This window comes from Primulina tabacum, chromosome 15 (assembly GCF_025594145.1).
Source record: "Primulina tabacum isolate GXHZ01 chromosome 15, ASM2559414v2, whole genome shotgun sequence".
Taxonomy (NCBI): Eukaryota; Viridiplantae; Streptophyta; class Magnoliopsida; order Lamiales; family Gesneriaceae; genus Primulina; species Primulina tabacum.
In genome coordinates, this window is record NC_134564.1 from 30625224 (window position 1) to 30769402 (window position 144179).

The window sequence follows — 144179 nt, forward strand, 5'->3', positions numbered from 1 at the left end:
ACTGTCATATTTCTTAGCTTCTAGAGCTTGGAGTCATTTTACTAGTTGTATCAACTGGTTTATATGTTTGGTGCTTGTGATGCAAATGATCAACAAGCTAAGGGCTGAGCTGTATATTTTCTCAATTTAGAAAATGAATGATCATGGGGTCAAGTTGGAGTCAAATTCGAGCTCAGATTCAAAGTTGAGTTGTTGTTTTTGAGCTTAATACCAAGTTCTATATATCATGCTTAAGCTTCAAACTGCCTGCGCTACAAGTTCCTCCTAATTTCATCCAAAGTTCAAACAAGCTAGGAAATAAACACAAACCGGATCATTTCATTTGCCTCCAATTCTGTGCACTCTTGATGATATTCTAAAAATATTTAAATCCAGAATTTGTTGACAATCACACGACTCATGGCATACCTCGCTGCATCAAGCAGATAACAAGTTATGTGATTTCTCCTGTTAGATGGGGCAACCCAGATGGCTCTAATCCAACAAACAGCAGGTACAGCATCTTTTCACACAAAATCATTCCATCAAGGATTCTTTCTTCATAATGTTTAATAGAATCTCTTCTTATGATTTCTTTGTGTAGGCTCACGTTGCCAAATTGAAGTTCGTTCGAACATCTCGTTTTTTTCACAAGCATTTAATTGCATTTTTCAGCCACTGTGTTAGAGTAAGCTTTCTTTATTGGTTCAGCAACTAGACATCCTGATATCCTCAGGTATGAAATAAACAGATACGCCTGATATTGCACGAAATTATTAAACTTGCTTCTTCCCAGTTGCTTGCAACAACATATTTCAATGTTTCAAACAACAGAAAATTTTATACTTAATTTCTAGAATTCAAACGGAAGTAAATTTTCAAATTTTGATACCTGGAGCCATTAAGTTGATAATAAATGGAAGTATATTTTGAAAAGCTAAAAGAAAGGTATACAATTTTCATGTTAATCAATTGCCAAAAATCAACAAATCAAGGGTTATAATTAATCGAGAGAGGGGATGGCCAGACTTGGACCAGCTCGAGTCAGACTAGTTCTTCCAGTCAACAATAAAATCAACTCTCTCTCCAAAAATGGCTAACACCACAAATATGACGGTTTCAATAAACTGGGGTGTAAGGGACAAAATGAGATATGAGTTTTTAAATATAAATCATCTACACCAAATCAAGTTTGTAGAACACTCTTCAATACTCGAAATATGTTAGATAAAATCATTTTTATTATTATCCAAGTTTTGTGATCATGAAAAAAGGGGATAGTCGGATTGAGAGACGCTAACAATCTTGATTTCGATGATAACAAAACTTGTTGCTAACATATTTCATTGAGTGTGTAGTTGGTAGATGTTAATTTGGAAGAAATAAGCAGCTGAAATATAATTCCAACATAACCTAGTTTCTATCGAGCTGAAGTTTTTCGATGGTATATCATATATTGGTCAACGGTGAATATATTTCAAGCTAAAAATAGGGTTACAACTTTCATTTTCATCACTCTAGAGTCAAACCAGCCGGTCAATGGTAAAACCAAATCGATCACATAAAATAGCCAATAACGCAATATGACCATTTCAATGTCATGCATAAATGATACAGAACATTTTCAAACAGTCATATTCTTGCTTCTAATGTTCATATCATTCTTGGAGGACATAATTATAAAATTTTGAAGATTAAACAAGAACTTTTAATAGATATTCAAAGCATGGGCATATTATGAGGAAAAAATAAGCTAGAACGAAACAAACATAAGAAAGTGAGGTGTGAAAAACAAAAAGAAGATGAGCTTTCAAAGATAAATCATCTACACCAAAATAAATGAAAATGTTATTTTTGTTTTTGTTTTTTCCATCATCTAAAGGTATTAAATTAAGACTACACCAGAATAAATGAAAATGGTTGAGAAAATAATAGTTTTAAAAGAACATTTATATATATAATTCTAATTAAATTTCACTTTCTGTGAGTGCAAATTAAACAAAGAAACTAGTATCATGCGGTGTATGCGAAGTGGTGATCTAATCGGCTCTACGTACAATTCAGGCCGGACCAAATAGTAAGTTGTCCATTCAACAGATTTTGCCTGCAAAAATGGTTGAAATTAATTTCTTTCTTCCATTAAACACAGAAAATTACCTTTTTCACATGAATACGTCAATTTGGAAAATGAAATTGGACTATCATCTTGGATACATAAATCTTCAAATCTACTCACAGACAAAAGATAAATTTATCAATCTGTTTGCATTGTCCCTATTTCCTCACTGATGAAATCAGAATCAATCTTATGATCTTCGTCAATCTTCATTTGAGCTGTGACACCTTGCAACATAGAAAGTATCTGATCAGACCTCGGATGAGACTTATCCTCGACTATAAACTTGTGGATTATGCCTCCTTCTTCAATGAAGCTATGTCCTGCTGCTTTTGTCACATTGTATCCCTTCATCAACCTCCTAAGTTTCGTAACTCCATCCCATTTCCCTCCTTTTGCATATATATTGGAAAGAATCACATAGTTACCTGGATTCCAAGGCTCCAACTTAAAGAGCGACTCAGCAGCTTTCTCTGCAAACTCTACATTGCCATGGAAACTAGAAGCCCCTAGCAAAGTTCCCCATACAACGGAATCGGGCTTCATGGGCATAGTTTTTATAAGCTTATAAGCCTCTTGCAGCAATCCGGCTCGACCTAGAAGATCAACCATGCACCCATAATGTTCTAGCTTTGGAGGGACAAAAAATATTTTCTCCATAGCATTGAAGAGCTCCCGGCCTTCAGCAACCATGCCACCATGAGTGCATGCAAGAATTGCCCCCACAAATGTGACATCATCTGGGTTCATGCCATTTCTCTACATCCCCATTCAGAATGTACAAAGATTAAATTGCATTGCATGAGTCAGTGCTTAAAATATAGTTATGTGAGTAATATACTCAGAAAGGCTTACCAGCAATTGGTTAAATAGCTTGAGAGCTTCATCACATCTTCCATGAACTGCTAAACCCATGATCATAGTATTCCAAGAACACAAATTTCTATTTCCTCCAATGTTTTCAAACAATTGCATTGCCTTCTCAATTGCACCACACCGCGCATACAGTTCAAGCACCGCATTGCTGACAAACAGATTTTTTATATAACCATTGGCTCGAGCATAAGCTTCAATCCTTTTTCCAATCTCCAACGCACCAAGATTCGCGCATGCTGGAAGAACACTAGCTATCGTCACTTCATTAGGCTTCACCCTTCCCTCTCTCTCCATTTCCATGTACATTTCCAAAGCCTCCCTATACTTCCCATTTTGCGAGTATCCAGAAATCAATGCAGTCCAAGATATCACATTTCTTGATGGTGTAGCCAAGAATAAGCTCAAGGCTTCATCCAAACACCCACTTTTCGCGTACCCCGTACTAAGGAATTCCAGGTGGGGATATCTTTATCGTTCATCCCATCAAACTGTTTCCTCGCCAGATGCAACAAGCCCATTTTAGCATACATGTCAACCAAAGCAGTTGAGGCATATACATCATAATCAAGCCCAAACTTGACAAAATGAGCGTGCAGCATCTGGCCCTGCAAAGGATATGAAAGGTTTGCGCATGCAGCAAAGACATAAGTGAATGAGTGCGGATTGGGGTAAAAGCAATGACGAAGGATTCCAGAATAGAGAAGCAAGCATTGGAAATGTAGGCCACGCGAATGATAGGCCTGGATGAGTTTATTGTAGAGGAAGAGTGATGGATTAGGCGTTTGGTCGAGCAGCTTGTGGGCATAGTCTATGTCTGGGATTTCCAAAAGCTTGGTGATCATGTATTTAGTGCAGTCTGTGCCATTTCTCAGCGTATTGGCGTGTATCTGTTTCAGCTGGTTCATGCGAGAGTTGAGACCTGCTGGGATTCTTTGAAACCGAAAAAGATGAGTGAAAAATATGCAGGATTTTTGCTACAAAACAAAATCAATAAAAACCATACTTTCCGCGCTCAACAACATTCGAAATTTTTATATGATTCTTTGAATATTCGTGAATTAATAAGAGTTGGGATCAAAAGTTTATAAGCTCAAACGGAAGCATTTTTCCTAGTACATATGAACCGAGATGAAATCTTTTCCGACATCTTCTACTTAAAGAATGGATAAATTATGTCGTACAATTAATCTCAAAATTAATTAACTATTTATGATTGTTTCGTAATTGATGGCTTCTATCAACAACAATCTGGAAGGAATATTAATTAATCGAACAATTTTACCTAAGCAAACATCGATTTCTGCTGTGGGAAATCTTTTATAAAATACACATACATACACACACACACACAAGCCAAATAGAATACAAATAATCGGAATTCCGCCCTCCCCAATCTCCATTGTTACAAAAAAAAATATTATTATTACATAATAACGTACGGCATGAGAGCATTGGATTAATCCAACCAAATCCAAAACATTAGCATCTCAGATCACAGGTGGAGGCGTAGGGACATTATTATCGGCGGGGCGGTGGTGGGAGGAGGCATCGGTGGCGAAAGAGGGGTGTTTGGTGAGAATAAGCGGCCGGTCATTGGCCTCCTCATCGGCGTCGTCGGTGGATAGGTTGATGCAGGAGCAGCGTTCCAACGAAGTGAAGAAGGCCGTGGCGACACTGGCCCCCACCCAGCTGGCCACGCGGTCCAGCTTGTCGCACTTGATGAAGCCGCCGCCGCAGCTGCTCTCATCGGAAGACATGTTTCTTCTTTCTTTCTTCCCTAGTTTCTGTGGATCGATTTTAGGACAGTGGTTAAGATATAAAATCAGGAGAGACTATTTTCCGAGAAGAACGTGCGGATGTTACGCTTCATAATAACTAATTTTGTACACAAAATATGTTAATAAAAAATTTGTGTGAGACGTTATCATAAATCGAGTCATATTTTGTGAGATTGATCTTTTATTTAGATTATTTATGAAAAAATATTACTTTTTATCCTAAGAATATTATTTTTAATTGTGAATATCGGTAGGATTGACATGTTTTACATATTAATATTCGTAAAATCGTCTCACAAGAAATATACTCAAATTTTTTTTATTTTATTGGTTTATTTTTCGTAATACTTTTAGTTAATTTTATTAACGTGAGTTTAATAATAATTTTTATATATTTTTTTAATCTGACTTGGTAAGTATGTTTATGTTAACAATTTCATTCATTGGACTGTAACAAACCACTGTGGGACCTCTTCGAAAGCTAGAATGCCCTAAAAGATTCTCTCGCCACCTGCTATAATTGCCTTCGCACCCTCATAAAAATATCTTCTAATAATCAGACATTAAAAAAAAACTTCCGAGGATGTATTCAATCTTAAAATTTAATTATTTTCATTGATTTGAAAGAGTTTAAAAGTTTAGAGATATTGAACGTGGACTTTTATAAACTTTATAAAAGTTTATTGATATTCAAATTAGATTTTTCTAGAATTTTAAAAAGTCTAGTGGTATTCAAACTTGACTTTTTAAAAATCTATAAAAATATATAGGTATCCAATATTTCCATAGATTTAAAATGATTCTAATATAATTCTTTATGTACAAACCTTAAAACTCTAGGTACATCTATAGAAAATCAAAAATTCTCTTCTACTCACCCTAGAGATTTTGGTAGACTTTTAATTAAATAAAATATATTTCTCACCCATAGAAACTCAAAAATTCTCTTCTATATATATTTTCATCTTTACTTTTCAAATTTTTTATTTTTGGCTGATTGTTTATTTAATAATTTTTTATTTTAATATCATAGGAAATTTTGAATTCTAGAATTGATTTTGTAATTTTTATTTATGATTTGTACAAATTAATGTAATATTCAATAATAATAAAAGATGATCCAAAAAAATGTCGCTTAATTCTTAATAATTGAATAGCATCGCAACAACCATGATTTTTAAAATTCTTTTTAGCATTTTCAATTAATATGTAAGCTATGATATTTTTATACAAAATTATATCCACATAATGCTAAATAATATTCTTTTCACGTGTATATTATCAATTCAAAAACAAGGTTACAGATTAATCAATTGATGTATTTTAAAAAATTTACAAACATGCATACAAACCTACATATATACACATGTAAGGATTAAATGATTTAATTTTTAAATTAATAAATTAATTTATTAATATAAATATTGAAAAACTATTTCAAACTGAATATGTTATATATGTCAATTAATTATTTGTTCAAAGAAATTAATAAAAAATAATATGTTATAATTAAGCTCAAAATTTATAAAAAAAAATTCACAGAAGTCTATAAAAATCATGTCAAAAATTCTACATAAATCCACATAAATCTGGTTATAAATCTGTGAGATTCTGTAAAAGTCAATAAAAATCCATCAAATCCATAAAAGTCTATCATTTGAAAAAGTTATTAAAAGCCATCAAAACTCTGAATTGAATACACATCACTTTGTTTAGTCGGATAGATTTGTTTAGGGATGGAAATAAACCAAATCGTTTGTGAATTATTCGAAACTTGATTCGATAAAAGTTCGTTTAATGGTGCTCGTTAAGATAAATGAACAAAAGCAAAAATTTTACAATATTCGGCTCGTTAGCTTGATAAATTCATGAGTCATCTCGTAGATGAAAAACAATATTTTTGATATTTTATTTATTGATTTAGCACATTACTTATTAAATATATAGAAAAATCTATTAAAATTATTATTATGATATTTACAAATTTTAATAAAAATGTTATATTTTTCTCTAAATATATAATTTATTTTTTAATAAATTTAACGAAGATTTAAATTTAATATTCATATTTATTAAGTTCGTTTAGGTTCGATAAAAGCTTGAATAAGCTCGTGAGTCATGAATATATTCGTTAAATAAAGCTCGAGTTCGACTCGATTATAAACGAGTCAAGCTCAAACATTCAAGAGTTCGATTCGACTCGATTCGATTACATCCCGAGATCGGTCTAATTTTAGAAACACATACATCTATAGATTTTTTATAACGTTATAGTATTTCTCCTGATGTAATAAATTATTAAATGTAAGATATACCCGTCCACCAACAAAAAGCGCATCTAGTGTAGTGGTATCATAGTACCCTCCCACGGTACTGACCGGGATTCGATTCCCCGGATGCGCATTCTTGTTTTAGCTTTCAATTTCTACAACTTTGATGCCCATCCTTTCTCACCGCTTGGTTTTTTGACATGATAATGCTGCTTGATTTGATTCGACATGGTTCGAAAACTTTGAGCACAAATTATAAAGCATCAGAAATAATCATTATATTTATTCCGTCGGAAAAACAACAAGTAGAAAACGTCGTCGTAAAGCTATTTCAGCGATATTGGTCATCTTTCTTCGATTTTTTTGCACTCTTCCATGGTATAACGTGCTTCAAGCCCTCGTATATGGACGCCTGGAATTCATTGAGAGGAGAAACAACATATTGGTTAGCTCACTATAAGTCCATGCTCTACGCCCAAATTTGAAATACATTTAAAATGGTAAAATTCTATTTGCATTTTATCAAAAAAAACTTGTTACTTGTCTCACATCGGTTGGATAAGATATCTTGGAGTTGTATATATGATCTTGAAAAATCATTCTTCCTAGAGCTGGCTTTTGGGTTGTGTTAGGTCTAAGTTATATAATCTTGGTATCAGAGTTCCATCGTTTTGTGTTGCACTGCCCATAATTAGGTAATATGTTATGCCCATAATTGAGTCATGTTCATTCCTAGACGTGGGACTTTGGGATTAACTTAAATCAAGTTAGAATCCTAAGAATACTACCATCAACTTAATTTGATTATAAAATATAATATTCAAAATGAGCTGAAATAAGGGTGAAAACTTGCCCACAGGGGAGTAGATTTCGCATTTCTTCTCGTATTTGCCTCGATTTCAACCTTAGTATCGTCGGAGGGTGAGCACCCGAAAGTACCCCTGTCGTTCTCCTTTTGACCAGTCACCACCTTCCATCTCAAGCTTCTCCCGAATAGCCCTGTTGCCTTTTGCCTTGTAATACGTTTGTTGCCGATAAGTGCTGCATCATCCGCAGGACTGCTGCTGTAACTGTCTGAGGAATCTCTAAAATATCTGAAGGAAGAGAACTTGGGTCGTCCCACATTGTAAGGCCCGTCGAGGACTGCAGTGGGCGACGGCGTTTTGGAAGCTTTGTAGGGTGGAAGCTCCAAGCACTTCATGGGTTCGGGTAGAACTGCTGCGCAATGTCGGGGCTTTCCTGGCTGCTCCTCCCATCTGAATGGAACCGAAGCTAAGGCCTGCAGCGGCGGGGTTTCCGCACCTGAAAATTAAGCATGGGATCGATCAGATAACAAATATTAATCGTATTTTCGTGAGATTTCTTTAACTACCTGAGTGTCGAGGACTAGGAGAGTGGCCGTTCATGGATGGCGCATATATGTTCAAGTTCAACAATGGAAGGTTAGGCGGAGTGAGAATCAGTATATTCCGCGCAGAGTGCTGGCGTTCGTCCCTTCCTTCCATGCTTCTGTTCTCTGCGAGTTCTTATTGAATGAGGTATGGGGAAATCAGAACTTTGAAGTATGTTTCCTTTGGAGACAATTTATATTTAACGTGCAAAATTAAATTAACTTTAAAAAACCATTAACAAAATAGTAATGAATTAAGGGTTAATGATATATTCATGTTTTAACATTTACTCCTAACTAATTCTGAGTTTGATTACAAAATAAAATGCTTTTCAGAAAGTATCAAATTTCAAATCATTGGAATAAAGAATACCAGCTTTCTGATATTCCTGAATCTGAAATCAAATATACCAGTTGTTATTCATTTCAAATTAAAGGAGAGGAAAATAAAATCACAAAGGGAAGAGTAATACACCACATGCGTGTTAACTTTATTAGGCTTCTTTTTTTTCACATAGGACTCTTTTTCTGATTCTTGTGAAGAAATCTTCGATCTTAAAACAAAAGAATGAATGTACATTCAAAAATGGAATCTTCAGCTTGGCCCCTTTTCATTCAAGAGAAGCAGGCGGTCCTCATGCTTGTTAATTTAAATAATAATAAAAACTGAGATAATTTGTACATTGTTTGATTCCCCCAAAATTTTGACAATATATCAACATGAACCATCAAAAGTCTCATTAAATAAACACATTCACTGGCTGCATTAAAGCAAAGAGTTCACACAACAATCCGAAGACTTTTAGTAGGCTACTGAGATTTGGCCATTTTCATATTCTCAAATCACACCCAATCCCAACACACTATCTAACAATTTCACAAACTTAATATTTACAATTTCAGAGATTGATCTTTCATATCAAGTGTTTCCACAAATCTACTAGCTTTTCACTTCCATAACACCCCTAATTCACTTCAAATTTATTTCTGCTACCTCTATAGAACAAGCTCAAAAAAACAGAGCACCAGACCTCTCCTCCACCTTACTGAGTAACCTGAACCAAATGGAACCTTAAAGAAGAGAAAAATATACAAGAGAATATACACATTTCATGCTTCTGAGTTCAGTTCATTCTCTATGCTTCCGATCATGCCTTCGCCATGTCGAGATAACAAGGGAAACTTGCAATTTTTACTCATCTTCTTTACTTCCTCACTGGAGTATATGCATATCTTTTTAGCAATTTTACGAAATTCCCTGCAAAAATCCATGAAAAGGGATAAAATAAGATGATGCTATATTTTATCTAACACAACCCATGTCAGATATGGAAACGTCCCAAACAACTTACTGCCATGGATCATCACCCACGAGCATCATGTCCCCTTCAATGTCGGTGTACACAACTTCCCACCTGCTTCTATGATGAAGTTCTCCCTTAATCTCAAACATATTCTCCAGCGCACTGAGAAGGTCATCATAGCCTTCAAAAGCACTCAAATCAATGCCACGTCCAACGGGAATCCCCTGCATTTGAACCTTGCACAAGTAAAGGACTCGTATCAAAGCCTTAAACATATCCTAGCAGAAGTTCATTAAATTCTTTTTACCAGAAGTTCTTTTTTTTTTAAGTATAAAATTATTGTTTAGACTACCCCATAAGCTTGAGATTTTGAGAAGAGTGGTCTAAACGATGATGCCAGGATCAGGAATTGAAGGTTCAAAACCCCTATGCACAAAACCCTCAATATTTAGTTAACTTAGTCTAATGTGCCCTTAGTTATCTATTGCTTGGCCTAAGTGTACGTGTATGTCATTGATATCAATTCTGAGAACATATATACGCGAGGGAACCATGTTAAAAAGTATAAAACTATTATTAAGGCCACCTCATACGAGCTCCTAACTTAAGGAAAACATAACTTCAGTGAGATTAAGATGAACCTACCTTAATTCGAGTTCTTGAAGATGAAGAATAACCCTGCTTGGCCCGACTATCACTCAGAGAAACCTCTGGCTCGACATGCTTTTTTTCTTTTGATAAATTCTTTTCAGCATTGTCCACCGCATCAGCTTCAAGTCTTTTATTGGGAATGCCTGTACAAGTTAAAGAGACTTCCTTTCCATGTGGGAGCATTTTCTTTGAATCGTTCCTTAAATCAATTCCAAATAATCTGCAAACTGATGCAGTTTCAGACTTCTTTATATCTTCAACTTGGCTGAGGCAATTACTGTCCCTCAATGAGATAGGGGTTGGATAACCGGGAAGGACAGATTGTACAGATAGATTTTCGATAGATTCTTGAAAATGGTTTATAGAAACATTCGATGGTGACATTAATGGCCATGATACTCTAGCATCTTTCGGCTTTGGAGGCCAAACAACTTGGCTTTTGTTGATTTGGACATCATTAGAAGTTAAGGGGCTAAATGACTCGAGAGATTTTGTTGGTTTCGGATGTCGAAGAGGAGAAGCACCTGGGGTGATCATGTTTTCTACATTAAACATCAGTGTAACGAGTCATTACATGAAACTCTCCATTGATGTAGAGTGAATATATATATATATATATATATATATATATATATAGAGAGAGAGAGAGAGAGAGAGAGAGCAACCATGTTGTGTTCCAGCAGTGAAAGGAAGATCGAGGGGTCGAGGTCTTTTGATCTTCATGGGTGATTGTAATACATTTACTGAAGCAGAAGGTACAAAAGGCTCAATCTCCCATGGTGAGACTCTCTCTGGCCGCAGTATGGCTGCTGGTTCATCCCATTGAATCTAATCGGAGCAGGAACCATTATTTAGACATGAAAATATTGATTTTGATATACTTAATGAGATAAAATCCAAAACGATTATACACCTTTAGAGACCGCCAATTAGAGCTTGTCCATTCTGAAGACAAGTCTCCAACACCAACAATGGTCCCTGCAAACCTGAAAATGGGTAATACTTGTAATCAGCTACTGAATTATCTAAGCTTAATGATTGAAACACAAGCAAACCAAAAACCTTCTCTCAGGAGAATCTTCCCCTTCAAATCTCATCTTGAAACGCATCCCCAATGAAAATTTATGATGCATGGCCTCTAAGTATTTGTTCAACCCAATAATGAATTGGCATGTCCTGACATTAATAAAAATGTTAGATATCGAAGTACATAGTTTGGAAGCAGATTGAATATCAGAAAGATTGTATCTTTACTATATATTTGATATGATTTAGCATGATGGAAGATTTAATACCATATTTATTTTAATATATTTTCCAATATATAATGATGATTGTAATCTAAAATAAGATTAGATAGATCGAGAAAGTTTAAGGATTCTAAAATTGTGTGTAGAAGTAGGCCTATATGACCAAACCACGTAAATCCCGCGATGCCATGTCTACTCTGTTGACCATACTATAAAATTCAAAACTAAAGTAAAAGAGATTAAGTTTATCAACAATGAAAACTGAAATGAAAATCAACAGTTTTAATAGAGTTTTACCTTGGCTTGTAGTACACCACAAATATTGTATGCGTTGTGATGGCATGTGATGCAGTAGCAAGAACTCCCAGATGCATGCTTTGGCTGGAGATGACAGAAGGTGGCATGGAACTCACTTGCCGAGCAAGACGGCGAACCCCGACTCGCAGTTGCCCATTTTCACTCCTACAATGGAATTTTCTTATATCAAATTTATATGTGAAAACAGAAAGGGGCATTCAAGCAGGGTAGAATCAGTAGCTACCTCAAAAAGACAAAAGAATCACCCGCAATTATTCGCTTAGAGGTAATGAATGTACTCCATCCAGTTGTAAGTAGGTGTCTTCTAGGTTGACCTAATGAGTCAGTAAATCCCAGATTTGTAAAATACAATGAAAAGGGCAGATCCTCGAGCTACATAATATGATCATTACCTCTAAATATGTGCTTGAATTTCCACTCATATCCATGAAGATCTTTGGCAACCAGATCCTGGTTTGGGGTTGGTTGAGTCATATCCTTGAGAATAAGTAACAGCATGTAAAAGATCAGATAATATAGTAAAGCTTTCATTTTAATAAAATACTAAGAACATAAAAAAAAAAACGAAAACAAAAACAAAAACAAGACAACGATAAAGCCGGACAGTGATTTTTCCACTTCCTGCTCAAAGCCCAATAATATTGATCCTTGCACGATTGCCAAAATAGATTTTTCAACATCTTCTCTTTGCTAAGTAATTATGCACATGACATGTTCTTTAACCAAGTAATATATTTCTCTAAAGAAAGTACTTACTAACTGAGGCAGACATTCATTGGCATGCTTTCGAAGGACGGAAAAACCTCCATGAGTGCTCGTATCAGATGCAGTCAATATTTTACAAAAAGAATGAACAATCTGCTTTGGTGGATCAGGTAAGGATGGATCCAGAGTAGTCGGTTCAGTTTGCTAGTATTTAAAAATTGTCGAGAAAAAGGAGGTCATTAACAAATACATACTTAGTGTGCAACTATACAGAAGGCTAAAGACGAGTCAAACAAAATAGGGCACAGCTCTAACGCAAAGTTAGTGCCGAATACAACAAGATGATAGCTTACATCCAGTTCTGGGCATAAAGTGATTTGGGCATAAACTTCATCGGTCTCCGCTTCCGCCTATTAGTTAAGTAAAACCCAAGGAAACACGATAAAAATATTTAAGAAATGACCAAAGAGGGAAAATAAGGGAATCACAATGAACAATATATGAATAATACCAGTAATTTAATGTTCAAAACCCGACAGAGAATCTTTGGAGGAAGATTGAACCTAGGTATTTTCAGATTTGATTCCTGATTTGTTGATGCTTCTAACTGCAAATTTATTAAATGGATAATTCAAATGAATTTGAAAAAAGAATCGAACAATTTTCAAGCGGGGATTGTGGAAAGGTTACTTGTTCCATATGACCCTGAGGAAAGTAGTAAACTCTCTCTCCATTACAAGGAACATCCACTAAAGGTCCAGCACATGCCTTCCACAACTCTGTATAGAGATCATCTCTTCCAATATCTACCCAAGATAAAAGGCAAAACATCATTTTTAGTCGTGTAACTACGAGATGGCATGCTACAGTTTGGTAATCAATTTTAAACCTTTACAAGTAAATGTTTTGATTTGCTACCAAATTTCATGGTTGAGGACATTTCAGAAAGAACAAGGAAAAATGCACAAATAGTGAAACCAGGAGCGGTGAAAGTCTTCACTCCTTCCAATTAAATTTTAAGGGAACAAATAGAAATTTTGAATGGAAGCCCGCATATTCCAGTAAGCAAGCAGAGGCAGGCTGCAAAACTTATACACGAATAATCATACGACTAACTAGATCAACCACCGTTTAATTGCAACAAAAGGCCCCAGCAGGTCGAGATGGCTAAGGAACAGTGCGCGAAATTTCAACTATGTAGCAGGAGCAAGAAAAAATAGAATCTTCAAAGCATCTTCTACTAGTCAAAGCAAAAATAACACAAAATTATCATAAATCAAGAAAGAGAGACCATTTTTATCACCTGTTCCATGAGAACCTGCTCCTCTCAACCCATCAGCATGCGCCATTCAAATCTACCAAAGCTCCCAGATTAGAATAATATGCTAAATAAAAAGCCAACCAAAAAAGGAAAAAAAACACGGGACACTTCAAGTAATATATAATGAGCGATAAAATCCAAGAAACCCAGAAACAAAATGAAAGCTCGAGTCTTGAGGAAGAAATAAAGTAGAAAGAAAATTCCTCTCACGCACTTCAACCAACCCCAATGGAATTCAACACCGCTAATCCAAAAACAAAAAAAGCCCACCAGTTATTATCCACTGTCATTCACAAACAAAAAAAAAAAGACAAGGAGCAAATATGTATGTATATACGTATGTATACGTTTGCGTAACAGCTTCTCAAGGGTGTATGACAAATGGTGTGTGAAAGGGATGAAAGAAAGGGCTAAAGCTTCTTGTTTTCTCTCACTTTTCAGTTACAAAACTACTATTCGCTTTAGACTCTTCAGTAACCAAAACCACTCATCTCTTTTTCCCTCGGCATTTTCACGGAAAATTCCTTTCTTTCTGTTTTTGTCGCTCTCCCACGCAACACTACCTGAATCCAACCTTTACCAAATCCCAAAACCACTCACTCCTCCCACCTATACATACATAAATTTGGTAAAACTTACAAGAACTTGCCACGCTTTCTCTATCCTAGTTCCTTGCTAAATATTATATTGTTATCGTTTTTATACCTTGTTTGCTCAATCATGTTTTCTTGCCACGGTTCACAATATAATATAAGTAAAAACTTGTGTGAGACGGTTTCACAGATCGTATTTTGTGAGACGGATATTTTATTTGAGTCATCCATGAAAAAGTAAAAATTTGTGTGAGACGATCTCACAGGTCGTATTTTGTGAGACGGGTTGTTTATTTGAGTCATCTATGAAAAAATATTACTTTTTATACTAAGTTTTACAGATAAAGATTCGTGATATCGTCTCATTAGAGACCTAATCTATAATATAACGATTTAAATTTTTATATTACATGTCGATATATGAACAAATAGAACCGGAAAATTGAACAAAATTTTATATATAAAAAACTTAAGAGAGAAACTGAGTCAGTCGGGCTACTGTCTTGTGGCTCTGCCGGTGTAAAAGTCTGTTGTGTTTTGACATCCCTCACTAATTTTTATCAATTATTATTAAATTAAACATAAAATAAATATTTAATAAAATTAAAAAATCTTATGTAAATTGCTATTATAATTTTATACACACAACGTGTATGCATAAGTTACTAGAATAAATGAATATGCATGCATGTGTATGTGGAAATGAAAATATTGTATAAGCTTAATCCTAAATACCATTATTTAGTTTTCAAGTGAACATTTACAATTAATTAGTATGAAAACTCTTGTGGAAGGGTCTCATGGATTAATTTTGTAAGACGAATATTCTATTCGGTTCACCAGCGAGAATGTATTATTTTTATGTCGAAAGTATTACTTTTTTATTGTAATATGGACAAGGTTGACATCTCTTACTCCTCGTAAAGATTTTAGTGACGTAAAAGTCATATTTGATATGTCTTTATCGTAAACGTGACCTCTTTTCCCGTTTCTTCTTTCTCTGATTTCATCTACCATTTTGTCGTGTTTTTTTGTGGTTGAGATGTTAAATTTCCATCTTGTATTGAAAGTTTTAGTGCTTGGAAATTTGACCTTTTCAACCAAAAAGGAGTGGGTTTGACTTAGAACGGTAGTACGAGTGACTTTCAAACTTGGGATTTAGTTCAACCAACTCACTCTTAAGTTATATGTATTTGAATATTTACATTTATTATTTTTTTTTTTTTTTGTGTGTGTTCCATTATTCTTTTTTATAAATCTTATATACAAGTAGCAATGGAGCTAACATTTAACCAATATTATAATTAAAAAAAATAAGTTTCAAAGATGATAATAAATGTAACAATTTGATAAAATTCAGGATTTTTTAAATTGAATATTATTATTTGAATTGTTTCACTTTTGTGACCACGCATATATATTTTTCAATATTTAATATATAGAGTTAATGGAAATAGTAAAAAATGATGAATGAGGGCCAATTTTTTTATCAAACATTATTAAAAATAATAATATGAAGCAATCATTCTTTTTTTTTTTTTTTTGATATTTTGAAAAATCAAACAGATTTTGAACATTGGACCACAAAGTAAATTTTTTGAAGAAATTTTCACCTACATCTATCTATAATATATATTAATTATTATGCATACACAATGCGTGTATGTACAGTCTTTTTCATCATTATCGAAGGACTAAAGTGAAATTTGACAAATTATGGATATACTAAATTGATATTTGTATTTTTTAAATAAAAAAATAAAAAAAATGTGTATTGAAATTAAAAAAAAAAAAACAAAAGTATAATATTAGTATCATATAATGGTAAAGTTGGAAGAAAAAGTTGATGTTCTTCTTATGTGGTTACTATCATGTCATCAACCTTAATAAAATAATAAATAAATAAATAATATATATATAATAAATATAAAGGTCAGGCTCTTAATGACCCCGTTTTGTGACATTAATTAGTTTTTACGAAAATATCATATTCATGATTTAAATAAGTAATGTTTTCATATAATTTTACTGATAACTAAATATTTAATCTATTTAAAAAATTCGCACATTATCTCTACAAATCATATATTTAATATAATTATGGTAACTAAAGTGATTTTTTATACACTCAAAATTAAAATATAATTAAAAAATATTTACAAGAATTGTACCAACATACTTACTTTGTGATATTACAAATTTAGTGTGATGGGCATTGTAACAAATCATCAAATCAAAAACTTCAACATGTTAGTGTTTGAAATCAATGGGACCCAGGTGAGACACGTTTATCTTGTGTGGCTACCCAATTACTGCCACGTGGTTTCAAACGACGTGTCACCAATTGTTTGGGCCAGGTCAAAATTTTTGTGCCTCACTTATTGGCCACGACTATTCAACGCTCATCCACCAATTCTTTACAATTATGTTCTCCACTTTTTGTCGCCAGTTTTTTCGTGTAATGAAAATTCACTGTCGTTATTTTTTACTGTGTAACTTCATAATTAAAACAAAAAAATTAGGTATCTTGTGAGACAGTCTCATGAATTTTTATCTGTGAGATGGATCAACCCTACCGATATTCACAGTATAAAGTAATATTTTTAGCATAAAAAGTAATACTTTTTCATGGATGACCCAAATAAGAGATCTGTCTCACAAAATACGACCCGTGAGACCGTGTCACACAAGTTTTTGTCAAACAAAAATTATGTTAATCAAATAAACTGTATTAAATAAGTTCTATGTGACAAAGTTACTCCATAATGTGTTAGTAGAAAAATCTAACTTGTGATTATTAGTTAAGATATCACGTACTCGACCGATTCAGATATTTCAAAAAAAGTAATCTTCCACCTAATTTTCATGTATGATTAATTTCCATTTGTATTATTAAATACTGATCAGGACCATTATTTGATATTCATAATATATACATACATATGTATATAGACTGAGATTGTTCACTCGGACACTCCTCCTTGGGGTTATGGTTATTAGGCATGGAAATTAAGAAAAATTGAGCTGGGTAAGATAAGATAATAATAATGTTGCTAATTCCTTGAGGCATAGTTTGGTACACATGATAGGATAAACATGTGATACATAATATAAGGATAATTTAAGGATAAATAAGTGTATGATATTATATTTAATGTTTGGTATAATTTTAATAAGAGTGGTTAAATTTATATATTAGATTGTAATGACAAAATTAACCTTATCATAATAAATTTTATAATTTCAAAGTTGTTGCTTAAGTTCATATTTTTTATCTGTTCATGCGCCGATAGTGCTTACATGATTTATTTATTTTTACCTAATTTTATATATTATATAATATGATAATTGAGCCATTGATTTTATGAGTCAAGTCAAATATCAATTTTTAAGGTTAATCAAGTGATACTAATAGCATATTTATTTGATTTTAATTTCTACCTACCAACATAGATTTATAAAAATCATTTATAAATTGAAGGCATTTAAGTCATTTGTAGTGTATTTTATCATTAAATTAAAATTATCACACCTAATAGAAGGGACATTTTATCCTTCTATAAAATTATATCATGGGTTTTTTAAAAAAGAACCAAACATGAGATAATGATGATTATTTATCAATTTCTCCATTATTCCATGTACCAAACTATGCCTAAAAGTTTAGGTTTTATTTTATTTAAATTTATGGAGTTTATATGGTGATGGGAATTGGTTGTGATGACAAAGTAAAAGAGAAAATGGTGACGAGAAATTAAGAAAATTGTCATACTTTAAATCCCAAAATGTTCACAATTTAAATATAAAATGTCAATTTTCAATGTATATTTTCATATTTATTTGCTAATATTTCGATTTTTAGAAAAAAATCATTACAATCCGTGTATAGAGATAAATATATATATATAAATTCATATTGTATAACAACAATTTTGAATGCAACAACGTGAAATAACTCGTAAACATTTTTGTAGGCAAATAAACAGTTATCCATTTAATAATAATGAAATCTGCGTTTTTTGCTACTTTGATTTTTAAAAAAATTTGAATTTATGATATTATTTTTGGAATATCGGAGGGAGTTTTTATAAATAAAAAAAATTTAAAAAGTTGAAATTCGAAATTGTTTTTATATATGATCACAGAAAACCTATGTCAAGTTTTACTCGAAATAGATATTCACCGTCTTCTATTTGTGTTGTGCACAAAAATATGGAAAAAAGAAATAATTTTAGCATGCAAAAGTATAAAACAACCCGGAATACCTCTTTTATCAAGTACTATAGTCGATAGCAACAATGTAAATAAATATTTTAAACCGTACAACAACGTAAACAATTTCAATATATATATATTGTTGGGTATATATATATATTGTTGGGTTAAGTATGCATGAGTGAGAGTAGTACTGGGATGAGAGACCTCCTGGAAGTTATCATGCATCAATCTGCTGACATTGCGTCACTTGATCTGGTTGGATAAGATGGCCATAAAAGAATGACACCAGGTATTAACAGGTAACATTGTCTCTGCTGGGGACAGGGCCGACGACAGGGAAAATGTAAAACTGATATCTAAGTGATATGAGGCAGCACCAGCAAATAGATTCGCACCTCCCCGAACTCATGAGCCTAACAGCTCGACCCATTAATACCCAAATAGGTGCACTCTGCACTGCAACAAGTATAAGGAAATAAAGATGCGCATTGACTAACAGTTATAGCTTTTGGCCTAGTAGTAAACGCTTGATCCTAATATTCAACCGACCAGAAGGCTATTAAATCAAAGAACACAAACATTCTAAAAACAACTTCAACTATAAATCTAAATGAATTAGAGACAATCTTATATTATTACCAGGTTTCAAACTACAACCGAAAAACAAAACTTTTTTCTTTTGGAAAATTAAAATTTTGGTCTTATAATTTAGTCCGTTTTGAGTTTTATTATTATAACTTGTCGAAGTTTGATTTTCATCTAATAACTTGATTTTTTTTTGTCATTTTTTTGCCTGAAACCACTAAATCCACTGGATATTGCTTATCTGACACTTCTACTCTCATATGTGGACTATGTGGCAAGAACAATGTCTTATACTACATACACTAAATATACATAACAAAAATAATGAGAAACGCCAAATTTTTTCCACTTGTTTAAAAATATTGTGATCGTTTCGCTTTATTTTACTCTTTTTTGATGAGATTAATTTTAATTTGAATAATATAAGATTTAATTATTGCCACGTACGTCGCGTAGGAGAAAATCAATGTCATATAAATCATATTCGATGGATTTTATAGTTTCAGGCACTAAAAATGACCAAACAAACACAAACTCAAGTTAATTGATAAAAATTCAACTTTGACAACTTACATTACTAAAATTCAAAATATGTCAACTTACATGACTAAAATTACTATTTTTTCTGTTTTTTTTTTCCTTTTATTTTGAGACAGAGGTTTTACACAAGTTTTTAACTCGAGATCACATCTCATATTACACATAGGCGGCAAAATTTCAAGTACATACAAACATTTTGCAATAAAAATGATCAGAACTAGGTTCGAAAATTATCTTCGTAAAAATCAACTTTTTTCATGTATACCACCAACAGTTGTCGAACCAAAAGCCAGTCCGGAAGAGGAAATTAAAGATCTTTAACTTTTCTCAAAATAAAATGATTGCCCGAGTAATAAACTATATAATATGAAAGGATAGGACAACTAATATTTGAAAAACCGAACTTTAGATTGATGCCTTAATTCGATTAAAGAGGAGATATGATTCCAACTTTCCATATTGCTAACATTAAGCTATCACATTGACCTCTTGTAAAGGAAATTATAGTGGAACAATTAATATATGTCAGTGTTTCGTACGCATTGTGTGATTGTATAATATTTTATTTTATAAAAAATTCCTTTGAATTTTAATCACTTTTGCTAATTAGTTTGATTCTTATTATAAAATATGGACATGATTATAAATTTGAAAATTAATAAAGGTATTATGATAATGAATATGTCTCTTGTGATTCAGTCTCATAGATCTATATTCATCAGACGTGTCGACGCGATCCATACATATTGTGAAAAATATTAATTTTTGTATAAAAATAATATTTTTTAATGAGTTGTGTCGAGTCGGAGATTCGTATAACAAAATTGATATGCGAGGCAGTCTCCCAAAGATTTTTTAGTATGTCTCTTGTGAGACGGTCTCACGAATCTTTATCTGTGAGACGGATCAACCCTTCTGATATTCACAATAAAAAATAATATTATTAACATAAAAATTATTATTTTTTCATAGATGACTCAAATAAGAGATGTCTCACAAAATACGATCCATGAGACCGTCTCACATAAGTTTTTGTCAAGATTTTTATGTATGATAATTTCGGAATCGGTCCGTCAAATATACTTATATTTACAACAATACATAATATTTTTGGAATAAAAAGTAAAAAAAATTTATGAGTGAGTCAAATAGGAGATCTGTCTTGCAAAATTGACTCGTGAGATCGTATCACTAATTTTTTTACGTAACTAATTAATTTGAGGCAATCTTATCGGAAATCTTTAACAATCTTTATTTGATTGTTGGCTCCATTAAATTGTATAGTTAATCAATTTGTCAAAAATTCAAGATAATGATAGAATGTCTCCTTTGGACCCATTACATGGAATATCGTTTTGAATTCCAATTCCCCAATACCAATTTTTTAAATTGGTATCATTTTGATCTCATTGGAATCTTCTCATTTCAATTTTTTTTTAAAAAATCATTTCTCATTCCATTTTCCATTTCTTTTCCACTTGTCTTGGCCCATCGAATAAGTTCGTGCACGCACGTGCGGTTTAATTCTATCCCGACATAATTAACTTGGGATTGCACTTCTTAAATTAATAAATGAACACTCAAGTGTATAATTTTAATAATTGCAACAAAATTCTGTACCAAAGTAAATGTTAAATTGTTAATCAAGCTGATTACTTATAACTCACACGCGACCAAATTCTCGAGTTTGAGGCGATGTATCGGATTCAAAATCTAATTATATAAATCACTCAAAAAAACAAAAACCTATTTAACAAGTTTAAATTAGGGATACGTGTATGTATATAGAGCTTAAGTTATGTTAATTAATCACAACCTGCTAGTAGGATTCCTTTGTTCCAAGGCCTTTATATATTTAGATATAAGCTAGATTCTTTTGCTAGGGTTGGGGTTTCCTTTGTCCGTACAACTTGACCATCTTTTGACCTTTAACCAGGCTTCCCTAGCCGTTGGATCTGCTCGATACATAGATCCCAGTTGAAATTCCAAGATTTTTTGGATTCACGTTTTTTCATTCCTTTATATTTTAGGAAATATCAGTGATTTTTGTTTAAAAAGATATTGTAACTTTAAGTTTATTTAGATTTTCTACACTCTTGCAATAAATAATTAATTTGCATATATAAATATGTGTGTGTATATATATATATATATATGTATGTATATAAAATTCATGTGAGACGATCTCACGGGTCAATTTTGTGAGAGAGTTGAGTCATCTCACTAATAAAGATATGTGAGACGTCTCACAAAATACCTACTAATGTATGTATGTGTTGTGTAATAGAGTATGGAGACACTGTTAAAAACTATACGCATGCATGCGATTAGCATGATGTTAGCTTGGGATTATTAACCACATTTAGTGGAAAAATAGATTATTAATTTAAACATTATGATCGCTTTAACTTGCAAGCTGTCTTAATGATTTAATGTAATAGAAAAGTGAAAAGAGATGGGTACTAATTATGATTAGTAAACGACAATTAAGTTTATATAAAAGCAGTTGGGAACCATTTGCTTTGCTTTATAAGTATAAACATTAGTTTCAATGGTCAAGATGGAACCCTTTTTTCTCATCATATATTAATTATTAGTGGTAATTATAGCTAAATCAGTGAATTTTTTTTTTTGGGGGCTTATGATCTTGAAATCTTGAGCATGATTTCATTAAATCTTACAACACAACTATCTTAATGGATTTATTTGAAATTATGTAATTTTAAATCCATTGATTTATTTGAAATAATAAACTTAGATGAGTTTCAAATCTATCGTCCTTTTATCAGTATAATTATTAACACATGTGATATATTTTAAAAATAGTATCATATTTTAATTCATTTTGAACAAATTTTCATAAACTAAATCCTACAGCCCGAACACAACTACACAGAGCATTTGATAGTATTACCTTTTATTTTAAATATGGGCAGGACTGAGTCTGACTCGTCGTGTCACTAATAAAGATATATGATATCATCTCACAAAAACCTACTATTTGGAATGATCATGTCAAGATGAATTTGAAATCCACTACGATGTTCATAAAATAATAGTTGAATATTTATAATTCATTGTCAAATTTATTTATTAAATAACTGAATGAATTTCAAATTTCAAACCAACAATGGAAACATAATCTTAGTGAATATGTCCAAACAATGGCTCAATTTGATATAAAAAAAATTACAAATATAAAATATAAACTGGAAAATTATAATTATAAAAGATGAAACATGTCTATACAATTAGCCAAATTTAAACTCCTAGACTAACTTACTTTTTTATGTGTTGGTTAAGCCTTTTTGAAAATTTCATAAATGTCCCTCATATTTTTGTGAGGAAAATATATTACAAATTACATTAAACATTTTCTCACTTCTTATCAATTCTTCATCCAAATTAAATTATGTATATCTTTTCAACTTTTTACCCAAATAAAATAATCACTACCTCAGATATCTACGATTCAAATTTATCTTTAATTTTTGCGTATACAATACAATATGTATGTATCTATTATATCCATACAAATGTGGAGAAAGGCTGAGCCTTACTCGGCTTCAAATCTCAAGAGTATATTGATCGATTCGAGGAAAGAATTTATGAACTGTAACTTGGCCTTCAGGCCTCAAATTACTCTCTTGGGCTTTCACCCAACTTAGGAAAAAATATATATGTATATATATATTTGTGAGTGTGCGTGTGTGTGGTAAAAGATAATTTTATCGAAGGTATTTGTGGTACATAACAAAAGATCAATTTTCTTCCGTAAAATATTTTCCCGATGATATGGGATCGGGTCCGACTCGTCCCGCAAGCCTCCTACCCAATTCTCGTTCTTATAAGAATTGATAATCTTTTATCTCCCGATCCCGTATATGATAATATCGAGACCCAAAAGTTCGGGATCCCCTCGAGTAGGGAGAATATATCCTGAAAGTTTGGGATCCTCGGATCATCTCGGGTAGAGAGAGGCTATCGCGATATATAGCTAATCTTTTTAAATACATCAGTCAATTTTTATATGGGCTTTGACCTAAAATGACAATCTACAAACTCAATGTATTAATAATATTATAATATTTTTAAAAAAATTAAAATAATTGGGTTCCGTACTTTATAGGTTTTAAAAATAGATCATGCTTTCACCGATGTGTTTACGCATTCATTATCTCACTCCCCATCATCAGATGTGGTCGAGAATCTCATCGGCAGGATGCTAGCTTCCCAATCCCTTTTCTGAAATTGATTGAGATGAGAAAAATCTTGAAAACTCGGGTCAAGAAAAATGAAGGTCAAGATTTGTCGGGGACGATAGTGGTTTGGGATTTTCGGGTCCTTTGCTAGCATTAGTCATACATTTATTTTTAATGAAACAAATTAATAAATTGAAAAAACTAAGTGTTACGTAACTATTGGATAAATTTGAAAAAATTTCAGACGAAACGAGATGATCAGCTGATCATCTCGTTATAAAAAGAACATAATACCAAGTGTTGTGTTTTCAGTCACAGCAGAGATTTCAAAGCCCTTACTTTAGTGTTGCTTTGAGTCCTGCTGATGAATTCAAATCATTTTCACCATATGCTATTTGTTCTTTGGTTGATAATTACAAAGATTTTACTAAAGAAGAAAGAGAAGAGCCTGAGAAAATGTTATATCATTATAAGTTTGATGTGGTTCGTGATTCACAATTTCAAAAACTTGATTCTCTTCATAAATTGTGTCAAGAATTTACTGCAAGGAAAAAAAAAAGGCAAACATATATCCTTTGATTGATAGGTTGATTAGGTTGGTGTTTATTTTTCCAGTTTCAACAAAAATCACATAACTAGTTTTTTCTGATATGGAATTCATAAAGACACCAGATTAGGGATGGCAATTTTCCCCGCGGTTTCAGGGCTCCGCGGGGAAAACCCGAAATGGGACGAGTTCGGGGATATGTTAATTGGTTTGGTTTCGGGTTCAGGGATTTTTAAAAATCCCCGAAATATATTGGGACGGGTTTGGGAATCATATCCCCATACCAAACCCTCCCAAACCCGCCCCGATAACATATATATATATATACATATACAGTATATATATTAAATATAATACTTATATATATATAAATACAGTAATATAATATATATTTATATATATATATATATATATATATATATATATATAAATACAATAATATATTCGGGTATTTCAAACGGGTTCGGGGACGGGGACGAGGATTTTATCCCCGCGGGTTCGGGGACGGGGATTCCCCGATAAGGTAGATCCGGGGATGGGTGCGGGGATGGGAGCAGGGATATAATTAAGGGACGGGGATGGCAAACCCGCCCCCGCCCCGTCCCATTGCCATCCCTACACCAGATTGCAATAAAAATGGAAAATGAATTTCTATTCAATGCTACGATTATTTACATTGAGAGATAAATAGCTCTTGGTGTTGATATAAAGTTCACCATTAATAAGTTTGATATGTCATAGATTACGCCTTTAATAGAATTTTAATATATTTTATTATATACTTTTGCTGTGTTTTTTTTTCATTTGTACATTAAGTTAAGACTATGCTTTACGTATTACTTATATATATATTTTGAAATGATTTTTTCTCATCTGATAAAAAATTAGTCGTTACGTCCCTGATACCGTCGAAAAAACACCATCATATCCCAAATATCAACCAATTAATCATAGAAACCACAAATTCTATGTTTTTATGAGACACGTTATGACAAACACAATACCAGGTTCAAAACCCCAGTATCAATCTTAAAATCTAATTATATCAAAATATTCAAGTATCATAGCTTAACGTGCATATCTTGCATCGATGTATGTAAAAAAAATAGTGCATGTTAAGAACATATTTATTTTATACTTCGATTTATTAATCAGAAATGTTGTATAACTTACGTCAACTCAAATAACACACGTAAACATATACTTTCACTCAAATCAATCAATCATTTATCAAATGATACATATATATATTTTTTGTTATTCGATCACAACAAACCTATTTTTCTTTAATCCGACGACGGCCCGGTCCGGCAGTCGGCGGTCGGCGGCAGGTCGGTGGTCGGCCGGAAGCGGCGGCTAGCGGTGGTCGGACGGAATCGGCGGTGACGGTCGGCCGGAACAAGCGGTGGCGATGGAAGCGGCGGAGGTCGGCGGGCGGCGTCGGGCGGCGTCGGGCGGCGGTTGCTGGTGGCGGTGGGCGGTCGGTGGAAGGAAGTGGTGGGGAGTTTGGATTTAGGAGAAGGGTAAAATTGGAAAAATAGGATGGATTAAGAGTGAGATAAATAATTTAGGGGGTGAGGAGGTATTATTTTAACCTACATAATATAACCTAATCATTCATAGGAGGGATTGACCTGGTTAAATAAAAAACGTACCAAACGAGTGATTAGGTAGGTTTTAAAAAAATAAACTAACCTAATCAAGCAAACCAAACGTTGTCTTAGCATAAAAAGTAATATTTTTTCATGGATGATCCAAATAAGAGATCCGTCTCACAAAATATGACCTGTGAGACCGTCTCACACAAATTTTTTTCTTTTACCTTTATCTAGCGTATTTTAAGGAACAATTATATTCTTATGATTTTTGTCTTCCAATAGGACAATAATATATATGAGTGTCGATTCATTCCCCATTCTTTTATTTTTCATCCTATAATTAATTGATGGGATAAGTTATACTTCAGTTTAAGGTTTCATGTTACATGTTTCAGTATCTTGTAAACTAGTCAAGATTAAACTAAACATTGTAAAAAAAAAAATCCAAATTATTTTACGTATTTATAATACACAAGTCGTTACGTCAGAAGTCGTAGTAGGTGTCACTCATCCATTGCAATCTTACGTACACTTTAAGCTAGATAAATTATTAATATCATTGAATGATATTTTAGTTATGTAAAAAATGAATTACTCAAAATGAAATTAGTATTATCGTTCATTTGAAATTCAAATTCTGAAATCGAGCCTATGATAAATTGAATTAATCACACAAACATATATATCCCGAATCATATAATCAATATAAGATCATTATATGATTATGTATAGATGATAGTCTACATACATTAGTATTATGTTTTCTAAAAAAAAAAATAACCGTATTATAAATTTTTGCATATTAATTATATTATTATTTACATATTTTTAATATACGAAACATCATTCTTTTTCTAACTAAATAAAACATAATCAAATTTATAGCAAGTACTTTTTGAATAAAAAAAACTTAAAAGTTTATTAAAATCAGTTAAACACAATAATTTTTAATTATGTTTAAAATTTGAGTAGATATCATGTGAAACGTTTTCATGAATCTATTTCCGTGAGACGAGTCAACACTATCCATATTTAAAATAAAAAAATAATATTCTAACATAAAAATATAATATTAATTAATGAATCAGATCGAATTGAAGATTCGTTTTACAAAATAGACCAAAATACGTTGTAACTTGATTTTTGTAAAATTTGTATTGTTCTTTATTTTTGATATCCTAATTTAGGGATGAAAAAGACTCAACTTGAATCAATATATGAAGAATTTTGATGAGATCATTGAACCAAGACCTCGGTCTCGTAAAATTTGTAATGTTCTTACTAAGATATAATTAAAAAAAAAAAAAACACGCGGGTAACGTGTTTAAGGGGAAAGAAATAAAAATAAAAAAGAAAAGAAAAGAAAGAAAGATAGAAAAAGCACACGCAGAGCACGCGTTAAAGAAAGAAACAAAAAGATAATAAATTAATGAATAAATGCAGTTCACGTGGTCCTAACAGTAAGGGCACCCACATTGATTGGTTAATGGGTGTTAATAACACCCATTAATTTTCGCCCACCAATGTGGGCGCAAGAATTAATAATCTTGGCTGACATGGCAGCCAAGAAATTCGCCAGAATGAACAGCGTTATTCGAAATTTGCGACGATTTTTCGTAAACCATCGCAACTTTGCGATGGTTTTTCGTAAACCGTCGCAAAGTGAAAAGCGTCTGTTTTTTTTAAAAAAAGGTCGCTATTTGCGACGGTTTTTTAACACCCGTCGCTATGTGCGACGGTTTTTCAAAAACCGTCGCTAATTATCACCAACGGCTATTTTCAAACGGCAAAATTATGCACCAACGGCTATATTCGATTATCGTAATTCGTTTTCTTTGTATTTTGTGTTTTTTTTAAAGAGATTGTGTTGAATAATATTTTAAATAAAAGAGTCCAACTTTTTTTTCATTTCTTAATAATATTTTAATGAATATTGGAATTAAGTTATTTTTAAAATAATAATACTATTTATTTTTAGTAATATTTGTTGTAAAATTTTAAAAATATTAGAAAGATATTGAAATATTAAAAATAAAAAAAAATGAGTAAGTGGACAGTGAGACCTATAAATAATGAAAGTTGAAATTAAATGAATGTGAGTGTGTGTTAATAATGGGGAAGTGTTAATGTAATGAATATGTGGCTCGTGGACCCCATCATTTTTGATGAGATGGAAAGTTATTAACATGGATTAATTCCGACAAATGCGGATGCCCTAAGTAGAACATGGTTTCTAGGTGCGTGGGATTCTCCTACTCAAACGTGAAATGTGTGATACAAACTAATACACACGTGTCTCCCACTTATGACGCGGCCTCACCACAGTAACCACTCCACACTTGTACCACTTCACAATCACTTGTTTTTTTTTTATAACTGAGGTAATAATTGTGATCCGATCGATATTTATAATAAAAAAATAGTATATTTGAGATTAAAAGTAATATATTTTTTTTACTGAGTTTGAATAAGAGATTTTTTTTTACAAAATTAATATGTGAGACAATTTTATAAATATTTTTGTGATATCTTCGTCTAAACCAGATCTCTTAATTAATTTATATAGTAGTTGCTAAATATTATAAACTGATTATTTTATAATACTTTTTTTCTCATGATATACTAATTCTATTTCATGTTCAAATTTAATTAAAAATAATAATAACTTGTGTGACAATAAATTTGTATTCCATATATAAATGATAAAACCATTGGGGAAATGTGACACACATAAAAAAAAACATGGGGAAAGAGATGGGGAGGATAAAATTGTAACTGACCACCCTCAATTTAACTCAACCACGGTTACTTTCCAGTCCCTTCAAACACATGCACCACCGTTGGAATTCGGGCAACCAATTTCGGGTGCTGCCCTTTCTTTTTCCTATTTCCGAGCCAAACGAAAGCTCTTTGTTTTCACTTCGCCAACTGTACGCACACTGGAATTGTTGGTCGGTAATTTCTCTGTTTTATATCGTATTCTTTCTTCTTTTTCTCTGTGCTTTTTGGGCTTGCATGTCTATTTGGATTTCGTAAGATTTGAGATCTGAGAGTTTACTTGTTTTCTGCAAGTAGTGTTGAATTTTTTTGGAAGAGCTGAGACGGGTCTTTGTTGGATTGGATTTCATCAGTGTTATTTGGAAATTGGGATTGATCAGAAAGACTGAATTTTTAATTTGTTTTTAGTTTTTTTTAATTAGTGGGTTGTCTTGTGGGATGAGATTAGATTTCGGGATGGAGGCTGTTGGGTGGAATGTTGAGGATAAGGCCATGACGGCGGCGGTTTTAGGAGCCAAGGCTTTTGATCACTTGATGTCGAGCTCCGTTTCTGCTGAATGCTCGTTCATGACGTTGGGGAATGATGAGAAGTTGCAGAATAAGCTGTCAGATCTTGTGGAACGCCCAGGTTTCGCCAATTTTAGCTGGAATTATGCAATCTTTTGGCAGCTTTCGAGGTCTAATTCCGGTGATTTGGTCTTGGGCTGGGGAGATGGGTGTTGTCGTGAGCCTCGCGATGACGAGGAGTCTGAATTTACCCAGATTCACAATATGCGACTTGAAGATGAATCCAAACAAAGAATGAGGAAAAGGGTCCTCCAGAAGTTGCATACTTTGTTTGGGGGAACCGATGAGGATAGTTATGCCTTTGGATTGGATAAGGTTACGGATACGGAGATGTTCTTCCTGGCTTCTATGTACTTCTGCTTTCCTAGGGGAGAAGGGGGTCCTGGAAAATGTTTTGGGTCAAATAAGCATGTCTGGTTGTTGGATGCTTTGAAGTCTCCGATTGATTATTGCGTGAGATCCTTTCTTGCAAAGTCGGCTGGTATGCAGACTATCGTTTTGATTCCAACAGACATTGGGGTGGTTGAATTAGGGTCGGTGAAATGTATCCCGGAAAGTTTAGAGATCTTAAAGGAGATTCGATCTTCCTTTTCCTCAATTTCGCCACATCTTAGTGTCAAGAAAGTCGGACCTGTGGCCAACCAAAAAGATGTGGATGATCCCATTTCTAATTTGGTAAGTGGAAATCGTTCAGAAGTCGTCACCAAGATTTTCGGGCAGGATTTAAATTCAGGTCGTATGCAATTTATTGAAAAACTCGCTGTTAAGAAAGTGGAAGGCAGGGCATGGGATGCAAATGTAGATGGGCTCAGGTTGCCATTTGCAAAAACTGGAAATGGTTTTCATGGCGCAACATGGAGTCAGTACAATAATGTAAAGCCGGGGAACCATGCGGAGATTTATAGCCCTCACCCTGCAACCAAAAATCTTCATGAGCATATCGGTGGGCCAAGAAAAGAGTTTCGGCTGAATAATACTCAGAATCAAAAGCCAGCAAAGATGCAGATTGATTTTACTGGAGCAACCTCAAGGCCATTAGTTTCCCAGGCGCATAGTGTTGACTCTGAGCACTCAGATGTTGAGGTTTCATGCCAGGAAGAGCAGAATGGGTTATCGACAGAGATGAGGCCAAGAAAGCGCGGTCGGAAGCCTGCCAATGGACGAATGGAGGCTCTCAATCATGTAGAAGCAGAGAGGCAGCGACGAGAGAAGCTTAACCAACGTTTCTATGCACTACGAGCAGTTGTGCCAAATATTTCCAAGATGGACAAAGCTTCTCTCCTTGGAGATGCAATTTCTTACATAACTGAACTACAGACGAAACTTAAGAACATGGAGTCGGAGGGAGAAAGTCCTAGAAGCATACCAAGGGAAGCACCATGTTTAGAAGCTAAGACAAGCACGGAGATGCAAGAATCGGTTCCAAGAATCTACGTCCAAGCCAACGGTGATGACGTTACAGTGCAGATGAGCTGTCAATTGGATGCTCACCCCGTGTCCAAAATCTACCAAGCAATCAAGAATGCGCAGGCAACTATTGTTGACACAAAAATGGCCGTTGGGAGTGAAAAAATATTTCACACATTCGTTGTAAAATCTGTAGGATCAGAACCGCTGACCAAGGAGAGGCTGATAAATGCGTATTCCCATGATTCCAACTCCCGGCAGCCGTAACCATCTGTTGGATACTACAAATATTGCCATTGCCAAATATCATGTGGTAAAATCAACATGGAAAACTATTTTGCAGAGTATACAGCAGATAATGCTAGCATTAGAAGAAAAAATGTAATTTGGCCCACTAGGGTAACAAAACATTATTTGATTATAAGTATATATACATTACTTATTGAATATATAAAGTCTAACGGGAGATTTCATTAGTTCCCTCTCCCCTATTTCTGTCTGTTTCATTGTTATTCTGTTGCTGTTATTTGGTATTTGTATCCCTTACATTATTTTGGTTGCCATAATCTTTGCCCTCATTCTTTAGTCACCAGTGATATGCTTGATATGTTCTTGAAATCATGGTGGTTTGAAATCACACATTAGATTTGATCAATTGCATGATATTTGGCAAAGTCATGTGTGTATAGGAGAAGATGAATCATCAATGCCAATGGTTGGTTTGAATGGTAGGTATGTTCTGTGTAATTGAAGACTTGATTTTTTTTAGTCAATGTTGTTAAATTAAATAGTTATTTCAAAATCCAAATACAGACTTATTTTTGTGAGAGCACAGAATATATGTATTTTTAAATCTTTTTGGTAAGAGAGTACAAGCATTTTCCGAGGAAGGTGGGTTGTGCTTCCTATATTCCTGTTTTTGGACTTTGAAGAAGGAATGCATGTGAACAATAGAGTATAATAGCATTAGCTCTTTCGAGAACGTGTGGCACGTGGAGGAACAACTATTTAGGTGTAAGACATGCCATACTAGAATTTAATATAGGGAAATTCGATGATCATCCACCTGTCCGGGTCATGTGACGACATGTGACACCAGACGAAGATCTCCCCATAAAATTTCCTATTAAAATGCCATACTTTAGTATGTTTATTTTCCTTTCTTTTTAAAATTTTAGTCACTATGATGAACATGAATGATTGATTCTCGATCCTATCCTTTGTGAAATTGTGTGGAAAAAAGAAAATTCAATAAAAATAAAAATTGTGAAAACACACTCGTTTCCAAAGTAAGAAAAGTATAATATTATTTTTAATAATTGAAGGGTAATCTCTTAATCCTCGATTTATCAACTATTATTTGATATCATATGTAATCATTTTAATAATCATTGTATAACTTATTCATATATAATCCTATCATCCCACGGTATAGATAAATAATTTTATTATCTTTTTATAACCTAAGATATTAGTTCCATGATACTAGTCCGAATGCAGACCTCGAATTTATTCTAGGTCTGAAATCACAAAGAAGACCGTTATAAGGGGGCCAGGAAGGTGTCTCGGCGTAGCACCTCCGATGCTCAAGTCAGATATCGAGAATAAAATGAGAAAACAGGCTGCTAAGGATCAATATAATGAATCAGTTTATTGAATGAATGAATTGAACGCTCAAACCTAACATTTATAAGATCGTACATGAGATCCATCATGGACCATTCACCTATGTTAGAAATGAGCCGTGATTCCAAACTCTGGTTTGAGCCTAATCTTGATAGGCATATCCATAGGGTATCAATCATCATAACTAAAAAGAATTCATGCAAATGTTTTTTCTTTTCTCTTCTTTTCTTGATAAATTTATTTAATTTTTATGATTTTGCAAAATTATTTTTTATGAGAGATGCATGGAGGAACGGTCATCCCATAAAATTTCACCCTTTTCCACAGCTTAGCAGAATCCAATAAATTTCTTAGAGCTGACCAACCATGTCTGATCTGCTCAGCTGCAAATATTAATCAGAGAGACTACGAGGTTAATTCTATCTAACAGTAGGGTTTTGTCTTTACATATCGATGACATGTTTGACCAATTTTTTTTTTTTTTGGTATGAAGTCTACTGTGAACCCACATGTTTGATCAAGTATGGGCCGGCCGTTGGATCTGCATCAGGGCAGTCGAATTTTCTCGAGAGTACCTTTCAATTATTCAAACAGAAGTCATTATTAAAAAGAATGTGATGCATAAAAGGTTCGTGCATGTGATTGATTGGGGAGTGAGGCATGTGAAACAATTTTATTTATTTATTTATTATAAATTACACCGATATCATGCAAAAACGTGAATCAAATAAAACTAGTGGGGTTATAATAATGCTGTCAAAAAAGAAAAAGAAAAAGAAAAAGAAAAAGAAAAAGAAAAATAATAAGTCTATCAAATTAATCTGTACGTATATATCTTGATTGATTCAGATCACCATTTGTCAAGCACAACATCATTGAAAACATTTGACCCCAGATTTTTCATAAAAGAAAAATGATCCAGAAGTCTTGTGTGAGACGCAAAAACGAGAGCCTCATGAAATTGGTGTGGAATCTTTTACGTAATTAACAATTGACCCAAGTCTAGCAAATTTCAAAGTCTAATTATATAAGACTTTTGATCTCCAGCAAACTTCCAATATATTTTTTAGAAAATAACTAACGGTATGATTTATTGACATAAGCTGCATCTTGTTGGTGGCAATGAAAATATGAAAAACTTGCTCAAAATATCTAGAGCACATGAAAGAAGAAATCAGTTTTTATATGACAAAAAAGAAAGAAGTGAAAAATGAAATCGATGTGATTCATCACTTCGATGAAGATGCATATAAAAAAAATATTTGGAAGTCGAAGAAGTTGTCCGAGCAAAAAGGAAACGACATATATCAACTTCATTTGGTTATAGTTCTAATCTTGCACCTGATTTTCAACGGAAGAAACTAAAACAAACTAGCTCAATAGATTTATATTTCCGACAAGATGTTGATGAGATAGTGAAACAATGAAAGAAAAAAAAGATGCAAATGAAAGTTGTATGATGAACATAAGAAGAAACTGAGGGAGAATGTGGTGCAAATGTTCGCTAGATGGATGTATGATGCATGTATTTAATTGAATAATGTGAATTATGATAGTTTAGAACATTTATCCATGTTGTTCGATAATTTGGTTATGAAATGAATTACTACCATGAAGTTAGAGTTTCAAGCTTAAAAAAGGAGCAATAACATACAAAATTAATATTGAAAGAATATATGGATGATCATGTTAAATATGACAGCACTTTAAAAGCAAATGGGTACTGAACATATAGAAAAATAGGACTTCGATTAATTTTTTGTAAATGGTCCAAGAGGAAGTGTGTTTATAGAATCTGTGAATGGTCAAGCTATTATCACACCGGTGAGAAACTGTTCGAGCTAATAGACAAAAATATGTGCATCAAATTGTGACAAAGAATGTGGTTCAAATTGTTACTGATGGTGCAAGCGCAAATATTTTAGATGATATGATTTAAAATTTTGATATCAGCGATATCACTATATGCATAATTGTTGCACTTCTTTAAATTAAATTAATTTAGATAATGTATTTAAATTTGAGTGAACATGGCATCATTTCGAAGCTCAATATCTTCACTTATATTGGTCTTCATGTATTGTTCATTGCTTAGATTTGATGCTTGAAAATTTCATTAAAATTTCTCGCTTGAAGAAGGTATGAAAGAGAAATGATGGTTAATAAACTCACACACACATAACAGGTGCCAAGTTTTAAACTTGATGAAAAAATCAACGATACAGAAAGATATGGTTAAAGCTGGAAAAACTCATTTTGAAACTACTTTTTTGATTTTAAAGTTGTTTCTAAAGCAAAAAATATAAGGCCCTCAAACCATATTATAAAAAAAGATGAATTAACTCTCGTTAATCATGTGATTAACGTATGTTATCATATAATAGAGAATAAACTTAGAAAATATGATATTTTAATGAACGTAGGAATTAGTACTTGAATTATGTTTTAAACTTGTGTTGAACTATAATCGAAAGTGACACCCGTTATGATTTCTAACACAATGACTTGTGTATAGTTCAAATGAGATTAGACAAATTTTATTGGAAAAACTAACTCATATAGCTACAACTTTTATGTTTCGTTTTGAGTTTGTCTGATTCTTTTTCGGAACGATTGTCTGATTCTTTTTCGGAACGAGGGGCAAAATCACCTCAAAGTGCGTTATGCATGCTGAATTTCTTGCATTAACACAATTTTTATGAGAATGTTTAGCAGTAGAGGGATATATTTTTCTATTAAAATGAATCGGTATATTTTCAACTCTTATTTCTGGTTTTTTATACCCATAACTTTTTAAATGTTTAATTAACATATATCATTTATGCATAAATTTCTTTATTATTTGCTATGAACTACATAATCAGCTAATTTGCTTGGCATTCTTGTGATTCTCTTGCCTCGCCCGATCTGCATCATATCAGTTCCTGCTTGAGAAATGGAGAAGAAAGTGGAAATGGTCAGTAGAAATCAGTACAAAAAACGAGAGATTTGGGAAATGGATAAACCGAATCAGAATGTAACCTCCCCCGTAGCCCAATAATTATAATTGGGCTGAACTCGCCAGCCTAAATTGAGCCAATAAAGTTAGTGAGAATCACCCCATTAGCTACTCGGGCTATTGGGCTTTGGATTTATACAGCTTTGCATTTGAAAATTCTAATTTTCCAACGAGTTTGAATACAAGAAGCTGATTAACTTTGTGGATATTGTCACCACCAAAGCATATAACTTCCGGGTTAGTTTATATTATATCGAAAGTATTTCTCTTCTTATTTCAATATCGTTAGCTCAAGTAAGTCTTTCACATTTTTATAGAACTTTGACATATATGTTGATGATCATAGGACTAACATTTGATCATCTATATTATCAAATTTTATTTTTAATATGTTATCTTCTTTTTTTGACTGTTTTAGTTTTTTTCATTTAATGTGACGTTAATGCGATGTCAATGCGATTTTGACGTGGTGGTCTTGCATGTAGTGACAGCATCATAATCTCCAATGTGTTATAAATGAAGCAGAGGTGTGACCACATTAATGATATACGCGAATTCCCGAGAAAGGAGGCCCACTTGGCCAATTCACCGCCGAATATATCACAAGAACGATGAACTTAGACTGTTGCCTTGCGGTAATCGTAGCTGATCTTGGTGGGTGAGACACTCCATAAATACCGTTGGTAAAGTGAAAAAATTCATTACGGAAAAACAAACATAGTTATTTGTGTTGGACCCCGAAAAAATTTATTGAGGCTGTGAATTCAGAGGTAGCTCGACCAAATTAATGAATTCATACAAGTTTCTTTACAATAAATAATTAATGATCTCTTCTCTTTTAATTTATGTGCAGTTCAACAAGAAAATTGAATGTTGTATTTGGAATAATAGAATTTTTCTTTTTTAAATAGATAAAAACGTAAATTTCAAATTCACTCGGAGTATAGTATATTTATATAATATTTCATGTTCCAAACATATCTGGTTGGTTTTTTAAACAAAGAATTCCACTGCTTTTTAAGGAGCGTGCGAGGATTTGTGGAGACAATTAGTATCGCGTGGGCCTAAGAGTGGAATTTTTACGCACTGTGTTTAAAAATGGTTGGTGTATTTCGAATGATTATGTCTGAATTCCTTTGTTTTACGATGATATTGTTTTGATACTCGAACAAAGATTGGTGTATACTCGAACAATTCACAAGATTTGTCACTGAAATCACTACTTGAAAAAAGGTACCAAGTAAGGAATACATGATGCATGGCACCGGTGGCTTGTTTTGGCGAATTATTGCAATATATTCATGTGTAATATGATAAACAAATACATTAAAATGGGTAATTTATGATCAAATTAAAAATCAAATAAAAGATTTTTTTATATTTTTTATATCCCACCTCATTTATGTGATTGGATTATTCACCGAACTAGTCATGTCATAATCTGACAGAAATACTACAAAACATACATATGCATGCTTCGAAAAGAACCGGTGGCTCCTATCTTCTCTGTAAAAATGGATGGAAAATTTTTCTTCTCCCTATTCCTCACCATTTCTGTGTCTTTTTCTGCTGCTCTTCAGTATCAGACCTTCGAGCTCACCTCGCTTCCTACACCTCAGGATCTTTCATGGCTGATACAGAAAGACCTCGAACTCGGAGTTGGTGATGGGGCCTCACCAGAATCTGATGATACTTTCTCGCTGAACTTACACCATGTCGATAATCTTTCACCTGCTTCGAATGATACAAAAGAATCCCTTTTCGAGCTCCGTCTCAGACGCGACGCCGTTAGAGTGAAAGCACTGGTCACAATTGCTGCGGCCAACGCCTCAAGAAAGCCGCCGTTGTCGCGTGATTTTAGTAGCTCGGTGATTTCTGGACTTGGACACGGAAGCGGCGAGTACTTCACTCGCCTCGGGATAGGTACTCCTGCCAAGTATGTTTACATGGTGCTCGATACTGGAAGTGACGTTGTTTGGATCCAGTGCTCCCCGTGCAAGAAATGCTACAGACAAGCCGACCCGGTTTTCGACCCGAAAAAGTCGACTTCCTTCTCGGGAGTCTCGTGTGGGTCTCCACTCTGCCGCCTGCTCGATAATCCTGGTTGCACCGCTAATCGGCAAAAATGTCTTTACCAAGTCTCGTATGGCGATGGTTCTTTCACCGTCGGAGAATTTTCAACAGAAACATTAACATTTCGGCGGACGAGGGTAAAAAATGTCGCCCTTGGCTGCGGACACGATAACGAAGGTCTTTTCGTCGGCGCCGCCGGTTTATTAGGCCTCGGCCGCGGAAAACTATCTTTTCCCACTCAAGCCGGCCGCCGATTTGGTGATAAATTTTCCTACTGTTTGGTGGACCGGTCAGCTTCCTCGAAACCGTCGTATCTCATGTTCGGAGAATCCTCGGTCTCCAGAAAAGCCGTCTTTACTACATTGATAACTAATCCGAAGCTTGACACTTTCTACTACGTCGGCTTGAACGGAATCTCAGTCGGAGGGGTTCCAGTCCCCGGCATTGCATCGTCAACCTTCAACCTCGACCCGAGTGGCAATGGTGGAGTGATAGTGGACTCGGGCACGTCCGTGACCCGGTTGACCAGACCCGCCTACATTGCACTGAGGGATGCATTCCGTTCGGGGGCGTCGAACTTGAAGCGGGCTCCGGACTACTCCCTCTTCGACACCTGTTTCGATCTTTCAGGGAAGACGGTGGTAAAGGTTCCGACTTTGGTGTTCCATTTCACTGGCGCTGAAGTGTCTCTTTCGGCGTCGAATTACCTGATTCCGGTGGATAGCGAGGGGACATTCTGCTTCGCATTCGCGGGTACCACGAGCGGGTTGTCCATTATTGGAAATATTCAGCAGCAGGGCTTCCGGGTCGTGTTCGATTTGGCGGGTAAACGGGTCGGGTTTGCTCCGGGTAGTTGTGTTTAAATTTTAGAACCAATGCTAAATATTACGACGTTGTCCTACTAATGATTAGGGTTTAAGGAAGAAGAACAAAACAACGGTGACAGAGTTAGTAGTTTTATTGTTGTAATACAAAACCAAATTGATAAATTTGCAATCTAAGGAAGCTTGGTTTTCATTTTGCAGGTTTTGAGGATTAAAAAAATAGATTAGCAATTTGATATGGATTTTGTGTGATTCAAAATGTAATTCAAATCCTTTTCCGAACCAAATTGGAACTTCAAATCTATCAAAATTTGTCATTCCAAACATAAATTCATAAAATATGTTAGTAAATAAGAAAAAATATTTTTTATTCCAAACATAATTCTAATCGATCCATCTCACAAATTCACCACTTGAAATCTCATCCAACCTGATATATGAAAGGGTGTTCAAATTTCATTGGGAATCATGACTCTATGATATTATTTTATATGTGTATATGCGTGTGTATATTATATATTATATTTATATATAATATGTTATCCTGGTGGACTTGTCAGCGCAAAATTCAAAATGCCATGCAGATTACACCCTGTCCATGTAATTTTAATACTAAATAATCATGTCTTTAAACAAAAACATCTGACCTCTACTACATTTGTAAATGACTTGTTTATTACAAGTCTGAAAGACATTCCATGGCGCTATATACGCTGCTTACAGGTCTGTAATATTTGATTATCTTTTAGAAAATTAAAGTTTTATTGCACTGAATAATGTTAAAAAACTCTGTTGATATTATTAGTTTACGCTCAACGAATCGATCGATAGAAATCATGCAATGATCAGTATAATGTTAGAATTAGCTCTTCATTTAACATGTAGAGGCCCATAATCAATCTGATTGAGAGGAACAATGTCCAACAAATACGTAGCCCAAGCTCTTCCTTTTAGCCCACAACAAAGCGTCAGTTTTAAATTGATAAATTATTTTTTCTTTTTTCTTTCCTGTTCCTTTCTTATTGCGAGATGTAGGATAACGACTTTTGTCTACTGAGGTAGGGATAGCAAAGGTAGATTCAAGTAAGATTTCACATCATTCATTTCTATTGATGTTCATCGTATTCATATTTATCTTTGTCGGATATACAACTTTCATTCTTATCATCGTTGATGCTGCACGAAATTCGGGTGACCAAGTCATTATGAGAGAATATCCACTACTTCTGCGTCCACACCAGTAAATCTCGGGGTCGCCACCTACGTCACGATATGAGGTTAGTGGTGTCGGGAGATACCCGGCGAAAAATTCTCCAACACTCATGTTAGCAAACGCCTCAAATATGTACTCACAAAAGCTAGAGACTTTTGGAGCATATAATGAGATAATGTGAATGTGCCCATAAAATGGAGAGATAGCTCCTATTTATAGACTTCCATGATGGGCCATGGGCTTGAACCTCATGGGCTCTTTATTGAGCCTATTTTCCTTAAATAATGGCCCATATCAATTTTTACAACCTTAATCAATTTTTAATTATGTCAAACTAATATTCATAAAAATAAAAAATTTTCTAGACTAATACCCATCAATCGTATTTGATCGTCAAATGATCAAATATTTATAAAAATATTTTATTTGATATTTAGTTTGAAATCCATTATTAGTGAGCTTTGTTACGGTCCAACTATTTGATAATTTAATTATCGTAGATTTTAGTTCAAGTAAACATAATTACAAACCTAAAAATTTATCTTTTTTATAATTAAGTTGCAAAAATTATATAACATGTAATGTATGGGTTTTACTTATAATCATATAGTCCAGAATAAAATAAAATATTTACTCAATTTATATTAAGTTTCAATTGAATTTTTTTTTTCTAAATTACAATACTATTGCACTAATTCACTATGAAACATAAAAATTATAATTATTCGTCCAAATCATATGCTTTCAGTTTGGTTTTAAATTTTTTAAACATATAATAAATGGTTTGATTCGAATTTTTATATGAAATCGAAACAAAACCGAGTTAAATTTTAAATACTCTTAATCATTGAAACGTGCGGGACCCGGCAGCAGGAAGAGGGGCTGATCCCTCATTAACTTCGTGATTTATAAGTCCAACTAACACTACAGATTTAACATAAAAATTGGGTTCCAAGCTTTATATAATTCAGACGTACGTCAGTATAATTGTGTATTAATTGCAACCAAATAAACATGGACAACACAACACACTCTCACCGACTCAGAATTCAAGATGGTTAGGTTCTGAAAATGAATACTCTCATTTATGATGTCCGATCCCTGACAAACATCGCCCCATTAACCTTGTACCGAGCAAATGACTGTCACATGCATATTTACTATCAAATTCAAACATTCTATATATAATATAACATCTTTATTATTATTATTATTATTTTTAATAAAAAAATCTTGCTTAAGATTAAAACTACGGCTCAATACCTTAAAAGCTAGCTCAAAAAACCGACGTAAGACATTCAAAAACCACCTTTGAGGACAACTAATTAAGCTATTCATTAGCAGCATCTTCCCAACATATACATCTTCTAGTTATTTTCCTTTTTGTTCACTTCCATAATAAGCAGATCTCAGACCAATCATTGGAAAACCTACTCCAAAACAATACATAGATATGGTGCAATATCCCAATTAAGAGCTTTTTTCAAGAATGGATTCAAATGATATTGAATGCCTATCCAATACTGAAGCTTATACAAATGAAGATGAAATCTCTGCCTCTTCTCCAAAACCATCTCATGGTAATAATCCAGAAGTCACAAATGTCCAAGAACTTCTTGAATGCCCTGTCTGTACCAGTTCTATGTACCCCCCCATCCACCAGGTTTGTTTCTCTCCCTCTCTCTCTCTCTTTAGTTATAGCTTGGTTAGATAGTTTTCGATTTAACAGTTTCTGGATAGCTCTTTTGGGCAAAAGTATTAATAAAAAAAGCTTCATCTTAACAGCCAAAAACTATATATAGCTTCAAAGTAAATTATATTTTAAAACCAAGAATACTTATAAATCATGTTAGAGTTTCCAACATTGATCCATTACAGTAGCTAGCAATCAAGCCTCTAGAGAATATGAAAAGATGTCATACTTCAAGTATTTATCACATGTACAATTGGATTATAAAGAGATTTTTAGGGTTACAAGAAATGGATATGGAAGCACAATCCATAGGTGTTATATTTAAGTAAGTTATGGTGATACTATCTCATCGATCATTGAGTTAATGGCCGTAAAAGTTTGAATAATCTGTTTGTAATACATACCTAAAAGTTTTCCATGAATCTTATTCCGCATTATCCAGACAACCATCATGGATGAAATTGATTATAGTGTACAATTTGTCGTCGCAGAAGGAAATTTGAGGAGTCAAATAAGACAAATTCATGTCTTTTATGGCGACATCGTAATATTTTGTGACGACAAATTGTAGATGATTGGAAGAATGAAGAAAGAGGGATAATATATAAAAGGTCATGATTAAATTTAACCCAAAGTTTCGGATTCGAGACTTAATTATAATTAACCCTAACTTTAAAGAGATGATTGGATTATGGATACCAAGGAAGACATATGTCTTCAAATTTGTATTGAAAAATGGACTTTTCAATGATTTTTTTTAATTTTTTTTTTGGCCTTTTTGGAGAAGAAAGGTAAGAAAAGAGAATTATTAATTTCAAGAATATGGAGGTCAGTTTAATCCATTTTTTCGAATAAAATATGTTATAATCGAATGAAATATATATTATATAAATCTTATATTCGAAAAACCTATATATAAAAATCAGATTTTTACAAAATTGAGTGTGCGGTGCCTCCGTCGCGGATCCTAATATTGTTCGTTCCAAACTGGTTTTTGTCCTCTATTCATTGCCGTTCACCGATTTTGCTGTTTTTCTCGTTAACATGCATTTACGACTTTAAATTCCATATGTTTTTAAATATGTAGCCCTATAACAATTAATGATATAATTTTAACCTTAATCATGTCATTTAAACTTCGAATAATAGTTCTTCATTCGAAGAATCAATGAGCTAAAAAAGTCAATTTCGTATCGTTAAATTGCACAAACTACGTACATGCCGACGAATTTCTCGTGATATTAATTACGTCTGAAATAAAGTTCTGAAAATAAAAATCAACATTTTTAATCTAATTAATATAAATATGTTCCGACCAAAACGGGAATAGGCTAGGGTTATGATCTTATAATCTGATGATCGAGTCGATTCCATGATTATAAGTTCATTCCATACCGGACCAGGCCGGAATAAGGTTATATTATATACATTCTCAAGGGGTCTTTCTTTTTCCTTGATTTTAGTAAAATAATCTGTTTGTAAAGTATAATTAGAACTTTCTAATATTATGTAAGAAAAAAAATATAATTATTTCTCTGCAACGTACATTCAAAATATAATTTTCAACTATGTGAATTTAATTTCGGTATAATTTCATTTATTTGTGTTTGAGTCAGATGTTTTTTTTGTTCCGACATGCCAGCAGGATCTTTTTTCCTAATTTTTAATTAGTTATTAGTTTTTTTTTTTTTTTTTCCATTTTAGGTGTGACTAACAGGTGTAATGCTTATTTAACTATATTATATTTTTACTCTTCTAATTTTTATAGCTACAACAAAAGCATGTTGTTATGATTATATTTTTAGCTAAATCAACCTCAATAGTTAACTTAAGAATGGAATATTGTTTAAAACAATATATACAACTGTCAAAACGTAAGAAGGGAAGATTGAAACATTTAACATACCACGTCCATGAATGAACAACTAAAATTTGAAGTTTAACCGTGGCCCATATAACAGTCCAAGACATAACTTCAAACATTTATTATTGGTACTTGGACTTAACTCAACCCCAAAAACTGGCTCAAAGGGACTTAATGAAGCCAATGTGAGACATTTAACATACCTCCTCACACACATAAATGAACAACTGGAGTGTGAAATTTATAAGACATTATCGGGTGGCTCATACCGCACTCCAACACATAATGATGTGCATTTGTTCTAATATCATATTAAAATTGAGACTTGTATCTAACTCGACCTCAAAAGTTAGCTCAAGAGGAAATTGTCCAAGTCTATATATATAATTCTCAAAGACTCACTCCAGTTGAACGTGAGATATTTAGATAATGTATTTTCAATAATAAGAATTATCAAAATAAGAGTATGGAATAAAAGGGAAGGTGAAATATTTGATTGTTCATAACTAATGTACACTGAAAGGGAGTGCCTTTATATTTTGGACCACAAAGAATAGCTCCGCCCCATAGGTCGCGTGGTTTTGGAAAATAAATGCATCGAAAAATGTTTTGACATGAAGTTGATCATTACAGTGTCAAAACGGGCACACCCTTTGTTCTTCGTGTAAAGCAAAGGTTCACAACAAATGCCCAACTTGTAGACACGAGCTTGGTGATATAAGATGCTTAGCGCTTGAGAAAGCAGCCGAATCACTCGAACTTCCTTGCAAGCATTGGTCCCTTGGATGCCCCGAGATCTTGCCTTTCTATAGTAAGTCGAAACACGAAGCCATATGTAACTTTCGGCCTTACGACTGCCCTTATGCCGGATCGAGATGCTCGGTCGTTGGGGATATTCAGAGTCTTGTTACTCACTTGAGAGATGATCACAAGGTCGACATGCACTCCGGTTGCACGTTTAACCATCGCTACGTCAAATCAAATCCTGAAGATGTAGAGAACGCCACATGGATGCTAACTGTGAGTGTTTAATTTCTTGGTTTCTACCACCATCGTCAAAAAAGTGCATCAAACGTTGCATTTGCATTTTGACCCTTTTCTTTATCCAGGTATTTCATTGCTTTGGTCGATATTTCTGCCTTCATTTCGAAGCTTTCCAAATCGGGACGGCTCCTGTTTACATGGCGTTTCTTCGGTTCATGGGAGACGAGACGGAGGGGAGGAACTACCGCTACAGTTTGGAGGTCGGAGGAATGGTCGGAAGCTTATATGGGAGGGCACACCTCGCTGCATTAGAGACGGTCACAGAAAGGTTCGAGACTGTTACGATGGCCTCATTATACAACGAAACATTGCACTGTCTTTTTCCGGAGCGGACAAGAAAGAGCTTAGGCTTCGTGTAACTGGCAGAATATGGAAAGAACAAAGTAACCCAAATCAATCTTTGTAGTTTTTAGTTTTGGTCCATTATAGTGTTGCTACCCGCCAGCTGTGTATTCTACACACATGTTCTTCTTTATTAGCTCAAAGTTTGAGCTAGGGGTTTGGGCTCCAAAGGGTACCAAAAGTTTTTGAAAAGAGAGAGGATGCTAATAGGCTTGATATCTGAAAAACACGCGCGCGCGCTCGGCCCGGCCCGGCCCGGTGTGGTTTGGTTTGGTTTCTTGACCATATTAATCTTTTTGGACAAAATTCATTTAGAAAATATTTTTTTATTTTCGAAATAGTGTCTCATAGACCAAACAATGTGTCCTTAGCTTGCGTCCCATGTCCGAACCAATGCGTCTCAAGCACATGACCTTTGGCATAGAACCGTGCGTTCCCTGGTGTGTACACGTCCCATGGCTCATGTCTTCTGGCAGAAAGGTGTGACTTCTGAGCAGAACAGTGTGTCCCTTGGCTTATGACATTCACTCTATAAATGGTCCTCTGCAGACATTCGTTGCATACTTTTTTGCATCCTCATTTTGTTGCATCTGATTTCTTTTCAAAGCTTGAAAGTTCAAACATACTGTTGTTCCCTGCTATCCAGAATTTGTTGTGCTGTGCTTTCTGGATTAATTCGTTGTATCTTAGAGACGTTTTCCGTCAACGTAAAGCACTAGTATACGGGCAATTCGTCTTGCAGACAAAGGATATATCCTTGTCTCGACTTACTGTTATTGGTTGCTGCACGTTATTCAAAGTACCAACACATTCTTCGTCCATAATTTGATATCATGTGTGAGATGTATACTATTTTTGTATTATCTATTATGCAGCGTTTGGTAGGCCTGATTAAATAGGTTTGATTGATTTTGTCCAGCTCTATCCACTGCTTGGTTCATTTTCAATTAAACCCACCTAATCCACTCTGCACTGGACTAAAGTGTACTAGGCTACATAAAATAAACCCATGTCTCAGCCCATTATTATTTGTCCTGCTTTGTATCATACGATTTTTTCCTACAATACCCTTTCCCCCACCCCAGCAGCCCAGCATAAAAGTCTTCCCCCAAACCTGCAACAACGTACGAAGGAAGAAAGAAGTGTTTCCGTCAAATTTTCTATTCGCGTTCAAATCTTGTGTTAACAGGTTATTGTACTGTTTAAATTTCTTTTTTTCAACCTTGCATTTGCAGAGACGGTAGCTGATTTCAAATTTTATGAGGTTATATATTGGGATGTAGTTCGCGAAATTTTGCTACAATGTGAGGAATCTGTCACTGTGTCGGTGAACGTACTTTCTTTATGATTACCTTTTCTGCCGATTTTCTGATTTTTCTACTTGGTTGACATAGTTCACTTCATTCGTTTCATGTCTAGTGTTTGTGTTAGCCATGTTTCACGAGACCGTAGTATTTCTCCTTTGTAATTTTCTGGTTAGGCCGAACTTTTTAGTCGATTTCAATTTTTTTTTCCTGCTTATTCGAAAAAATGAAGTGAAGTCAAATTTCTCAACTTATTACTTAAGACGCTGTCGTAGGTCCGCATGTGAGAATCGATTATTAAAAATCGGTGCTTTCGGTGTATTTTTTGCTGATTTTATTGTGAAGAAGACTTGAAAGTCGACTTCAAAGAAGCAAATTTGGTTGTCCCGACCACATAAGACTGTACTCGTTACAATATATGAATTTGTACTGTGTTTTTGCATATGCAGTTTCATACACATTTGAAATTTAAATTTCTTTTGAAGTACCTTCAATCGATGACCATTATGCCTAGACGCATTCTACTTTTTGTGATGCTTCACCAAATCATGTGTCGATCCTTCTTGATTATGTTAATGCTGAGACGACAACGAGCGAAGTTACGTGCGAAACGCCTTGGCCAAACGCGTACAACAACAGTTAGGTACAACATGAGTGAGAGAATAAATGTGCAAATGAACCATTTGCACCGTATTATTGAAATAGGAGATGTACAATGTGTCGTGAACTTGCGAATGAATAGGAATGCATTTGCACAACTGTGTTACTTGCTAACTAATGTCGAAGGACTAGTCGACTCTACATATGTTCGTCTTGAAGAGAAAGTCACAATGTTTTTGTCCATACTTGCCCATCACAAGAAAACTCGACTTGTTGGTCATGACTACATACGTAGTGCTCATACAATCAGCACCCATTTCCATCAAGTGCTCCGATCAATTCTGAAATTACATCCTCTACTACTGGTGAAACCATCCCCTGTCGATGATGCTTGCAGCAACGATTCATGGAAATGGTTCAAGGTAAGATGTGGAACAATGTTAACTAAAACTTTCCGACTACTGTAGTTATGTTGTTCTAGTTTTTTAGGAGATGTACTTGTCGCATTTGACGTTGAATACTGTTAAATGTTCGAAACCTGATTTGCGCTTATGTTTTTTGTTACGATTAATTCAGCCGTCATATTTAGTTTTCATATAATTACAGAAATTGGATTGTCATGCTTTGCCAATTTTATTATCTGCGTAACTAGTTGCATGTACTATTTGCAGGAGCTTTCCTAAGGCTATTGCAACTTCCTAATTATGGATAGTGGAGCAACTTCTGAAAGTTGTTTGGCCAAAGCCAAAAAATGTGATAAGACAAGACGTAGTTGGACTGAACGTGAAGAAGAGTGTTTGATACAAGCATTGAAAGAGGCTACCACACAAGGTTGGAAGAGCGGCAATGGTTTCCGGCCCGGCTACTTAGCTTTTCTCGAAAATCGTCTGAAAGTTTCATTCCCTGACACAAACTTACGGGGCAACCCACATATTAACTTGAAGGTGCATGTTTGGAAGAAATTGTAAGGATCTCTTGTGACAATATTAAGTAAGAGTGGTGTCGGATGGAACGACACAGAGAAGACCATTAAACCCTCAAACGACATATGAGAATCACTAATTAAGGTATTTTTTTGGTTTCACATGTTTTCCAATTATGTTCGTCATAAAAAAGGTTATTGGTCGTTGTATTTTTATAACTATTTGTAGGTAGACAACACTGCACGATCAATGAGACACAAAAGGTGGATGTATTACCATGATTGGTGCGAAATATTTGGTAATGATCGGGCTGTTGGAGACAAAGCTGAACATTTTGCAGCTGCAGTTCAAGAGGTGCTTACAATGACACCTGAATTACCCAACAATGTAGGTATGAGCCTCGATGAAATGTTTTCTGTTGACGAGGGAGGTGCTGAGTCAACGTCCGTCTCTCTAACACCATCGTCGCGACCAACGTCAACTGCAAAGTCCAAGGGTAAAAAAAGGAAGCAGGTGGATGATGATGATGATGCGATAGTGAAAGCCATAAATAATTTCGCCATCATAACGAAAGATACGATGACGGACCTCATCAAACAACTTGCGAAAGAAAAAGATGTCGAAGACGAGAAGATGTGCAATGCACAAGACAAGGTGATAAAGGTCATGGAAACCATTCCAGAGTTGACCGAAGACGAGAAAGTTACTGTTATTGAGTTCTTGGTGGACAACCCTGCGAAGTTATCGCTGTTTCTGCGTCTCGGTGATGCCGGAAGACTGACTTTAGCGCGGCGGTTGCTTAAATGAAGTTGATTCAATGCCTTTAGCTGCGGGACTTTTTGCGTATTTTTTTGTTGCCTCGCACTCTTTTTTGGGACGTAATGAGATTTTGTTTCAATGTCAAACGTTGTAACCCTTCTGTTGACACAATTGTTGTTACGTATAAACTTGTAATGAAGTCATTTTGGTCATTTTTATTAGTGGTCTGAAATTTATTAACACATCTATACCAAGCAAACCATTCTGCTCATGTCTTCTGAGATTCATATGTTGCGTTTCCACAATGGTATAAAAAAACATACTTCCATTTTGTAAAATTATGAACAATCACAACCTGGAGATTGTTCTCAATGTAGTTCTGTACATTGCTTAAACATGCACTCTGTTACCTAAACAATTATGTGGTGCTCCAAGTTGTTTAATTGTTACTCCTACGTAACTGGGATATGCAGGTAAACAGCAGAAGTTAATAACAATAGATGGAAGTTTAAGCATTGTCATACAACAGAAAACTTCATAAGTTAATTACACATACCAGTGTGGTACACCAGCTGACCAAAGTAGTCTTGCAACCTATCCACCTACTACATATATACACGCACAATACAATCCAAAAGTTACAAAAGGGTGGTTGCAAGACCGCATAACTTACGGAGCAAAGTAACAGGTTTAGCCACTAGAGTCGTCGGAGGTTTCGATAAAAACAACCGGCACAGAGTTATCAATTGCAACACGCTTCTTCCTCGAGCTACTCTCTGCATTGCAGCCACGTTTCTTGGTAGTTAAAGGCTTCATTAATTCTTTGTAGTAAGACTCGGCGACAGGGTCAAAACGCGTTGTGCGACCAGCTGGTTTCTTGGACGACACCGTTGGAGACAAACAAACCGTTTTTTTCGTAGTTGTTTGTTGTAGAGGTTTATCAGCACCTTCAACTTCTTCATCTGATAACATGGATACCACAGGTATTTTGTACTTGCTCGTCACAGACACATCAGAGTGGGTTGGGAAGGTGACAGACATTTTTTGGCCTACAAATAAAGTAGATATGTTAATCTCATATGCACCAATGAATCGGACACCAACCCCTTAAGTACAACACAAGAAGCATTTATTACACACAAATCTACCAAAATTAATGTCATATCCTCTTACATATCAAATTTAAGTGATTGGACATTTTAGGGAATATAGGTCAAACACTACACATATGCCTTCATTATCATTCTGTATGTGACATTAAATTAAGCAGAGAAACGTAACGTGACAGAAAGTAATGAATTGTGTTTTCAGAAGAGCATTGAAAGCTTATGTAATTACATACCTTAGGCTGCAGCATAGTGGAACTTTCAGATTACTTCATTTCTTACAGCAACTGAATGGCAACGAGGAAGCACAAGTCATCAACACTCCTGCACCTTCATCCCTGCCAAGTAAATGTCCTCTGCCGTATGGGAAATCCTCTACAAACAGCTTTGGAAATGAGTATATGTAAAAATGTTAAACAAAGTAAACATCTGAACATGAAAATTTGGGTACCTTTATGTCTTCTTACCGTTGCCTGAATACATCCTGTGGATGGGGTTACTAACATTGATCGGTGTAGGTAAGAAGCCAAAGGTAAGGATGATCGTGGAATGTAAATTATATTGGACAGCACAATCCAAACTAAAAATAAATGTAGTATAATAACAACCGACAATGTAAACTAATAACATTGATCGTGGATTGTAAATTATATTGAACATCACAATCTAAACTAAGATGAAATGTAGTAAATTATATAACTAACATTATATTGCACATCACACTGTAAATTATATTGAACGTCACAATCTCTGTTGAACATCACAATCTAAACTAAAACAAAGTAGTGACAACAAGAACTCAATCACATTTACGGTAGCAAAGAACACGGTCTTCTCCAATTTGCACCCACATATTACATAACAATTAACCTACACGTAATATTATTCACTTAGAAATTATAATAACAAGCATGAAAAACATCGTTAAACACAGTAATAGGCATAAGCATCCAAAACAACAACAAACTTGTTCAACAGTTAAAGGTGTGTGCTCCACTGCATTATTTGGTATCCCGGATGTTGTCGATGGCATAACCGACTCCGTGGTAACATGTTGTTTCGTGTCAATTGTTTCGCCATTTTATTCACAGTCGAAGATTGTGAACAAGCTGTTTCATTGCATGCTTGTGTGTGCCGGCGAAATGTTGCAGGACAAGTGGGATTTGGTGACGAATTTGAACCCATTTCATATTTCGATGATGGTTCATTGTTCCAATGTACTTTTTCCACATCATACTCATCGTACCAAAAGGATCGGTTTCGATGTTTCAAGCCGGCAGGACATATAAAATAATAGTGCCTCGGCCGGGTTGAGTGTTGACCAGCTTGACGTAATAGCATATACCCATTCCCGCACTCGCATTGTGGTGGTGCCTTTACATCCATGAAAACTATGGAAAAGATGAATTGAAACAAATTTAAAATTTGTCACTGAGGTACAGACATGCCCTTGCAAAAAAGTTCTACAGTATTAATCCCTACGCAACTACAGCATATTTTGTATAACACATAAAAAGTATTACATCTCTGAAATTCTAGAGCGAAGATGGAAATTATCTCTTAAACGAACGAAATTTGAGGAAAACAGGGTTGTTGAAAGCGCAAACACATATTTTCTCAACATTTCAGAGAAACAGTGAAGTTCAACCTGAAATACTCACAATTTTCCTTCGATTTCGAACGAGTATGAACGTGAACAAGCCAAATTTGAATCCTTGGGATGTTTGAATCACCTGGAACACATCACGATCCACACATTTTGGGGAAGAATTTTGGAGAAGAATTATCACATCTAAGCGGAGATGTTTACGGTGAGGCGTCCTAGGGTTTTCTTGCAAGATTTTTGGTGGAGGAGCGTGTTCGACGGAAATGTGAGGTTAGGAGCAAAAAGTGGGTCTGACTTTGAAAATTAGGCAAAATATGTGAAAGGATATTTTGGGTAGTACAAAGATAATTTATTAGTTAATCATGCCCTTCAAAATCAAACCAAACAAGACAATGTCTTGAGCATACCATACAAACCTGTAAATAATCATTTTTCTTATCATTTATGTGCTAATCATTCAATAATCCTATCACTTGAACCAAACATAGCCTTATTATTTTAGAAAAAAATAAGTACAATGGAAGCTGCTACGTCAACAGCAGAAACCTAAAACAGTCCCACGCGTGGTCTCAATCATGACCTCACACTTGACTCCACTCACAACTCGGTGAATGAACACCTTCAGCACGCGAACTTTGCCTTCCAACTTCATGCGAGTCTGTATCTCCATCGGCGTCCCATCCGCGGCATAGCCTTCCACGGGATCTCCGTTACTACCTTCGCCGATCGCCGCTTTCAACGGCGACGACAACGGATACTTCTGCAGATTAAACTTCGCCGAGATTTTCTGACTCCCGCTGCCACCGATTCTTCCAGCGGGGATGAAAACGATACCCACAGGCTGGCCGGAGTACACGAGCTGTCGTAGTGTGAGAACTCGTCGCGGTTAGGATTTGTTACGGTGAGGTATTGGAAGAACTCGAAGTTGACAGTGCCGTTTGAGATGGAGAAGGTCGGGAACTGAACGGCGTTAACAGCGATTGCCGGTTTCTTGGGCTTGAATACGAAGAAGTATACGGCCAAGGCGGCGGCGCTGGCGAGGAGGAAGACGGTAGCCACTACACATGATGCTAGATTAGTACGGCCACCGCTGGATTTGGTATAGTGAGGATGGTTAAGGCTAGATCTACGAAGATTTTGATTCTCGTTCATTTTTATTCCTTAGATTATATTCGATTAGACAGCAGACAGACATAGGAGGGAAGAAAAGAGAGGTTTAGTGGGTTTTCAATAAAGTAAGAGTTTTTACTTTCACACAACATCCTGGGTTGTTATAATATTCAACAATTCATAAAAGACCGTGGGGTTTATTGTCACATACTTATTTTAATAACATATTTCTTTCATCTGCATTTTTTTTAACATTAAAACTCATTATTTATGCGTCTCACATTCCACTCAATCATCTTGAAATTTTTCATATTAAAAAATATGTTTTACGATATTTAAATCATTATTCTAATTTTTAAAAATAATCTTACTTTTTAATAAAATAATATTAATGTTATTTAAATATTTTTATTAAATAAAGTAGATGTTCGAAAGAAATACCACGACAGAAAAATTATTTAAACAAGACGTGAACACGATTTATTTAAAATTACAACATAATTATGAAATTGACATGAAACAATAATTAAGAATAAACCACACTTTGATGAAATTAAAAATAACATATGAAATACTCATTCACATATTGTTGTTGTATTGCCCCCCGGATATGCTCAACTAAGTCTGCGCGAAGTTGGTGATGAACTTGAGTGTCACGTAGCTCATAACTTGTCCGAAGATAATCCTGAAATCCTCGGTTTGAGCCATGGATAAGTTGAGCGAGTTCGTCACCTTCATCGTTGTACCAATTTGTCACGTGACCTCCCTCATCCTCAACAATCATGTTATGCAAAATAATGTATGCTAATAAGATTTGTTTTAACTTTTTCCTATACCAATAATGAGCTGGACCCTTGACAATCGCCCATCGAGATTGAAGCACCCCAAATGCCCGTTCGACATCATCAGCATTTGGCCTTCTTAAGTACCTATCACCAAATATTTCAACCACGTATTCACAGAACTTGAAAAGGCACTTGATGACAGTTGATTCACTCATACGTAGGTACTCGTCAAGATGGTCGGCGGGGACTCCGTAAGCCAGTTGACGAATCGCAGCTGTGCATTTTTGTAATGATGAAAACCTTTTTCTTCGCACATCATCGTCCCTCTGTTGAAAAAATATTGAATGATTCTCTAATGCATTCACTATGCTGAGGAATAACTCTCTTCGCATTCGAAATCGGCTTCGAAATATTTCATCATGACACACCGGGTTCGTAGAGAAATAATCATTGACGAGCTTCTCATGCCCGGCCTCACAATTTCTTTGGATGAACCTTCTTCTTATGCGTGTTTCTCTTCTCTGACTTGATTCCATAAGTTGTTGGTGTTGTTGAAGTACTAATGACATCATTTCTTCAACCGAATCAAAAGCTTGCTCATCGATTTCAACATTGACTTCGTCTTCGCTTGTCGAGCTGGAATTTGAGCTAGAGTTGCCTGTAGAATGAGACATTTTTGGAGGAAACATGTTTTAGCATATGTGTTTGCGAAAGAGTATGTTAGTCGAACGAAACTCTCTTCGCACAATGTGTCTATATATATTGTTTTTCTCATATAATGGCTACTTTGCAACGGCTAGTTTCCAACGACTATAATAAAAAGTTAAAAAAAGTAAAAATAAAAAATAAAAAAATCCAAAAAGAAAAAAAAAATTAATTTAAAAAAAATAAAAATCAAAAGAAACCTGAAAAAATAATAAAAAATATAAAAATACAAAAGGAAAAAAAATTAATTCAAAAAGTTAAAAAATTAATAAAAAATCCAAAAAAGCCTAAAAAAATTTTAAAATTAAAAAAGATTATGCAATGTATGGGACCCACAATAAGAGTGGGCATTATAATGCCCCATTTAACACCCCAATATGGATGGCCTAAGACATGAAAATTTTTTTTTTAAAAAAAAAACAGGGATGAATAAGAAGAAAATCAATTTATACTTGAGAGTTCACATGCCACATATACATTATATTAATACATCTATTCTCCTATATTTATTTTAACATTAACACTCATTATTTATAGGTCCCGCTGTACACTCATTCATCTTATTTTATTTAAAAGTAAATAAATTCAATTTTAAATTATTTACAAATTTTAAAATATTATTATTTTATATATTAAATAATATACATATATAATATATATATATAAATACATATAATTAACGTAGACCACTCTTTCACTTTCAAATTCAAAAAAAAAAAGAAAAAAGAAAATGAAGCTACGTGTAATTTGAATGCCCACGTCATGTTGCACAAGTGGGTGAGTGATGAACTCACGTTGATATTAATACCTCATTGGTGTTCAAACCAATTGCCTAAATGGTTACGGAAAAACCCATAATTTTATTTGTTTTTAGACAAAAACAACCCTAAAATTCAACAATTTCATTGTGACATCATTGTCTTCTCGCACAATGCAGAACAGGACAACATGACTCCTTTACACTTACAAAGGAAAAACAAATGAGAATCAGAATTTGACAAAGCTCTACAAGTCATTTCCAGTTAATGCTGAACAAATTGAAAAAAAAAACGATCAGATAGAAATTATCTTTGCGACTAGACGATTTAAACTACGACCATTCACAACCAACAGTATGTGCATACGTAGATATCATTCACATCTATGTACTGATTTTTAAGCAGAACATGAGAAATTAGACCATCTCCTCAAGACGGCTATCCATAATAATGGACACCGAATCAAGGAATGCAGCTTCACTATAGCCTGGGATAACAGAGTCCCAAGCTTCTTGGATGATCTGCTCGATGATGGATTCTTTCCTCACCGTTTCTCTGCACATCATGCTTCCTATAGCAAATGGAGTAAGGCCTTTCTCCATGCCTTTCTTCAGAAGCATGGTTGATATGCGTAGTACGCGAGCACATTCAAGAGGCAACTCCCAACCATAGAATTTGAGCAAAGCGATGTCGTTTTCTGCATCCATTGAGCGTATGTACTCTAGGGTCTCAGCGTTGAAAGGCTGGCGAGCTTGGGGCCAGTACAGCCAGTCAAATGTGCAATCTTCAAACTAAAAGGACAGGAAGAACCATAACGGTTGGAAAGTGAGATTATATTGGACAAAGCTGGAAGACTCTCACTTAATAACTAGTATCTTTTAACATACACTGATTACCATATATATCAAAATGAAAGATATTTATGGCTCTATGATGTGCAAGAATTATTTGACCTGGTAGATATTCATGAGGAATTCTTGACAAATATATCTAGCGATTCAAAAGTTATGCCAGAGATATACACCTATTGGCACACCGGAACAGTGAGAGGTGCGGGTGGGGGACTGAGCGAGAGATGGTACCATATTTCATATTCTCGCAAATGTATCATCTGGACCTCTAAAATATTTCTAACAGAAAATAACTGTGGTCATTGCAAAATATTTTGTGTTTTCCATCATGCACAAGCATGGTTTATGGATATTGCAAGCAGCATAGTCATATGAGCAAAGTAGATCCTAGATGAATAAAGTTTATTTCCTTAACCATAAATTTCAGTTATAACAAGCATGCACCAAAGCTATCGAGTTGGTAAACTAAGTTTCAATAGGAAATTTACAGGTTATGGGGCAGGACAGTTTTGGTACTAGATGAGATTGCACACAAAAAGAGAGAGCAACATACAAATTTTATGCAACATGTTAAAATGGTTAACTGAGAACAAACAAGAATGAAAAACTAGATACAGAACTTACACAATACGGCAAGCAGTAGCCGTGATCAATTGGGATTAGCACAGTTTGGCCATCTTCACCTTTACTCACCAATATATTTCCAGCATGCCTGTCTGCATTGGCCATCCTCATATCCAACACTGCAATCTTGTGCACCTCCTGAACTGGAAAGGCGCTGGGCCCCATATCCTCACAACTTCCATTATTCTCCATGAACATTTGCAAGGACCCAGTCTTAACAGACACCCCATCTGGATGATTAAAACCACTGTGAAGGCACCTTACATAAACAGTTAGAGGAACTCCGGCAAAGCCCCTAGCTTCTCCAGTAAACGAGCGCCGGCCGCTCATCGGATGATCGAGTAAGTAGACAGCACACTCCCGGATCGCACCTTCTCCAACTCTGGTTCCTTTCTTCAACCCTTCACCATCTTCTGACAGAGGAAGCCCACGAGGATTATTCACAGCCATAGGCTCCTCATCAATTGGCTTAAAAACTGATAAATATTTAGTACCCGAAGGATCCAACATAAAGTATGCTCCTCCAGTTCCTTCTGATGACCTAATTGGACATTTTCCACTATCCAGACCATTCATGGTACGATTTATCAAATCACTAATCTCAGGAGAAAGCTGGATCTTTGGGTTAACAATAACAGGCTCCAGTACTCTCTCCCTAACAGGGGTTTTGGTTGGAACATAAAGATTGTGGTCATGCTTTGAATCAATCCCACACTTTCTCTCATTCACCTGTGGTGCAACAATGGACAGCTCAAAGTTCTTTCCCACCGGAGTAGCCCTAATTTTAGCTGACTTCCGGACAAGCAAATAAATCACAGCATCAGAATTATACTTACAGAGATCGTTTATCAGCGTCTGGTCCTCAATCAACTCGTCGTTAAGCAAGAAATCTTGATCCTCGACATGTTCAAAATTTCTTTTCTTTGCTATCTGACGCTTAACATAAGCAACATCTCGGTTTTTCTCAACATGAAAAGTGAATTCTTTTCCACAACACGTCCTCACATTAATGACCTGGAGGTCAGACAGGCGTAGTACCAAATGCAGAATATTTCCATTGCTCACGCCATAATCCCGCATAAGGGAATTGCTCCGTGCCAATTCCCGACCTCGACAAACCAATTTTTGGTTCCTCGTGAATATCCCTTTACAATTTTGAATCCGAAGCTTCAGTGATTCAATGGAATCCGACTCCAGGACCCGCATTGGAACCATCGAGCCCGACATAGCAACGTAGATCAAAATAGATTCCAGACTAGGTTCAGGGGATTGAGGCGGCGAGAAAATCATATTATCCTCGCGAACCGGGATAATGGAAACTAATCCAGCCGAAGACATATTGGCACCCCCAAAAACTCAAATCCGAAACCCTAAAATACTAAATCGGACCCCGGAAAAACAAATTTTCACCGAATTTTCACATGCGTGATATTCATCATCATTCACAGACCTGAATTAAACATAAAAAACACGATAAAGAACAAGGAATTCCCAGATCTACGTTTCGAGAATTAAATGAAAATCCTAACGAGCTAAAGAATGGATTGATTGCGCGACTTACCAGAGAGCACGGACCGATGAAAAACGGCGCCCTCGGCTGAGGAGACAATGGAGGAAGAATTGAAATTGGTAGTGGGAGCAATTAAATTGCAAAATAAGGAGATTCACGAGTTTTGAATAGGTGGAAGACAGAAGGAAAACGAATGATTCTTTGGAAGCTATTTTTTTGCAATGGAGGTTTGATTGGTTGGTTGGAGAAGGAGAATGCTAACGCGGTTTTGGTGTAATAATAAATTATTAACGACTTTGACTCCTAGTTAACGCCGTTACACAAACGGGCTAGATCGCTATTGACTCTAGAGTAGGTTTTTTGTGAGACGATCTCACGAATTTTTATCTGTGAGACGGGTCAATCTTATCGATATTCACAATAAAAAGTAACACTCTTAGCATAAAAGTAATATTTTTCATGGATGAATAAGATATCTGTATCACAAAATATGATCTGTGAGACCGTCTCACACAAGTTTTTGTCTAGACTTTAACACTATTTATGAGAAAAGTAAAGCAGATTCTGAAAGACCTATTTTATGAAATGGGTCCACTCGATTATATTTAAAATAAAAATAATATATTGTGATTTAAGATAATATTTGTCCTTTATGCAAGCTCATCCTAATCAGCATCATTCTATGTATCAACTCCTTGATCATACGAATGTCATAACTACTTCTAATTAGACCCTAGCACCATCTCATATTTTGTAGGTATCATTGTCTTACTGATAGTTCCTACGAGAACCAATCGATTATGATTAGCGTAAACTAATGTCTATTCATCACATATTGATATATCGAGGTTAGTATATGGATTCAATAACCATGTAAATTATATTGAGCATTCATAGTGACATCGCATGTGCAACTAGGAAATCTCATTTTCCTACTTATCTTACTATGACCAAAGATTTCATGTACTATTGACTCATCATATCGCATATGATATACACGTCCGCAGACAAGCAACGAATATCCTACTACAATGCACTTTCCTATATGTTGTGTAACTATACACAATTTGACCACTTGATGACCCTTGTGATATCAATAAATGAGATAAAACATAATACTAATATTTAGAGCTTCAATGTTGTTTCAGATCATAAGGATTAATGGTTATACGACCATAGCCCTGAACTTCTCCATTAAAAAATGGTAACCACTTGAAAAATTCGAGCTAGGGTAGTTCGATGAACTCATCTTATGAGCATTTGTATGATTGAACATCTATATATCATATCAATAAAACTTGGTCGTTAGCATCACAGATGCTAGTCTCGAGCTCGAGTGACATTTATACTCCTTTTAAGCACTCCAATCGACTATGAATATTTGTAGAATATACTGTAATTAAAGATGTGTTTCATGACACCCATCAAATGTATAATCTCATACTTTATATACTTTAGTATATTAAAGATTTTTATCTTTGCAACTTTTATGGCTAAACAAATAAAGTTTTTTGTTAAAAGAATGTAAATTATATTAAAATGAAGATAGTTTTTACAAAAAGTTAACAAAAGCCCTTGTTCAAAAATAAGCATATGTAAAAATTCATAGGAGTGTCTATAATATTATATTAATTAATGAAAAATATTACTAATTAAATTTAATAGAAAAAAGTCACCCTTGGCTATGGATAGTGATTAAGGGAGGGCATAAACCCGAAAAACCCGACCGAACTGAATAATTCGGTTTAAATTGTTCGGTTTTATCGGTTTTTCGTTCAGTTATGGTTTTAAAATTTATGAAATTCGGTTTTTCGATTCGATTTTCGGTTTTAATCCTCCAAAAAATCGAATAACCGAACTGGCCATATTATTGTTAAATATAAGGTTTTTATGTATAATGAGTCATATTATTGTTAAGTATAATACTTTTTATGTATAATAGGCCTATTAAGATTTAGGAACTCAGTATTATTAACCCTCAATTTTCAATCCGATTGTTTTCTCTTCTTTCTCTTTCACTCACCAGTCGATGTTTTCTTTTCTTTTATGTATATATTTTTTAAATTTTTTCGTAAGATGGTTGGTGTTCCAATATATATATATATATATATATATATATTGTTGGAAACTAAATTCTGGAGTTTGACAAACTGATCAACCAACTGAAAATACGAACCAACTGAACTCAGCAACTGGACTTAATAACTGAAATCGACTGTCTGATCAGTTGGAAACCGATCAGTTAATACATCCAGCCGAATGCCTTAAAGTTAAGTATATCTCAACCGAAGATGTCTCGGGAAAGAACTTTCAACCGACAAAGAGACATAACAGATTACAACTGAATATGAAACGCCGCACCACAACCAAGACTACCTAGAACAACGCATTCCGGCTAAAGCAATTAAGACGCCGCAAACAAAGTCCAAAGAATAACGAAGTGGAAATCAACGGATACATAGATTCAAATTTATCTCAAGTTACCGTTGGAAAAGAAGCATATAAATATGACAGAAGAGCAGCTAAAAACAACAACGAAGTGAATAGTATTCAAAAAGCTTGCTGTCACTCTGTCAAAATCTCAGCTCACCTCTTACTTGATTTATTCATAGCAGTTAAGGCTACAATTTGAGCTTACAAGCAAGTTGTAATAATCATTGAAATTCGATAGTGCTAAGATCAGTTAAGCACTGAGAACATTCTATTATACTAAGAGTTTCAGTTTTTGGCAGTGTTAAGTCCAAGCTGAAGTGGGTCAGTACAATTCTTATATTTGATCAAAGTCTTTTAGTGAATATCCTATCCTTGTGATAGAAGGGGTGACGTAGGAGTAATTGAAATCTCCGAACATCCAGAAACAATCCTTGCGCATTTATTTTTGTATTCTATCTTTCAGTCAGTTACCTTCCGCAACTGATTCAGTTTAACTGATTGATATTGATCAATAAAATTCTGAGAATCAGTTTGTCACCAAACTGAACTCAAAATTTGAAAAGATCAATTTTAATTGTGAGTGTTTATTCAACCCCCCATTCTAAACACTTTTGATACGTTAACCGATCCTAACAAGTGGCATCAGAGCGGGTGAATCTTGTTCTTGAATACTTTTGATATATAAACTTGCTAGCATGACTTCATTCAACATAATTCCTATGTTCTCCAGAGAAGAATTCGATGATTGGAAAATTAGAATGCAAGCTCATTTAGCAGCACAAGATGATGACATATGGTATGTCATAACTGATGGACCCATGAAGATTCTAAAAGCAAATACAACAATTGCCATCACAGAAGGGGCACCACAAAGAATAGAAAAGCCCAGAGATGAATGGACAACTGAAGACAAAAGAAAAGCAAATCTTGACAATGTGGCTAAAGACATTCTGTACAAAACGCTGGACAAAGTAACTTTCAGCAAAATAAAGATGTGTAAAACAGCCAAAAAAATTTGGGAAAAGCTGATCCAGCTGTGTGAAGGAAATGATCAAACCAAAGAAAATAAAATTTCTGTTGTTGTGCAAAATTTTGATAACATCAAAATGAAAGCAGGAGAATCGATGCACGAGTATGATGAAAGAGTAAGTAGTATCATCAATGAGCTAAATGCACTTGAAAAAGTGTATACCAACAAAGAAATTGCACTAAAGGTAATGAGAGGTCTTCCCAAAGAATGGGATGTCAAGACCATGGAAATGAGGGAGTCCAAAGATCTGAACCAAATCGAACTCCATGATCTATTTGCTGATTTAAAAGCCTATGAATTTGAGCTGCAGACCAGAGAAGGAAAACCATCTACTTCTGCAGCCACAACTGCTCTAGCCGCTGTCAGAACTGAACAAATCAGTTCAGTTGAAAAATCTGCTGATCAGTTGAGTAACGATGCTATGTCATTGTTCATCAAAAAATTTGGAAGGTTCATGAGAAAAAATCAAGGGAACTTCCAGAAACCATATCAAAGAAACAACGCCAAGGATAAATCAAATGCATGCTACAACTGTGGCAAATCAGGCCACTTTATTGCTGATTGTCCTAAACCTAAGAAGGATGTTCAAGGCTCAACTGATAGAAGAAAGAAATCATATGAACACAAAAGAAGACCCAAAAAAGATAAAAAGTTCTTCAGAAAGAAACATGAAGTACTCTTAGCTGAAGAAAACAAATCAAAATGGGCAGAAACTGACAGTGAAGATTCGGAACCATAAAACTCATGCAGTTCTAGTGATGATAAGGAAGTAAAGTGCTTGATGGCTAATGATGCAGCAGAAGAGTCATCTAGCCAACAGGTATTTGATTTTAGTTCAACTGATTTTACACGAGAAGAACTCATTTTCACATTACATGACATGGTAGATGAGTATCAGAAACTTGCATCATCATTTGAAAAACTCAAAGCAAAGCAAACTGATCCCACAGACAATAAAACCAAAACTGATGAATCAGTTGAAGGGTTGAGTCTAAAAAGAGAAATTGCTGAGCTAAAAGCAGAAAGAAATAAAAATTAGTCATTAATACAGAAGTTGATGCTTGAGAACACAAAACAGACTGAACTTATTCAGTCGTGGAACAAATCATCTATCGCATTGACTGATATACAGAACTCCCATAAATCAGTAACTGATAAAACTGGTTTGAGGTTCTGTAACCAAGATGAAATGTCAACCAATGATACTCAACCAAAACTGAATATGAGCAAAGGAAAATATATTCACTTTGTCAAATCAGTTATGGTACAAGAACAATCAGAGCCAAGTAAACTGGTTGAAAAGCCAATTGAAAGTATGAACAAGGGCAAAAGATATGGTATTGGTTATAGTCCAAAAGTTGTAACTGATTCATGTAGTCAGTCACCAAAAAGCTTTTACAAAAACTATTCGAATGGCTATTCCAATTACTATAACTGCAAGCCAGTTCAGAAGAGATATAGACTGAACAATCAGTTGAATAAAGCTAAAACTCATATTGTATCATCCATACACTACACAAGCACACAAAAGCCGAGAAAATCCATTTGGAATACAGCTACTAGAAAGTCTGTTAGTCTAATTCAGGTATGGGTTCCTAAGGGACTAATCAGTTCAGGACCCAAATAGATATGGATACCAAATTATATTATGTGTGTGACTGCAGGTAACAGGTACAAACAAGAACTCAATATGGTATTTGGACAGTGGATGCTCGCGACATATGACAGAAGATGCAAGTGTGCTATCTCAACTGATCAAATACAGTGGTCCAAATATCAGTTTCAGGGACAATTCCAAAGGTAGAACTGTGGGTAAGGGTAAGCTTATCCATGGTAATTTTACTTTTAAAGATGTTCTACTAGTAGAAAACCTGAAGTATAACTTGATCAGTATCAGTCAATTATGCGACAATGGATTTTCAGTACATTTTGACAAAAACCCATGCTCAGTTAAAACTTCAACTGATGAAATCATACTAACTGGCAAACGTTGTGGAAACACATATAAAGTCAGTTGGAATGATCAAACTAATGCACCAGTTTGTTTTATTGCTTCCAAATCATCTAAAAACTGGTTGTGGCACAAGAGACTAAGTCACCTAAATTTTAAATCCACTGCCTATCTGAGTAAACATGAACTTGTAACTGGTTTGCCCAAAATAAAATTTTCAAAAGAAAAACTTTGCTCAGCATGTCAGTTTGGAAAACAAGTAAAATCGTCTTTTAAAAACAATGGCTGTAAATCTTCATCCCGATGCTTAGAACTATTGCACATGGATCTCTTTGGTCCTATACCAGTCATGAGTTTAGGGGGAATGAAATACACATTGGTGATTGTTGATGATTTTTCAAGATTTACTTGGGTTATCTTTCTCAAATCAAAAGACCAAACTGCTGCACAACTGATCAAGCTTTTCAAAAGACTTTTAAATGAAAAATCAGTTGGAATTGATCGAATCAGATCAGATCGAGGAACTGAATTTATCAATCAAACTCTTTCAAATTTTCTAGAAAATGCTGGAATCAAGCATGAGCTCTCAGCAGCTAGAACTCCTCAGCAAAATGGTGTAGCTGAGAGAAGAAATCGGACCCTTAAAGAAGCTGCTAGAACAATGCTTGCTGATTCTGGTATTTCTCAAAGGTTTTGGGCAGAGGCAGTAAACACTGCGTGTTATACTCAGAACAGATCAATGATTAATAAGAATCATATGAAAACACCATATAAGATCTGGCATGGAAGAAAAGTATAATCACTTATTTCAAAATATTCGGGTGCAGATGTTTTATCCTTGATAATGGTAAAAATTATTTAAAAGCATTTGATGCTAAATCTGCAGAGGGAATAATTCTTGGATACTCATCAGTTAGTATAGCTTACAGAGTCTTTTACAAGAAAACCCTAAATGTTGAAGAATCTGCTCATGTTGACTTCGATGAAACTGAACTAACTAATAAGCCAACTGATCAAGTTGAGCTAGTTGATCGACTGACAGATATCAGTTTGGAGGATGATAATGAAGAAGACAATCATATTCATGAAAACACTCTTCAAACACCCGAACCAGAAGTGTCAGATCAATCAACTGAACCAGAAGCCATTCCTAATGATCAGTTGATAGAGCAAACTGATGATATTCAGTTACCAGCTGAAGAAATTGCTGATACAACAAATACTGAGTACAGATGGAGAAAATCACACCCACCTGAATTGGTAATAGGAAATCCATCTGATCCAGTACGAACTCGCAATCAAATGTTAAATCTATTTATCTATTCACCTTTTGTTTCACAAATAGAACCAAAGAAAACTGATGAAGCTCTTGCTGATCCTAACTGGGTAAATGCAATGTAAGAAGAGCTAAATCAGTTTACTCATAACAATGTCTGGAACTTAGTTCCAAGACCAATTTCAAAAACTGTCATAGGTACAAAATGGGTTTTCAGGAACAAACTGAACGAAGATGGTTCGGTTGGACGCAACAAAGCAAGATTAGTAGCACAAGGATACAGACAAGAAGAAGGAATTGACTATGATAAGACATATGCTCCAGTTGCAAGACTGGAAGCAATCAGAATGTTTCTTGCCTATGCATCATACAAGAATTTCAAGGTCTTTCAGATGGACGTAAAAAGTGCATTCCTAAATGGCCAATTGCAAGAGGAAGTATATGTTGAACAACCCCCAGGTTTTGTAAATCACATCTTTCCTGATCATGTATATCATTTGAACAAAGCATTATATGGTCTTAAACAAGCTCCCAGAGCTTGGTACGAAACTCTTTCAAAATTTCTAACTGATCATGATTTTTCTGTTGGATCAGTTGATAAGACCTTGTTCAAATTTACTAAGAATAATCACATTTTATTAGTTCAAATTTATGTTGATGATATCATATTTGGGTCAACTAACCCCAAATTATGCGAGAAATTTGCTAAGTTGATGCAGGAAAAGTTCGAAATGAGCATGATGGGTGAACTGACATTCTTCCTTGGACTGCAAGCGAAGCAACTGGAAACTGGCATATTCATCAATCAGACTAAATATACAAAGGAGCTGCTGAAGAAATTTGGCATGGAATCATGTTCAGCTGCAAATAATCCTAAGCAATCACATTTCTCAGCTGCCAAAAGAATTTTGAGATATCTTAAGGGCACACAAAATGTTGGGTTATGGTATTCTAAAGACTCTACTTTCAATTTAGTTGGATATTCAGATGCAGATTATGCAGGATGTAAGCTTGATCGAAAATGTACAAGTGGATCTTGTCAGTTTCTAGGAGACAGACTGATCTCTTGGTTCAGCAAGAAGCAGACATCTATAGCTACCTCAACAACTGAAGCAGAATACCTTGCTGCTGGTAGTTGCTGTGCACAACTGATCTGGATCCAGCAACAACTGAAAGATTATGGAGTAATTACAAATAATTCGCCCATATTTTGTGACAACACGAGTACAATTGCCATCACTTATAATCCAGTTCTCCACTCAAGGACAAAGCATATAGATGTCAGACACCGCTTCATCAGAGATCATGCTTTGAAGAAGGACATTAGACTGTAGTATATATCAACTGAACAAAAAGCAGCCGACATCTTTACCAAACCATTACCCGAGACTAAGTTTTCTTACTTTCGCAATATTCTTGGTTTAATTGATTTGTCTTAAAATTATTACTAATGTTGCTTTCACTAATAGAATTATCTGCAGAAAATAAGAACACAACAATTTGAAAATAATAATTCATTAAGAATACCACCGTTCCCAGTTTACAGCAGAAATCATAGAACCAACTGTATCTAGCCATTCCCTAACCCAATCATTCATCTCATAAATTCGAATTCTAGAAAATGCCCTAGTTTTAGAAATCTTATCAACCACATGCCACTCCTTCCATAACATCGCCTCCAACAAACATTTGTCCTCAATCAAATCTGTAACATGCCTAACTTCAAAACGTTCAAGATACTTTCTTGCTGTTGCTTCCTGAGCAAAAGTAGGAATCGCACCACTTCTACTCACTCTCTGCAACTCATGAATCTTAAACCATGTTGACATCACCTTTTTGAAAACATATTCCTCCATCCTTCTCTTCATCTCTTCTAAACGTGGATTCGATTGTTCAGTAACATGAATGTGTGTACTGCTGCATGCATCAGAGTCACTTGAATCCGACATTTTGAACTGTTGTTGTCTCACATTCTATCATCTTATTTATAGACAGATAAAATTTGAATGATAAAGAAACTGAAGAAACTCTAGTCAACCGAAGCGTTTTTCTCATTTACCGAGGCCTCTTAACTATCAGTTGGTCATTGTCAACTGATATCAGTCTACCATTTACAACTCAACAATTAACTGATTTCAATTCTTAATCAACTTATATCAGTTAGTCTTTCATCAGTTCATTTGTTTATGATCATAATTTATTATTTGCAGGAAAAAGAAAAACAAAGATAAGCCAAAATAAATACTTCATTCAACAATAAATATTTGTCTGAATTACATTTTCATATTTTTCATCTATATCATCTATCCACATTCTCAACCAAACAGATAGAGCTGAGGAAGATGTTTTGCAAAAGCTGTGAGAAGAAGCTATGGGATTAAGGAGCTCCAGTTCCTTTTGAAGCATCAGCTGATAGATATGACCTTCCTTGAAGACGTCCACCCACACAGCTATGTTCAAGTGCTCCCGCACTTCTCTCAACTCTGCCATCAGCTTGGGAGTAGTAGCCTCTCCAGAATTATACAGGAACTCTAGCTCCTGTAACCTTTCCCAGTAGGGAAGACTCTTATAGAAGACTTCGTCTTCTATGGCAGTCTTCCTAGCTTCCAGAGAAAATGGCGAAGCACTCGAGCTACTCGTATCTGCCATTCTTTAGTTTTGAATATTTTTCACCAATATAACTGAAACTAACCGTGTTATGTCTATTTATAGCAGAATATCAAGGAAGCTGAAGAGTCGTCAACATTTCAGCAGACCGATAATCTTTCTAATCTTTGAATTTATTCGCTTTAATTATCTTATGCACTAATTAAGGGGGAATAATGGTTTTGAGAGGTTAACTGAGAAGACAAATGTTAGTAAATTCTCAAACTGAAAGGATACAGTCTTTCAACTGATCTTTCAGTTGGGAATTTCACTAATCTTCTCATATAAGTTAACTGATTAAAACGAATTATATTCCAAATCAAGTAACGTGACTGTCTACTATCTAATGATGAATCCTATTTTGAAAACGTGGAAGCATTTGAACCATTTAAATTGTACACACGCTTATAGCACACGTACACACATTTTTACTCAAATTTTTAATGGACTGACACGTGTCCCGAATTTAAACAGTCACGAACAACTGTACTAAGCCCGCTTCAATTCAGTTTTTCTTCTTATGCGTACAATCAGTTTCTAAGAGAATACTAATTCCAGAGCTCTCGTTTACAAATTGCAGATCATTTTATCTATCAAAATGGCGAATCAAATTCCCGCTTACATGCTGAATGCAATGGCTATCAACTTTGGATCAATTCTATCTTTTGGCGACACTAATGTCAAGAACGTTTTTCAAAAACTCGAAACTGCTGGGTTAAGGACATTCTTGGGACAATCATCACAAGAGATCTACCCCAAAGAACTTCAGGAAATCTACTCTAACGGTACGATCAATTCTGATGGAAACATCGCTTTTACTATCAATGGTCAGCTGCTGACCATTTCCGAAGATTCCTTTGGAGAAATCTTTTCTTTACCATCTGATGGACTAGCACACTTATCTAATGTTAAGGCATCTGACATTGAAAAGATGCGAACCTCACTTTCTGCTGAAGGACGGAAAATCAATGTTTTCGACCCAAAGAAGGAACTGAAGCACGAAGTTCAGTTACTTGCTGATATAGTCGCCAAAGGGATTTTGGCGAAAGCTGGATCTTTTGCTGCACTTACTTTGGAAAAATTTCAAGCTATTTCTATCATTATGGCTGAACATAAATTCAACTGGAAGCATCTTATATTCAATATTTTAAAGAATATGTTTCTATCATCCAAACAGTCCAAAGGTTTTGCAGTGCAACTGAGCTATCTGCTGAAAGTGAAGGGGTTAGTGGCAGATAATACAGAAAAATCATCAAAATTCAAAGTCTTTAATGCGAAGAATACTATGCCACTCAAGACAAAATTGGACATCTCTCCTGATCAGTTTGTAAAGATAAAACAGGAGATTGGGATTCAACAGGCTGCTCCTAAATCAGTAAAAAAGGCCAAGACATTGGCTCAACTGAAGTCAGCAAAAAGAAAATTAATTGTGGAAGAATCCGATTCAGAGAAAACTCCTTCCCCAAAGATCACCGAGAAACCGAGAACCCAGAGGATTAAACCAATAACTACAGAGGAATCTATTCCTACTGACAAGCCAACATCTTCAGATGCTCAGCAGCCAATTGAAGCAGTCCCTCTGAAGATCATCCCACCAGAAAAATCAATTGGTGCAAAGAAAGAAACAGTTAGAATCAAAGCCCCTCTGATTAATATTACTCGTCCCACTCCTCTGGCACCTGCCCGACCCAAGGGCATTAGTATTATAGAATGGGTGGATACTACACGAACTGGTCTGGAAATTCCACACATCCTCAGTTCTGACAAAGGCAAGGGAAAATTGACTGAAGAACCAAGGCCATCCAATTCCATTCAAACCCACATTGACCTTGTTTGGGACGAAGTTAATGATTTTGCAGCATCAAAACTTCAACTCTATGATGCTTGGACAGCTTATCGTACACAGATTTTTGCCAAGCAACTAAGAAAGAAATCTCAACTGAACAAATTCATCAAACTGGAAGCTTCTGTCCTCAAGATAGTCAAAGCTGCCATTGCCCAAGCTATGAGAGAAAAACATATTTGTTTGATCAGATGAGAGCAAAGAATTTAACACAAATTATTGACAAACTGAAGGCTAACTACGTTCCAACAAATCCTACTGCCTATGCTGATCATGCGGTGATCACTCAGCTAGACACCGATCTGATGGGATTGCTATCTCAGATAAAGTTTTGGGAAATGGATAAAGAGTTAGTCCTTCATAAAGGAGATTCAGACGATGATGAAAAGGAAATAGTTGAAGAACCTCCCTCAAAGCAGAAAGAGTCATCCTCAGAACAGGCTATTATTCCAACTGAAGAGCCAGTTCACGATGTGTCTCAATCACCAACTGGTGAACATCAAATGTACACTGAAGCAGAATTATCTTTCGCAAACATTGATGAAATTATTCAGATAGTGGTGCAAGAATCCCAATTGAGTGAACCCATTTCTGATAATGTTGATCATCCCGTTGATCAAATCAATCCAGAGGTGCCTATCTCTTCAGAAGCACCAGTTCAGCCAGATCCTTCTGCTGAACAGACTGTTCCAACTGATGTGCAAATTGATCCCCAAGATCATCCTCTAGAGACACCAATTTTGACTTCATCAGACTCTATTATTCCTCCAGGCAGCTCATCTGCTGATCAACATCCACTTTCTCCGCCTCAAGTTCCAGAAGACATTGCTGCAACAATCACTTCAGTTCAGAATGTTGCTGAAACAGTAGCAACTAACCAAGAGTTGGTTATATTTGATCAAACCACAAAGGGACCGGAATTCCCTCATCAGTCACCTCCTCCTCAATCCACAGAAATGGATCTTGTTCTTGAAGAGATCCAAAATATGCAGCACAATATGCAGCAGATAATCACTGACATCAAGAAGGTTCAATCTACACAATTATCTCACACTGTCAAATTGGATTCTTCAATTGAATATGACTCTGCAAAACTGAAAGCAATTCAAGCAAACATGGATTCTCTCACCAAAACTGTAGATGAGATGAAGAAAGATCTAGCTCAAAGCCTATTTACAACTCAGGATATAGTTAGTCAACGAGTTCAACGATTAGAAACTTCTGTTTCTAATAAAATGGAATTGCTGCAGACCTGTTTACAAACTGCTGTCTCATGTATCTCAGCAGATGTCAAAATTCTTTCCACTGATGTTCAAAAATTATCTGAGAAGATGGAGTTGTTTGACAAAAAGGGGGAAGAAATCAAAAGAATGCTAGAACAACAGAAGAAATTCTCTTTTCAGTAGCAGTCTTCACTGTACTCATCAAGTTACTGATTCAGTTGATCAGTTTCTTATTTTATCTACAAAGAGTCCAATCAATCGTGAAATTCAGTTGATCAATCTCTTATCTACAAAGGGTTCAGTTACTTAATTTTGTCAAACACCATAAATGGGGAAATTGTTGGAAACTAAATTTTGGAGTTTGACAAACTGATCAACCAACTGAAAATACGAACCAACTGAACTCAGCAACTGGACTTAATAACTGAAATCGACTGTCTGATCAGTTGGAAACCGATCAGTTAATACATCCAGCCGAATGCCTTAAAGTTAAGTATCTCTCAGCCGAAGATGTCTCGGGAAAGAACTTTCAACCGACAAAGAGACATAACAGATTACAACTGAATATGAAACGCCGCACCACAACCAAGACTACCTAGAACAACGCATTCCGGCTAAAGCAATTAAGACGCCGCAAACAAAGTCCAAAGAATAATTAAGTGGAAATCAACGGATACATAGATTTAAATTTATCTCAAGTTACCGTTGGAAAAGAAGCATATAAATATGACAGAAGAGCAGCTGAAAACAACAACGAAGTGAATACTATTCAAAAAGCTTGCTGTCACTCTGTCAAAATCTTAGCTCACCTCTTACTTGATTTATTCGTAGCAGTTAAGGCTACAATTTGAGCTTACAAGCAAGTTGTAATAATCATTGAAATTCGATAGTGCTAAGATCAATTAAGCACTGAGAACATTCTGTTATACTAAGAGTTTCAGTTTTTGGCAGTGTTAAGTCCAAACTGAAGTGGGTCAGTACAATTCTTGTATTTGATCAAAGTCTTTTAGTGAATATCCTATCCTTGTGATAGAAGGGGTGACGTAGGAGTAATTGAAATCTCCGAACATCCAGAAACAACCCTTGCGCATTTTATTTTTGTATTCTATCTTTCAGTCAGTTACCTTCCGCAACTGATTCAGTTTAACTGATTTATATTGATCAACAAGATTCCGAGAATCAGTTTGTCACCAAACTGAACTCAAAATTTGAAAAGATCAATTTTAATTGTGAGTGTTTATTCAACCCCCCATTCTAAACACTTTTGATATGTTAACCGATCCTAACATATATATAAAGATTAAGTCCCATAAATTAAATGTTTGAAAAATACTATGATGTAGATTTTAAAGCCATAAAGTGACGTATAATTTTATTTCTTAACAAATTTTAGCTAACCGACGAAAAATAAGCTACCGAGGTTGGGGTTTTCTTTACCATGAGGATTTCTACCATATGGTTTCTTCGGTGAGGTTTTTCCTACCGCTTTCTTCAATAATAGAGTTTAGTATTTGGCTTGGAATTTACAATAAATTCATAATTTAAACGATCATCTTGATTTACGCATTTGATTGTCTAATGTACTTGATTCTTGGTTAAATAATGATATATAATTGTACACGAATGACTGAATGGAGTCAGGACAACAGTCATTGTACCGGATTTCTAGTCCACTGGACAATGTGGCTTAGACCCTGAAAGTGAGACCAATGAACAACGGTTCCAAATTCTAGCATATGGTTCATTTGAACAACATGACTTCAGTCCGAAAATGTGAATTCAACTTGTCTCGTAAATGATCTATTGTGTGGATCATACTTGAGTACGTAGGGAAAATGTTACATCGAATGTGGGTGGGAGCAACCTCTTTTGCCTATAATATTCATTTCAGTCATTAACAGTCACTGCATTTCACTTGACAGAATATTGTCCTAACTATATGTTACTATTGATACATTTCATATCATATTGATTTAGTCCACTGATTTTGATTTGTTAACTACATATAAGCCCAATTTATTTTTTCATTAGGTCACAATGAATTGACCTCTATTTTTTTTCTGTTTATTGCAAAATTTCAGCTATAGGATTTCAGGACTACAAATATGATGGAAATTGGGAAAAATGGAAATGTTGACTTAGCAAGACCGTGACTTTTCCGTTGAATTCATATTTTTATTGTCTTTTATAAATTAAAAGATTGTATATGATTCTGCTACCGCAAGTTGAATGCTATGATTTTATTACAAGATGGGGCCCATTGTGTTATCAGAGCCCTCCGGGTTTATCCTGACATAAATTTGGGTGAGGTGAAAAAAATAAAACAAATCCAGAAGATTTTATGTTTTTGGGATTTTGATGGCTTTGACTTATAATGAAAGCCTCTGATATATATCTTATGTCTAGACCTTCTGGTTAATAACTAATAAAATCAGATAAAATGTCAGCCTTAGTTTGACCAAAAAAATTGAGAATTATGTGATCAACAGGTTTTGATTAAAAAGTGTTGATAGTATGGTACAAAATTCCTTCTAAATTGATATTGATTACAAATCCTTTGTTTAAAAGGAAAACTATTTAAATTTTCATTTTCTAAGATGTCTTCGTCAAGAAATAGTTCATGAGCTAGGAGTCAAGATGAACATCATCTCTCCCAAGAAATGGGAAACCAAGGAAATAAACAACATATTCCACGCTAGGAGCAAAAACCAAGAAATATGTTTGACGTATTTCAGCAGTTCATGTGATTCTGTCAACAACCACCAGCAAAAAACTTTGGCGGAGATAATCGAGGTCTTTAAAGATTTTGAAGAAACATGTGATCGAACCCTTGAAAGATTCCGTAGGTTTCACTCACCCAAGTTTTACGGCACCCCTTACGCTCAACAAGATGAAGAATGGCTAATCAAAATAGAAAGGATTTTCTCTGTCCTTAACTACTCGGAAGAACATAAGGTAAAGTTTGTGGTACATCAATTCGAGGGGGCAACACATGACTGGTGGATAGTTGTTGATCACCAGTGGAATAAGAACAACACTCCCAACATATGGACTAACTTTTTGCAGGAGTTTGAGGCAAAATACATCACCCAGATAATACTCAACAAATGAGAACTCGAGTTCATGGAATTAGTTCAAGGTTATTTAACTGTGGCACAATGCAAAGCAGAATTTCACTATTTGATTCACCATGCATGCTCCTCATTACCGGGAAGATGAGGCAAGAAAGACTAAGAAATTTGTCAAATGCCTCAACCTTGACATTTGTTGGGCAACCTTATCTGTCGAAGCCTCAGATTATATTTTGCTGTCAATCAAGCACTACGAGTAGAGGCGGAGATCAAATTGCTACTCAGGAGATAAGAAGACAAAAGAAACTACGGGATCCTCAACTCCATTGAAAACAATAGTCGGAAAAGAATTCATGAAAATGATACCCAACCCGAACTATGTGAGGAATCCAAAAGCAAAAAGTTTCGAGAATACCCAGACGTCAACTATCACGAGAAATGTGGATACCGCGGCAACCCAACCACGTCGAAGAAAAATGTTGGAAGAAACATGGGAAATGTGTGTTTTGTGGAAGTGATCAACATCATATTCAAGACTGCCCGAACAAGAAGAACAAAGCACAACTCACACCCAAGACCAAATTTCCAAATCGAGCATACAGACTCATTAGAAAGGAAGATGACGTCAACCCCATAGTGGAACAGTGATAAGAGAGACATTCAAGACGAACATAGCTTCTGTCTAGCTTGTACAAACTAAGGAAGGTACTCTTGCTCGATGAATAAAAATCTTATTAATTTCGAGTCATAATATTATGAAAGAAAATAATGGGAAAGAATATATCGAAAGACTAAGAGATTTCCCACAATGCAAAGAATCTGGAGATCATTTTTTTAGAGGGATATTATTGTTCAAAATTTAATTAAAGGATTTGAATAAAAATGATAACAATATAAAGAGTATTCAATAAAAATATAAAGTAAAACTATTTAGGTTAATAAAATCAAAATAAATTAATTAATTAAAGATTAGATTTTTTAAAATATATAATATATTTGAGAAGAAAAATGATTCTAGAAATTATTATAAATAACATAAAATTAAAATTAATCTAATTAACAAAATAAAATTATAATATATTAAATACATAAAAATATATGCTAAATTAATAAATAAAATAAGCACATGTAAAAATTCATAGAATTTCTAAATATTATATCAATTAATGAAAAATATTTATTACTAATTAAATTTAATAGAAAAAATGGTGTCATCAAGATATGCCAACATTTGGCTATGGATAATAACTAATCTCATCTCACTTTGCCAACAAAAGAACATCTTGTAATGCATTTAATTTTATCATACAAAACCCTATGAAATTTGTAGCTTGAGAGGAAATTTTGAAGAAAATTGAGTAGTTAGCAAAAATAGTCATCTCCAAAAATTCCAAAAAAACTACACAATACACCTTTTCCACCCATAAACACTTTGAAAAAGAAGGTGCATCATGTTCATCAAACAAAATTTCGAAAATCGATTGAAAACGTGAAGAACATTGCTATAAATTTTCCAGAAAACAACAATCCAGAAATTATCTTGGCTTTGGATTGAAATCATGACGAAAACTAACCTACCTCGGAGAGGTTTTGTCTATCGTGAGGATTTCTATAGTATGGTTTCTTCCGTGAGGTTTTTCCTACCAATTTCTTTAATAATAGAATTTGGCATTTGGCCTGGAGTTTACAGTAAAATTTTAATTTATTGGATCATGTTGATTTACCCTTTTGAATGTCTGGCATACTTGATTCTTGGTTAAATTATGATATATGACTGCAAACGAATGACTGAATGGAGTTAAGACAATAGTCATTATACCAGATATCTAGTTTACTGGACATCATAGCTTAGGCCCGGAAAGTGAGTCCAATGAACAATTTTTCAAATTCTGGTATGACTTATCTGAACAACAAGACTTCGGTCTGGAAATGTGAGTTCAACTAGGCTCGTAAATGATCGATTGCATGGATCCTACTTGACTACGTGAAAAAAAACTACTACACTCAATGTTGGTGGGAGCCACCTCTTTAGTCTATAATATTCATTTCAGAGTCCTTAATAGTCATTGCATTTCATTCTACATAATATTTTCGTAATGATACGTTATTATTGATATATGTTATCTCATATTGGATTGCTGCACTACTGTTATCTTTTGATTTGTTAACTACATATAATCCCAATCTATTCTCTGGCCAAATCCACAAAGAGTTAATCTCTATTTTCTTTCTGTTTATTGTAAATTTCAGCTACATGATTCCACGACTCCAAATAAGATGAAAATTGAGAAAAAATGAAAATGTTAATTTAGCAAGATCATGACTCTTCCGTTGAATTCATATTTTTGGTATCTTTTATAATTTGAAGGATTGTATATGCTTCTGCTATCGCAAATTGAATATAATAATTTTATTGCAAGCGGGGGCCTACAAAAACATTTTATAATGAAAGAACAATTTATTCAAACGATTCTGTTCATCACCTCTAGAATATATTCTGTGTTTATTTTGATCCTAACATAACAATATATATAAAGAACATGTGGAAAAAAGAATATATACATTGGAAATGGAAATAGTACAATGTTTTAATATAGTTTGAATGATAAATAATCATGATATTTATGATATAATAGTGTTAAATTTTCATGTTATACTGTAATTGTAATTTGGATACGTATTTATAAATTAATAATTTATATATGTTTATCGATACTAGAAAATACAGTCCTTCTTAAGTTATATTTTTTAAAATACAAAGGCAAAAATTTGTGTGAGACGGTCTCACATGTCGTATTTTGTGAGAAAGATATCTTATTTGGGTCATCCACGAAAAAATATTATTTTTTATGCTGAGAATATTACTTTTTATTATGAATATCGGTAGTGTTGACCCGTCTCACAGAAAAAGATTCGTGAGATCGTCTCACAAAAAACCTACTAAAATACAAAATCTGTAAGATGAAGTTGAAAAAGTTATAACATATGATAATGAAACAATTAAATCTTTATACTTATAACAACTCAAATGCTACCAACATAAGAATTGTGCTACTTATTTTTTGTGACCCATATTATTATATGAAAATTGGAGTAAAATTCTAAAAAAATGGAGTTAAATAATCTAATTCTGGAAAACCAATATTTTAAGAGGCAGTTGGGTTATTATTTGGAATTGGTTGTGAAAAAGAAATGCCGTTTGAAGATCCGTTAAGGACTTTCTTAGTTTCGAGAAGTAAACAAAGTCGGGCATTGACAAAATCTTTCCTTTCGTAATTTGGATACTGTGACGAAGTTTCATTTTATTTATTTTTGTGTTTAAATAAATAAATACATTATTTTCTTTATAATATTTTAGTTACGCCCATCAACGTGGATTAATGATTTTTTTTTAAAATCTTCTTTTGGGAATATATTCGTAAATTTCTGTTTTATTACAGGACATTTTTGTTAACTGTAAGTCTACTTAATAAGTAATAAATAGTAATTCATTTTTTCCTATTTACAATTATATTTTTATTGTCTGTGTATCATTATTTATTTAAATGGATACGCAGTTATCGGAGAACTTCTCTTATACTTGACCAAATTTATGCTGTAAAAAGTGGGTGAAAATGTTTGAAAAGTAAAGTTTAAATTTTAACTTCACTTAAATAATTATGATCTTCTCTAAATTACAAAAATACATTTGAATATATCTGAAATCTATGGATTTTGAAATTCATCCATTCAAACACAATCTTTGATAATTTAAAGGAACTCGTATTTAATAAATAGAATAGATTAACCAGAGAATATGTAATAATTAGGTAAGAGGATTTGAGAATATTTAGAGACTCCAGACAGTTAAATTTTTTGCAAAATCAGGGAAAAAAAAGTCATTCAGGAACTGTTGTGTTTCTTTAAACTGTGAGAAAAAGAAGAACACTCTCATAAACTCCACATATGATTCCCAAATATTACTGCCTTTCGACTGCAACATCATTGAAAACTCATCAGATTGCAATGAAACAACCTGGAGAGCATATCCAAGCAATGATAATACCGAGTAGAGCTCCAGCAAAGACCTGGGATGGAGTGTGGCCGAGTAGTTCCTTAAGCTTTCTTTGGCTTATTGGATGCCCTTGGAATAGATCTTCAACTATCAGATTGAGGACCTACAGAGATTAAACAATTCTGAGTAAAGTATGGTCAACTTATGAATAAAGAACAGTATCAAGAAATGAGGATATTTGAAGACAATCCTCTGCACTGTATTTTGATTTGCAGCTCCTCCATACATCAATAAATCATTCATTTGCAAAAGCAAGTTAAGGTAAAATACAGGAAAAACCAAGTGGGAGAGGGTGGCGCCAGTTCAGGTTGAATTCACTTCGACGAAAATAATTATATACTAATTCTTCCTTCACCTTGCAGTTCTACAGAAAGAACCTACTCGTTAAGAATGCAAAGGTTTGGTAGCTTCGTTCAGCATTAGAAATTCTCATGCTCGAGTACCACTCATAGATGATAGACATCAATACCAGACAAATCCTTGCTATGCACAAAACATATGTGGGAACAAGTGAGACTTCAATGCTTGTCTTACCAATGAGTTCTGGGCCAATGTTATGCTTAGGTAAGTTCGGTAGGATGTGCCATACATTTAAGTTATATTGAAATATGGCATTATTTATATCTTGTTTCACACGTGACCCATTTGCATGCTACATGACCTAGTTGAGGCCTGTAAGAGGAATACATGACCTGTTATGCTGGTCTGTGTCTATCAAACCATTTAGGTCGAAACATAAAAAAAATGTGATAGCAGTCAAGTTTCTAGCAGGACCACAACAACAACACATATTCTTAAAACAAGCACCTAAAACAAGATATAACTTATGAGACATGCAGAGACAGCTAGTCCATAATTCAAACAATGCCAAGTTCAAGTATCTTGTAAGGATTGGTATTAACAGATGTACGGCCTCAAGTTAACGCCTTTGCCTCAAAACCGTTCCAGCCAAGCCTTTTCAAATAGCAGGAGTAATTTTAACTTGCAGTTCACTCATCAATGAGCTCTAAACACAAATTCCCAAAAGCGCTTATGACACATGCCATATATCGAGATTAGAAGAATGTTAAAAAAAACAATCACAATCATTCAGAATTTGATACATATTGCTTATTCCAAATAATACCCAATAACACAACAATTAACAATTAAGGAGCAGATCATGGAAGACAAACAAAATTAATAGCAATTACCTCAGCTTGCATCCCGGCATGCCGTCTAACACCTATGGCATCATACATAACAATCAAACTGAATCCTAAACAAACAGGAAACAAAGAATCCGCCACCCCATGGCAAATGGCCACAGAAGTTGTTAATGCAGTACACAGTGCAGAATGTGAAGAAGGCATTCCACCAGAGGCAAACATAATCCTAAAATCCCACTTCCTCTCCACACAAAAATTCAGGAAAACCTTCATAGATTGGGCAGCAGCACAGGCGCATAAACCCGAAACGAACGTAGGGTTCGCCGCTAATTTAGCCACAAAAGGACTTATTTTAACTTTAGCCGTCGCCGTCACACTCATGAGCGCCGTACCAAACGCCCCATTTTGTAAACACTCAGTCTCCTGTACACTTAAATCCTTAAAAACAGTGGCACATTTCGACTTCGATGATTCAACCACAAAGATCCCAACTTTCTGAAAAAATGGAATTAAATACGAGAAGGGTTTGATGGTGGGGATGTAATTGCCCCATATTGAGTCAGGGTTCTGAGGTATAGAGGAATTTGCGATGATTGAAAATTTCTTGAATCTGAAGACAGATAACGAGGAACGACTCACCGATCTAGCACAAGAAAAACTCAAGAAACTCAAAGCTTTGAATGGAGAGTGCAGCATCACTAGGGAGCCCATGAGAACAGAACCACAAAGCTGTCAGAATTGAGTTCAGTTTCAGTCTGCATCGAAGCAGGGCAAGAACGCAACAAAGCTTGCACACTTTCGAGAATTCGCAAACGTATGTGAAGAACAGAGGAGGAAACTAAACTATGTACCACTGTTTCTGTTTGTGGGCAAGATTTTCCCTTGCTTTCTTCCCTTTTTTCCTAACTATACATTTGCAATTGCTCATGATAGAGATGCCACTCGTGAAGCATAGTCCATCATTGGTTCAAGGAATATTACTATCTATACCATTGATAAACTATGGATAAGAGGCGAGGGGTCTATATCTTTTGCGAAATTTTTTTTATACAATTATTCTCAAAGAGTCAATTCCATAAAAGTGTTTGGAGAAAAATTACTTCGAACTTAAATTTTAATAAAATGAAAATAATATCATTAATCTATAAACGATATAGCTTTTTAGTTATTTAAGTTTGACAAGAACTTGTGTGAGACGGTCTCACGGTTCGTATTTTGTGAAACTAATATCTTATTTGGGTCATCAATGAAAAAGTATTATTTTATATGGTAATAGTATTACTTTTTATTGTGAATATCGATAGAATTGATCCGTCTCACAGATAAAGATTCGTGAGAACGTCTCATAAGAGACCAACTCTATAAATTTTGGTATACATATCATTGACAATATATTTATATAATTATTATTATATTTAGGATATTTTGTATCAGGATATTTTGTATCAAAATTTATTTATCGTTTTATAATATGAATACTTGAAAATTCATATAAGATTAATTAAAAAAACACGTGAAAAAATGTGTATATTTGCACACAAACATGTAAAAAAATTCTGGAAATGTAAATTATAAAAAAACAAATATTTTTTTTTTAAAAAAAATGATTGTAGTAAAATATGATTGGAATTTTATGAGTTCCATTCGTAACTTTAAAACTGATATATAAATAAAATATAGCATTTTACAAAATCTAAAAAAATATTTATAGAAATTAAAAGGAGTTGTGGAATATGATAAATTTTTTAAGCATACAAATGTCAAATTGTAACTTTAAATCATGAAAAAAAGAACAACAAAAAAACATGTCAATCTTGCTTCTAACTTTTGGTTAAAAATTACAAAAATTGAGCAGAAGTTGACATTCACAGACACATCAAAAAAATTCCACTGTGGTAGAATATAAGAAGTGCTTCCTAGAAGCCTCCTCCAAACACACACAAAAGTCAGCTTTCCTAAGCAGCAACTCATAAGTTCAAATTCTACTTGGTTCATTTTATTGAACATCTCCCATTTTATTTGTTTTTTTTTCCTTTTTTAAAAATTCTTTCATTCAAAATTTTAGTTTTGTCCCTCGATATTTTTACAATTATAGTATGACTTTCGTTTAAATATAAATTAAATTCATTATGAAAAAGAGTGGACAAGCACGCAATGTCTGCCAAAGGTGGCTAGTATGTGTGTGTGTCTATATATATATATATATATATATATATATATATATATAGACACATATTTATTTATTTATTTATTTGAATGTATTGATTTTGAAATAATATTAAACAAAAATATATTAATATATTTATATGTGTAATTAAGTAATAATTTATATTAAAAAGATAAGAGTACAAATATTTATTATTTCACTAAAATTAAATTTATTCGAGAAACTTAAATATATAATGAAACACAAAATAATTAAGAATTATACAAATATTTACAATTACTTTTTTAATCAATTAAATTAAATAAACAATTATTAGGAAAAAAAGAAACTATCTTAAAATTCGCTACAATATATTTTTGAAGAAAAATACTAACAGGAGTATTATTTTATAATAATATATTATGATATTTAAAAAAAATTAAAAGTCAATAGTCTAATTAAGTAGTTTGTCAAAATATTTACGAAAAATTACTCAAGATAGAAAAAAATAAATTTACCTAAATTAGTTGGAGTAAGTATCATGTGAGACAGTCTCACAGATTTATATTCATGAGACGAGTCGACTCAGTCTATATCTTAAGTGAAAAACAATAATTTTGATATAAAACAAATTTTTTCCATAAGCCGGTCAGGTAGAAGATCTGTATTACAAATTGACTTATGAGACGGTCTGAAAAGAGTTTTTGTTAATTAATTTTTATATTTCTTACATTCAATAAAAGAAAAATGCATAAAAGATATTGCATATTTATATCACTATTTAAAATAAAATCATTAGAATACACATTAGACATTTTAGAAAAAAGAAAGAAATAAGAATTGCTCTTTAAAAAAGTAGAATGTAAATAATATTCCATTAAATGTTTGTATGATCGTATCATTATATTTAATTTTGGTTATGATTTTTAATTTTTTGTTATTTTTATATATTTCATTCTTCATACTCTCCAAAATATTTAATAAACTATGAAATTTTTAATAATATTATTCTTTTCAATTTTTTAGTGAAGAATTCATCGTGAAATTTCGGTATATTTATTATTCATAAATCAATATTATTATTATTAGTAGTGTTATTATTATTATTTAATTAAAACTTTATATAAATATTTCTTAAAATGGTCAAAAAATAAAATAAAAATTAATCAAAATTTTCATTAATAAATGATTTTTTGAAAATTATTTATTTATTTTTTAAAATTTTGATAGACAAATAATATATGATTTTTAATATATTTTTATATTCTTTTTATTCGTAACTATTTCAATCAATATATTGAATACAATAGTAAATAATTCAATTTGACGACATAATTGTTATCCTTATTTGAATATGATCTCAAATAATATAATTTTTTATATAATAATTAAATATATTCATTATATCAATAAATTTAAGTAATTATTTGAACGTTCATACTTAATAATTTCAACGCACGGTGCATCGGTGTATCACACGGGTGAGATACTAGTATATATAAAAGAAATTTTTTTTTTGGTGAAGCCATTTTCCTATTCCGTTTTTGCCCTTTCGATGCCTTCATACTAAGAATTAAACTTTGACAGTTTCAGAAAAAAAGAAAATGATAGAACGTTGGTTCTTTCTTATTCTTCTCCCAAATTCCGCACAATCCTTTCTGCTACTTCCCATTTTTGCAAACTTTTTTTTTCTCTTTTTCGCATATTTTATTCTCATTTAAGCTCTTACTAACTGTTTGGTTTGTGCAATATTCTGGTGAAATAATAAAATAACTTACGTACAATTATTAGAATGATAGCATAATATTTTTGTTATAATAATATGATATTATGGAGGATATAAAAATTATAATTAAAATTTAACGTTGCTCTACACACACTATACCTAAATAATTGTTCACATCGTACATGCAATGCATGTGCCTAGTAGCGTATATACATATACTAGTAAAAGATGCACACTGTTGCATGTGTTATTATTATTTAAAATTTGATCAAATAATATTAAACAATTAACACAAAATTATTTTCAATTTAGAAGAGTTGTTCGATTTAAAAGAGAAGTTTTGTTTAGATTTTTTTCTATGTAAAATATGGAGTGACTTGAGTAGGTTTTTAGTAGAGTAAGAAGGATAATTATGGAATTAAATATTTTTGTGTCCTCTAAGGTAGTTACTCTAAGGGTCTTACACTTAATAATAGAACTAGTACACCGACGCACTGCGTTGCGCGCTTGTACAATATTTTTTATAATTTATTTGATTTATATTTAAATGAAGATACAAATATTTTTATAAGAAATAATGAGTGGCTACACTGTAATTTTGATATATGAAGTAAAAAAATAAATAGAAAAAAAAGGAATAAAAAAAACTCAAGTAGGAATTAAACCTACAACCTCATGGCTAAGAAACAAAAGCTTTATCCATTAAACTACATGTAACTTATATTAATTTTTTAACACTTTATTAATATATATATTTAGTAAAACAGACAATGACACCAAAATTTAGTTACTCTAAAGGTCTCTTACTTAATAATATAGTATAGATAATAATATAGATATATGTATATGTATTTTAGGACTTATTAAGTTAGACAATTAATTCATACGGTTCTATGAGACGGGTTGACCAGATGTATATTTGTAATAAAAATCAATAATTTTTGGTATAAAAAATAATACATGTTCATTAGTTGGTTATGGACAGAAATCTTTCTCATAAAATTAATCCGTGAGATGGTCTCATATGAATTTTTGTGTTGAAATTATGGGTGAAACAAAAACTTGTTGTTCCATAAGAGTAACTAACATGTATAAGTGGTAAATGTGGAGTTGCTATTTTTATGTATCTTTTTTCGTATTGAATTGCATTCAGGTCAAAGAATTTTACAAATAAAGTTATGGATATGTATTTTTGTTATTTTAATGAAAGATGAAAAGAATGGTAGCCATATTGAGTATAATCAAGTACCTCACGATTTGGTTGAGTAGAAATTTTTTATTATATATTTAGACTTTGGTGCAAATATGCATAAAATCAAATATTCATGAATTTACATATTATTAGGGTAAAAATTTGTGTTAGACAGGTCTCATTGGTCGTATTTTGTGAGATAGATCTCTTATTTGGATCATCTATGAAAAAGTATTACTTTTTATGCTAAGAGTACTATTTTTTATGGTGAATATCGGTAGAATTGACTCGTCTCATATGTAAAGATTCGTGAAACCGTCTCACAAGGGACCTACTCTATTATTAAAGAAAAGGGTTTATTTGTGATGGAGATGTACGAATATCAGACTGATAGGTTTTCCGTATCTTGTTTCTAGAGCACGCTAGATTATGAATTTTAATATTTTTCTTCGTATAAAGATAACTTACATAAACTCATGATGTGTAAAGTATTTCAAATACATAAAAAAAAATCAAATAAGATGGTCTTATTAGGAATATAAACAAACCAAATTGACTTGAATATGATGAAAATTTGAAATTTCGAATTAGTTCTATTCGAGTTCGAACTCGATTCGAAGTTCTAAAATTTTAAATTTTTTGGCTTGAATTTAGTTTGAATTAAAGATCGAGTTCGAGTTTGGCTCGAAAGATTTAAACATGTTTGCGAATTATTCGAATTATTGCTTGATGTAAGCACTTGAAAGGCTCGGAATTTATTTATTTAATATCTAATCATGTTATATTAATAAAATATTAAGCTTACGAGCGACTTGCAAACTATTGGACAAAATAATTTGGGCTCGAATTCGACTCGAAACAAATTTCGAACATGTTTGAGTTCAGATCTAATTCGATAAGCTCGAATACGAATCAAATTTTTTTGAGCAGACTTGAAAAGATAGCGAACCGGTTCAGTTCGTTTACATCTCACTGTCTCATAATCAATTTTGTGAGACAAATATCCGATCTGATCCAATTATGAAAAAATACTATCTCTTTTGGCAAAAACTTGTGTGAGACGGTCTCACTAGTCATATTTTGTGAGACGAATATCTTATATGGATCATACATGAAAAAATATTATTTTTTATGCTAAGAGCATTAGTTTTTATTATAAATATCGGTAGATTTGACCCATCTCACAGATAAAAATTCGTGAGACCGTCTAACAATAGACATACTCCTCTCTTTTTGTTCTCACTATCTCTTGGATATGATCGGTTGAATAAACTCATAAATTCATTGACTTGTTATCGCATTAAGTTGATTCAACATTTTTAATTTGTTTCAAAAAGTGATAAAATTCAATGACTTCATTGGTCAAAGCACTCCAATAAATTCGCGTATTATCGGACCATTTTTTTCTCAATTTAAAGCTATGTCCCTCTAATAATTGCTGAATGTCCTTGATTATCTCCCGCACGACAACTAACCTCCAAATTAAGTGAAGAAAAAAAACAGGAACAACACAAGAAAGGCAAAATTAAAACCCTTTCCACGATTAAAACCAGATTTAGCTATATTTTCAGGCACGATTCCCATCAATTCGAAGAAATTAGAATGGAATGGTCTGCAAAAAGTGCTGCAAATGCATATCTTGATGCCCTCAAACTGGTATTTGCTTCTTCTTTTCTGTTTTGTTTATTGTCTTTTATAATTCATGCTTGTGCATATTCATGCATGCAATAGATATTGGTTGCATCATGCACGTGCTTCAAGATGATATTTGGGCGATTGCATGTTGGTTAGGTAGGTTTACCAATAAATGAATACTTCTTCTCATTGTGGATGCATGAAAATTTGATCTGATTTCCTTTTTGATTTAAAAAACAAGATAAGATTTAATTTCTTGTTCTTTTTAATTGATTATTATGTAGACTGCCACGAATCGGAAAATAATACAGCTTTTGAACATTCTAATTTTATCTTTTGTCCAATTACATTTGTTCTCAAAACAAATCCAAATCTGAACTAGGATTCCCTCCATTCGTTTATGGCTTGTTTTGTTCTTATACTAACGCATGACTCTCGCCAAATTTTCTCACACAACTCATCTTGTCCAAAAACAGTGTGGCAAATGCAAGCAAGAGTGCAGTTCGTGCGAAGCACAAATACCTGAAAGCAACGAATTCATATCCGCACTGGCAGGAGGCATGAGTGCAAAACTAATTGTGGAGGTGACATCCGATGTCTCCCCATCCACAGTAGCTTTAGCAGCAGCAGCACGACAAACGGGAGGAAAACTAGTGTGCATCTTACCTGCGCCAAAACTCGACAAATCCCAGAAAGCAATTGATGACTCGGGCTTACACGACATGGTAGAATTCAAGACCGGTAACCCTGTAGATGTGTTACACGATTATGTGAACATAGACTTCTCTTTAGTAGATTGTAAGGCGGATAACTATGGAAGGTTACTCGAAAAGCTTGATGTGAATCGTAAGAGATCAGTCGTGGTGGCAAATAATCTGTTGGGAGGAGGAAAAGGGTTGGGGGGACACTTGATCGGGGTGGAAAATCAGACTGAAGTAAGGTCTATGAAACATCCTATTGGTAGAGGTATGGAGATTACAATGATTGGCAAAAGTAATGATTTTGGTAACAAGGAAAGGGGTACAGACAGAAAGAGGAGGATCATGAAGAGGGGTGACAAGAGCAAATGGGTTTTTGAAGTTGATGAAAAGAGGGGAGAAGAGCATATCTATAGGATGCCAAGACCACAATGATACTTTTTATGCAGCAGATATGCATTACAGGATTATTACTTCGGTTGGTTCGTGTGGGCAGAAGTGGTATTACTCTGCAGTTCCTTTGACTACCGAGTACGAAACTGCAGAACGTCCAAGGGTCCGTAATTTCAACATACTGTGCAAGCTTGACCGGTGCGGGCGGGCGGACGGGGTTGGGGTTTGGTGGAAAGGGGGTTATAGGTACGGGTATCTGTACATAAGGATTATCGTGCATAAAACATTTACAAGGGAGAATCTAAATTCATAACTGATACACACAAAGCGTTTTAACCTCGAACTGTGGTAAGTGAAATAAACTGTCTGATCAGCAAATTCAACTTCTATAGCTAAGTAATGAATATATATATTTAGCTTTACTCTGTCGACTCACCTTAACATTCAATAAACAAGTACAGCTTCAGACCATTTTTTGAGTTATGAATTTGAAGAGAATATATGCTCTGTAACTCGCTTTGCTAGATGAAATTTACTTCCCACAAAGTAATTTCTTCAGGTAGTTTGTAGAAAGTGAGTGGTCTTGTGTAATCCAAAGAACAGATCAATTACGTGACCGTAAATAAAAATGAATGATAGCTAACGCGGATATAAAATATTATTTAAATTCCAAAAGAACGAAATTTAGTACTTATATAATCCATTCGAAATTTGAAAAAAATAATCAAAAAACAATACTGTTATTCCCGTTTCACATTTTTCTAGTTGTCTTCCACCATGTGTTAAGAAAGTAGATGAGTTTTTACAATACAATGTGGAGTGTGAATAACAGATTGTGTTGTAAGCAACATTATTGGAAAGATTGTGTTGTAAGCAACATTATTGGAAACAAAACAAAAGACAGCAAATTCCTATTCTATAAGCGAATGAATACCATGGACTTCATGTTTTGTATGTAAGGAAATTTGTTCCCGAATGAAGATGCAATGATCAAGACCTCGGATAATCCAAATATGAATCTCCAAAGAAACCCTACATATTTAAAGAACACAGGGATCAGCCGAGCAAAAACAAGATGGATTTCTTTTTTCAAATTTTGGCAAGAAATATATGCTCATACAACTTAAATTCCTTACATAATCCAGAGAACGAATCAGAATAACATACTGTTACTGTCAAGGGCAAACTAATAAGTATTACATGGCGATAATTTTTTTTTAAAAAAACCTCTTTAACTTGATTCAGAATAAAGACCTATGGGACAACCTTAATTTCTGCATCAGTATCCAATACCTTTCTTCCAGACTGCCACAAAACTTTAACTTATCCAGCAGCTCACAAACTGAGTTTCATAACATAGCAATATGCTACGCTCAACTTTTACATCAAACTCATATCTAATGCAAAGCATATGTGAACATAGCCAAGCTAACTTTGAAAACGATGGGAACCCCAATGCTACTCTGGTTACCAAGAGCATGATGAAGTGTTGTCTTTATAAAATTTAAGAAAATCAGCTAGCAATTCTTCGTAAAATGCAATCATACAAATAAATAGTGAGGATAATATTTATCATGCAGGAAAATATACGAATAGCCACAGAGAGAGAGAGGGAGGAGAGAGAGATTAGAACAAAAAGAACCCTTGAAGGAACCAACCTGCAAGTAATCAGCAACTCACTCCGGACTCAAACGAACCTCCAAATATCGAAGGCAGCATTTGCCACTTTTGTGTGTTGTAACATAACTTCCACTTCTTTTTAATCAGCTTGAACTATAATCAGTAATAAAAGTGACCTTATGTTGCATTAGCATTACTAGTCTCACTAGAATCAAAACAGGTAGATCTAGGAAGTTCTGTTTCCCTTACTACTCTACTGCAAACAACTTTGAATGACTGTGAATTATTTGGTCTTCTCAGTAAACTTAATGGCATTCTCAGTATCTGCCTTCTGTTCCTTCTTCCTCTAACTAAAATATTGAAGGTCTTATCATTGTCAGCTTTCTGCTGCTGTCTCCGCACAGGATGATTGTCGTGTCTGTCGGCATTTTTATTGGAACCATTACTGCTGTTTAAAGGACTAACTGAACAATGAATATTGTCTGCATTCTCAGATCTGATTACGTCCATATTTTTCAAGTTTCCCAGTGCTTCTGATGCTGGAAGAACTAATTGTTTCTTAGACTCGTTCTCTGCGTCAAGATCCACAGGTAAATCAGGTGCCAAATTTAGGTTTTCAGAGTTGATAGATCGCGTCTTTGTCTCCATTATGGGTTCAGAAATTGATTCCACCACCGTTGGTGAGGAAGGAAATTCTATTGGATGGCAGCCAGGCCAAACTGTGATAGGAATAAACTCTGAACCGTTGGAGCATATATTCCGTTGCCAAGGAATATGACTTGGATGAAATGGGCTACTAGTTACTGGAAAAGTGCTGGGTGGTATAGCTTGGGTTTGAGTATATGGAGGGTACACAAACGGCAATGGGTGGATCATGTTAGGTGTTGGTGGGGGAGACGGATATGGGTGGTGAGGAGAGCACATTGAATTAGGTAAAATAGTAACAGGACCTGGATGAAGGGTCATATTCATCCGCCAGGGCCCAACAGGTGGAACGGCTCCTGGACCAGAGGGGAGAGAAATATTCAAAGGCAAAGGTGCAACACGTGCAGCACTTATTGATGGATTGAATGGTGCCGCTGCTGCAGACAACTTCCTGTTGGAAACTTCTCTGGAGTCATTCAGACCTGTAACTGGATGTTTTACATTCAGTGCTTCAAACACTTGCAAATTAAATTTTGTGTCATCATTAAGTCCTATGGTGTTTAATGAAGCTGCAGTACAAGTACCGATTTCTGGAGAATGTACAGAATCTGGTATGCTATCTGCCAATGAACATTGTTCATCCATTTGATTACACTCATTCCCACTGGATTGAACAGGTGAAATACTCTCAGTCCCAGGCACAAGGTTTTCATAATTCTTAGTATCATCTGCTTGAAATTCCTCTTCTTTGTTTGAAGCCTCGGTATCATCTTTTGATTTCTCTGTGTAGTCAACTACTATATTCGCAATTTTCTCTTCCTGATTTTCTCCTTTTAATTCCAGCAACTCGTGTATTTCTTCTGTTTCATATTGTTGCTCACCATGTTCTATAACTTGCTTATTGCATTGCATGTCACTCTGGGGAAGTTTTGCCTGCAACATAGGTATGGAACCTGGTGGTGCCAGGGCTACTTCCTTGTATGATGGGGACTCACCCAAACTAATTATTGAACTTTTCTTTGCCACTGTTCCCGTCTCTTTTGGTAGAAAAGTTGACGACCCTTCATCAGATGGAGAGAATAATGTCTTACCTTCATTATCAACAGACTCCACAGCAGCATCCATGAGGTATGAAGACACAGACTTCACTCTGTATGCCACAGTTTTAATGATTTTCCTACCGAACTTATTTCCAGGTGATTGATTCTTCGGTACATAATATTCCGCAAAACTTTCTGGAGAAGTCCCCTGTTTCTTTAACACATAATATTTACCGGTTCGAAGGTTACGCTTAAGTCCACCATTATCCACTTCAGCAACTAAATCTTTCTTCTGATGAGCAAACATCTTTACAGTGTGCTGACGTCGCTGCCTTGTTCGTCTTCCAAGCAAACCAGCTGATCTGGGTCGTTGAACTGGCTGCCATCCATCTTCCGCTTCCGCATGAGCTTCAGATGGGATATCATTTGAAATCACTGGCATTCTCTCTACAGGTTTCTCAGGCAAAGGCTGTTCAAGCTGAGTGGTATTTTCCTCCGAATATACCTGAATATTTTCTTCAGACTGAATTGGCAGAGGGGAAGATAAATTGTCCAAGTTGGGCTCCACATCAGAGTTAGCGACTTGTTTGTCTTCATCTGACTCCTCCTTACGGACATCTTTTGGGAGCAGGAGCACATCAAAATCTGAGTCGAGCTTTTGTTGCAGGGATATTTCCTTTGCCTAGAAATGAAACACAAATGTAAAATAGGCGTGCTTCTGAAAAACGAATATTTGTCATCAAGTGAAAGTGCACATCATTTTTCAGAGACGGTACTCCATATGGTACGATAATAAACTTTAGAAAAACCCATGAATTCATAGAGACAGGATAACTTTCAAGTTCTACAATGGCACTCACAGAGAGTATATAGCTACTTAGCTTAACTTTGTAACAATCTACATATGTCCAGCGTAGTTGTATCTTTTTTTTTATCAATGTGTATTAATTTACCGATAAAAGAAGCAAAAATATTAACCTTTGCAACATAATTTCTTCTCTTTACTCCCATAGCATCCTTCCCTTTTGCATCATGATTTGGATTAATGTAGTCGAGCAAATCTGATACACTGAAAGAGAAATCATCAGGAGAAATCATCAGTAAGAACGAAATAACATCCATCTCCCAAATGTAATCTTTCTCTGAAGAGGAAGGCAATATGCAATTTGTAGAAGGTAGGTCTATTTTAAGGAAAAATTTGCAACTATGAGACCACCAGAAAACATAAAGCATAGTGCAGTTATTTCCAATCAACAGAAAGATATTAGCCTTTTTCACATTCTCTGCTAGGGTTATCAGGCTTTAAAGTCATTTAAACTCTAACTGCACATTGATTTTAATGTGCATCCCTTATCAGCAAGGGGTTCGAAATTTCAAAAAGAAACCTCACTTCCAGGGACCAAAATGCAGGCAGCATGTCATTAAAATTAGAACCAAAGCCACAACTCAATATTCTGAGTCACTCAAAAGGAAATAAAGCTGAAGGGGTGGGTACGATGGGAAAGATCACATCCCACATTGATAAAGCAATTATTCTCATCAAATTGACGTGGATCCTGAGAATAGGACACATTCAAGCAATGGAGTTCACCAGTCAACTTATCTATTGATAATGTTAGTTAAAGGGTAAAAAGGTTTCCCTCCATGTTCAGGGAGGTAAATGCATTGATTTCAAAAACCATCCAGAAAATGTTGATTTACCTTAGATGGCCCTTGCTGGCTATAGAAGCATCTGGCTTCCGTGTCCCATTTCGAGCAGCTTCTTGCTGCTCAAATGCCTTGGATTCAAAATACTCGAGCCATGCAGCCGCATCCTGCAAGAAAAAACAAGAGGCCCACAAATATTGTAACAACCTTGAAGGGATCGATACAGAGAGAATGTTTCCTCCACAGCCTCCAAAATAATTGCTAAAACTCAGTGATATGTGATAGTCAAGGTCGTAAAAAGAAAAGTATGGTGATCAGCACCAGTAATTGCATCATTCAAACACCAATAAAAAGTCTACACATCCTCTACTGCTAACAAGCATGAAAAACCTAGAACACAAAAACTTGTGATCAGTCATACAATTCTGGACTCAAAAAAATCAAAGTACCTGAGTTCGAAGATCATCTGATCCTAGCTTTGCCCGAAGTATCCGCAAGGTTGTTTGTTCATGCTGAACACTCAAAGGATATGCTTCCATCAAGGAGAGGGCAATTGCGATGGCATGATAACTAGCAGCTGTCTGGAAAACACTAAATGAATTAGCATATCGTTTTTAAACCATGCTAACACAAGTCCACATAACAACTGGAACAAGAATAATTCATCATGAAGGGACAAAAGGCCAATGAATTCTAAGTTGAGAAAATAGAAAATAGAAAATTCAAACCCAGGCAGCATTTCCAAAAGAATCCACAAAAGAAAACAACTCTTGTAAGAACGTGTTTCATTTTCTCTGTATGTTGGAAGGAAGAATGAAAAAACAAATGCTTATGATCCTAATCACATACACATAAAAAACTACAAAGCATATTGCTTTGGAACGAGATAAGGAGGTAAACAGTGACGCTTTCAGTAGTAAGCCACAAAATTACAGCTCGTGTCTCTATAAATGAAATGAGAAAAATCTCAGCAAAATTTGCAAGGACCTGAATATGATCTGGTCCAAGAAGCCTTTGGTTGCATTTCAGAGCTTTATGAAGGTATCTCAGAGCAATACGCACATTACCAAGTCCTTCCTCCATCATAGCAACATTTATGTATGTTGCAGCAGTATTTGGGTGTGATGGTCCACATGTAAGATGCAACAAATACAATGCTCGTTTAACATATCTATACAATGAAAAAGGAAACACATAAGTAAAACTACTAAATACATTCAGAGAAAGCTTTGTTTCCAAAAGGGAAAAGCTCGAAAACAATAACACACACACACGCGCGCGTACATATCTAAATGGTTAGTATCGTTCTTCTACAGCAATTAAATGTAGATTTAAGGGATGTAACTCCGGTTACGTAAACAGATCAAACATTTTAGGCATGTTCCCTTTCCCAGCCTAATTACCTTTTTGCTCAATCATGCTTCCAGACCAGTGGAATATTAGTCTCTTGGTGAATTCAAACAATCCTCACAATTTATTTTCGTCAGAATAATTTTACCATCTCACATGCATAAATGAGCTCCATTCTTACTTGCCAACATGTATCCAAGCACTCATTTTCCCAGGGTCTAACTTGCCTTACAGGCCAATTTTTATTCAAATGATACATATTTTTCCAATGTTCAGCCATATCAATCAGCACCTGAGCCGAGATAAATGTGGAGGCTAAGCCTACAAGAAACGTCCTAAACTTGAAGTCTGTGTTTACAATAATTTAGGCACATGTTTTTCACTCCAAGTTCCCACTGTTTATCTTCATATGGCAGACTGGATCACAGGACTTCTAAGTTGTCAAATTTAATTCACACAAAAAGAGTAATTGTTTTGATAAGACAAAAAAAGTGAACATGCCGTTATTTTCGTATCAATGCCAATGGCTACATACTCCACTTATGCAATACAGAAATGACGGAAACTTTTGTTTCTTCAAGATAAACGAACAGAATATTTTTGTGTAGCCTGGACATGCACCATTTACATGCAAGATTTAAATTTTGAAATATAAAAACATTTTTTGAAAATGAACTTCACCATTACGAAATCACACTTGACAAATTTAAAGGGTACGGTGACTATGAATCAAGAACGCATACTTGAGAGCGAGTTCTGTGTGTTGGAGTCTATAATAGAAGACAGCAAGATCCCCATAACTTTTCATAGTATCTGGATGATCAAGCCCTAGTTCTCGTTCGTTGATATCCAAGGCTTTTTGCTGATAAATTGTTGCCTGTGTACGATCAACAAAATAAAGTGGATTGCAGATATTCTAAACAGTGAGACACTAGAGAATATATTCAATCTAGTAGGTGATTTACAGATGCTACTGGCCTTAGGATAACAACAGGCCGATAGTGTTTTTTCTTAGATGCCACTGCAATAAAATAAAGCAGACTGGGCATGTACCTGGTTGAAGTCTCCAGTGTGATACAAAACAACGGCAAGAAGGCTGTACGCACCAGCTGTCATTCGATGATAGGCTCCACATACTGCAACCAACTTTACAAGGGCCTACGATTATGTTGCATTCATTCAGTTAATTATTAACCTCAGAGATTAGACAAAAGAAATGTGTTTATAATAGCCATTTCCACTCAATTTTGTTTTAGTTGTAATTTGAAACCATGAAAATATTAACTCATGAACCAAACAAAATTCTACCACAGATTGTTTACTAACCTTGTCATCACCCGTAAAGAAGTCGGAAAGAAACCTAACTAAAGTTGATATAAAAAACACAAGGAATTATTGTGAACGTGATCTATAATCCACCTTTGTTCCATAGGCGACAGCTTCTTCAAGTTTTCCTTTATCAAGAGCTGTTTTAGAAGATTCCAAGAGCTGGCGTCCATCAGCAGAAGAGCATGCTGCTTGCTGTATGAAACCAATGACAAATTTATTGCATCTATAACACACCAAGAATATATAAGGTACCTCATCATATGAATTAAAAGGTCTGAAATAACCTTATGCACTGGTACTAGACTAACAATGTCTTCCACTCGGAAAGGCCATGCAGATTCCATATTGTAGTCTCTTGATACCAGTTCAATACCCACCTAGAAACATAGGATATAAAAACTTTAAAGCACTATATACTTAATCTCCAGCCAATATGAAATGGAATAAACAAAACAGGTCCATATCATTGTTTTTTCTTGCCAGACAGCATGAAAAGGGGTAAAGTTTTTCTTTCTAACATGTTGAATGATTGAGAGAGAGAGAGAGAGAGAGAGACAGTAGAAGTCAAATTGCTAGCCACTATCTCAGGCAATACGCAACAATCATGATAGGAAGAATTTATTTTGCACTCAATTACACATTTGTTTTTGAACAAATGAACTGCATTTGGGATTCTCTAATGGAGAACATCCAACAGTTCTTTCACGAATATGTATAATTATCTATCCCTAAAATATAGGCAAGTCAAAGCCTCATGTGGAAAAGAAAGTGACATCTTAAGGATCAACATCAGAAACTAAAAGTGACGATCTTGCCAATCTCCGGCTACTTAAATTCAGCATACCTTATGGCACAAACCACGAAGAATTGCAAATTTTCTCACATCATTATAGTTTGAGCTGATTAGATCCCATCCATATCTCTTCTTAAGAAAAACTTGCAGCCATCCCCATACAAGGGAATGTACATGCTGACCTGGTTGTCCACTTTCAGGAGATCCAAACATCAAATTTAAAGCTGCTGCGATGCTTGCTGCGATGTTTTCAGTTTTGTGGACAGCAGCTATTACTGCCTGCATAATATGCTTGAAAGCCCGTACTATCATCTCATGGATGCAAAGAAACTGCACGTGTGATAACTTCTCTGAAAGCTTAACCTGTTAAAATACAATATGCATTCTAAGTAAAATGTGTGGTTTTATTCCCCACCACACTGCATGTAAAATCAGAAATAATTTTTAGAATTCGGACATCACAAAATATTAGAAAGGAATTAATAATGCCGTCTTTATAAACAAGAAAACATAAAATAATGAAATCCTATGCAATGACTCTTGAACTCAACATCTCAACGAAAATTATCTGATTTCAATTATGTGCATTTGAGGTGACAAATTTGAGCTGCATGGATTCAAATTCAATCATCCTAATCCTCGGGTACATTTCATGGTTAGAACTAATAGAAATCGAAGAATATATCATAAAATTATATTTGATATTAGGCCAGATTGTATTTTTATATTATATGCTATGATATGATATGATGCGATCTAGGTTTAAAAAATATTTTCTACCATATTACCCAATATATATTATCAACCATATGAAGAAGTGATGGTTATAATCTAAACTAAGAGACATTAATAAAACTTTTAACCTACAGGCGATGTTTCTTGGATGTAGGTCACTAGGTCCTCATGACCGGTCAAATAAATCCTACGTTGCAATATGTGTGCTCTTCACTATATTCCTACCTTTTTAAAATTCAACGAGAAAAAATTTGAGAACTTAAAATCCACCATTAAAATCTCGTATATTAATAGTTCACCAATTGGCACTTGAGATTTCCATTAAAATTCCATACTTCATATCCATTTTCAAATCCTCTTACTTAAAATTTATTTTTAATCCAAATCCATGCATCCAAATGTAGCTTTAGATTGCATTTGGATTAAATGATTGATTTGGAGGACTGGATTGTAAACTACTTCAAACATGGAGAATTTGAAATAAATTGGAAATACATAAACAATCGAATGATATCATAGAAAAAGATTAAAACCCATAGATTTAAGAATCCCCCAAACTACTAGAGATTCCATCTATCTCATGGATTTGAAATTCTCAATTTCAGCTAATTCTTGAACCCCTAATTGATTTATACATGAAAGGCAATGACCTCTCTTTTGGTATATAAAAACGATAACTCAAATTTCTAAAATGACAAACATGTAGTATGGACAGAGGAGTTAATAACACCACGAGTAACTTACAACTTGTCCAAGCGAACGCATCCGAAGACCTCTAGTATGCATGAAATCAGTTAGTGTCCGGCCATCCACTGGTGATAGTTCCAATGAACCAAAATCTGCAACCTGTCTTTCGTAATTTAGAATGACCAGAGATGCTATTTTTCAGTAAGATATATAATTCCATATTAAAGGGAAAAAACAAAAGTACCAGCTTTGGCAGGGCGACATCATTATAATACTTTTGGGATAACTCAGCTAATTCTTGCACCGACTACCAACAATAAGAAAAGTAAGTAAACATATTCCAAAAATAAATGCCAGAAAACATTTAGTTAAAAACCACTAAGTATTACATGATACCTTAGTGTGAAGTCCAGTGTCTGACTCTTTTAATCGAGAAAAGGCAGCATCAGACAACAACGTTTTTAGCATAAGTTCACTTTCAGGTGTTTCAGTATCAAACTGAGATTCTGTCACAATTTTCACCTTCTTCTCAGCTTCATCCTTCACTTCATCTGCAGTTGACTTGAAATTTTCAGATTTTGGTATTGCAGTACTTTTATCTGAAGTCTTCTTTTTGCTTTTAAGGGATTTAAGAGGTGTTCCTAGTCCCTCAACCTTCAACTCATTTTTGGCCTTGTCATGAGATGTCTTCTTCTCTTTTTCTGTTTTTTTCTGATCTTGTATATGCTGTACCCAGCAGGCTCCAAGTTCCCATCTCACAAAAGCATCTGTACAAGTTTCCTCTTCCCGAAGCTTTGAAAGACTGTCCTCCAATATTCTCTCAACAAAAGCTTGGGAAGAACAGAGATCATCACCCTTTAACAAAGGTGAATTCTGGGTTAACTTATTTTGTTTTGGAATGTCATTTTCATGAAGAAGCAGCCTCAAACTGCAAATATACAAGATTAAAGTAACAAAATCATTTCTAAGTGAATACTAGAGACCGAGAGATAGCATACACTGTAAACTAGTAGTGTGAAATAAACCCAGAATAAATGTAAGCTGATCATAAAAGCTTATCCAGTTCAATTAGGAACACTTAATACGGAGTGCAGAGTGGAAGTGGCGTAACATTGCCTAAAGAGGAAATAGCAAATGAATCTCATTTTAGAAATTATGTGCTGATTAGCATAATTATGGGAATATTTAGTAAATAAACCTGTTAATGTTGAGGGCATTAGCGCCACCATCTGGCTGATCAAGAAACTCCAGGCTTTGTGAATTAGGATTCACATTTACACCGTCAATCCCTTGCACTTTCACGCTCGCTATATAACCGCAAAACTTTATGTTCACAACCCCTAGGGTAGAAATATCCTGCAGTCAACATACACAAACTTCTTGATTATAAGATTTGACAAACGACAAGCAAAACATGTTGAATAAACAGCTTTCTTTCCTCAAGTCCTTTGAATCTTACATGAGCAGCAGTATTTTCATCAGCTGTGATTCCCTTAAGCAGGTTTCTTTCACCCAATTTTTTGGGTTCCATCCCAATAGCTGCTTGTCCATCAATCTTAGTATCCACTTTGCAGCTAGCATTAGAAGCATCTTTGGTTACAGAAATGCATAAACCCCCAACTTTCTCAGCATGGATAATTTGACTGTCCAAAGCAGAATGAATTAAATCTCGATTTTTCATGACATGTTTCACAGCTGCAATAGCTTTAAAAATAGCAACATCTACAAATAAACTGTGAAGAAGAAAGGCTTTTCTATCTCGTATCTGCCTCTCCTCAGCTGTTTGGCATGGCAGCGACACGATAGACAAAAATCCATTTCCATAAGGTAGCAGGTCACTTTTTCCATCTCTGCCTAGACCACCTCCATTTCCTCCCCAGTTTTCATCCTCTGAAGGCAGAGGAGGAAATGCAGATGGTGATTGTGCAGCAGCAGGAGGGACAAGCCATGTGTTGGATCTGAAGCCAAAAGGTAGGTTCCCATACTGCAGTAACGAAAAGGTAATTCAGTCGCGAATAATGTAAAACTTGACGCAAAAAGAAAGATGTGGCAAAAAGGCTGTTGATTCAGAGAATCCAAGGTACCGATGCTTTTACCTTATTTCTTTCTGAAAATGCTTTCATGAGTACACTGTAAGCCTGAAATGGAGATAAGAAGATTTATCAGGTCTCAAAAATTGCTTCAGGCACCAAAAGAAGTGCATCACAGTTAGTAAAAATTTTAAGCCATCTTCAGAAATGCACTCTAATGAGAGAAGACTAGATAGTGAGGGCAACTATTGCACACGTTCCAGGAATCTCGCCACAGTAATGCACCATAATCTGTTACGAAATGCTGCCACAGCCCAGTTTATAAAAAATTACAGCTCAGAACAGGGGATAACAAGGATGATTAAAGGGATTAGCACGCTGACAGTAATCCACTTGATGGAAATTTAAAGTTAATAACATAAGCAAAGAACCAAAATATCAATGCAGAGCATTTTAAGGATAACAGCAATCAAATGCGAGGCTAACATAAAAAAATAACCAAGAAAGTATGGGACTGACATTATCAAAGGCTCTGCTGAGTTGTCTCAACAGGTCAAGCAGATTGTGACAAAGAATTTGCTGCTTTCCAGTGCTACAAAAACCTTTTCTGGAAGCTTCTACAAGAATCAATTTCCCGTTGCACAACTTAACCTGCAAAAAAAAAAAAAAAGCAGAATATTCTGTTATCGTTATGCCTCCATTTAAGTAAAAGCTTCAAGGGACTTACTTCAAGAGTGAAAAGATGATCAGTCCCTAAAACTCCACCAGTTTTCTTCATGCCCAACCTTATAACTGACACAGTCGTGAATCACATATCCATAAGTGTGCATTCCCACTAAGGCTAGATATAATTCAAGAAAAGAAAAAAAACAACTTGTTTTTCCCTAGCAACTTCCAAGGTCCGACACTAACTCATTCGGCAAAATTTTGGATAAATGCCAACACTTGATAAATTGCACACTCCACACATCTTCTGTCGTCCCCTTGAAGATTGAAAGTTTCGTTCAAGATAATTACAGTTATATTTAAATTGCAAACAGAAGAAAAATGTATATTTCGAACAAGTAAATGTTATTAATAGATCATCGATGTACTTCAGTAATTTACATACACATAAAACAGAGGTGGGCCTTCTTCCAAAAAAAAAAAAAGGCGGGCCCAGAGTGAGTTAAATTATTAAATACTGAAATTGACCTCAAGTAGAAAGCTCACGACATGAGAAACTAACTCTCTGTGTGTGTGTGTGTGTGTGTGTATATATGTGTATGTACATATTAACTGAAGTCAGGTTTAGGACGATGGCGAGGTCGAAAGAATCGATCTTTTTCACTTCATTCCAATCCATGATCCACTCCCATGCAAGATAGAATCTATTAAGAAGTGATAGAAGAAGGAAAAAGATTTACATTGAAGTGGAGGTGTGAGATGAGAGAGAGAGAAGAACTCGTAGAAGTTCCCCAGGTTGGGTGAAATGTTATTCATCTCCCCTTCTCCGTCAACCAACGCCGAAGATGCGTACTTCGCCTCCGCCAGTGACGACGGAGGCGAAGAGCTGTCTTTTTTACTGTTTGAGCTTTGAGATGTACTCGATTTCCTCGAGAGCTTGGCATCCTGCACACCTCGCACATTCTTTACAGTGTCACCGTCCGTGAATGTGGAGGCCGAGGAGGAATGGTCCTTGTTCCCCGACGGCCCAAACGAAGTCGTGCTGGAGACGATGTCCAACAGCCTTCTAACGTGCGCCGTGGCGCTCTCTTCATCGTAGTCCTCTGGGATAAGGAGAAATCCAAAGAGTTAGGGATAAAATAGGAATTTCATTTTTTTGGTCCTACGTGTCATAGTTTTTTATTTTAACCTTCGACTAGCGTGAGGGTGCAGGGTTTCAGTGCGGACACGTCCACGGTGTCTTTCAGTTGTGGGCCCCTGACCTGTAATTTAATGGGCCATCCAGGAAATCTAGTGAGCTCAAATTCTGGAATCTAATTGGGCTCTCTCATATATAGCTATATCCATTAGGTTTTGTTATATATATACACACACACACACACATTAGTTTCGTATGAAATAAACATAAGATTGATTAACATAAATAAATCTAATTTACTGTGTCGGATTAACCAACCCTATGTGTTAAAAGAAATATTTCTTTAGTATTACACCCTTATTAATGGATTCAATGCATCATTAAAGATGTACTCGTTCGAAAAATGAATAAAATTGTTATAAAACAACTCATAGTCCGAACATTTTTTTCGTTTTTTCTTTTCTATTTACAACATTTATCTTATAAGTATATGCATATGGACATTATTCGTTTGGAAAAATCAATCTTATAATGATTTATTAAGGTTTTTATTTTTATTTTTTTGGAAAATATAAATGTAGTTCAACATGTACAATCAAACACAATTTTAACGCCTCGCAATCGAACACAAAGTTCTACAACTTAAAACATAATAAAATAGTTAACATAGAACTCTTGTGAGACGGTCTCATGGGTCAATTTTGTTAAACGTATTCTATTTATGTCACTCATGAAAAAATATTATTTTTTATATCAAAATTATTATTTTTTATTGTGAATATGAGCATGGCTGACCAGTTTCACGAATAAAGATATTTGAGATCGTCTCACAAGATGCTTAATCAATATTTAATCATGTATTTAAGCACAACTCCTTTAAGAATACATAAATTTGGTGTTATTTTATTTTTAGATGGGAAACAGTTCATTACAGTTGAGTCTTTTAAACTCGAGACATTGTCCTAAATTTATGATCTCGATTAGATTAACTACCAGAAGGAGAACAATTTACCTCGTGACATAGGGAGAAGTTGGTGATATGGCACGTTAATGTGTTAACTAACAACAGTTGACGAACATCTATTATTTTGTCAGTTGATATTCCCTGTTCGACAAGAACACAGAGAAAAAAAAAAAGAAACTTAGAACTCACTTATGTATAAATGTCGTAAAAATCACATTGCCCAGATGGCTAGATGTCCTTTCTTGTAAATGAAATAAGTAAATTATAGATAAATCCAAAATTTAAAATGCTGCACCAGTTCTAGTAAACTGGGTAGTGGTGAGAATTATATATATATATATATATATATATTCGTGTTTATCAACGAGGTATCACTTTTCTATTGTATTTGATGAAATATATCTAAAGTATACATTAAATAGATGAATGTCACCTCATTGATCGGCGCAGAGAGATTAGCACGATTGGTGAGCAGCATATAACCAAAACTATATATACTATTTTTTTAAATAAACTAGGATGCAAAACTTAATATTTTAATATACCAACGGAGTCTAGACGATAAGTGAATTTTTTTTATGTTCATGCAATCTCTCTTATCTTCCAAAGTACGTACGTAGAATATTTTCAAAAAAATGAAAATAAAAAAAGAGAGAGTTCCAAGGTATTTACATATTATTTTGTGTGAATTAATCTTTTTTTTTAAAAAAAATGGTGTAGCTAGCTAGGGTAACAAACCTTCAAAACAACACGAGATTCGTCTGTGAGGCTAACTTTGATATCCAACACAACTGGAAGAACTGCATATTAAAGCATCAAATATATGTAAATATATAATATTTTCCAACGAAATAAAACAAGCAAATAAAAAAAAATTACCCTTCTCGTCTTTCTTCTTCTTGTCACCCTTGGGCTTGCCCCGAGCGTTCTTTGGTGCCATTCTGAAACTTGAGCTAGCTCCTTAACTAACCTTAAATTTCGAAAATGTATTGACTGCACTGAATTTCAATTTCATAATACTTGAAAAATCGACAAAACTAAACAAAATTCCACGCATTTTTCCAGAAAAAAGAAAAATGAGCTAGTCTATTCCTATTAATGTTGTTTTGAGAATATTACAGATAAGCTTTTGTGAGGCAGGAATATTATAATATTTAACATTAACCCAACTATATATATGTTTTAACAACTTTTTACACAAGAACAACAATTAAAGAATGAAGAAAAATAATTGCCAAATACATATTTACGTACGCAGATGTAATATATATATATATACACACACATAAGAAACAGTAGTGCTTACTGCAAGGTAATAATTAAGAGTTAAACCAATTTATAGCAGATTTCAATTCAAGATTGCGACAAAGTGTAATCCCGGCTAGGATTGATGCAAGGGTTACTTAAAATCGGTATTCATTTATATTTATATCCAGGAAAGCAGTCATGAAGAAATGATATCTGCAGTACGCGGGCGAGGTTGTACCTTGGTCAATAGATGGTTGTACACCGGTGGAGCTAGGTTCAGTATTTGGATGATGTGCAGATATCGCAGTGCACCATTAAAAGAGAGCTTGAGAGACAGAGGGAGGGAGAATATTGGAAGAGGCAAAATGAAAGAGATATACAAGGGGGTGGGGTGGGGTGGGGGTGTGATAAGGGAGGAAGGGTTGAGATTTAATGGTCAGAATTGTATGGCAGCTTCTGTCCAATAGGCATACTCGATGTTTATCATTTTAATATGAGAACTTTTAATTGGGTTTAGATTTATTATTGCCCCTTGGATATATGGATATGATTTTGAACTAAATATTTGAGTGATGAATTTCAAATAAGATTTATTTTGAGTTTATTTAAAAACATACAATTATAATTGAAATTGCGTAACTTGATATATATAGAGTTTACTTGAGTTTTGTAGATTTAAACAATGAATTTGAAATCCATATTTCAAGTTCATCAATTCAAGCCAACCTTGTGTTTTTATAGAGGTTACTGAATGAAAATTTGACTGAGCAAATTGATTAATGGATACATTACATTTTTGATCATATAACTTGTATGTTCTATTTTTGTCATGTTTTTTTTTTTCGATTTACATTTTAATGAGTCCACTTATTTGCATTTTTTCGATTCTATTCATTTTCATCGGAGTGCTAACGCGTTGAAAAATAATTGTGTTATAAAAAATTATTGGTGTGACACCTGATGTGTACACTGCAAACGTGTGGCGCCACGCCACACTAATGAAAAATAAATAAGATTGAAAATTACTAACTATTAAACTAACACCGTAAATTGATCAATAACATTAATACAAATGTAAAACATGAAAGTTATATGAAAAAATAATTATAGTATGATATTAATTTACGATGAAAGAATATATATATATATATATATATATATATATATATATATATATATATCCATTATTCAGTCTAAGAATGTTGGTGATAAGGCGTGTAATTCCTCGAACTATATTATTTATTGCATGTTTAATAATTTTGATTAAAAATGGGGTCCCGACGTAGAGCAAAAATCGATGCACCGATAAAAAAAAATGTTTTGGATATGTGCTTGATTATATGTATTGTGTGTATGCAGTACTACAAAATAAACTGAGCAAACCAATATGTGAATTTTATTTTATAAAATATATAAATCCGTTATTTTAATAAGAAGTTAAAAAACAACACAATTTAAATAGATTTAGTTTTTAAAAATGTAAATACAACAATGTTGTGATATGATTTGAGAACTAAGGCAGCAGATGCCAGTTTTGCAGGGGCATAATGGGGACCAGCACACTTGTTCGTTGTTGAATTCGCGTATGCATGTTTTATAATTTTATATTATATATGATATCGCATACTATCAATATATAATAGGAGTCAAAGGGTCGGTGGGTGCCATTTTTTCTGCACACATCTCTTCACAATTGTCACATCTCGAGCCCGAGCTCACGTCTACGTGATTGTACAATAGGTCCTTATAGCAACTATTTCATATTCATCTTCTCTTTACGAAAATGATTAACTCAATTTGCTATAGAAGTCCATTATATCTCATTTTAAATATTTAGTTTTTAAGATGCGAGATAATGGTATCACAAGATTCACAACAATTCTTTTTTTAATGAGATATATATGTGTGTGTATATTTGTCTAGAATCTTTTCTGGACACATCTCTTCATTAATTACGGTTGGAACATATGTTTTGAATGAATCAAGCATAAACAATGCTCCAGTTCTAATCTTGTATTAGCGATCAGACTCATTGTTATGCATTGAATTCGTTAATATTTTGCAAATTTCACACTTCATTTATTCATTTTTGAATTATGATGGTATGTGTTAGATTTCTGGAACATGAGAGATAGTGTGTTAGATGTTCTACATTGGTTAGATTAAGTTTTTCGGAGTTATATATACAGACTCGGACTATCTTCTTTCTTTGAACTAGATTTTGGGTAAAGTTAAACTCAATTCCTAATCTTAACATTTCTGTTATTCATTTTTTAGTGTTAGTGTGTTTTAAATATGAAAATTACAAATTTAATTTTATATTGTATAATTAACTAGCTAGTTGGAGAGTTTTGTTTCACCTGCTCATAGACTAATATGAAATCGTTCATATTCAATCAGGCATATTGCATGTGTTTCGATATTACTAAAAGTCACAATTATATTTGTAATGCCCGAGAATTTGACTATTGTAATCTGAGATGATTTATTGATTATGAACTGAGGTGATTATAGCCGGGCCATTCCGAGATCAGACTGGGCAAAACATATGAAAAGTACAATGTTTGGACAGAACTGTTGGCGCCCGAGCGGTAGAAAATGACCGCCCGAGCGTCAGTGTTCAATAAGAATACCATTCGGGCAGAACCTGTGGCACCCGAGCGGTAGAAAATTACCGCCCGAGCACCAATGGATAACAAGCCGAGTACCGGGCAGGGTGTTCGGCGCCCGAGCGGTAGTTTATAACCGCCCGAGCGCCGACTGAAAATCATGGAGAATGGGACACATATCTTTACATGCAACTTAGGATATATATATACATATATACTTCATTTCCAACAAATGAAACGAGGAAAGGGAAGAGAGAAACGGCTGAAAAATCCTTACGTCTTTATATTTCGATCTGTCCGTCTGATTTTGAATCCGACTTCAGTACTGTGTTCCTATCGACGCAGGCTTCTACAGGACGTAAGTTTTGTTACGTTTAGATATGATTTAAAATTATGATATTGTCATAATTGAATATGAATCATATATGTTGTTTCTGATACAGTAGACATCGTATATCTGAAATCAGATTGAAAAACAGACTGTGTATGAAATTGTTATGAATTTTCAGAGGTGATTCGATTGTGATTATGCCAAATTGATAGCATATTTATGGTATTATTGGTTATTGGGTATTGGAATTGATATCTGATTTATACTGTATCATTGGATAAATTGATATTATTCATACTTGAATCAGATGAGTTGTTGATTCATATATATACTGAGATTGTATTACCGATGTTGCGAGACTGTGCAGAAGTGAAATGATATTTTGTATTGACATTGATTATGGGCCGGATTATTATATCTGTGATGTTGGGACTGACGGGGTTATCGAGATTGTATTATTATGTCGTCGAAACATCCGTAAATTGATATTGATCAGATTCGGTATTTGTTGAGATTATAGTGCGGTATCATATGTCGATTGACATTGATCAGATTATGTTTTGATTTGAGTATTGATCAGAACAGGTTTTGAACTGAGTTATATACTGATATTGTATTTATTCGATTGTCATTATCAGATTGGGTATGGACAGAGTTGAAGTCGGAAATTCGTCTTCGTCAGACCGAGAAGATAAAGGTATAAGCCAATGTGGTATTGGGACATCGACTCAAGTAGGATGTACTTGAGTTTCCCTAAATCACATACTTATTATTATGTTTTATGATTGTGATTATTTATTTGATTAAATGCTTGTTCTATGGAGTTATAGAAGCACGCATTAGATGAGTAATCTTGTGACAGAAGTACCTGATAGTGGCGGGATAGCCACGGACACATTGCACGATGTCACAAGATAGTGTATTGGTGATAGGACCACAGTCCATGACGGTTAGGTCAGGACACTGGATGTTTTGGTTATATCGACGTGGATAGAACTGGAGTCTTTTCTATTACTGTTGGTCGATATAGGAATACCACATCTGGAAACCGGGATCCCTAGACTAGGATTAAGTCTAGTCTAAAATTATAGAGTCATGAGTCTAATTGACAGTTTATATTGAGTTATAATGAATTATGTTCCTAATGATGGTACATGTTTAGAATAGGATTTATTCTTGATATGGATTTATATTCTGATTTGAATACATGTTAGACATATCTGTTATATGCTTTTATATTGTTTTATGATTGCATGTATACGTGATTTATACTGAGAATGTAATTCTCACCGGAGTTATCCTGCTGTTGTCTTGTTTGTATGTGTGCATGGCAACAGGTGAGATAGGATCAGGGTCAATAAGAGAACGAGGTTGGACTAGATAGCGTGGAGATCCGAGCTTCGAAGCAACTTAGGATTCAGCACTGATATATAGTTGAACCTAGTTGAATTCTTGTAGATAATACAAGATTTATATGTTTATGTTTAGTATGTAATCTGAATTGAATTACATTACGTTTTCGTTTTGTATTTAAAAAAAAAAAAATTAGACCCTGTTTATTATATAATTGTTTGAATTATTCCTAAAGACGAATAAGGAATGGATTAACGTCCGGGTCCCCACAACAGGGTTAATTATCTGTGAAAATAGGACTAATATGTTATTTCCTCACATAATATTCAAATTGATATAGCATTAAAAACTTTATATATATTAATATCTCTTGAGATGCGATGTGTTCTTATGTATTGATTTTTTTTTATGTTAAATAATTTTGTGTAAAAAATATAAAGATGATATTAAAATTTAAATGGCTTTTATGCAGTAATTTTTATGTTATTGGTTATGTAATATTTAAAATTCAACAGTAAAGATAAAGATAAAAAAACAATTTATCAGGATTAGCGATGCGGAACGTGCATTGCGTGTATATAATATAATATATGTATTATTTGTTGCTTAGACATAAATTTTTTAAGTAATTGTTTTAAATAAAAATTGATTTACCAAATATGTAGAAATTGATTGAGAGAGATGTGAATGAAGATAGGTACGATGTGTTAAAAATACTAATAATTACATAAAATAAAATCTTTCTTCACATAGAATGTTGAAGAAAAATTGGAAAGAGTAATGATGTGACAAATCATACCAAAGGGATTACTCTAATTAGGGAAATAAAAAAAATCATCAATAAAGTTATATAATCTTAAATAAGACTTCAACAAATGAATTATTAATTAGTTAGTGTATGAGAATTTTATAACTTTCATCAATATAATTTTAAACATAAAAGAATTGTCGGAATCAAAATTTTAGATTTTGACAAATTGAGTGTTTGAAGATTACAGAACTGATCAACATAACTGAACGTAACGTAACTGAAATGATTTGAACTGAAGTTGCCGACTGATAATTAATGCGCTAAACAATTGAAGTCAACTGAACTGATTAAAGCTAACTGGAGCTGTATAGCGAACTGAACTATCAGTTAAGACTGATCAGTTACACAATCAATTCATCAAATCGTCAATAAAGTCAAATGATAAATCAGCTTGACATGTCATCAATTAAAGAGCATAGCCAACAACCGACAAATTGAACAAGAGCAGACAACAACTTGTAGTGGGAGCACCGCATATCAGAATGCCACAGTGTACGGTTGTCAGAAGAATGATGACATGACAAATCAACGGATATATGACATTTAAATACATTCAATATTATCATTGGGAGTAAAGCTTATAAATAGCCGAAAAGATCAGCTGAGAAGAGAGTAACAGAGCAATAGTGAAGAAAAACAGTTATCGAGTTAGCAAGAACAAGAATAAGCAAATAGTTCTCAGTTACAAAAAGCTCACGCTTTATCAGATATATTCATAGCTTTAAGGCTATATGTCGAGCACTAACACAAGCACTTATTGTTACTAAATTCGATTTTTTTATATCAATTGTGCTTAGAAAAATATATCAGTTGCGTATTGATAAAAGTGTAAAGATATTAAGAGTTTCAGTTTGACAGTGTTTAAGACCAAATTGACGTGGGTTATTACAGCTACTATAACTAATCAAAATCTTTTAGTGAAAATCATATCCTTGAGATAGAAGGGGTGATGTAGGAGCATTTGAAGTCTCCGAACATCCATAAATCTCTGTGTCTCTTATTTCTCAGTATTCAATCCGTCTTTCAGTTTGTTTTCCGCACTTTAAGTTAACTGATTGACATTGACAAAAAGATTATCGAATTCAGTTAATCAATAAACTGGTTCACCCCATCGGAAATATTCGAAAATCGTAAAATGTTTATTCAACCTCCTTCTGAACACTTTTACTCACCCAATCGATCATAACAAGAATATTTTGTGATTGAGATATTTTTTGTTTATAAAAAAATATAGCTTGATATCAAAAATAGTTATGGTAAGCTCTTTATCTTTAATAATATATCATAGGATTGTGTCAGATGTGATGCGTATGATCTAAAGAAAAATGGAGAATGATTTTTTTTTTCCAATTTTAAAACGAAAGTAATTAGTTTTTGGAAGAGACGATCTCACGAATTTTTATCTATGAGACGAGTAAATCATATCAATATTAAAAAAAAATACTTTTAGTATAAAAAGTAATATTTTTCATGGATGATCCAAATAAATATCCGTTTCACAAAATATGATCCGTGACACCGTCTTACACAAGTTTTTGCTTAGTTTTTGAAATCAAAATGTTAGGAGAAAGTTAGTAAAAGATGTTTAACTTTAATTTATACATATGGGTCAAAATTCATAAAAACCTATAGATTTGGTGATAGGAAGCCATCATGCCACCTACTAATTAAAAACTTCAATTTGGAGTTATATGAATTATGGATGACACATTCATATTTTAAATGAAAATGATGCCTCGAGATAGTTCATTCTGCACCACCCAATATCCGAACAGTGCCCGAATTTCAAAATATTGACTGGATATTGATGAATAAACCAAACCTTAAATTGAAAACAACGAATTTCCATGAAAAAGGACAAATTAATTTAAGTAGTTTCTTTCTTGCTGGAACCAACCAGAAACTATCCTACAAGATTGTTTTCATCTATGACTTCTCGCCCACCTGTTTATTTCTAATTCTCTAATTCATTATTATTATTATTATTATTACATATTTGTTTTGACATATTATAACGTGTTTAATTTCATATTTTGGTAGTTGATAGTTCGAGTTATGAGATTCGAACATTGCCGTATAAATATGAACTCTTATTTCACATTAAATTTTTACTGCGAGTAGGTCTCGTAGGTATTTTGTGAGACGGTCTCGCTGATCTTTATTCTTCAGACATGCCAGTTTTGGTCATATTTACAATAAAAAATTAACTCAAATAGAATATCCGTCTTACAAAATTGACTTATGAGTCTATCTCACATAATTTTTTGTGAATACTATATTGTAAAGATTTTGCCTCTCATGTAACCGTTATGATATCTTAATATGACTATTTGTCAAATGACGATACTATTTCTATACTAATAATTAAATTAACTTTCAAATAACCATAACATCATGTCTCACAAACAAATTACATATATATTTAGACAGTTGAAAAATTATTTATATCACGTTATTCATTGAAATTGGATCAATATTTTAAAGAAGACATATTATCCAAAGAATAACTACAAATATTTTTAGTATAGAAAAATTTGTAATTTTGATTATTTATAATTTTCTCTTTGTGATTTTGATATTTTTTGTTATCAAATTTGAATATAGTTCGCATTCTTTATTATTATTATTTTAAAATTTGGTTCTTTCTCTAGTGTAAGGTTGTTGCGGCGTTGTCTTGATGCCGATGTGATGATCACATATGTTGTGTCACATTAGTGTTTCAGACAAAAAAAAGACTAAATTGCCCAAAATCAAAATATATAGAACTAATACTCAATTTTAACTAGATGACCAATATTACAAATAATAAGTAAAAAAAAAACATATTGGATAGAAATTTTTATTTTTTTAGTATAAATATTTATTAATATATTTAAAATTTGATTCAACTCCATATAGATGTCCAAAAAACCAATTACACAAGCATACAACGCGTGTACCACTATTTCGCTACTATAAACGAAAATATTGAATAGTTTATAAGATTGAGTAGGTCTCTTGTGAAACGGTCTCACGAATCTTTATCTGTGAGACGGGTCAACCCTACCGATATTCACAATAAAAAGTAATACTCTTAACATAAAAGTAATATTTTTTCATGGATGACTCAAATAAGAGATCTGTCTCACAAAATACGACCCGTGAGACTGTTTCACACAAATTTTTGGCTAAAAATCACAGTTATCAATCTTATATAAAACCGTAATAAGTTGAAGTTAAATTAAGTATGCTAAACGTGTGTCACATCCAACATACATATGAACCATTATTTTTTAAAACCAAGATTTGCGTTTTCATTTGTCATACTATAATGTGCTTTGTCTCAAAACAATGTCCATTACTCAAAGGTTTTTTTGTTCATGGAGTTTCAGTAGGTTTGTTTTGAGGAGATGAGTTTTCTAAAAGAAGCCTTGACATATTTACTTGTCGAACTTTTTATTATTTTTATCTAGCAAAAACTCGCCAGTCTCGGTGAATTTTTTTTGAAAAAAATGTAATATTAGGCATATTGTAGAAGAGTAGGAAATTAAAATTTAAAAGATAATATATTTGTTGGAAGATATAAAAATGAGTCTTTAGAAAAATCAAAATAAGACAGTGCTGATCTTTATTAAAAATAAAATAAAATTGTTTATAAAAAACAAAACCTAACGTTACCACACTTTTTATTGCTCGGGTTAGACCCAAGCCAATTAAACTAATTGGGCACTTTCGACTTGGTCCTTACCAATATTACGAGCCTGCGTTAATTTTCAGCCCTTCGTAAATAACTCTATATTCCCAAATATAAATAGTTTCCACGACTTGGAATATGGGGAGGATCTAAAAAAACTACTTGTAATATAATATATGAATATTTTGATAATCGTGACAAAATTCTGATATAATAAATAAAACATATTTATGCCAATTTTTTTATTTATTAAAACAAAATTGAGAGTTTAATTTTGTTGTGTCTAAATGTTCTATAAAAATAAGAAATTTTTTTACAATATATTTTATAATAAAAATATAATAATATTTTATCATATATTAAGAATAATTATTGATAGACTATTAATTAGTCCTTATGCACCAATTAATCTATAAAGCCAAAGTAACTCTCCAAAGTCCTAAGACGCGAATAGGTCTCTTATGAGACGATCTTACAAATCTTTATCCGTGAGACGGGTCAACCCTACCGATATTCACAATAAAAAATAATACTCTTAGCATAAAAAGTAATGTTTTTCATGGATGACCCAAATAAGATATTCATCTCACAAAATACGACCTGTGAGACTGTCTCACACAAGTTTTTGCCATATAAAAATATGATTTTAAGCATTTTCATGATTCGAATTTGATATGATATAAGAATTCTGAAATATAAAAAGATTTGACCCTGACATGGTAGATTATAATAACCTTTACATGGCCCTGACGTAGTAAGTCATAATGATTGTTACATGATCTCACCTCTTAAAGGAATAAAATATATGGGTCTGATTAGTAAACCGGTAAAGATAAGATGGAATATTAATTATATACATCAAGGTTATGTTCATTGTGACGGTCTGTTTTTGATATGTTATGACACTCTTTTCAAAAATCATTTGTATACATGTATGTATTTGTTGTGTTCGATTTGCTCACACTAATTGAGTGTTTAACAAAACGATCATCTCATAATTCCCTCTCCAGATAAAAATGAAGATGAATTCGAAGAGTAAGAACATATATAGTTTTGGGACTAGTGAAAGAAAAAATTTAGAATGATGAATTTTTACATGTTAATCCACATAATTGTATTTTTTTATGACGTGGTACTCACAACTACCATTTTTTTATATTTATTGGGTAAATTTCAGACTAATGCAATGACATGCATACCACATTAGTCAAATAAATCACATTGTACAAGCTTTATATGACAAACTTGTCTGAGAAAGTATTGATAGAGATAATCAAATTTCTGACCATTGGTCAAGCTGCTCACATACTCCATCAACTCAGATACTTCATAGAGTGTGTCGCGTAATTCTTTTTGGGACAACTAATTGATACTTTTTTTAATAAATTATAAAATTCATAAAATAATATGTAGCCTTGAATAGTCTAAAAGGATATGACAGCCTTATATGTTATAATTTTTTCTATATAGGTGGCTAGCTTGTTTATGATTAGCTTAATGCGATCAAATTTAAAATATTTCCCAATAAAACAAAAAGGAAATAAAAAAAGTCAAGAAATAACCTAAATGATTAAAAGGTTTCTTAAGTAAGTACAAAATTTGATGAAATACCACAATGTGACAAACGCATAGTCCAATATGTTTTTTGGTGATAAAGACCTGAGAAATGAAAAGTCATTCTAAGATGGATTGTGCAATGCAATTAATTACAGAAAAATATCCGCAAAATTATCTGATAAATTAATCATCGATTGTCATGTGTATTGTCACGTCCCTAGACTCAGGATGGACACCGGCGTTGTTTAACAATCACACAATCGAAACAGCAACCATTTGTAGCACAATGTAAACCGGAACCAGTTTATAAATCATAATCTCAAAGAAATAACCATTGTCTTTACAATAACGAAATCTCAAAAACGACAGAAATAAATGCGGAAACGTCTTACAAAGTAATAATCAATAAATTCAAAATATAACTACTCCTGATCTCGCGAATCACCAGCCTCAAACTGTTCAGACTCCTCATCCTCAACCTGCTCTTCAGACTTATCTGGGAGGGGAGAGTAAGGGGGATGAGTATTTTGAGAAATACTCAGCAAGTGGGGAAGTATTGAACACAACATAAAAATTTTCTCTCATTTTCGAAAATAACATATACATACACCATGCTTTTCATGATCGTAACATCATATCATAACATAACAACACTGCGATTTTTCACCTTTAACGGTTTACTGACGTCAGTCCCTAAGTTTTAATCATCTAAGGGGGCGAAACCATAAAACGGTTCTATCCCACCGTGAAGTGCCATATGTTGGAATTCAACCCATTTTCAGGGAATCCTCATAGCGTCAACACATAAACGTACCAAAATTTCATAAAAAAACGTATAGACGGGAGACGGTGCTCGATCGAATTTTTATTACTGTTCTTTTATTAAAACCGAAAACATGTATGCACAAATCCGAAACTTTAAGTTTAAAAACAAGCCAACTTACAGTGTATTTTGATGCTAAAGACGTAGGTGTTTGGCTTCGGGAATTGAGTTGCTTCTCGTTTTTGCTCGGACAGTACTTCGGCTTGATTTGTAGGCTAACTTCGGGATGATTTTCAGGCAGAGTTTTGGCTAGGACAAGTTGCTGGAATATTCGAAATATTGCAACTAGGGGGTCTCGAATTTATGGTGTGGGCATGGCTAGGGTTGATGCACTATTTATAGGGGAGGAGGATGTAGGTAAATATGGTGGCTAAATCATGCCAAAATTGCCTCAAATTTCACAATGTTTGACTTCAAATATCCTTGACATTCTTGAAAATTCAGCTACCTAAGTTAAGAGATTTATTTCTTGATCCCATTCCCTTTCATAAATTTCGAAATTATGGTGGCTAGGTGTATGGATTTGCTTCCAATTTCCTTGTGGTTTATTCTTGCATGTGATTGTATTTTTAGGCACCACAATTTTTCGAAAATTGCTAAGTCCATGCATTGATTCCTCTAGCCTTGGATGGTCCTTACCAAATCTTGTATATCCCCTTGCATATTTTCGAAAATATGCATGCCTTATTGTAGGTATTTTTGACTTGGTAACAAAGATTCCAACAATTAATTATTTTCCCATATGTATATCTTATTTAATACAATAATCAAATCTTACAAGTTTCCTTATAGTTATTAATTGCATGCTAAAAAATCGGTTCTTACATGTATAAAATTGCAACTGCTTTTCTAATTCAACATACTAAAAGATCTATCACACCGATAAAAACCTAACACGTGATAATCAATTGTTGATGCAACATCAAATGTTGCTAAGAAATATCATAGAAGATCTGTTTCAATAAACATTTCACTAACCACAATATATACCACAACATAGTACATTGCCAGTTATACATTTCCTTAAAAAAAGGTATATAAGTAATAAACTTTTGTTATTTTCTTGTGTGGCTTTGAACAAATTATTAAAGATTTGTCCAATTTTTATTTTTTTGAGAACAATTATGTGATTAAAACCTACGTTGTATGTAATTTTATTAAATTCATGACAGCAAGTAGACTTTGTTCCAGGAATCGATCTTACTATGGACAAAATTAATCTACTATATACTGTTTAGTTAGTAAATCTTTCGTGAGATGGTCTCACGGACCTTTATCCGTGAGAATCCGTGAGACGAATCAATCATGTCTATATTTACAATAATAAGTAATATTTTTAGCATAAAAAATAAAAAAATTTCAAGGATGACTCAAATAGGATATCCATATAAAAAAAACCACTTTTAATTGTTTCTCTTCTTACTAGGTATTTAAGTAGACTAAAAAGAAAGTTTAATATATACATTAAATATGCATATTATTATTTTTTATTTGATAATATTTATATAAAATATATATTATTTTATAATGATACGATACTTATTTATTAGTGATTATATATAATTTATTGAGATAATTCGACCTTTTAGATATATTAGAGATAAATTAGAGAAAAACTAAAAAAATTAAGCTAATTAAAGTTCAAAGCACCTTTTCTCAGTGCTCTCCAATGTTGACTTGAACATTATTATTTTAACCTCATTTTTTGGGCACTGCCAAACCCGCAAATTAAAGCTTCTCAGGAGTAAAAGCACTCAGAGTCTTTACCTTCCAAAACTCCACAATATCAAACCAATTCTTCCTTCCTTCGGAACTAAATCAACAAAATTCTGGGCAGGTATGATAATCGATATTCGCTAATTGTTCAGCATTCTTCATAATTTGCAATCAAAAATCGCATTTAATTCAGATGCGTAGGTTTTCCTCTTTTTTTTTTTATCTGGTCACGACGTATTCAGTAACATATTTGGAAATGGATCATCCGAGGCATGCATGAAACTTGCTCGACCATGTATACATACATGCCCGTGGCTAACGTTTTGTTCAGTTCCTTGTGTTTGCCAACTTCAATTTATTAACTAAACTCCACGCAAAATACATGCTACACTACAACTTGCTTAAAAAGATGAGAAATAGAAACCGAATTAACGATCATGTAAACAAATAAATCAGGCCACCACCATTTGATTTTCTTCCATGCAACATTAAGATCAATTAAATTTAATATTGCTGCAGGTTCAGAAAAAAAACCTAAAAAATGTGGAGACTAAAGATCGCTGAAGGAGCTGACAGTCCTTACCTTTACAGCACCAACAATTATGTGGGTCGGCAGACATGGGAGTTCGACCCGAATTACGGCACACCGGAGCTCCGTCAAGAAGCGGAGAATGCGCGTCGGCAGTTTTGGGAAAACCGGAGCCAGGTCAAGCCTAGCAGTGATCTCTTGTGGAGGATTCAGGTTCAATAATAATAAAAAAAACTAGAGGATATTTTTTTAGCAAAAAACTAGGGGATCAGATTAAGTTGAAGTCCGTATTATAAAATTGATATGTGAGACTGTGTTTTTATGACAAACAAATGTAAGCCTGTCCCTAAATATAAAGTATCAATAAATTGCGTGAGATATTCATATTTTAATTTTCACATTTGTTTATTTTTTTAAAAAAAATCGGTTGTGTTTTTATAACCAAGAATTAGAGTGTCAGTATAATAATATAATGTTTTCAAATATTCAAGTTCCGAGTGAAAACAGAGCATTTAAAGCATGAGCAGGAGTTTTTCATTAACTTTATAGTAATCCCAGTCCATATAAAAATAAAAAATTCCAGATTCCAAGTTTAAGCATCAATCTCCGTTGTCATTTATTATGAAAAATAGGAGTATATGTATGTATCGCAAGATGGACTCGGATCACCTACAGTGGCACAACATGTGTTGTGCTTACATGACATTTTTTTTTATTTTTTTTATTTTTTCTCTTTTTTTTCCACTTTTTTCGGTCTTTTTTTCTTTTTAGTTTTCCTTGCATTTTTTTCCCTCTTCCACAAAAATTATTCACACAGTTTTATATAAAATAATATAAACATTTGTTTTCTTCTCGGCTACTTCATCTCGTCTTATTTTGTCTATTTTCTTATTTTTCTCGTTTTTTCTGTCTCACTCAATTTTATTTTATTAACATACAATGTTCGATTTTCTTGTTCCTTTAAATGTCTAATTTTTTGGCTATCGAATTTTTTATTTGATTTTGTTGGTTTGTATTTTTATGTTGCTATTGATCTGAAATTCTTATTAATTGTGTGTATTGCTTGCGGTTACCGATGCTACCTTTAAATATCATCATTGTAAGAGATTTGTGTGTGATATACATAATTTGTATATATATGTGTGTAATATATATGTGTGTGTATGCATGTATAACCATGTAAGATTATGTTTTAGCTCATGATATTCAATAATTCTTGGTAAGGATGATAAATTTTTCTTGGCTTTCTTGCTTGTGGCTTTGTTTTAACATTATTTTAAAAAGAAAATATATGGTTCTGATATGTATTAAATTAGTAGATTATATATATATATTAAATATTTAATCAATAATTATAAAAATATATTGAAGAATGTATCGGGATTTTAAATTATGAATTTTTCTTTCATTTTTGCTTAGTTTAGAAAATTGGCCGTGATGTATTTTTAATAGTTAGTAAAATACTAGGAAAAAAATTACGGTTATAATCTAATATAAAATTAAATTTTTTTTACACATGTAAATATTAAATATAGTAATTTTTAATTGTAAAATTATTAATTTAACATAAAAGAATTAAAATGTTTATATTATTTCATATAAAATTGTGTGAATAATGTTCGTGGAATATGGAAAAAAATGGAGGAAACCGAGGAAAAACAAAAGAGAAAAAAAACAGAAAAAAGTGGAAAAAAAATTCAAAAAAATGCCATGTAAGCACAACATCATATGATGTGCTTAGCAGCACCGTGGTAATCCGGGTCCATCGCAAGATGTAGCTGACATAAATTTCAGATGGAATTCTCAAAGGCCGCTTTATAAGAAAATGGAAAATAATTTTCTAACCAAATTTATATAGTTATTTGTCATTGACAAATTTGATGTTCGAAAATTGTAATTTGTGATTTAAGTAGAGTTTTAATAAATATTTATAGCATATTTTTTTATTTTCATCCTTATAATTGATATATTAATTTGTAGCACTTTTTTGTCTTCATAAAAGCTCATATCAGACCGTCTCAAATATCAATTTTGTGAAACACGTTTCCAATATATAATTCGACCCATAAAAAATATTAATTTTTATGTAAAAAATATTACTTTTCATTGTAGGTATGAAAAAATCGACCCAATTCATGTATAAATCCACGAGATCGTCACACAAAAGATATACTATTTTTATACATGTTCAAATGTGTATCTTAAAATAAATTTTACCCACCAAAATGAAATTTTCTGTCTACAAGCCATCACTGGAATGAAGCTAGATTCGAAAATAAAGACAAGTTAATTAGCTATTAAATTAAATTAGGTCAATTAGAGCCGCAGCCCGTTTGGGCTTTTTTTTTATTTTTTTCCTCAGCTGTGGGCAGTGGTCAATATGTTCGGCCAACAATTCCACAAATTGGTCACATCTAATTTAATCAGCAATAATAATAAATGATTGTTATGTAAAAGATCTAGATATTATAATAAAACATAAAATTTTAATAATTGATTAGAATATGATAAAATTTTGCTACCTTTTAAATTTATTATAATTCATAATGTTATGTGTGATATAAAATATTCAAAAATATAATATTGTATGTTGTTATGATAATATTATTGATAATATTATTAACAATCAATTTTAAACGATCAGTTCCTGCATGAAAAGAATTTCAAGCAACAAATTCCCCAAGTGAAGGTTGGTGATGATGAAGACATAACTTACGAGACGACCACTGCCACGCTGCGTAGAGCCGTTCACTTCTTCTCAGCGTTGCAAGCCGGCGATGGCCACTGGCCAGCTGAAAATGCCGGCCCCTTGTTCTTTCTTCCACCTCTAGTAAGTAGTCTGTAACAATATTTGGTCACCAATCAAAGCCATATTTCTTGCGAAACTTGTATAAACAAATGGTAAAATGTTCATATGCATGCAGGTCATGATCCTTTATATTACAGGCCATCTCAACACCGTTTTTCCATTAGAACATCGAAAAGAAATTATCCGTTACATATATTGTCACCAGGTGTGAATTAGTAGAGTCTCCTCTTAATAGTAAAACCATAATTAATGGTCTCAGTGTAATTAATTCCAATCAACAGAATGAAGATGGTGGCTGGGGTTTCCACATAGAAGGCCACAGCACTATGTTCTGCACTGCACTCAGTTACATTTGTATGCGTATACTCGGAGAAGGACCAGATGGTGGGGAAAACAACGCGTGTGATAGAGCAAGAAAATGGATACTAGATCATGGAACTGTTACGGCTATACCTTCTTGGGGAAAAACATGGCTTTCTGTATGTTATCATAACTTCGTGTCTTTGTGGATCGACTTATGTATTCTTGATTAGGAAAACATTTTAACGTTTTATTATTTTTTCGTGTAGATTCTAGGATTATTTGACTGGTCTGGAAGCAACCCAATGCCGCCTGAGTTTTGGCTTCTCCCTTCCTTTCTCCCTATGCATCCAGGTATGGACATACATAGATATACATATATGTGTGCGCTCGCATTAATACTGATTATGTGATTATGTTTTTTCTCAACTAAAACGCAGCAAAAATGTGGTGCTATTGCCGAATGGTATACATGTCAATGTCGTATTTATACGGCAAGAGATTTGTAGGACCTATCACTCCCCTCATTTTACGGATAAGAGAAGAATTATATGATCAGCCCTACGAACAAATCAACTGGAGAAGTGTACGACATCGGTGTGCAAAGGTGAATCGTTGATCACTCGTGAATGCTCTTTTTTTTTTTTCCACTTCTCTTTTACTTAAAATAAGTTTGTAAATTTTAAGCCTTAATGCAGGAAGATCTGTATTATCCTCACCCATTAATACAAGATTTGATGTGGGACAGCTGTTACATATTAACCGAGCCTTTGTTGACTCGTTGGCCATTCAACAAGTTAAGAGAGAAGGCTCTCCAAGTGACAATGAAGCACATCCATTATGAAGATGAAAATAGCAGATACATCACAATCGGATGTGTGGAAAAGGTGTTGTGTATGTTGGCTTGTTGGGTTGAGGATCCAAATGGAGACTATTTCAAGAAACATCTTGCTAGAATCCCTGACTATATATGGGTTGCTGAAGATGGCATGAAAATGCAGGTATTTCAGTAAATTTCTAGGCACCAAACATGATATTTTCATAATTTAAATTGATAGATATTTGAAAAGAAAAGATTGGATTTTAAATTTAGAGTTTTGGAAGTCAAGAATGGGATACCGGTTTCGCGATTCAAGCGTTGTTAGCCAGTAATTTGAGCAACGAAATAGGCGAGACTTTGAAGAAAGGGCACGACTTCATAAAAAAAATGTCAGGTATTTATAATCCTAGTTAAGATTTTTACTTTTTTCGTTTAGTTGAAATGGAATAATGACATTGAAAATGCATGCAGGTGAAAGAGGATCCTTCTGGTGACTTTAAAAGTATGTACCGCCATATTTCTAAAGGGTCGTGGACATTTTCGGATCAAGATCATGGATGGCAAGTATCAGATTGTACTGCTGAAGGATTGAAGGTATCCATCCTTGTTTATAAAGAAAAATATAGATTCTTGGAATCCAAAGGCTTATACGTTCATTGTTTTTCTTGTTTCCGGTTCGTCAGTGCTGCCTTCTCTTCGCTTTGATGCCTGCTGAAATTGTTGGAGAAAAAATTGAAGCTCAAGGACTATACAATGCTGTAAACATATTGATTTCTCTGCAGAGCAAAAATGGCGGTTTATCTGCATGGGAGCCTGCAGGAGCCTCAAACTGGTTGGAGGTATACATTCTTGATCATAACAAGAAATTAACCAGCTTTGGAAAGCATGCTGTTGTGATTAATTCTATTTAATTTCTTGCACTAAGAATCCAAATTATTCTCTCTTTTTTTCCTATTTGATTTGATAGGTGCTCAACCCTACCGAGTTCTTCGCTGACATTGTGATCGAGCACGAGTAAAATTCATCTTAATCCCATTAGCCCTTCTAGTAATTTCTTCGAGTAACATCTTAAATGAGATTTTCGATATATATAGGTATGTTGAGTGGACTTCATCAGCAATCCAAGCTCTTGTTCTGTTCAAGAAGTTGTATCCGGAGCACAGGAAGAAAGAAATAGAGAACTTCATCACCAAGGCTGTTGGATACCTTGAAGATATTCAAAGGCCCGATGGATCATGGTATATATACGTTTTCCATCAGTTTAATCAGACAATATTAATTTCACACTCATGATATCTGATAGTATCTTAATTGGTTAACTGTCATTTGTTTGTGGAAAGGTATGGAAACTGGGGTGTTTGCTTTACATATGGCTCTTGGTTTGCACTTGGAGGACTTGCTGCTGCCGGTAAAACTTACAACAACTGTTTGGCCGTCCGGAAAGGTGTTGATTTTCTATTGAAAACACAGAGGGACGATGGGGGTTGGGGAGAAAGCTATCTCTCATGCCCAAAAAAGGTAGGAAAATGATTTTTTGGCCTACTAAACTGTCTATTTTTGGATTTTGATTCATTAATTTTTCAAAATTATGTTTTGGTAAACTAACTTTAGTTTTCGGTTAAATAACCGAAAACCAAAAGTTAATGTACCAAAACCGAAATTTGAAACTAAACCTGAATATCCTATTGAGATTCATATAATATAGATACCCATTTTATAAAAATAGGTGTACGTAGTGCCATTGGAACACAACCGCTCAATCTTGGTGCACACTGCTTGGGCTTTGATGGGTCTAATCCATTCAGGCCAGGTTAGCCTCTTGCTAGAAAATCCCATTTAGAAACCAAATTTTATCAAAATGTCACAAAACATCGAATATCTCTTGCTACATTAAATATTAACAGGCCGAGAGAGACCCAACACCCCTCCACCGTGGAGCAAAGCTTCTGATAAACTCTCAGCTAGAAAATGGCGATTTCCCACAGCAAGAGATTACGGGTGTTTTCATGAAAAATTGCATGTTACATTACGCGGCGTACAGAAATATCTACCCGATGTGGGGTCTTGCTGAATATCGCAATCGGGTTCCACTGCCTTCATCGTCATGAACAAACATATGTATAAAGATACATTTTTCATAAAAACTCAAAAATAATATGCAAAACTTTTGAGTTCTTTGTTTATTGTAAATCTTTCTCATGGCTTATAGTTAAATCAGGAGCGGATCTAGGATTTCGACTCTGTGGAGGCTGCTTATAAAATACAGACAAGATATTATAAGAGGAAATACAAAAATTTCATCGGTTATATTCAACTAAACATAAACAATACGTTTTTAACAAGAAAATTTCTAAATGAAATGAAATCGACGTTCCTTAAAATTTTCAAAATCTACACTAATAATAACATCTATACAAATATTTTTAACAATTTCTCTTTCAATAAATATCATCAATGCATCCGAGAGAAAATTATCATTTATTTTGCTCCGAAGCCTAGTTTTGACAATATTCATAATTGAAAATGACCGTTCTGTAGTAGCGATAGAAACTAGAGGAGTCCGCAGACTTAGTATTTGCCAATAGAAAAGACTTTTCTTATGTGATAAATTTAAAAGTAATAAAATATTAAAAAAATTAAAAGCAAATCAATTATTAAAAAGGAAAAAAAAAAACCTAGGATTCGAACTAGGTCTACAAGTACTGAACTTTTGCCTTGCCAAGTAGATACTTGCTCTTTAATTTATTGTGGTGGACCAATATATACATATATAATATCAACTAAAAAAATAATTTGCTTCAGCATAGTTACCTGCATAAAATTTATCATGCTACTAGAGAAACATCCAAAGAATTAAGCGATCAAACTATTTGGCAGAATAAATCCGAAGAAATATTTAGAAATTCGTGATAGCAATAAGTGACAATTTGGCATTCACTATATATGATCCAAATTAACAATATCACGCACTTTAATGTCTAAAAGGTTGGAATGAAATAAATACAAAACATCTAAATAATATTAATAAGTTAATTATATGAAATTTATATTATTATTCTACAAATAAAATTTAAATTGAACATTACAAGTACATAAAATATGCTTCTAAAATAATATAACTTAAATAAATAAATAATATAACATATATTTAATTCGAAATTGTTTATAAATTAGATGTAATTAATTTAATGAAAAATGTGTCAATAATTTGATGGAAAATGTGTAACCCAGGTATATGACTCACTTATCTTTATCCTCCACTATAAATAGACATCACCTGATTATGTGAATCTGGTTATACAAGAAAGGCAAACATGATCTAGATCCAGTTGCACTCTCAATTCAATGAACAAGATTCTTTAACACCAGATCTTTAAACTTTGAAAACAAGCAACATGTATTCACCCATAAATTACGCAGTTGTTTAATAAATAGCACGAGAAATAACAATCGCTCTCAAACTAACATTCAAATAGCTTGTCATTGACATTCTGAGTAGAGAACAATCGTCAAACGCGACATAATTGTTAAACTTTGATAAGTTTGATTTGAGAAACACACAAAAAAGTGAGACAAAAGCCAAAGCAAAAGGTTTTTTATTGAGAGAAAACTCGCAAATTCATTCAAAACTCAATTCTTCTTTTACAATTTCGTATATATATGTTTTATATAATTTTGTAAAAAATAAAAGGTAAAAACTCAATAAAACTTGCAAGTTAAGGTTTCCATATTAAAAATTATCTTCAACAAGTGTAAATCCTTCTATTAGACGTATCCAATACGCTCAAACGCACACTAAAAAAATTATTTGTTGAACAAAAAAAGGAATTAATTAAAAAAATTGCTAATTTAAACAATAAAGATTCTTTGTGCTCGGATATTGCATGTCATTGGATTGAAAGTTCTTGGAACATTCAAAAATATTTCTTGCATATAGATGTTTTAATGAATCACACGACCCAAAGTAATTCTCGAGTTATATTTGTTATTTTATAATAATATGGTTTAACTTCCAATAGTTTTTTCAATTTCTTTTGATAATGTTAGTGCAAATAATTCTCGTAACGTCTCAGATTCTACAACTGTCTTCATTGTACCAAGATGAGTTTTCACAGCGTACTTATGTGCTCACTTACACGTACCATAGAAAACTTCCCAAGGGGTCACTCATACCAAAATTGTCTCAAGTCAAGCACGCTTAACTTTGAAGTTCTTATGTGATGAGCTATCGAAAAAAAGATGCATCTTCTTGATATGAGTAATACATATCAAATCTTTTAAACTCTCCTCAACTACACAGTCTCATATCTGAACAGTGTAAGATCGGTTCATTCATATTCCCTACGCCTAGAAGCCTGCCAGGAGCCGTTCATTGTCCGTGCAATCTCATAGCACCAACAATCACCCCCCGCCCTCTTCGGCCTGGGGCCTCACATAACCACCAGCTTCCGTTTGGTTCGTCCCCGAACCACACCGTACTAGTAGAGGTCGGCTCTGAATATATGCGAATAGATACTGATTTTATTCTATCTTGAAATTATCACGATTATTATCTCAAAGCTTAAAACTCATATAAAATCTTGGAACTTAACTCAATATCAATCTATAGCCTATTGATTTAAATCCAAAAAATTATAATTCAGTTGTCATAAAATAAAATCTTATTCAACCTTGTACGAATGAAATTAATCCTCAATTAATTCTTGTGCTAAATCTTACTTTCAACAAGACAATGATTTTAGAGAGCTCCAACACAAACTATTTTTATTGAATGTATTTCTTCTTGAATCATTCTTAGCACCGTAACAAAAGTCAAAACTTATTATGCTATATTTTCCTCAATATCTCGTAACTTATTTTTATTCACATAAGATCGTAGCCTACTAGTTATCCCAAATTAGTATAAATTTCTAAACATGAAGATATTGTTTCTCACACTCATTTAAACAAAATAACACAAAACCATACTTATTTAAAGTTAACGCTTATCATTCTTAAAAACCCAAATTAAAGTTCACACATTTAACTATTGCCCAAAATCAACTTCTATATTGGAATATTCAAAACTTATTATAACTCTTATATCAGATTTTCACATACTAGTTTTTTTTTCATAAATAATTTATTTTCCCAAATCAAATATTTCATCTTAAGTAAGAATCATAAGTCAACTTATCTAAGATAGGTACAATTCAAACAATATAGTTCAATACTAATTGTTTCCTTAATCCAATTCCATAAAAATCCGATAAGCACTACAAGAAACGTGTTGAACGAGATTTTTAGAGAAATTTTCCGAAAATGGAAAGTTTAGATAAAAACATATGTATTGAAAAAAATACGTTGAGAGGATTCCAGAACAGTTCACATCATCGAATTTGGAATTTCCTACGAAAAGTTATAGGATATACGAAACTTTCCTAAAACGGCGTCTAAATGAAGGAATTTCACGTTTACAAACCACGCCTCACAAATTTGTGAATATTACTCGTTGTGTCGTTCCGAATGAGACTGGATCGGCTCTTTGTAAAAATCTGGCAGATTTTTTTCTCTTTTTGGTAAAAATTTTCCTCAACTGGATGATGAACCTGACGACTCTGATACCAACTGTAATGCCCCAGATTCGACGACTGTCCTCATTGTACCAAGACGAATCTTTCTAGCGTGGTTATGTATTTACTCACACGCACCCTAGAAAACTTCTGGAGAGGTCACCCATCCCAAAATTCTATCAAGTCAAGTACGTTTAACTTCGGAGTTTTTATGTGATGAGCTACCGAAAAGAAGATGCAACTTCTTGATATGAGTAGTACATATCAAATCTTTTAAGTCATCCTCAACTACATAGTCTCATACCTGAACAGATTCGAAATCCATCTCCTTCCGATGTAAGATCGGTTTATTCATGTTCCTTCCGCCTATAAGCCTGCCAGGAGCTGCTCATTGTCCGTGCAACCTCATAGCACCGGCGATCACCCCCTCCCTCTTTGGCCCCGGGCCTCACACTTCTAATATTAATGAATTTATTAAAATATACAAACATCACTAGATGATAAATTTTTTCATATTAGGTGTATATTTTATATTTTAAATTTGTGTGTTCAAGATTGACTATAAAATTAAAATCACATGTTAAACCAATTAGGATTGCAATTCATTATCTATGTAAACATCCTCAAGTTGTGAAACGATGTGATAAATTTTGTAAAATCAATTGTATGAATCCTAAACGGTTTACACGAGCCGTTTCAAATCGTTGTAATTCAATATATAATTGTTATTATCGTCTTTTGAATATAAATATTTATTATGCATGTTTTTTCATGAATATGTTCAAGCTACTGATAGTTATTTGTTTTCGAATCAATGGAACATATGCACTAGTATTTGTGAAATTTTAAAAGTGTTTAATGATGCTGATGACGAATTATCCGGTATTTATTATCCTACTTATCATTTAGTTTTAACATATTGTTGCAACATTACACGTATTTTTGGTGACCATATTAAATCTAATGATGATGATTTAGTTCAATATATTTAAGCCATGAAAACAAAATGAGAAAAATATTTTTTAGAAATTCCTGAAATATTTTTATGTGCTTTTGTTTTATATCCTACACTTAAATTAGACGATTTACAAGAAATGTTAATATCATATTATGATTCTTTAGACCCGGGTATGGAAATGGTTTCATATATCTCATTGATTTTTTTAGTATTAAAGTAATTTATATGATATTTATAATGAATATAGCACAACATATTGTGGACAAATTGTTCGACATGAAGAAAATCCACTACCACTAATAATATCATTTTTAACCTTACTAAATCATAACTTTTACTAAAGAAATGGACGGAATTCCCACAAAGATCCTCAAGTTCCAGATGGGGATTATTTTTCTAGTACTTTTTATTTTACTGATGCAGACGAGAAAACTTTCGACATATTGCGATAATGGTCACAAAAAAAGAAGAAGCAAATATCCAATTTTGTCTATAATGGCAAATAAAAGCAAATATATTACGAAAGTTTCCAATAAATCACTCATCTCAATAATTATCTCACCCAAACACTCTTACCCCAACATAACACATGATGTTGGTGGTCATCTCTTCCAACTTATTGGAACATGTATCGTCCATGTATTATATATGTATATCAAGAAATAGAGAAAATATATATAATACTTAGGGTAAATTGCTTTACTCCCCTTAGGTTTATAATACTAACAAAGCAATCCAACTATATTTAAATATTACATATACTTCTCTATGTAATATAAACTTGGTATAGGTGTTTGTAATTTTATAAATTTTTGAATTTATTTATTAATTCTTATAGTCATATTTTCTTTTTATATAAATCGAAAGTACTTTTTTATATACAAGTAGTTATAGTGTCTTTAATATTTGGGTGGAAAAAGAAAATGCAACTTTAGAAAAGTTTGTTATGTTTGAATTAAAATAGCTCCAACAATTGCATTTTCGGGTACTATAAAAAATCCGACACCTTATTTAATACATGGCGCTCACCACCAATAAAAAAAGTTGAACCCACTCCAAATTCTAATTTTTTTTTTTACTTGAACCTAACACTCCAATCCAATCACATATCATAATTCCAATAAATTTTAATTACTTCGGTGACAATTTTTTTATTTTTTTTAAAAAAATTCAAAGTAAAAAGTTTATTATTTTTGAATTTGTTACATACAACAGAATAATTCTGATATAATACGTTGAATAATTAACAAAATGAAGAATATAATAAATAACCAATCAGATATGAAATAGCATCAGCTGCAATATTACCTTAATAATCGTGACAGCTGTGTAGGGCTACATTGTATGCATAATAATACAGTAATCACTGCAAAAATTTTGTTCCTCTAATTTTGAATCATGCACAAATTAAGTATGAAGATTTTTTTAGAATTATGACATACAAAAAATTTTATTTTATGTCAAAATGTACTATATCTATACTATATATATTATATTATTAAGTGTGAGACCCTTAGAGTAACTACCTTAGAAGACACCAAAATATTTAATTTCATAATTATCCTTCTTACCTACTACAAGTCTCCTCAAGTCACTTCGTATTTTACATAGAAAAAAATCTAAACAAAACTTCTCTTTTAAACCGAACAACATTTTAAAATTGAAAATAATTTCGTGTTAATTTTTTAGTATTATTTAATCAAATTAAAAATAATAATAACACGTGTGCATATTTTACTAGTATATATAATGGGAAGGTGAAGGAGTCGAGATCAAAGAGAATTGCATTTTTGGGAAGGTAGATATTCCATGCTGTAGATTTTTTACTGATGTTAATCGAACAATTATGTTGCTACTTTATTCTGTAATATGTTGTTTCTTTTGTTTCAGCTGTTATATCTAAGAATTTTGGAATTTAAAGATAGCACTTTACATTTTTAAAAAAATACAAATATCAATTTAAATTGAAATATGTTATAAATCATTATGAAGCATAAAAGTATATATTGATTAATCGATCAATTATATGAGATTTTTTTTTAGATATATAAATAAATCGAGCTCAGTAACTAATTATCATATACTTTTATCATAATATTTTAATTAAGAAATTGAGGAATATATCGTCCAAAAATTTAAAATTACCAAACTTAGTTTCGAATTTTTTTTCTTAATAATTTGGTATATTATGTAGTATGTGTGTGGATGAGATTAACAAGAAATATGACCTTAAATCTCGTGCGAATTACTCGCTTTTGCAATGATATTTTGTAAGTAAGATTACTTGAAAATTCATTTTGAAAAGTAAAATCAAAAAAAGCAATAGTCGCCCTCATGCATGCATGCCTATCTTTTTCTATTACCCGGCTCGTATTGATATTTCTCGTGTTAAATCGATATTTTGATGAAAATGATTAAAAATATGAAAAACAATACAAATAAATCGAATTATTGTAGTAAGACCTAATTTTTAGGTAGCAAGCCAAAATCTAATTTAAGCCAATTTATGCATTGCACAACATTCACGTTTATATTTATGTTATACGATATTCGGATTAATGATTAATTTATATTATTTATACATGTATACAAGCCATATATGAGGTAAGACGTAGGTGTAAATGAATCGAGCTGGTTCTCGAACTTTTCGATCTGATTTGTTAAATATTTGATTTGTATTCGAAGTTATCGAACTCGAATATGTTCAAATTTTTTCAGGCACTCGAACTAAAATTATTTTGTTCGATAGTTCATGTGCTATTTGTGCCATTATATTTTATTAATTTAATATAATTATTTATTAAATACATATTCATTTTGAGGCTTTTGCATTTCAAACTTTCGAACCTCCTTTGTCAAATCTTAATATTCGAGGAATAGTTCGAATAGTTTTAAAATAAGTTCAAACATTTCGAACCGAACTCGAGCAAAAAAAATTTAAAATTTTCGAGCTTTGAAATGAACTCAAATTCGAATATACTTAATTTGATACTTAAATTTTTATTTTTTTAAACTAATATTCGGTTTGATTTCATTTGTTTGCACCTCTGTCAAATGTCCATTTCGAGAAGAGGCCCCAAAAATTTAGCACATTTACGTGGTGGAATTGTCTCCATCTCTCTCTTTCAATTTTATATACATCCCCGAAAAATAACATATATAACTCAACCACCAATGCAACATAATCCATAAAAATTTTATTTTGTTACTTTCTTTCACATTTGAGTTTCTGTCTCCTCTTCGATCTTTCTCGTTAATTTCATACATTTTGAAATTTTTATAAAGATCAGTGACCAAATACTGACACGACGAAGTAAATTTATTCTTACAGGCTCAGTTACAGAGGTTAGGACAGATACCTAAAAAATGTGGAGACTAAAGATTGCTGAGGGAGTTGACAGTCCTTACCTTTACAGCACCAACAATTATGTTGGTCGGCAGACATGGGAGTTCGACATCAATTACGGCACACAGGAGCTCCGTCAAGAAGCGGAGAATGCTCGTTGGCAGTTTTGGGACAACCGGAACCAGGTGAAGCCTAGCAGTGATCTCTTGTGGAGGATTCAGGTTCAATAAAATTTAAACCCAATCTTGTTAACTCATACATGCTAGCACCAAGCAAGGTTCTAGAAAACGTGAAATGTGACGAAGCGTCACGATCAAGCTTCACATGTGATATATCTTGTCTCATATCTTAAAAATTAAATATTTAAAATGAGTTTATAATGAGCAACAATGAGCTTCTATAACAACTTGAGTTTATCATTTTTGTAAAGCGAGGATGAATACGAAGTAGTTGCTATAGGGGCTCATTGTGCAGTCACGCAGGTACACGCCCGGGCTCGGGGCGTGACATAATGGTATCAGAGCCGGTTACGGGCATGGAACACTGAGAAATAAGTGTTATGCGGGGCAAAATGTTACGTGCATGAGAGTCACCTCTTGACCTGTGGGACAAAGTGCTACATGACGGGGAGCCACCTCTTGAACTTGTAGGAGTCACCTCTAGCTAGATTCTCGGCTCTGGTGTATCGAGTGGTCATGCCGCGACGAGGGCGTCGCGTTCTGAAGGAGGAGTGATTGTGATACCTCTTGTCCCACGTTTTAAAATTAAAGATTTAAAATGAGTTTATAATGGGATACAATGAACTTTTATAGCAACTTGAGCTAATCATTTTCGTAAAACGAAGAAGAACGCGAAGTAGTTGCTATAGGGGCCAATAAGTTCACGTGATATTGACTGAATAAATGTGAAACAAATTACTGTAATTTATTGGGGAGTAGTTCCATGACTTAAAAACAAAGTCCCAGCCCCATTAAAGGATATTAGGGAATGCTCGCAAAATATTAGGTCTTTAGAAAATTGATTAAATTAATATAATATTGTGAAGAGGTGAGAAAAAATAAGAAGAAAGTGAAAAATTGAAAAAAAAAGTATTAATTAATGAAGTTAATGGTTAGTAATAAAGCATTAATTATTATATTTTTTTAATGAGCAGTTTCTGTATGAAAAGAATTTCAAACAACAAATTCCTCAAGTGAAGGTTGGAGATGATGAAGACATTACTTATGAGACAACCACCGCCACGCTGCGGAGGGCCGTCCATTTCTTCTCCGCGTTGCAAGCCAGCGACGGCCACTGGCCGGCTGAAAATGCCGGACCCTTGTTTTTTCTCTCACCTCTCGTAAGTCGATCGTCTGTGTCAGTATACGTATTTGGTCACTGATCTTATCCATTTTTCTTACACAATTGTATGAACATCGGCTGATGTTAATAAGCATGCAGGTAATGATCCTTCATATTACAGGTCATCTCAACTCCGTTTTTCCATTAGAACATCGCAAAGAAATTCTCCGCTACATATACTGTCACCAGGTGTGAATTAATATAATGTCCTCTTAACAATAAAACCATAACTCAAATAACACAAACAAATTCATTTTCTTGTTAATTAAATTCATTTCAATCAACAGAATGAAGATGGTGGTTGGGGTCTACACATTGAAGGCCACAGCACTATGTTCAGCACTGCACTCAGTTACATCTGTATGCGTATACTCGGAGAAGGGCCAGATGACGGTGAAAACAACGCATGCGCTAGAGCAAGGAAATGGATACTCGATCATGGAACTGTTAAAGCTATACCTTCCTGGGGAAAAACATGGCTTTCTGTATGTTACATATACACTGTGTTAAATATAAATACCTATAAATTATATATAACTTTTCGAATCTACTTAGGAAAAAGTTTATAATTAAGTTCGGATTTTTTTGTTTGTTTGTAGATACTAGGAGTATTTGATTGGTCTGGAAGCAATCCAGTGTCTCCTGAGTTTTGGCTTCTTCATTCTTTTCTTCCTATATTGCATCCAGGTATATAGACATGCATGCATATCTGCCCATACATAAGAGCTGGGACGGATCTAGGATTTCGACTCTGTGGGGGCCACTTATAAAATACAGACAAGATATTATAAGAGGAAATACAAAAATTCCATCGGTTATATTCAACTAAACATAAACAATACGTTTTTAACAAGAAAATTTCTAACTAAAAGGAATTCGACGTTCCTTAAAATTTTCAAAGTCTTCATTAAAAATAACATCTATACAAATATTTTTAACAATTTCTCTTTGAATAAATATCATCAATGCATCCGAGAGAAAATCATCATTTATTTTGCTCTGAAATCTAGTTTTGACGATATTCATAATTGAAAATGATCGTTCTGTAGTAGTCATAGAAACTGGAAGAGTCAGCAGACTCAGCATTTGATAGTAGAAAAAGCTTTTCATATGTGATAAGTTTAAAAGTAATAAAGTATTTAAAAAAATAAAAGCAAATCAATTATTAAAAAGGAAAAAAAAAAACCTAGGATTCGAACCTAGGTCTACTGGTACTGAAAATTTACCTTGCCATGGAGATACATGTTCTTTAATTTATTGTGGTGGACGAATATATATATATATACATATATAATATCAACTAATTAAAAAATAATTGGGGGGGAGGCGTGGCCCACGTTGGCCCTAACGTAAATCCGCCCCTGCATAAGAGTGTATATATATTATATACACATATATAAATGAAAAATTACAATTTTGGTCATTTAACATGCCTATTGTTTTTTTTAGTCTTGCATGTACGCGTCAAATTGCAGTATTAGACCAATAAGTTGGTCCTTGTTTTCATTTATAATCCTTTTTAATCCGAGTTATAATGTAACACAGAAAATGATAACTTGGAGTCGGAAATTGTTGATATCTCCGATGCTACATCAATGTTCCGATGAAAAAAAAAACTGAAAGTGAAAAACAATGATCAATTTTTGGACCACGGCTGCAATTGATGATTTACACGATTAAAAATGAAAATTTAATGTGGGGGCACGTGCTCCTGATTAATCTTTAATGACAAAACAACCAGGATTTATTAATGTAAATAGCGAAAGCGATTAAAAATTTTCCTTTTGGGCCAATAGAAATTTCGACATGACCTTCCCGTAAGTAGGACATCCCAAAAATTTCCAAACAACACAAACAACATTTATATACTCGAAATAAAGTCATAACATCAATTCACAACCCTATAGCCGCACTGGCCAGGACTAAACACATATAGAGCCGGCAAGGCTCGATCACACAATTATCAATACAAAACATCGTAAAAATAACAGTACAGCTACACGGGGCATCTCCCCGGTAAATGTATAACTCCATAATATAGTATATATATATCTGGGAACTCTCAAACGTGACTCGACGACTGGGCACCACTACCTGACGCTCCACCAGACGCGTCAAATCCTCCTGGATAACCTGCTATGGCATCAAAAACAACCACATCATAAAAAGAAACGAGGGTTCGGGCCCCAGTACGACGAACCAGTAATATTACGACAAATATAACTGACATGAAATAAAATCAAGTAAAATGCAATGAAATGTAATGCAATGCGTGTCGATAACAACAAAATAATGGATACCAAAGCGGAGTCCAAATGAAACGCATCAGCAACAGTAACAGTGGCCACCCGTGCCAGGACATGCAACAACGTAATATCATGCCGCCGCTCATCCATGCACGTAGCATCGAGGGTACGGGAGCGACTCGCTCAGCCCTCATGCAAGTCACCAGGAGTGCTAATCCTACCCACCCACTCCATCGATGACGCAACAACTCGATAGATCAATATCAATAGCAATCAAAGGAGTCAAGGCTCGAAATGCTATGCCACAATAATATCAACTCAAATAAATGCGAGAATGCAATCACGTATTCACAGAAACACATAAGGCACGCCACAACTCATTACAAAGTACTTAACGTCATTTCACATCATATAGACGTCATAATAAAACAGTTCATGCGTACCCCAACTGACTTTAATTTACCACAAAATATCTTAAATCCTCAAGAAAGTCCGGTAAATGCCAACTCAGACAAATCACCTGAATATTAATTTAAATGGTCTTATCATCATATAAAAATTTCAGAACCATTTAAATTCACTAAAAATCCAATTTCAACAATTTAGGCATTTTAAATTTCTAAATTCTTAATATTCGACTAAAATACCTAAAATCAATTATTTCTATTTTATCGTCGCAAAATATTCTTTTTTAGCTTTAAATGACGCTAAACTAATACTTATGCGACTGCGATAAATTCTAGGTTCACCAGATTATACCTCCAACTTGCACAATTCCGGAACCTACAACAATAACCCAATAATTAATTATTGGAACTCAAATAAATCAAAATACCCAAAATTCGAAACCCTAAAATCTGAATTATACCTCTAAAAGTTTCGAATCTTGTTCTACGCTTCGAATTCGAGCTTTAAACAACAGAATCTAATGTTTCCTCCCGATTTTCCGGCGAAATTAGGCGGCGGTCTCCGACGGGTTTACGAGAATCGCGATTTTTCTTAGCAAGGGTGGTATCAATGGATAGCTCTCATCGAGAGGATTCCGAAACTATGCTTATTTTCGAAAATCGATGACCGACGGTGGAGTTACGGGCGGTCAAAGGCGAAAGAAAATTGTTTGACAAAGAATGAAATGTTTCGGCAGAGGGGAGAGAGAAAACGAAGATTCTCGTTTTTTTTTTAACTTAATTATATATTATTTTAACTTAATCCAATTGGGCTGGTCTGGGCCTTGAGACTTTTGGGCTCTCACATTCTCCCCTACTAATAAAAGATTTCGTCCTCGAAATCTAGTATACACAATTTATACAAAAGTGGTTTACAAACATTTACCACTGATAGTACATAGGGAAATCAGAATACATTGAATAATTTATTACATTTTCAAACAAATAATGCCAATCCTGACGCATCTTAGCCTCTAATTCCCATGTTGCTTCTTCTCTCCCATGTCTACTCCACTGCACCATAACCAGTGGAATCGTCTTATTCCTAAGTTTCTTTTCTTTACGATCAAGAATTTGAACTGGATGCTCAACATAGCTAAGGGAACTATCCAACTCCACCTCATCAGTCCTCAAGACATGAGAAGGATCCGGCTCGTACTTTCGTAACATAGATACATGAAACACATCATGTATCGCAGACAAACTCTGTGGTAAGTCCAAACGATAAGCCAAAGTGCCAATCCTCTCAACAATCGCATATGGACCAATATAACGCGGAGCTAGCTTCCCTTTGCGCCCAAATCTCATAGTACCACGAAACGGTGATACTTTCAAGAAAACCTGATCGTCAACCTTAAATTCTAAAGGCCTACTCCTTTTATTAGCATAGCTGGCTTGACGATCCTGTGCTGCTTTCATTCTTTTTCTAATCATTTCAACCTTCTCTTTCATTTCTTGTATAAATTCTGGCATTGACATCTGTCTTTCTCCTACATCTTCCCAGCATATCGGAGATCTACATTTTCTACCGTACAAGGCTTCAAATGGTGCCATTCCGATGGTTGCTTGGAAGCTGTTATTGTAAGAGAACTCAACAAGTGACAATGATTCCTGCCAACCACCCCTGAAATCCATCACGACTGCTCGCAACATGTCCTCGAGTGTCTGAATGGTCCTCTCAGACTGACCATCTGTCTTTGGGTGATATGCAGTACCCATCGCCAACTTTGAACCCAATGCTGATTGCAAACTACCCCAAAACTTCGAAGAAAACCTGGGATCACGATCTGACACTATGGTTACAGGCACACCATGCAATCTCACCACATGATCGATGTACATTTTTGCCATTTTCTTATAAGTACAAGTACGATCATAAGGAATAAAATGGGCTGATTTAGACAATCTATCAACAATCACCCAAATCGCATCACAACCACGATTAGAACGAGGTAGGTGTGTCACAAAATCCATAGCAATGTGCTCCCAATTTCACTGTGGCACTTCAAGACTATGTAACATACCACCAGGTCTCATTCTCTCAGCTTTAACCTGTTGGCACGTCAAACATCTAGCCACAAAGTCAGAAATCTCTTTCTTCATACCTTCCCACCAGTAATGGGATTTCAAGATATGATACATCTTTCTGATTCCAGGATGAACACTGTGTCGACTACAATGAGCTTCTCGAAGTATAGCTTCTTTTAAGTCTATCAAATTTGGAACCACAAGTCTACCATTATAGCGTAGACATCCATCAGAAGCAACACTGAACTTGTCTGATTGACCTGTCTGAGTAAATTCTATCAATCTATGAACATGTGGATCAGTTCTCTGTGCTGCTTTGATTTTAGAAACAATTTGTGGTTCAACTTGTATAGATGAAACTATAAAGTAGTCACCCTTAGACTGATAAGTCCATCCTGAAGTTCCCAAATGCTCATGAACCTTTGAAATAGTCAAAGATGCCAACATTTTAGGCTGAACCTTTCTGTTCAAAGCATCTGCAACTTGATTCATTCGCCCTGGTTGGTACTGAATCTCACAATCAAAGTCCTTAAGTAATTCCAACCATCGACGCTGTCTCATATTCAAGTCGGACTGTGTGAAAAGATACTTCAGACTCTTGTGATCAGAATAAATCAAAAACTGTTCTCCGTACAGATAATGACGCCATATCTTCAATGCAAACACAATGGCAGCTAACTCCAAATCATGAACTGGATATCGAGTCTCATGTGGCTTCAACTGACGAGATGCATACGCAATCACTCGTCCATTTTGCATCAAAACACAACCAAGTCCATTTAAGGAAGCATCTGTACAGACAACAAATCCACCTGAGCCTGAAGGCAAAGCTAGCACTGGAGATGTGGTCAATTTTTCTTTCAAAGTCCGAAAACTAGACTCACATTCTGCAGTCCATATAAAACGTCGATCTTTCTGTGTCAACTGGGTCATAGGCCTAGCTATTCTAGAAAATTCCTCAATGAAACGCCTATAGTACCCAGCTAATCCCAAAAAGCTTCGAATCTCAGACACATTGGTTGGTTTAGGCCAATTGATAACAGCTTCAACTTTACTAGGATCAAGAGATACTCCTTGTGCAGATATAACATGGCCTAAAAATAAAACTCTGTCCAACCAAAACTCACACTTAGAAAATTTGGCATACAATTGCGCTTCTCTGAGTGTTTGGAGAACTAATTTCAAATGTTCTTCGTGTTGTTTCTTTGATCTGGAATAAATCAAGATGTCATCAATAAAGACGATAAAAAATTTATCTATGAATTCCTGGAACACACGATTCATTAAATCCATAAAAACCGCTGGAGCATTAGTCAAACCAAACGGCACGACTAGGAATTCATAGTGTCCATAACGTGTCCGAAATGCTGTCTTAGAAACATCTTCCTCTCGGACTCTAATCTGATGGTATCCGGAACGAAGATCAATCTTGGAATACACAGAACTACCCTGCAACTGATCAAACAAGTCGTCAATACGCGGCAAAGGATACTTATTCTTCACAGTAGCCCGGTTTAACTGCCGATAATCGACGCACATTCTCATCGTTCCGTCTTTCTTCTTTACAAACAATACTGGAGCTCCCCAGGGCGACATACTGGGTCTGATATAGCCTTTCTCCAGTAAATCATGTAGTTGTTCCTTGAGTTCTTTCAACTCTGTTGGAGCTAAACGATATGGTGCTCTAGAAATAGGATTTGTCCCTGGCATTAATTCAATGCTAAGATCTATTTCCCTTTGAGGCGGAAAGCCTGGAATCTCATCAGGAAATACATCTGGAAAATCCTTGACAACGGGAATGTCTGAAACTTTCAATCGTTCTTCCCGTGTTGCATCAAGAGCATAGATCAAAAATCCTTCATTGCCGATTGACAACAACCTGAACATTTCCATTGTAGATACTAATGGAATTCGAGACTGTGAATCATAACCATAAAAATTCCATTTGCTGCCATAATACGGTCTAAATCTGACAACTCCATGGAAACAATCCACAGTAGCTCGATAATTCGTCAACACATCCATACCCAGAATACAGTCAAAATCAGTCATGGCTAATTTGATTAGATTTGTTATCATAATATTACCCTCAAATCTAATCACACAGTTCAAAACTATCTCACGGGACATCAAATATACACCGGAAGGAGTAGCAACTGACATAGTATCCAACAAAGAAATAGTAGCAATCTCATGCTTATCAACAAATGCAGCAGATAAAAATGAATGAGATGCTCCTGTGTCTATCAATATGCGTGCAGGATAATCAAAAACATAACAAATACCTGCAATCACTCCTCCTGGTGCATCCTGAGCCTGGTCCTGAGTCAAAGCATGGACTTGGGCTTGCTGTGGCCCTGGAAATGGCTGCTGAATAGGACCTCTGGGAGGTGGGTAACTGGACTGCTGAAATGATGGAATAGGAGCATATGGTCTAAAGACTGGTCCACGGGGAACTTGACCAAGCTGCTGTGGCTGGAACTGCTGTCTCCCTGCATTAGAACATACCCTGGCGTAATGTCCAACCTGACCAAAATTATGACAAGTCCCCTGAACTCCTACACATTGGGAACTAAAATGTCGACCACCACATCGATCACAATGCACAGTGCTAGACGACCCAACAGAACCTCCCCCTCGTGCACTGCCTGAACTGGAAGAGCTGGATTGAGACTTCTTCTTGAATTGCTTTCCTTTTACTTTGTACCTCAGCTGTTTGGGTTGTTGGTATGACTGTACAGGCTGATATGTAGGTAAATCCACTGGCATTGACATACTACTTCCAGATCCCTGAGAAACAGATGATGGACCTGGTTGTGGGTCTCCTCTGAGCAAACTTGCTTCAATTTTCTTCGCCTTTTCCACTGCTTGAATATACGTATTAGGCGATCCAGTCATTACCAAAGTATGAACAGTCCGCTGCAACCCGTGCAGAAAACGTGATAGTTTAGCCTGATCATTCCTGGCAACATGTGGAACATAGGGCAAAAGAGCAGAAAACTGTGAAGCATATTCCACCACTGATTTGTTTCCCTGCACCAACTGATTGAACTCTTCTTCTTTAGCAGCATAATATGATGGTGGTGCATATTCTTGGGTAAAGTGAGCACGAAAAGCATCCCAAGTAATAATTTCACCAGAGTCCTTCATTGCTTCCTCTGTGGCTTCCCACCAGAGTTGTGCTCGGTCTTTAAGTTGGTAGATGGCAAGCTTCAATTTAATATCTTGGGAATACTCCAACAAATTAAACAGATGATTTATACTTTTCAGTCAGCCTGCTGCTTTTTCTCCGCTCTCATTGCCAAAGAATTTTGGATGACGTAATTCTTGAAACTGAGAAATCATTAACTGCATTCCTCCAACTTTCTGTGTCAGCTGTTCCACTTCTCGCTCAATCTCTACCTGTCTAGCTCCAGGTCTTTCAGGTCGAGGAGGTTCTTGGTTAGCTTCTTTTTCAACATTTTGAGCGACTTGTCCTCGAGGTCGACCACGTCTACCTCTAATGATATCTGCAAGTCCTCGAACATTTTGCGCCTCAGATTCTTGCGCTATTTCTTTTCCTTTTCTACCTCTTCCTCCAGGTGCCATTCTGCAAGACACGAGGATTAAATCCACAGGCAGATAACCGGTAAAAGAAAGTTGTAGGCAATTTCGAAATTACATACTATGCCTAATCAGCTAGTCATTCTAACGCATGTAAATTCAAGCAAATCACAACAAATAATTCAAATAAGAGCAAATAGTCAAACACATGCACAATCATGTTATTTGTGTCTAGACTCAAGTGCCCTAGACTCTAATTCGAGCATATCCCAGATACGCTCTGATACCAACTGTGGGGGCCCGTGCTCCTGATTAATCTTTAATGACAAAACAACCAGGATTTATTAATGTAAACAGCGAAAGCGATTAAAAATTTTCCTTTTGGGCCAATAGAAATTTCGACATGATCTTCCCGTAAGTAGGACATCCCAAAAATTTCCAAACAACACAAACAACATTTATATACTCGAAATAAAGTCATAACATCAATTCACAACCCTATAGCCGCACTGGCTAGGACTAAACACATATAGAGCCGGCAAGGCTCGATCACACAACTATCAATACAAAACATCGTAAAAATAACAGTACAGCTACACGGGGCATCTCCCCGGTAAATGTATAACTCCATAATATAGTATATATATATCTGGGAACTCTCAAACGTGACTCGACGACTGGGACCACTACCTGACGCTCCACCAGACGCGTCAAATCCTCCTGGATAACCTGCTATGGCATCAAAAACAACCACATCATAAAAAGAAACGAGGGGTCGGGCCCCAGTACGACGAACCAGTAATATTACGACAAATATAACTGACATGAAATAAAATCAAGTAAAATGCAATGAAATGCAATGCAATGCGTGTCGATAACAACAAAATAATGGATACCAAAGCGGAGTCCAAATGAAACGCATCAGCAACAGTAACAGTGGCCACCCGTGTCAGGACCTGCATCAACGTAATATCATGCCGCCGCTCATCCATGCACGTAGCATCGAGGGTACGGGAGCGACCCGCTCAGCCCTCATGCAAGTCACCAGGAGTGCTAATCCTACCCACCCACTCCATCGATGACGCAACAACTCGATAGATCAATATCAATAGCAATCAAAGGAGTCAAGGCTCGAAATGCTATGCCACAATAGTATCAACTCAAATAAATGCGAGAATGCAATCACGTATTCACAGAAACACATAAGGCACGCCACAACTCATTACAAAGTACTTAACGTCATTTCACATCATATAGACGTCATAATAAAACAGTTCATGCGTACCTCAACTGACTTTAATTTACCACAAAATATCTTAAATCCTCAAGAAAGTCCGGTAATGCCAACTCAGACAAATCACCTGAATATTAATTTAAATGGTCTTATTATCATATAAAAATTTCAGAACCATTTAAATTCACTAAAAATCAAATTTCAACAATTTAGGCATTTTAAATTTCTAAATTCTTAATATTCGACTAAAATACCTAAAATCAATTATTTCTATTTTATCATCGCAAAATATTCTTTTTTAACTTTAAATGACGCTAAACTAATATTTATGCGACTGCGATAAATTCTAGGTTCACCAGATTATACCTCCAACTTGCACAATTCCGGAACCTACAACAATAACCCAATAATTAATTGTTGGAACTCAAATAAATCAAAATACCCAAAATTCGAAACCCTAAAATCTGAATTATACCTCTAAAAGTTTCGAATCTTGTTCTACGCTTCGAATTCGAGCTTTAAACAAGAATCTAATGTTTCCTCCCGATTTTCCGACGAAATTAGGCGGCGGTCTCCGACGGGTTTACGGGAATCGCGATTTTTCTTAGCAAGGGTGGTATCAATGGATAGCTCTCATCGAGAGGATTCCGAAACTATGCTTATTTTCGAAAATCGATGACTGACGGTGGAGTTACGGGCGGTCAAAGGCGGAAGAAAATTGTTTGACAAAGAATGAAATGTTTCGGCAGAGGGGAGAGAGAAAACGAAGATTCTCGTTTTTTTTTTTTTACTTAATTATATATTATTTTAACTTAATCCAATTGGGCTGGTCTGGGCCTTTTGACTTTTGGGCTCTCACATTTAATTTCCCAAATATATATCTCATTAATACTCATTATGTGATGATTTTTCCAAACTGAAACGCATGCAGCAAAAATGTGGTGCTATTGCCGAATGGTATACATGCCAATGTCATATTTATATGGCAAGAGATTTGTGGGGCCGATCACTCCTCTCATTTTACAGTTAAGAGAAGAATTATATGATCAGCCCTATGAACAAATCAACTGGAGAAGTACACGACATCGGTGTGCAAAGGTGAATAACTGATCAACCGTACATGCCTGCCCTTTCTTTCGCTTAAAAAGAGCTTGTAAAATTAAAACTTGAATGCAGGAGGATCTGTATTATCCTCACCCACTAATACAAGATCTGATATGGGATTGCTGTTACTTGTTTGTCGAGCCTTTGTTGACTCGTTGGCCTTTCAACAAGTTAAGAGAAAAGGCTCTCCAAGTTGCTATAAAGCACATCCATTATGAAGATGAAAATAGCAGGTATATCACTATCGGATGTGTTGAAAAAGTGTTGTGTATGTTGGCTTGTTGGGTTGAGGATCCAAATGGAGACTACTTCAAGAAACATCTAGCTAGAATCCCTGACTACATATGGGTTGCTGAAGATGGCATGAAAATGCAGGTGCTTCAGTAATTTTCTAAGCACCAAACTTAGTATTTTCAAAATTTTAAATTGATAGATATCTTCTTTAAAAAAAATGTGGATTTTGAACTTCAGAGTTTCGGAAGTCAAGAATGGGATACTGGTTTAGCAATTCAAGCATTGTTAGCTAGCAATTTGAATGACGAAATAGGTGAGACTTTAAAGAAAGGACACGACTACATAAAAAAATCACAGGTACTTGTAGTTCCAGTTGAGTTTTTCCTTGCAAAAAAGGCTATTGGTTTGGTTGATATGGGATACTGACATTGAACCTGCAGCTTAAAGAGGATCCTTCGGGTGACTTTAAAAGCATGTACCGCCATATTTCTAAAGGGGCGTGGACTTTTTCGGATCAAGATCAAGGATGGCAAGTATCAGACTGTACTGCTGAAGCATTGAAGGTATACGTCCATGTTCATAAAGAAAAAGATAGATTCCTGTAAACTAAGTGCTTATTTATATAACATTTTTCTTGGTATTGGTTTTTCAGTGTTGCCTTCTGTTCTCTATGATGCCTCCGGAAATTGTTGGAGAACAAATGGAAGCTCAAGGACTGTACAATGCTGTGAACATCTTGATTTCTTTGCAGAGCAAAAACGGTGGCTTACCTGCATGGGAGCCTGCAGGAGCCTCAGACTGGTTGGAGGTTTATATTCTTCAGTAAAACAAGATATCATCTTTAAAAAAACATGCGTTTTGCATGTGATCAATTCTATTGATTCCTTGCACTTAAACCTCAGTAATTTTTTTCCCTCTATTCAACAGGTGCTCAACCCTTTCGAGTTCTTCGCTGACATTGTTATCGAGCATGAGTAAGATTCATCTTACTCCCATGAGCCCTTTTAAATTTTTTAGGTAACTCATGCTTGATTTCAAAATATAATTTTAATGAGATATTTGGTACATATAGTTATGTTGAGTGCACTTCATCAGCATTGCAAGCCGTTGTTCTGTTCAAAAGGTTGCATCCTGCGCACCGGAAGAATGAAATAGAGAACTTCATTACCAAGGCTGTCGGATACCTTGAAGATGTTCAAAGGCCTGATGGATCATGGTATACATTTTTCATCTGTTCAATTATAATTATGTCAAAAGTGATGGGATATCACATAAATAAACGAGATAACATCGCAACAAAACATCATAAATAATATCAACAATGAATAAGATGAACACCAATATTTATAATGGTACACCCCAAAATTCGATTACGTCTATTCTAAACCTCTCAAGGACATCACTTTTTAATTAATAATTTTTGACTAATCAACACATGTGTTTGTAATTCAAAAATGGTGTTCTTTATATTCAAATTTAGCTTGTTTTGAATTCAAAGATTGCTTGATTATTAAGCAAATCTCCACTCAAGCCCATTTTGTGAATTCGATCAAACTTGCAACAACTCTACAGTATTCCAACTTCCATTTCGGCAATGTCTAGGTCATTATATCATATTTGTTTTTATTGTGTGAATATTTTCAAGCTTTAACAACTTCTTATCCAATACATCTTGTATCCAATGATAGCGAACATCAATATGTTTAGATCTCGGGTGCATTCAAGGATTCTTTCCGAGATGAATTGCACTCTGACAGTCACAAAACAACTTCATGTATTGATCTAGGACAAAACTTAATTCTTTAAAAAACCCTTCCATCCATAACAACTCATTGCATTCCTCGGTTGCTGCAATGAACTCCTCTTCAATGGTTGACAATGCTACACACATTTGCAACTTTGACTGCCATTGCACAGCTCCACCTGCAAATCTTGATAAAATTATTCTTTCTTGAAAATACAATCAAAGTCCCACATTGGAAGATTAAGAGAAAAATCATTAGTTAATAAGCTGGAATGATATATCCATTGGTATGAGGTCTTTTGGGTAAAATCCAAAAGGAAATCCATGAGTGGTGATGCAACCCGGGCGAAATGAACGAGTCGGGTCGGAAACTCTGCCGGGTATACTATCAAAATATTGAAGGAAATATGAGTTGGACGTCTGGATTGAACTTCCTCCCTGAAAAATCCGAGAGATCTGCAAACTAGAAAGTAATCACGTGAATGGGCGCCGGAAGGGTGTCCGGCGTGACCACTCCGATGCTTAAGTCAGAAGAGTACTCAAGCAATAAAACCAATGTAGCTAAGGGATGGCTGTGTGATTGGTGTGGAGAGTGGGAGTAAATGAGCAATAAATGAGAGTATTTGATGTGAGTTAATAGCTCAATCTAGAGTAAATGCAAATAAAGAACCCGGTATTTATAGTAGAGGATGCAATGATGACCTCGTTTTTCGTGTTTGAGCATTAATGATAGTAAGGCGGCTGATTATACCCTATTAGTCTGACATGTCAAATCTTACACTAGTCACGTCCAGCCCACTTGACTTTATCAACAATTAATGTTATTGTCAGAAATAGGTCGGCTGTGCATGCTCTACCAAGTTGGTGTCATTAAATGATTCACTCATATCGAGGTGGCCGAGCAGAATGCCTCTCGAGTAATTACAGAAGAGCTCGGGTATTCCACGTCTCGGAGAAATCATGTCCCGGGTGGTCCAATGTCTCAGCGTATTAATCCATTTTGTCATGCTACCGGCCTGAGAGCATCTCATCCTGGTCCGGGCACCAATCATGGTTATGCTCCACGGCCCGGGAAGTCGCAGGGCCTATCCATGACCCGGGACATCCCGGGGCATCATCATGCTACCGACCTGAGAGCATCCCATCATAGCCCGGACACCAATCATGGATATGCTCCACGGCCCGGGAAGAAAATTTTTAAATCATTTTTACTATATACGTTATTTAATCATGATTGTTTGGTGATTAAATGCTAATCAGAACACAAGCCCCCACAAAATATGTGAGACTGTGAAATTCACGTCGAGTTTCAATGAACAAAACATATAATATTAACATCACTTCTTTCATTTCATCTCCAAATTTGAACTATGATAACAATGACATCAAGCAAATGTTCTTTGG

General features: G+C 34.2%; 13 protein-coding genes, 1 long non-coding RNA gene, 1 other non-coding gene and 3 pseudogenes across 29 annotated transcripts; 8 read left to right on the forward strand and 10 right to left on the reverse strand.

Moving 5' to 3' along the window:
* Positions 1-2121: 2121 nt before the first annotated feature.
* Positions 2122-4846, reverse strand: LOC142527730 (pentatricopeptide repeat-containing protein At5g08510-like). The gene is given in 3 exon segments (XM_075632636.1): positions 2122-2854; positions 2951-3414; positions 3417-4846. Coding segments are annotated over 3 exon segments (1545 nt in total). The 5' UTR covers positions 3877-4846; the 3' UTR covers positions 2122-2233.
* Positions 4847-7081: 2235 nt separating this feature from the next.
* Positions 7082-7152, forward strand: TRNAG-CCC (transfer RNA glycine (anticodon CCC)). The gene has a single exon. It is a non-coding gene; the product is annotated as a tRNA-Gly (tRNA).
* A 125-nt stretch (positions 7153-7277) lies between these two features.
* LOC142527434 (uncharacterized protein At4g00950-like) lies at positions 7278-8593 on the reverse strand. The gene is made up of 3 exons (XM_075632242.1): positions 8392-8593; positions 7873-8321; positions 7278-7431 (listed from the first exon to the last, which is right to left on the reverse strand). Exons 1-3 carry the CDS (start codon positions 8522-8524, stop codon positions 7351-7353), a joined length of 663 nt encoding a protein of 220 aa, XP_075488357.1. The 5' UTR covers positions 8525-8593; the 3' UTR covers positions 7278-7350.
* A 551-nt stretch (positions 8594-9144) lies between these two features.
* LOC142526413 (auxin response factor 18-like) lies at positions 9145-14661 on the reverse strand. 7 transcript variants are annotated; one of them, XM_075630793.1, is made up of 15 exons: positions 14598-14661; positions 13941-13992; positions 13328-13443; positions 13149-13244; positions 12991-13047; positions 12689-12841; positions 12325-12409; positions 12156-12246; positions 11912-12076; positions 11427-11540; positions 11278-11350; positions 11030-11192; positions 10359-10906; positions 9762-9949; positions 9145-9667 (listed from the first exon to the last, which is right to left on the reverse strand). In XM_075630793.1, the coding sequence occupies exons 2-15, from the start codon at positions 13984-13986 to the stop codon at positions 9520-9522; spliced, it is 2043 nt and encodes a 680-aa protein (XP_075486908.1). In that variant the 5' UTR covers positions 13987-13992; positions 14598-14661; the 3' UTR covers positions 9145-9519. The 7 variants fall into 7 exon arrangements, with proteins under 7 accessions (XP_075486908.1, XP_075486905.1, XP_075486904.1 ...); XM_075630790.1 differs by lacking the exon at positions 14598-14661 and adding an exon at positions 14296-14576 and having other exon boundaries at positions 13929-13992; XM_075630789.1 differs by lacking the exon at positions 14598-14661 and adding an exon at positions 14173-14576 and having other exon boundaries at positions 13929-13992.
* Positions 14662-28990: 14329 nt separating this feature from the next.
* LOC142526502 (transcription factor MTB1-like) lies at positions 28991-31492 on the forward strand. The gene is made up of 2 exons (XM_075630947.1): positions 28991-29192; positions 29442-31492. The coding sequence occupies exons 1-2, from the start codon at positions 29071-29073 to the stop codon at positions 31258-31260; spliced, it is 1941 nt and encodes a 646-aa protein (XP_075487062.1). The 5' UTR covers positions 28991-29070; the 3' UTR covers positions 31261-31492.
* Positions 31493-37051: 5559 nt separating this feature from the next.
* Positions 37052-38707, forward strand: LOC142527881 (aspartyl protease family protein 2-like). The gene has a single exon (XM_075632866.1). It carries the CDS (start codon positions 37090-37092, stop codon positions 38551-38553), a length of 1464 nt encoding a protein of 487 aa, XP_075488981.1. The 5' UTR covers positions 37052-37089; the 3' UTR covers positions 38554-38707.
* Positions 38708-41005: 2298 nt separating this feature from the next.
* LOC142527766 (E3 ubiquitin-protein ligase SINAT3-like) lies at positions 41006-44851 on the forward strand (annotated as a pseudogene).
* Positions 44852-45544: 693 nt separating this feature from the next.
* LOC142527206 (uncharacterized) lies at positions 45545-48474 on the forward strand. Its single transcript, XM_075631943.1, has 3 exons — positions 45545-45859; positions 47246-47641; positions 47726-48474. The coding sequence occupies exon 3, from the start codon at positions 47747-47749 to the stop codon at positions 48302-48304; it is 558 nt and encodes a 185-aa protein (XP_075488058.1). The 5' UTR covers positions 45545-45859; positions 47246-47641; positions 47726-47746; the 3' UTR covers positions 48305-48474.
* A 2871-nt stretch (positions 48475-51345) lies between these two features.
* Positions 51346-52299, reverse strand: LOC142526975 (uncharacterized; annotated as a pseudogene).
* A 332-nt stretch (positions 52300-52631) lies between these two features.
* On the reverse strand, positions 52632-53537 carry LOC142526074 (uncharacterized). The gene has a single exon (XM_075630345.1). It carries the CDS (start codon positions 53535-53537, stop codon positions 52632-52634), a length of 906 nt encoding a protein of 301 aa, XP_075486460.1.
* A 916-nt stretch (positions 53538-54453) lies between these two features.
* On the reverse strand, positions 54454-57591 carry LOC142526546 (phosphatidylinositol 4-kinase gamma 4-like). Of its 2 annotated transcripts, XM_075631018.1 has the most exons (3): positions 57363-57591; positions 55802-57251; positions 54454-55117 (listed from the first exon to the last, which is right to left on the reverse strand). In XM_075631018.1, the coding sequence occupies exons 2-3, from the start codon at positions 57137-57139 to the stop codon at positions 54743-54745; spliced, it is 1713 nt and encodes a 570-aa protein (XP_075487133.1). In that variant the 5' UTR covers positions 57140-57251; positions 57363-57591; the 3' UTR covers positions 54454-54742. The 2 variants fall into 2 exon arrangements, with proteins under 2 accessions (XP_075487133.1, XP_075487134.1); XM_075631019.1 differs by lacking the exon at positions 57363-57591 and having other exon boundaries at positions 55802-57356.
* A 19027-nt stretch (positions 57592-76618) lies between these two features.
* Positions 76619-78984, reverse strand: LOC142527346 (uncharacterized). Its single transcript, XM_075632119.1, has 2 exons — positions 78032-78984; positions 76619-76941 (listed from the first exon to the last, which is right to left on the reverse strand). Exons 1-2 carry the CDS (start codon positions 78695-78697, stop codon positions 76780-76782), a joined length of 828 nt encoding a protein of 275 aa, XP_075488234.1. The 5' UTR covers positions 78698-78984; the 3' UTR covers positions 76619-76779.
* Positions 78985-84569: 5585 nt separating this feature from the next.
* LOC142526270 (uncharacterized) lies at positions 84570-86779 on the forward strand. The gene is made up of 2 exons (XM_075630539.1): positions 84570-84706; positions 85162-86779. The coding sequence occupies exons 1-2, from the start codon at positions 84653-84655 to the stop codon at positions 85816-85818; spliced, it is 711 nt and encodes a 236-aa protein (XP_075486654.1). The 5' UTR covers positions 84570-84652; the 3' UTR covers positions 85819-86779.
* A 778-nt stretch (positions 86780-87557) lies between these two features.
* LOC142526269 (protein REDUCED CHLOROPLAST COVERAGE 1-like) lies at positions 87558-102061 on the reverse strand. 6 transcript variants are annotated; one of them, XM_075630537.1, is made up of 25 exons: positions 101907-102061; positions 101300-101418; positions 101159-101220; positions 100469-100561; positions 99508-99580; positions 99059-99421; positions 98380-98444; positions 98172-98303; positions 97719-97760; positions 97082-97606; positions 96821-96978; positions 96019-96550; positions 95867-95929; positions 95680-95781; positions 94252-94563; positions 93692-93784; positions 93498-93599; positions 93132-93236; positions 92822-92955; positions 91716-91899; positions 91178-91309; positions 90783-90895; positions 90060-90150; positions 88452-89763; positions 87558-88394 (listed from the first exon to the last, which is right to left on the reverse strand). In XM_075630537.1, exons 2-25 carry the CDS (start codon positions 101358-101360, stop codon positions 87574-87576), a joined length of 5670 nt encoding a protein of 1889 aa, XP_075486652.1. In that variant the 5' UTR covers positions 101361-101418; positions 101907-102061; the 3' UTR covers positions 87558-87573. The 6 variants fall into 6 exon arrangements, with proteins under 6 accessions (XP_075486652.1, XP_075486650.1, XP_075486648.1 ...); XM_075630535.1 differs by having other exon boundaries at positions 87558-89763; positions 101300-101390; XM_075630533.1 differs by having other exon boundaries at positions 87558-89763.
* A 12909-nt stretch (positions 102062-114970) lies between these two features.
* On the forward strand, positions 114971-121210 carry LOC142526494 (beta-amyrin synthase 1-like). The gene is made up of 15 exons (XM_075630937.1): positions 114971-115283; positions 117715-117900; positions 117995-118084; positions 118161-118358; positions 118449-118533; positions 118620-118786; positions 118878-119180; positions 119273-119386; positions 119465-119593; positions 119683-119838; positions 119967-120013; positions 120094-120237; positions 120340-120517; positions 120726-120809; positions 120904-121210. The coding sequence occupies exons 1-15, from the start codon at positions 115083-115085 to the stop codon at positions 121105-121107; spliced, it is 2286 nt and encodes a 761-aa protein (XP_075487052.1). The 5' UTR covers positions 114971-115082; the 3' UTR covers positions 121108-121210.
* Positions 121211-128651: 7441 nt separating this feature from the next.
* Positions 128652-143480, forward strand: LOC142526492 (beta-amyrin synthase 2-like). Of its 3 annotated transcripts, XM_075630935.1 has the most exons (13): positions 128661-128798; positions 128841-129076; positions 130009-130194; positions 130296-130385; positions 130484-130681; positions 130796-130883; positions 140625-140791; positions 140870-141172; positions 141269-141388; positions 141472-141594; positions 141684-141839; positions 141959-142005; positions 142104-143453. In XM_075630935.1, exons 2-13 carry the CDS (start codon positions 128876-128878, stop codon positions 142342-142344), a joined length of 1920 nt encoding a protein of 639 aa, XP_075487050.1. In that variant the 5' UTR covers positions 128661-128798; positions 128841-128875; the 3' UTR covers positions 142345-143453. The 3 variants fall into 3 exon arrangements, with proteins under 3 accessions (XP_075487051.1, XP_075487050.1, XP_075487049.1); XM_075630936.1 differs by having other exon boundaries at positions 128652-129040; positions 142104-143480; XM_075630934.1 differs by having other exon boundaries at positions 128661-129076; positions 142104-143452.
* Positions 132035-133554, reverse strand: LOC142527680 (uncharacterized). The gene is made up of 2 exons (XR_012815501.1): positions 133311-133554; positions 132035-132329 (listed from the first exon to the last, which is right to left on the reverse strand). It is a non-coding gene; the product is annotated as an uncharacterized LOC142527680 (long non-coding RNA).
* A 73-nt stretch (positions 143481-143553) lies between the features above and the next one.
* LOC142526493 (3-ketoacyl-CoA synthase 1-like) overlaps positions 143554-144179 on the reverse strand; it is a 3162-nt pseudogene continuing 2536 nt past the window's right edge.

Excerpts from the sequence above, each read along its gene's own strand:
- LOC142526270 (XM_075630539.1), top strand. The coding sequence starts at position 84,653 with ATGGAATGGTCTGCAAAAAGTGCTGCAAATGCATATCTTGATGCCCTC. Across the intron at positions 84,707-85,161 it reads ATCTTGATGCCCTCAAACTG|TGTGGCAAATGCAAGCAAGA; the intron begins GTATTTGCTTCT and ends GTCCAAAAACAG.
- LOC142526502 (XM_075630947.1), top strand. The coding sequence starts at position 29,071 with ATGCACCACCGTTGGAATTCGGGCAACCAATTTCGGGTGCTGCCCTTT. Across the intron at positions 29,193-29,441 it reads TACGCACACTGGAATTGTTG|TGGGTTGTCTTGTGGGATGA; the intron begins GTCGGTAATTTC and ends TTTTTTAATTAG.
- LOC142526546 (XM_075631018.1), bottom strand. The coding sequence starts at position 57,139 with ATGTCTTCGGCTGGATTAGTTTCCATTATCCCGGTTCGCGAGGATAAT. Across the intron at positions 55,118-55,801 it reads GCTACTGCTTGCCGTATTGT|TTTGAAGATTGCACATTTGA; the intron begins GTAAGTTCTGTA and ends CTGTCCTTTTAG.
- LOC142527434 (XM_075632242.1), bottom strand. The coding sequence starts at position 8,524 with ATGGAAGGAAGGGACGAACGCCAGCACTCTGCGCGGAATATACTGATT. Across the intron at positions 8,322-8,391 it reads TCCTAGTCCTCGACACTCAG|GTGCGGAAACCCCGCCGCTG; the intron begins GTAGTTAAAGAA and ends CTTAATTTTCAG. Across the intron at positions 7,432-7,872 it reads CGAAATCTACTCCCCTGTGG|GCGTCCATATACGAGGGCTT; the intron begins GCAAGTTTTCAC and ends AATGAATTCCAG.
- LOC142526494 (XM_075630937.1), top strand. The coding sequence starts at position 115,083 with ATGTGGAGACTAAAGATCGCTGAAGGAGCTGACAGTCCTTACCTTTAC. Across the intron at positions 118,085-118,160 it reads GTTACATATATTGTCACCAG|AATGAAGATGGTGGCTGGGG; the intron begins GTGTGAATTAGT and ends TCCAATCAACAG. Across the intron at positions 120,014-120,093 it reads GACATTGTGATCGAGCACGA|GTATGTTGAGTGGACTTCAT; the intron begins GTAAAATTCATC and ends CGATATATATAG.
- LOC142526269 (XM_075630535.1), bottom strand. The coding sequence starts at position 101,360 with ATGGCACCAAAGAACGCTCGGGGCAAGCCCAAGGGTGACAAGAAGAAG. Across the intron at positions 101,221-101,299 it reads GAAGAAGAAAGACGAGAAGG|TTCTTCCAGTTGTGTTGGAT; the intron begins GTAATTTTTTTT and ends TTTAATATGCAG. Across the intron at positions 90,896-91,177 it reads CAGATGATCTTCGAACTCAG|GATGCGGCTGCATGGCTCGA; the intron begins GTACTTTGATTT and ends TTTTTCTTGCAG.
- LOC142527881 (XM_075632866.1), top strand. The coding sequence starts at position 37,090 with ATGCTTCGAAAAGAACCGGTGGCTCCTATCTTCTCTGTAAAAATGGAT.
- LOC142526074 (XM_075630345.1), bottom strand. The coding sequence starts at position 53,537 with ATGTCTCATTCTACAGGCAACTCTAGCTCAAATTCCAGCTCGACAAGC.
- LOC142527346 (XM_075632119.1), bottom strand. The coding sequence starts at position 78,697 with ATGGGCTCCCTAGTGATGCTGCACTCTCCATTCAAAGCTTTGAGTTTC. Across the intron at positions 76,942-78,031 it reads ATGCCGGGATGCAAGCTGAG|GTCCTCAATCTGATAGTTGA; the intron begins GTAATTGCTATT and ends TAATCTCTGTAG.
- LOC142527206 (XM_075631943.1), top strand. The coding sequence starts at position 47,747 with ATGAGACACAAAAGGTGGATGTATTACCATGATTGGTGCGAAATATTT.
- LOC142526492 (XM_075630935.1), top strand. The coding sequence starts at position 128,876 with ATGTGGAGACTAAAGATTGCTGAGGGAGTTGACAGTCCTTACCTTTAC. Across the intron at positions 130,884-140,624 it reads TCTTCCTATATTGCATCCAG|CAAAAATGTGGTGCTATTGC; the intron begins GTATATAGACAT and ends AAACGCATGCAG. Across the intron at positions 141,389-141,471 it reads ACTACATAAAAAAATCACAG|CTTAAAGAGGATCCTTCGGG; the intron begins GTACTTGTAGTT and ends TTGAACCTGCAG.
- LOC142526413 (XM_075630790.1), bottom strand. The coding sequence starts at position 13,986 with ATGGCGCATGCTGATGGGTTGAGAGGAGCAGGTTCTCATGGAACAGGT. Across the intron at positions 11,351-11,426 it reads GAAGATTCTCCTGAGAGAAG|GTTTGCAGGGACCATTGTTG; the intron begins GTTTTTGGTTTG and ends ACCCATTTTCAG. Across the intron at positions 9,950-10,358 it reads CTTCAAGAACTCGAATTAAG|GTTCAAATGCAGGGGATTCC; the intron begins GTAGGTTCATCT and ends TACTTGTGCAAG.